Source organism: Balaenoptera musculus, chromosome 11 (assembly GCF_009873245.2).
Source record: "Balaenoptera musculus isolate JJ_BM4_2016_0621 chromosome 11, mBalMus1.pri.v3, whole genome shotgun sequence".
Lineage (NCBI taxonomy): Eukaryota > Metazoa > Chordata > Mammalia > Artiodactyla > Balaenopteridae > Balaenoptera > Balaenoptera musculus.
The window spans coordinates 88,985,767-89,107,662 of record NC_045795.1 but is presented as its reverse complement, the minus strand read 5'-3'; the positions used below and the strand labels follow the sequence as shown (position 1 = coordinate 89,107,662).

Below are 121,896 nucleotides of genomic sequence, written 5' to 3'. Positions count from 1 at the left end.
AGGAAAAGTAGGACAAAAAAGAGAAATATTTAGGTATCTGCTTTTACTTCTTTCCTAAGGGAAAGAAAACATTTTTTTTCCCCGACATTAAGTGTGAGCAGAATTTCCTCTGTAGCTTGTGCTACAAAGGAAAAAGATTCTAGTTTCTCCTGGTTTTGCCACTGTCTAGCCATATGAGCTTAATCTCCCTAGAACTTTGTATTCCTCAGTTGTAAAATGAAGTAGAACAAGAGTACTGACAAAGTTTCTTTTACCTTCAAATTTTTGTAATTTAGATAAAGGAGATTATTTAAAGCCACTGCATCAAGGAGCAGGAGGGGATTAGTTTATGAAAATGCAAGCTGATAAGTCAAATCTATTCTCCTGTAGTGGGATATAACTTCTGATTCTGAGATCCTGGCCACTGTTAATCACAAAGGATCATTCACTCCTTGATCAGCTGGAGGCAATGGAACTCAGACTGGATATGAACAGACTGACTTTAAATCTCAGCGCTTGCTACTTACTAGCTGTGGCCAGATGATCTCTCTGTTCCTCTTTATCCTCGTTTTGTAGTAAGTAGTAATAAATAGTATATACTTTCTAAGCTTGATTGAGGGGTTGAATGAGTTACTGTAATATGTGTAGTAGGAGTGTGGCACAGTAAGCACCAACAAATGTCAACTATTAATATTGAAGCTCAGACTTGGTTAGAGGAGTTTTCTAGAAGATGAATGGACAGCTGATTTGTCTCTGTAACTCTACCCTACTAGACACAGGTCCTTTGATGACAAAAGCTATGCCTTTATTTATTCTTCAGCACTAGTTGACAACCAATATATTTGCTGAGCTACATCTATGTCCCAGGCACTGTATAAGCATAGACAATGCATTAAAGAGCAAAATTTGTACATGGACCATACCCTCAAAGAGCTTGAGTGGGACAGAAATTAACAAAACCATCCAAGTCAATGCTTAATTTCATTAATTTACTTAATTTGTTTTTGTTGTATAGTTACATGACTAATTATAACCAATTTTATGCTTATAAATATTTAAGAAAAACATAATAAAACAAAATTTTTAACAGGGATAGATATATTACTTGATACAGTTCATTGTTTTGCCTTCTGCCTTCATATTTAGTCTAAGAAAGCCAACCTGGTCTACATTCTTTAAGACAGCCTTGTGAACCTCTCTGACATACTAAAGCTGAGGTTTTTATTCATTCAAACACCACTATTCAGCACTGTTCCTAATACTGGGGATGCTTCAATGAACATAAAAGATCCCTATTCTCAAGAAATTTATATTCTACTTTGGAGAGACAGACAATTACCTAGAAAATAAATGAATACATAAATAAGTAGAACTATCTTATAGTGAAAAGTGCTTTGCAGGAAATTAAAAACTGGGTAAGTGATAATATGATAGCATATGTCTGGGTGATGGTATTAGGTTGAGTGATTAAGAAAAAGCCTCTTGAAGGAAGTGACATCTGAGCTGAAAGCTGATTGATGAGAAGGAGCTTTTCATGGCAGGCACTCGTGGAGGAAGAGAATCCCAGGCAGAGGCAGTGATTAATGCAAAGGTCCAGAAATGGGAACTTAGCACGTCGGAGGAACAGAAAACTCAGTGAGGCTGGAATGTAGTGAGTAAGCAGGAGTAAAGAGCTTACAGCAGAAAGAGGAAGAATTCAAATCATCTAGGACTTTGTAAGATAAAATAGGGAGTTGAATTTTATTCTAGGTGAAATGGATAGCTATTGGAAGTTTTTAAGCAGGGGAAGGGCTATCTGATATGTAGTTTAGGAAGAACTTTCTAAAATTTAAGATGACTGTAAAGATTATAAAAGGGCAAAAAAAAAAAAAAAAAAAGAACGGAAAGCATTAAGAAGTTGTGTCAGTGCTTCATACACCAGACAATGGTGGTTGCTGAGGAGATTTTAAAAATAGAAAGAGTTAGGGTTTATTTTAAAGGTAAGGTCCAGAGGGACTCCTGATACATTGGATGTAGTAGGTAAGGAAAAGAAAACAAACAAACATAATTTTTTTTTTCTAAATTAATAATCACAATTTATTTAATAATCATTTCATATTATAGACTTAAGTGTTACATTTCATCTTAGAGGCCTGTAATCCACAAGTAGTATAAAATGGGATTTATATATATCTTAGCAGGAAATAAAAGTGATGTAATAATCACTGTTAATGATTTTCACTTTTAAAAATGAACTGTAAAGAAATACATTTCTATCAAACTTAACAGGACTCCTTCATAGCCCAAAGAAGTGTAATTTAACTCAAAATTTTAACAAGTAAGTTATTAAAAGAAAATGTATAATATAAATTAAAATGCATCTTAACAAGTTCCAGATATACTTATTATTAAATATAAAGATGTTAGCTCTGGTACATAAGAAAATATTTACAACTAATAAAAAGCAGATTGTAGAATATATGTGTTCTATGTATAAAAATAAGTAAAATATCTTATAGTCCAGACCAAGGGATCTTTTCTAAGCCAGCTTTTATCCATGCAACTCTATTACAATACCATCTCATTAGCATTACTGGAACATATACATGCATGGAAGAAATCTAACAATAATCTTTATTTAAAGCTCATACTGCCTTTTGAGGGCCTGCACATCTTCTAAAGTAAAATGTTTGTTTGGTGTGTCTGAGAGGTCATCAAAGAGCTGTTTAATCTGCTCCTTTTGGCCCTTGCTAATCAGTGTCAACATCATCTTAAACCTTTCTGCTTTACTCAGATATAAAAGATGCTGATATACCAAAGAAGGATCTTTATCAATAAGATTATTTTTCAGAGACTCGATGAGGAGCAGGAATGTATCCCCTTCAAGTTTGTTACTCAACGACACTGGCAAGTCTTTCGGTTCAGTGATGGCTAACAGGTGTGCACAGGCTTCTTTATCTTTCCTAGTACTGACGGCGTTTATAACCTGGCCAACTTCGTAGGCATTGTTAGGCTTGGGGATTGGTAGTTTCTCATAGAATTCTCGGGGCCCGTTGCTTGTGTCCCCCTTCTCAGAAGCACGGGAGTCAGTGGAGACGTCCTCCGAGGTCCTTTCAGGCTCCTCTTTACGGCCTTCATTCACCTCTTGAATCTCAATTTTCCTTCTCTCCTTTTCTTTGTTGAATGATGCTGCATTATCCTGAACATTCAGGATTCTGGTGACCTCTTCCAGTTCCATTTTTGCCTCAATAATATTTGGGTCTAGTAGGAGAACTTTATGGAGATCATTTAAACTTTTCTGATAATTCTTGAGTCCTTTGTGAGCAAGAGCTCATCTATAGCATGCTGTCACATTGCTGAGATCTATCTGAAGCGCCTGGTCACAGCCCTGCTTTGCCTCTTCAAACTGGCCCAGCTTCAAGTAACAGAGGGCTCTGTTTGTATAAATGGCACATTCCTTGTTGTTAATCTTTAAGCATTCACTGTATTTACTAAGGGCATCTTTATAGCTTTTGTCCTTTACACATTGATTTCCTTCTTCTTTAAGGGTTTTAAACATTTTTTCATCTGTGATGCCCGGTTGGTGATGGCTGCAGGAATCTCCCACTTGGTCTGGGGGCGTCTCTGCCACAGGCCGCCAAGCTCGCAATGGTGCGGAAGTGGGCACAGCAGGAATGGGCGACAGCTTCTCCCGCCAGCTTGGTCCATCCAGGGCCATTAACATTTTTGTTATCCTGTTAACACTGTCATTTGCTATCTGGATTCCGCAGTCTATTTGCAACACTGTTTTATAATCCACATAAGCTTTCTGATACTGCTCTAAAGTTTCATAGGCCATTGCTTGTCGAAGAAGAGGCTTGATTGAGAATGGATGAAGTTCCAGAGCCCTGTTACAGTCTTGAATGCAGCCACTGCAGTTTCCGTCTTTTAGGTAACATGCTGCTCTGTTTGAATATAAGATACTCAGATCATCTGCACTTCCACTTCCTGCAGGCTCCAGCTGCGCGATCCCGCCGAGTACCTGAGAGCCGCCTCGGCGAACTGCCGGTTTTTAAAGAGCTCGTTACCGTGGCTCTTCAGGCCGGCGGGGCCGACCAGGGCGGCGGACGCCGGCGGCGGCGGCGGCGCGCCACGCCCGGGGGACGCGCCGGGCCCATGGGGCGCGCTGGACGCGGGGTCCTCGGCGCCCCGCCGGCCGCCCGGGTTCCTACTGGCGCCACCCGCCGTCGCCGGGGCCCGCGGCCGGTTCCGCTTGTCCGCGCCAGCCTCCGGCGCCCGGCCCCGCCGCGGCGCGCCCCTCTCCGGCCGCCCGCCGCCCTCGCTCTTGCCCGTCAGCTTCTTCTAGATGTTGCCCATGGCGCGCGGCTCGGCGGCGCGCCCGGCTGGCGCCGACTCCGCGGCCTCTATGGGGAGTGGATGCGGGAAGTGAGCGTTTGCCTCCAAACAAACATTATTTTGAGAATTTTGGCTCGGGAAATGAGACAGAAGGTGGTGTTATCTAATCAGGTAAAGACTTACTGGAATAAGAGAAGGTTGAGTATATCAACCAGATGTTGACAAACTTTCTCTAAAGCACCAGATAGTAAGTATTTTAGTATTTGAAGACTATACAGTCTCTGTTGTAACTACTCAAATCTACCACTGCAGTGTGAAATAAGCTATAGACAAAATGTAAAAAAAAAAAAAAAAAATGATGTGGTTGTGCTCCAATCAAATTTTACTTAACAAAATTATGTGGAGGGTCAGATTTTAGTTGTAGTTGTAGTTTGCCAACAGATGGTGTAAACAAAAAAATTTTGTCCAGGTCCTGTTAAGTTTGAAATGTGTCTCAGACATCCAAATGAAAGTACCAAGTTGGATATTTACTACTGGAGTTCTGAGGAGAGGTCAAGACTTCTGGTTGAGATTTGGGGTTTTTCAGCATTTAGAATGTGTTGAATTTGAGCTGCAATGTTGAGTGTACAGACAAAGAAAAAAAGGAGACTCAAGGATAATGTATTGAAACACTCCAATATTTGGCCTTTTGAGGTAAAAAAGGAGCAATCAGAGAGACAGGAGGAAAAATCATCATAATTTAGTGTCAATGAAACAAAGAGAAGAAGTGATTTCCAGAAGTCATGTGTAGACAACCATGTTGAAAGCTGCTAAAAGATTAAGTTAAGGGTAAAAATGAGGCTATTTGATTTAGCAATGTGGAGGATATTTTGATGACTAATGGTTGAATTTCTGTGAAATGTGAGAAGTGGACATAGCAATAAAAGACAATTGTTTTACAAAGTTTGGCTGGGTAGGGGAGTAGAAAATTTGGGTCACAGTGAAATACGAGCTAAAGTGATGGCTTTTCATTTAAGAATGAATGATGATAGAACATGTTTATTAGTTGTTGGGAATGAGTCATTGGAGAGGGAAGAACCGAGGTAGGCAGAAGAAAAAGAGAATACATGTAAGAATTCAATTCTGCAACAAGGAAAGATGGGCTCAAATCCAGAACACAAGGGGGTGAGGACTGACTTTGTCTCAGAATCTGGAGATTTTGGATAATTCGCTTCTCTTCCTTCTTCTGGAAGCCTTATTTAATAGTTAGTGGTGTGCTAGAGCCCATTTGAATCAGCTAGAGAGCACCAGTGTAAGATATCTAGGAATTTTAACTTTTGATAACTTGAAATTGGCCATGCTGTGAGTATTTACTACAGAGTAATAAGCAAATCCTACAAATCAAGACCTTTTTTTTTTTAAAGAATGTGAGAGCGTTGGACTCTTAGTCCCCTGACCTTCGTATCTGGAGACCATTACAGGGATTCCTTTGAGATGTCTTAATACTGAAGTTTCCATGTTAAAATCCCGCTATTCTAACCATTGTGGGCTATTGCTAGAAACTGGTACAGAAAGAAACTCTGAAACCAGCATATGAACTAGGACTCAAAGCACTGACTCTTCATAGTTAACTGGAGTGTTTTCAATATAAAGGGGACCTTGAACCTTAAAAAAAAATCTGAACTATGAAAATCTGTCTGGAATGAGGTTTAATCAGATGCCTACTCTCATGACAGTTTTATTCTTACTCAGTGCCTGGATTTTTGACTTACAGTTGGCCCATGGAATCAAGGTTCCCTTCTTGTGTTGTTCAAATATGCCACTTCCCATTGGTTACTGATGCCGACCTTTTCCCTGACCCTAACTCCATTTGGCTTCCCAAGCAAGGTTTGGGCAGTGGGCTCATCTTTTCTCAGTAGTGATCCCTGTTTTTATCTCTATTTGGGCTTTGCAACTCCCATCAGGATGCTGATAACTTATTATGAATTAAATGTGTTTCCCCAAAATGCATATGTTGGTTTCCTGACCTCTAGTAAGATGGCATTAGGAAGTGGGAGCTAAATAGGTCCTGAAGGTAGAGCTCTTATGAATGGGATTAGTGCCCTTAGAAGAGACTTGTAAGAGTTTGCTAGGAGAATGGAAAGAGAACATGGTTGTCTGCCAAACAGGAAGTGACTTTATCAGACACCACATCTGCCCAAGCCTTCATTTTGGACTTTCCCGGTTTGAGAAATGTTAGAAATAGATGTTTGTTGTTTAAGCCACCCAGTCTATGGTATTTTTGTTGTAGCAGCCCCAAAATGATTAAGACTCAACCTATACAAACAGTGTATGAGACCTAATTACCCCACAGAGCTTCTGTATTATAAATGGGAATAATGGTTATGTATGTGAGGCACATAGAAATTCAAGCTTATTTTCATTTTTAATTACTGTAAAACAAACCAGAAACTAATTGCTACCAAGTCTTCAAACTTCATAAATGAAACTCATGCCAGAATAAACAGATGGCCTCCAAGCCTCCTTCAAGAAGCACATCCCACCACAGTCAGGACTCGGTGGCATCCAAGTATGTGCCATAAGGGAGCTTAAAAGGCGACATTTAGATCTGCAGTCCTGCACATTATAGGCTCACATGTTTAATAGGATTGGCATGTCCTGTGCCTCTAAGTCAATTATGCTTCTAATAGGATAGTGGGGAGAGGTAAATTAATTCTCCTGAAAGAACCTCATTCCTCTAATTTTTAATAGTTTTCCCTAAGATTTCTCCCTGACTAAATACCTGGTTGAGATAGAGAATAGTGCAATTTGGGAAGGCAGATATTTTATCTCTTTTCTCTTCTTCAAAATATCATTAGATTGCAGAGTTCAAAAACTGTGATGCAAATATAAGTAATTACTTATAATAGTAATTACATATTCATGATCCCATTGGTTAGACACTGTGATTGGACAGTGAATAAAATGTCCCTGCTCTAGGATCATTCTCCATCATTCTACTAACTAACAGCCTTCAGAAGTGGTGAAAGAAATGAGAAAATTTTTTTTCTTCATTACTTTTATTTTCACTCTTTTCATAAGTTTTCTCATTAACCAAGTTTACCAAGTTTATTTGCAATTTTATATTACTTACACTATTGGAGAAATGTGAAAATTAGAAGTAATGGCAAGAAAGACATCACCAGGCTAGGAGGCAAAAGAGACTTGGAACTGGAAAATCAAAACAGGTCACAAAGATTGTATTTACTTTCATTGATTCTGTCTCGTACTTTCTTGGTGAAGGACTAGAAGTCTCTAAAGAAATGTAAGTACCTATGGAATTATCTTCTTTTTAAAAATGTTATTGATCTTATAAATAATAGCACCTTATAGTTGTACATGGCTAGCATTATACAGTATATGTCCACATGTATTACATGCATTGTGTGCATTACATTTCCATTATCTTTATTTTACAAATGAGGAATGAAACCCAGAGATGAGGAACAACTTGGCTTAAGTTAAACAGACAATGAAAAACCAAGAGTGAAGTCAGTTCTTGTCAACCTGATTTCATTCCTCTTTCCTTTAACTAACAAACTCTAATCGCTTATATCGATATTCATTTATTAATTCAGTTAATAGTAAAGATTGAGACACATCCTGTACCCACTCTATGCTAGTACTGGGTGTATAGTGGTGAATAAAACACAAATTGTCCTTCCCTTATTGGGACTTAGAGCCTAGCTGGCTATAGAGAAAACAGTAACAAAAAAATGTCTAAAAAAATAATAAAACATGTAAGACAAGTGTCATAAAAAATGAGCAGCGTGCTCTTAGACAAAGAATATGGGTATGTCTTATTTGAGGTGACAAATAATAAGTGTAGGTCTCTCTAATGATGTGAAATTTAAGCAGAAACCTAGGAAATGGAAAGGGCCAAGTATATGAAAAGTGGGAGAAAAAATATTGCAGGCCAAAGGAACTTGTGTCAAGGAAAGGGTTTGATATGCTTGAAAAACTAAAAGTTTGCCACTGCAATGAAAATGGAAATAATGAGTGAGAGGATGTCAGGAGAAGTTGGAAACGTGGTCAGGGGCTAGAAGAAGGAAAGCATTGCCGGTCGTGAAAGGAGTTTACATTTTATTCTAGGTTCAGTAGGAAGTCAGTGTATTGTTTCCAGGAAAGAATGGCATCATTATTTTATGTGATTCTCTTAACAGTGCTGGTAGATAAGTAAGACAAGTATTATGATGGCTGGTGGGCTAGAGCATGAAAAGATGCAGAGAGCTTAGGTAACTTTCCAGAGTTATACAGCCCTTTAGTCACAAACTTCTCATCCAGGTTTCCCTGCCTAGCCTGGTGGAAATATCCATGATAAACTTTAAGATGAGAATGAGTACCTCATGGTTTAAAAATAGCTAAACAGTTTCTGAAACTCTACTGTCAAAATGCATAAGTCCTGAGCAGCAGAGAAAAAGTCAACTTTCAGCAGTGGATTGCAGTTCTCTTAGCTTTAGAGAGTCTGAAACCAAAATGCTTGTGTGGATTTTTGGCATTGGACACACTGTTTATAAGAATTGTCATTTTTTTAAAAAAAGAATGTGTAATGTTTAATACAGAAGCTTTATCCAGTAGTTAGTATCATGAGGATTAATTAGTTAAAGCTGCACAAATACTTTTAGGATAAAGACTGCTAACACGTTAATATATTATGTTCTTGCTGCTCTAAATCAGACATGCTGATATTGGAATTTGTTTAGAAAGCTTCCACATACCTAAAGTAAAATTTTAGATTTTCTGCTTTTGTTGTTGTTGTATCGTATAACAGTGTCTGGCTTAAAATAAGTGCTCAATAAAATTGTGGGCCATGAAATAAATTAAAATATGACTGCATAAACCCTTTGAAAAGTGTGATTATGAAGATACTGATTATTTTGAATTTAATTGCATTTTATGTCAATGGTTATGTCATTTACACTGTTAGTTCTCTGCATATAAAGCAGTGAAAATTAACCAAATATAGTGTATACATGTGTGTGCATGTGTGTGTAGTTTATTCATCATATTGTGGAAGAGTGGCCGCATAGGGGGTCAAAATGTCAGTGTTCTATTCATTGCCCTGTCTCACCACACATTAATTTATAAGGTCAAGAAGATAATCTCTTTAGAGCAGTCTTTAGAATGTTAGGATATACATTTCAAATGTTTTTAAACACGGAGATCATATAGCATAAGGACTTTATTCTTGTCTTAACAAAAGATTTGAAATCCTGGTCATTCTATCCATGATAACTCCCCAGTTATTCTCCATGTAATTCCTGTGCTTGTTTCTTTCTTGGCAATGATGCAAGCTATAATTGAATCACCTATTTGTCTACTTCCTGTCTGTCCCAGCAAAGTATACGTTCATGAGGACAGGAACCTTGTCCTTCTTATCTTTCACTTCAGAGACTTGCACAGTGCCAAGGCTCAAGGTGCTCCATAAATATTTGGAAAATGCGTCAACGGGTTAATGAGTAGACTAGGTTCAGATATGTAACTAAGGCTTCTGTTCTGTAAATCCTCATACCCTTTCCCTTTATTCTTTACATCATTTATTCTTCAACAAATATCTTTAAAAAGGCTTTATGTATCAGATACTGTATTAGGCTTTGTGTAGCAAAATGGAAATAAACATAGTCTTTGGGGAAAACAGCCTTTTAAGGGAGGCAGGACCAAAATAAGAAACACGCATAAATAAAATAGTCATAAATTATAATAATAGCGTATGGTAGCCAAATTGGGTACTGATGTATAGGATAAAGAAGGACATGGGAGTCAAGAAAGATTTGGATGGAGAACATGAATTATTTATGAGAGCCTGGGAACGAGGTCAGGGGTCAGTAAGAGACTCCAAGAAGGGACAGTCTTGGGATTTCAGAGGAGCATAAAGGAAGAAAATGAGGCTGGAATACAGTGATCGATAAAGAAAGTGAAGCATGGTAAGTTTGGAGAGGTAGAAAACTATCAGATAGGATTGCCTGATAAAATATAGGGCAACCAGTTGAATTTAAGATAAATAGTAATTTTTTTTGTATAAGTATGTCCCAAATATTTTGTGAGATATACTAAAAACTTAATTAGTGTTTATCTGAAATTCAAATATAACTGGGCATTTTATATATACAGTTGACTCTCATTATTTATAGATTCCATATTTATGAATTTATGAATTTGCCTCCTCGTTAACATTTATTTGTAACCCCCAAATCAATATGCGTGATGTTGTCACAGTCATTCATGGACATGTGCAGAGAATCAGAAAGTTTAACTCACCCAACATGTACTGTCCTAGCTGAAGTCAAGGCAATGCTCTACCTTCTTATTTGAGCTCTCATACTATACATGTGTCCTTTTCATAGTCTATTTAGCACCACATATTTCTTGTATATTTGTGCTTTTGCTGGTGATTTTTCTGTTCAAAGTGGTCCCCAAGCTGAAGTGCTGTCTATTGTTCCTAAGCCCAAGAAGATCATATGTGCCTTAGGAGGAAAATATGTGTGCTAGATAAACTTCTTTCAGGCATGAGTTACATTGCTATTGATCATGAGTTCAAATATTAAATGAATCAAATATATTTATGTATATTTAAACAGAAACACACATAATACAAGATTATGTGTTGATTGGTTGATGAAAATGTTCCAACCGGAGGCTCTCAGAAACCTAACCCTCCATTTCCCCAGGAACAATGGTTCTATATTTGCTAATTCAGTGTTGTTGGCAATTTTATACAACATAAGTACTGTGAATAATGAGAATCAACTATATATCCAGCATATATATGTAAATATATATATACACGCACAAGTGGACTGAATATATATCTATGTGTGTGTTATATTTATTTACACTTATATATTTTATATAATTTATAAATGTCTAAAACATAAAATTTTGTAACATATGTAAATATATATATATTTGTTACATATATAATTCTTTTCTTAATCTGGCAACCTGAGATACCATGCAGAGCCTTTTAGACCATGGTTGGTAGTTCAGATGTCATTCTATGTTTCTATGTTCAAAAAGTCTCTGCAGTTTTTTCAGCGAGAGCTTAAAAATGGAGAATAAGTTGAGAGAGGGTGAAATTTGGAAGCAGGGAGAGCAATTAAGTGTCTATTGTGGTAGCTGAAGGAAGGACAGAAGATAAACTGATTTAAAGATAAACTGGTAAAGATAAGAAATAATAGACATTTTTGAGCTTAATTTTGAAGGTAGAATAAGACTATGGGCAAGCCACACCAGCCCCCTCGATAAACATGAACAGCCATATGCGTACACATGAGTGGATAGATTGGAGTGAAGGTTAAAGACGGAGGTAGTATTAGCTATCACTTTAGTGGGTCATTAGAAGAACAAAATGGGATAACACATGTAAAGAGGCTGGTGTAATTTATACTTATGGGGAATATGCAGGAAATCTAAATGCATTCTCCCACTGTGCTCACCACTCCACAGACAAATCTTATATTTTGCCATAAATATTAGTTGAAAGGATTTTTTTTCAGAAAAATGAGTTTCCAGGATAGTTATTTTTAAACAGTTCATATGACATTGTTTTAGCATCAACATAGTTTTCATATCCATGAAAAGCTGCCTGCAAGTGAATTGGAAGCTCCCTTAGGTTTAGCGGTATAGGCATATATTTGTCAACTGTCCAAAGCTTTCTTAGTATTCCACAGGAATAAACATATAAATATTCAGATGCTCCTGTTCTTGGCCAGCATTAGCAGCATAAGGCACCAAAGCCTGCCATGTGATCCAAACCTTGTAGTCTTTAATTCAACACTAATGGCTGAGACATAAGAGCAAACACTTGTTCATGTTCCAGGGTCATCTGCTATGAAATCCGCTTGGCAGGTCAAGTTGGAGAAAATGTTGACACAGAAAATGTTAAATAAAGGTTTGCTTTAAACCTCCATACTTCATAGGGCTTAAGTTGTTTCTGGTTTATGAGTGATAAATACTGCAAGATCAGATGTTAAATAGGCCCTCCCATTTCTAGCAGGCAAATGTTGGAAGAGTCCAAGGAATGTAATGGAACGCTTTCCAGTCTCAAATGTAGGGGATAAAATGTTAGAAACCAGATTGTATTGGTTTGAGATTAGCTCTCATGTTAAATGAAATGGTTTTCCTGAATTAATTAATGAAACAATAGAATGCATACGCATTATTTATTCAAATCGTTTGTATGTATAAAATGCATAGTTTAGTGTAATGCAGTTTTGAAACATTAAGATAGAATGGCACAAAGAAAAAGACAGGAGGAAAAAAACCCTGTAGTTTCTAAATGTCTGCTCAAAGTTCTCTCAATAAGAAATCTGTAACTACTCAAGGAAAAAAGAAAACATCAGTCATGTCTACTAATTTAATCATGTACCCAATCAGTACAGTCAGAAAGAAAAAGAGTCAAATTCAGTTTGTGGTATGTGCATATGGGCACACGCACGTGCACATACATAGGGATTGAGAAAGTATGGTTGGGGAAGGGGGTGGCAGGTTACATTTCTACCTGAGGCATGGAATGCTGATTTTGTTGGCACCCTGTCTCATAATCTAGTATTCAAGTCCAGATCAAATTTCATGCAAAGTGATTCCATCTTCATAAATAAAAATGTGTCACCAGACTTAGAAGGGCAACACTATTCTCTTCAAGCTTTTGGCAAGGATGTTCAACATTTTATTTGAGCCAGATGGACCTGATCAGCAGATATAGTGTCACTCAGAGTAAGTTTGTGTGTATTCAAGGAAAAGGGAGGAAAGTGGCAAGACATAACCATTGTTAGGCACAGATATTTGTACACCCAAGAGTCTAGGAATGCAAGCTTTTTAGCTTCTTCTGACCCTCTCTTCCAAAATGTTCATACACACACAAAAAACCCTATTTTTTTCTTATTGAGCCTTGTTGTTTTTGTTATTATTACATTTGAATAAAATTTTGAGGTTTCAAAAGAATTATTTTATAGGGTGGCTCATTGCATTTTTATGTTCTAAATCCATACCACTAAGCGTGACTGTAAGGTACTTTATAATCTGACTTCTGTTTTACCTCTCTCTTGTGTGACTTTACTATACTAATAGTGTTTAATCTTCCACTCAACCCTTCTTCTTGCCCTGTGTTTGGAACTTTGTTCTTTTCCACCTAACTCTGGTTGGTAATGAGGTCTGACAGTATCACCACCACCTGGGAGCTTATTAGAAATGCAAATTCTATGGCTCCAGCCTAGACCTCAGAATCAGAATTTCTGAGGTTGGGGTCCAGCATTCAGCATTTTAACAAGCCCTCCAGTCAATTCTAATGCATGGTCAAGTCTTAGAACTACCAACCTAACTTTTGGTTTAAAGGCCCAGCTCATGGTCATCTCCTACAGGAACTTATTCACAAATCTTTCTTATTGACCAAATTCCCTCCTCCTTGTGCCCTTAGTAACCCAAATACATCAATGCTTATAATTTTTATTGAAATTATTTGCTTATATTTTTGCAGTAGGGATCAAGATTCTTTTGCTACAATTCCTATGAGTAAAAACAAAACAACAGTGGCCAAAAATTTATTTTCTAACACTGGTTTCCTCATGATTTAGGTAGGCAATATACCACAGTGATTAAGAGAATGAATTAATGTCTGACTCTACCGCTTACTACTTGGGTGACTTGGTGGGATTTGCTTTATCTCTGTGGATCTCATTTGTAAAATGGACATAATAATGTCACTGGACTGTTGTAAGGATTAAATGGGTTAATACATGTAAAGCACTTAGCATGGTCCCTGGTATGTAGAAAGCAGTGCCTAAATATTCCTCCCCATTTTCTCTCTGTTCTCCATCTGGGACCACAATAATAAATATTTTAGACTTTTATTCCCATGCCCTAAGTTTCTTATGTTCTTTTCTGGATTTTTCCTTATTTTTATTTTCTTCTTAATGCTTCAGTATATGTCTCTTCTGACCTACTTACCAGTTCATTAATCCTGTTGTCAATTGTATCTAATAACATGTTGTTCTTTGAATCTGAGTCCTTAATTATATTTTTTATATTTTACATTTCAAAATTTTAATTTATTTTATAGTTTACAGTTAGTGTTGCCAAATAAAAGAAAGGGTTCCCAGTTAAATATAAATTTCAGATAAGCAAGAAATAATTTTTAGTATGACTATGTCCTAAATATTTTATGAGACATACTTTCACTAAAAAAGTATTTGCTGTTTATCTGAAGTTGAAATTTCACTTAAAATTCTATATTTTTATTTGCTAAATCTGGCAACCCTATTTCCAGTTCTCTACTAAACATTTTTATGACTACACAATTTTTTAGTATATAAAACACTGGTAATTAAAAATCTGTGTATCCAAATATCTGGAAGTTATCCAGGGAATCTGTTTTATTTTATTTTTCTTTCTCTTGGTTTTGATTATATGGACTTGTCTACTGGTGCTGTGGGCAGAATTCTAAGACAGCTCCCAAGATTGCTGACCCCTGGTGTATATGCCCTGTGTAATCTTCCCCCTTGAATGAGAGAGGGAACTGTGACTGTGATGGGGTATTATTCCCCTGATTGTATTATTTTCTATGACAAAGGGATTTTACAAATGTAATTAAGGTCCTTAATCAGTTGATTTTAAATTAATCAAAAGAGGTTTTATTCTTATTCATTCTAAATCAGATGAGTAGGTCAGCGTTGTTTGACCTAATTATATAAACTCTTTAAAAGTGGTTTTAGAGCTCAAGGACAAGAGAAGTCAGAGAGATTTAAAGCAAGGGAGATGCTCTTTGCTGGCCTTGAAGACAAAGTAAATTTCCATGTTGTGAGAGCGACTATGAAGGGGGGCACATGGGAAGAAACTGTGGACATATGTTAGGGACCTGTAGCATCTCCCAGACAATAGCCAGTAAGAAAACAGCAACGTCAGTCCTGTAGCCACACAGAGCCAAAACCTGAACATTCTTAAGAGAGGACCCCCAGCCTCAGACGGGATCACAGCCACAGCTGACACTTTGATTTCAACATTGGAGACCCTGAACAAGGGACCCATATAATCTGTGCTGACAGTGGAAACTGTGAGAGAGTAAGTTTGCGTTTCTTTTCTACTGATTTTTAGTGTGAGAACTGGCCTATATCAAACTACTTACCATTATAAACTACAGAGATTTCATATAAAATTTTAACAATTCTAACTTGAGAAATACAGTCAATCCAAATAGATCCACTCTAGATACATCATTGTTTATAAAGATAATCTTGACCCTACAAATATGAGTGTCTAAAAGTACTCGGTTAGGAAATAAGAGAAAATCAAACTTTTTGAGTAAATATGGAGGGTTATTAGGAGACGGATATTAGATTCTTAGATCTGTAAACAGTTGTCATACAGGATTTATTTTTAAAAGCATACTCCCAGTTTGAATTCAATATGGTAAACTAGACTTACATATTTACTTCACTACTGAGAGTCCACTGGAAAAAAAAGTAATAATGGAAATAACTTTAGAAATGCAAAGGAGAAGAAAGCATACCAAAAAAAGGAAACATTTCAGCAAATTTCTAGGTGTTGTAAAATGGATAGAATAGGTAGAAAAACTATTTTCCTTAGAAGTGGGAGAATCTGCCCAACAAAACCCCTTTCCAGCCTTTGACTTCAGAGTAATCAGGTACTGAAAGTTTGGGAACACAGTGGGAGCAGAAACCAGAAATTAATTGGAAGGTCCTATAAATTGTCACAACTCGACAATATTTTCTCTCCCAAAGGAGCATAGAGGGTAAACGACAAAGATGTTTACCATGAAGGAAACAATATCCCAAAAGCAAATGACTCTTCTCTAAAAGAACTGGATTATCTCCTTAGGAAAAGGTAAGGTCTTTAATGAGGACACTGGTTCTTTTCTTATCTGAGCATTTTGGGGAATCTGTGGCCAGTATCACTGTCCTTTTAAAGTATGAAGTGACAACCAAAGATCACTAAAAGCAGCAACTTGAAAGAGTAGGAACAAGAGAAATAAATATACAAGTTTTTTTCAAAGGAAACAGACCTAATTTATAGGAAAAAAATTAAAGTTATAATCTATACAGAAAGATTTAAAAACCTATTACAACCATAAAAAATGAATGGTATGCTATAAAATTTTAAAATCAAGAAAGTTCTCTTAGAGAGTAAGAACATAATTGTCAAAAATTAACAATAGAACTTCTAAATAAAGTTGAATAATTCTTACGATATATGAGGAAAGGAAAAAAATACAAAAATGGGACAAACTCAGAAGGTTCAATATTGCAGAGAGAACATTAGAAATAAAGAATAGGAAATAATAGAACATAATTTTGCAGAGATGAAGAAAGACCTAAACCTTCAGAATTGAACCCAGAGCATGCAGCAAAAAAAAATTAAAGAACCCAGACATGTTATCTTGAAATTTCATAACACTAAAAGTAAAAAGAAAGTCCCAAAAATGTCCTGAGAAAAGAAAAGCGAGTTCACTACTAATGAGAAGAGCATCAAAGTCTCATCAGCTATTGTGAATGCTAAAAGTTATGGACAGATAAATTTAAATTTGGGAGGACTGAGAAGGAAGTGGGAGGGAGGGAGAAAGGGAAGAAAGAAAAGACATTTTCAGACACCCAAGTAGAAAGAAAATAATCTCCTGTTTGCCCACCCTTTTATAGAGATAGCCCTCATAACAACCTAAAATCAGAAACAGAAGACTTTATTTCTGGAGAGGAAAAGGGTGGGAGAGAGACTGTGGTTACGGTTACTTTTATTTCAAACCCCTCTGCAGCCATTAGGTTTGTAACTAGTGTTTATCTTAAGCATGCCCTGATTTAAGGAATTGAAATTAATTAATTAATTATGTTAAATGTCAATTTGGAAAAACTTCAGCCTGACCAACAGAAGCACCTTATTTTGATTTTTGTATATGCAATTAGACTAATTCTGATTGATCATTTAATTATACTACTCTCTTAGTTGTCTATAACCTCAGTCCTGATATAAATAATCAGAGTAGTCAGTACATTTCATAATTATTCAGCATAAATCCTTTCTTTGTGATACAGTCTCCCTTGTCAAACTCCATTTAAAAAAATATCTAAAGATATTCTCTTCATCATACCTGACATGTAACATCTGTGGCTAGTATAAGACAACAAAGGGAATATGCACAATAAAGCTTGCTAGAAAGAAATTTAATTTGAAAAATATATTTTATTTTCACAGGTGGCTGTATATTGCATCTTGTCATAAAATCGAAATGATGTGCTTGGTGTTGGCGTGTATTTGAAACAATAAAGGACTTGTACAGCCATCAAATACCACGTTTTGCTTCTTCATTTTACTGAATTCCAGAGTCACTGTAATATGCTGTTGTATGAAAGAATCTCTAACGGGGTACAATTATAGTTTTGTTTTGTTATTTAATCTTTGAGAAATCACTGGGATTATCTAATTCAATTAATTTATGCATCTCTTGTCTGAACAATTGATTAGACCATTAGATTCAGACTTTCACAAAAAAGCATTAAATATAACAAAGACTGAGCTAAAAACAGCCAGCTTAATTATCACTTGGCCTTGTGTGCAAGGTATATTTTTGGCCACAGGGATATAGTGGTTAACAAGGTAGATAAATAGGTAATGCACCTTCCTTCATGGAGCTTCCATTCTAGTAATTTTGGTTTTGCAAAAGGATGACAATAAAAGAGAAAACGGGGGGCAAATGGAGCCCATGTTCAAATACTAAGCACATATCATTTGCATTTTTAAAACAGCATTAATCAGATGACAGAGGATCTCAATTTTTTATTTTACTTGATGAACATATTCAGGTTTTTCCTCCCAAGAGGAAAAAAATTATACTTGGGACTATATAATTTCTCTGAAAGATGTAGTTGGTCAGAAGTCTCCCCTCCATCTGTAGAGGGAAAGGTAATTCATGAGAAATCCTTTCCTTGTGTTTCTTTCAACTGTACTAAGAGGTGCAAAAATATGTAACTAAGCCTTGAGAAGATGGAGACTGTCAGGAAGAAAGAGATATCCAGAGAGGCCTTGAAAAGATAAAGAAAAGTAGGTATAACAAGCCAGAGGCAGGACTAAGTACTTGCTCCAGATCTCCAAGTTCATCTGAGACCAACAAGAACTGCTAGAAGTCCCTAAAGACCATTACAACCCCCTTGTCCTTGATGCTGTGCAGCCACATACATCCCACTGTAACTACTTAGTGTTCTTTTAGATATTCACCCTGAACTGAAGCATTTAATTTCCTTTTCTGCTTCCACTGATGGTACCCAAACTCTGTCACTCATTGGGGTGATTTTGTGGAACTTCTTTCTCCTGCCTTTTCTTCTGTGAGTGTCTTTGGCTAAAACATTCACTTGTTGAAATCCCAAATGTTCCTCAGTTTTAAATGAAATTTCACTTCAACTTTGACCATGCCCTTGATCCCTCTAGCTGGAGGGATCTGTCCTTCAACTTCACCATCATGTCATGTCACTCATATAAGATATTTCACATATACCAATATCTTGTGGATATTACTAACAATTGTTTATCTCTTCAAACCATCATCAAATTTCCTTGAAGTGCAGGGGTATGTTTTGTTCGGCTGGAAAGAAGCTAGATAGAATTTAATGAGTTTTGAACTGGACTATGAATGCTGACTGTCACTACCAATCTCTATGATCATATTTAAAATCCTTAATGATTCTGAATGCAAATTTTTCATCTATAAAATGAAGGTGCTTCATCAAAATAGCTGTGTGATCCTACTTCTGCTCACAGTGCCTAACATACTACTTTTAATATGGTAGGCCATTATAAGCATTTATGGAATTGTGAATAAATTTACTTCAAGAGTAAATGATTCAGGGTGATAAAAAGGTATTTGTCTTTCTCTTTCTGACTCACTTCACTTAGTATGATCATCTCTAGGTCCATCCATGTTGCTGCAAATGGCATTATTTCATTCTTTTTTGTGGCTGTATAGTATTCCAGTGTGTGTGTGTGTGTGTGTGTGTGTGTGTGTGTGTATCCCATCTTCTTTATCCATTCGTCTGTTGATGGACATTTAGGCTGCTTCCATGTCTTGGTTATTGTAAATAATGCTGCTATGAACATTGGGGTGCATGTATCTTTTCAAATTAGAGTTTTGTCTGTATATATGCCGAGGAGTGGAATTGCTGGATCATATGGTAGTTCTATTTTTAGTTTTTTAAGGAACCTCCATACTGTTTTCCATAGTGGCTGCACCAATTTACATTCCCACCAACAGTGTAGGAGGCTTCCTTTTTCTCCACACCCTCTCTAGCATTTATTATCTGTAGACTTTTTGATGATGGCCATTCCAACTGGTATGAGGTGTTTTGATTTGTATTTCTCTAATGTTAGCAATATTGAGCAATTTTTAGATATGTTTTGTTTTTCTCTCTCTGTATATTGCACTTTTCCACTCATTGAGATTGTGCTTATTGGCTTAATGGATGGATACAGCAGGGAACAAGCTTGAAACGGCCAAAAGGGCTTCCTGGCTCTTTCTAAGCCTCAGTAAACAGAAGCAGTGCAATGGACAAAGAAAGTGCTTGCCTCAGAGATAGAACCATAGCAAAGATGATGGGAAATGATGAAAGTAGAGAGGATAGTAGGTCCAGGGCTGAACTTCTGAAGAGGCATCAAGACCTGAGAAAAAGGGTACATGGTGCATAGAGATGAACAGAGGCAAAAGCCATAGACAAACAGAGAACCATGAGCCTTGATGCTATTATTGTCTCATTACTGACTGGTGCCGATGACTCATTGACCTTTACTCCATCTTGGCACTACTTAAGATTCCATATGTACCCACAACACATTTTAAGTTTGGAGGAACCCTGAAAAAAACTGAGGTTAAATTTTACATAGTCTTGGTGGGATTAAAATATGAATAGTCTTTAAAAATATATAACATGTTTTTGCACATCAGTGTATATAGGCTGAGATTCATATCTTCAAAACACAATGAAAGGGCTTTACAAACTGCAAATTGCTACCGAATAACTCTAGCTCTTTTGAGTGCAAAGCTTTGCTCTACAGACCCGACAGTGGGATCTTCTGAACTTTGCTAATCTGAACTGCTGCTCTCCAGGCCTAACATGATTCTGAGATATCTGAAAGACTCCCTATCTATTGGCTCAGTTAATTCTTATTCTTTTTTGTTGTTTTTCTATCAGCAATCCTGTGGAAAAGCAACGGTGAGATTTACAGTCGTTTCTCTGTCAGTTATGCTTACTAATTTTTGGATATCATTATAAAATATCACATTTGCATGATGAATTCCCACTTAGTATGTTTCAACAGTGTCTCATATTCTATTTTAACAGAAGGGTAAAGTATTTTTAATCTCATTTTTGAGTGAAGCCAAACATTAATATTATTCCTGGTGTACAGACCAGTAACTTGAGGCATGATCCTATTGCTAGTGGTTGACAAAGCCTAGTCAACCAGGAACTCCAAACTAAACTTTTGTCTGTAGATCTTAGGCTCTTTTTACTACACGTTGTGGCTTAAAAACTATTGTTTTCCTGGGAATTCCCTGGTGGCGCAGTGGTTAAGACTCTGCTCTCCCAGTGCTGGGGGCCCAGGTTCCATCCCTGGTCAGGGAACTAGATCCCGCAAGCATGCCACAACTAAGGAGCCCACCTGCCGCAACTAAGACCCGGCACAACCAAATAAATAAATATTAAAAAAAAAATAAGCTTGCCTTAAAAACAACAACAACAACAACAACTATTGTTTTCCAGCCTTCTCATTTCTCATTTCTGTTCCATTCTCCTTTTAGGAATGGTATATTCCAGCAGCCAACCAAAAGATCACCAAATGGCCAAAGCCAGAACAATGTGAGTAACAAAATGAAAGTATTGGATTATAAGTCAAATTCTAACATAAACATTAATGAGTCCAAAATGAAATAAGTGATGATTTAATTATATTTAATAAATAGATAAATCAATGAATAAGGAGAGTAAACAAGTTTTCAGTGTAGAAGAATGTCAAATAAACCATATAGATACTCTCCCCTTTCACCTCAGGAAGGCAAAGCATAATGCCCTGCTTCATAAATGCAGGCTGTTTAGTAACTTCCTTCCAAACTGTGCAGTGCACAAAGGGGGAAAAAGTAACTTTACAGTGGACCTGACAAACATTACCTCAGCCAAGTGATCAAGCTCAACCTCAGCAGTGATAAGTCATGTTGATACTATGCACCCTTGAACTGGTGTGATGGGAATGCACTTTACTTTTGTGGTCTTCCTCTCAAAAACCTGTATCTCAGTCTAATCATGTGAAAAACGGCAGACATACCTCAGATGACCAATGCTGTACAAAACGCTTAACCAGTGCTACTTAAAAATGTTAAGATCATCAAAAACAAGGAAAGCCTAAGAAATGGTCACAGTCAAGAGGAGCTTAAGGAGACATGACAAAGAAATGTAATGTGGTATCTGGAAACAGAAAAAGGACACCAGATAAAAACTAAAGAAATGTAAATATAAATTATAGACTCTAGCTACTGATAATGGCTTATTAATTGTACTATAGTAATGTAAGATATTAAAAATAAGGGAAATTGGGAGGGAAGAGGAACTCTGTACTATCTTTGTAATTTTTCTATAAATGAAAACTATTCTAAAATTTTTTTAAATGGCATATTTTTCTTTCTGTATAATCATCTGCACAGCCTCCTTGCACTGTAATATCTACTCTTATTGTCCTATATAACATTTACCAAATTTTCATTCTAACTTTATGCTAAAGAATCAATTAATTTTTCAAAACATGTTGATAATCTGAGGAAAATGGGATATAGATTTGAGGTCTAGCTTGCTCTCCTCCCAAGCAGAAAAACGCCAAATCTTGCCAACCACCAAATCCATGGTAATTCCCCACAGAAAGAGCAAGTCCACTTTAAAGATTTATTTACAAAGCAGAAACCCCAATCTCCTCTCCTTCTACCTGCCTCCAGCTGCAGGGAATTACCAGAAAGGGCTTAATACCCTAACAATCTAATCAATTCCAAACTGAAAACTTCATTTTGCTTTTAAAAGATTAGCACTGCCCATTTATACTTTCTGCCTACACAGATTTAAAATAGATATTGCACGGCCATGCCATTCAATTGATTACAAAATTAATCCACGTAAAGGGGAGAGACAAATGAGCTTGAATGGACTTTTTGCTTTGTAAAGTAGACTCTAGCCGTAGGATAGAGACAAAAGCCTGAGAGATTTGGAAACGTATTCAGCAGGGCAGATAGAGGCACAATCTGAATATTATGACCACGAGAAATAGGAACAGCCTCCTGCCAACACTACTTTCAGAACAGCGTTTTGCTTCTGGGAAGAAACTTCTCGGTATATCCAGTGCTATCCTAGCCCTACCTCAGAAATACCAGTTCCGTGTGGAAGTGCAATAGTAAATTGACTTTCTTTAAGGATTTTATGGTCAGTGTCAAGTCACTGACTGTCTTCTGTGGTTCTGAGGCTTCTCTGCTAAAGGAGATGTGGGAGCAAGCTCGTCAAGCAGGTGGGCTGGGATGGCAGCAAATTGACCCCTCGCTGCCTGACACAGACCGCCCAGCTTAACTGTGCACGAGGGAGTCTTAGAGATCCTCTCACAAGTCGGACTACAAAGATTCAACTGCCAGAGAGAAAATGCCTTTTAAAAGGACGGCTGTCTGAATTTTTAAGAATTCTGAAAAGAGGTGAAAGTTCAAGAGCTCCTGGTTTTCTTTTCCTCTGTACTCGTTTCCCTCTGTGTGCTGTTTATGTAAAACTGCTGTAAACCAGGCTTTGGGGTTTGTCTTTTGTCCACAGTCAGTATCTTGAGAGGCTAAAATCATGAGGAGAGTCAGGAGTACTGTGTCTTAGGCCAAGTTTTTGCATTTTATAGTCCAGCTCCAGTGCTTCTCAAATTTTAATGTGCCTGGGAATCACCTGGGATCTTCTTAAAATGCAGATTCCAATTTAATACGTTTGGGTTGGGGCCTGAGAGTCTTCATTTTTAACGAATTCCCAGATGATGCTAATGCTGATGGTTTACAAATCATGCTTGGAGTGGCAAGGGTCTAGCTAATGTATTTTTAGGCACCATACAACTATACAGAGTTTCAATGCCCAAGTCTTGGGAATGTCAGAAAGGCATCCGTCATGGGCATCGACAGAGGTTTCTTAATGTCAACCTCTTTTCTTCTCCTAGTTCATCGATTTTTAAAAAAAATCCTTCTCTTGTCCTTCCACTTACTTTATCCATAGCAATTAACATACCCCCTAGCTTCTTTTATCTTAGAAGATCATTTTTATTTCCTTTGAATGAATATATATGTTCAGACATGTTACCATATGAATTTCACCTTTTTCCAACAGCCCTCTCCAGACTTATTCAAAAGCTAAATTTCTTTCCTCTTTCTCCACCATCATCCTTAGCGTAAATTTAGTAGATTATTGTGTTAAAATTGTATGTATCTTGTATCTTATATTAGGTTTATATTAAAAGCATTCTGCCATTAGCCTAACACTGGAAGGTGTCAGTCCTAATTTTTTCTTCTCCCAATTACTAATGATGGCTATCAGAGCAGCACTGATGTGGTAAGTAACTGAGGACTAAACACAAACACACACACACATTCTAGAAAGCACATAGGTGACTAGGTTAGTTTTTGTTTGTTTGTTTTGTTTCAAATTAAAAAATTAAGTCAATGGGAGTTGTGAATGTATAGGAATACAAAGTGGGTATGATGAGAAGAGACACTTAAATTTCACTCTGAAGATATGGGTAATTTCCGTAAAATTATACCAAGAACTGTTTGAATTATTTTGCCATATTATTTTACTCTTGGAAATGAGAATAAGCAAGTAAAGTGAAGGATATCCTAGTCTTCATGGCTTTATGGTATGAAAGATTTGATGTAATGTAGAGAACATCTACTTCTGTGTTCTGTATAACTAGACATAATCTCGCTCACAGGATAGGAAGGCAGAATGAGAAAACCTCACTAGTTTGTGAATTCTGCTTTAATTCATCTCCTTCTTATGAATAAAAAAAGAAAATAGCCAAACATGGCAATTTTGATCTTATTTTCATTGTTACCAGTGATTTTTTCGCTAGGGATGTTGTTCAATTAATGAAAAGATTCCACCTATAGCTTGGATTGCGTAACACCTCCTTGTCCTGCATTGTGAATGAAAGCAGATGAATAAATCACTGTACAGTGGTGCCTCTTTTTTCCATTGGAAAATTGGTCTGAAAACACAAGGTAAATACATCACATTAACTTTATAACTAATGTTCACTATTTAGCCAGCTAACTGTAACTGAGAGTGTTTATTGTTGTCATTGTATTGTTTTGTTTCTGTAATTATGTATTGCAACTGTTTAGTGTAGAGTTCTGAGGATGAGAGCTCAGACTGCTTGCTGATGGAATCTAAATAGGACCTCAAAGTTGCTTTGATTGGCTAATACAATATTTTAGAGGTAAAAAGACAGTAATTTGGATGCCATGGGAAGGGGCTTGCACCTTAGTTCAAGTTTTTTTCTCCTGTTTCACTTCCTCACATTCTCACCTTTCCTCTCCCCCATCCAATTCACTTGTGTATATTCCCTGACTTGCGTTTAAGGTATCTGAATTTACATCCCTGTTCTAGAGTTGGTCTCAGTAAAGACTTGGAGTCAACACCAGCGTATCTGCTGGATGGCATTTGCTATCCTAGCACAATGCATACTAGTGTTTTTTGTTTTAATTACCTTCCAGCATTCATCTGTCTATTCTGTTATTTAAACAATTCACTTACAGCCATGGTAGCTTTTCAGTGGTAAACAGAACACCTGATACAAAATCTGATAATTCAGTTTGTTCTTTTCCTTGTTAATCTAAAATGAAAACACACTTTTAGTTAAACATCCTCTTTGTATACCTAAAAGATGGGGAAAAATAAACCTCTGAAATATTCTAAAATAGTAAGAATTTGTTTAGCTCATCTTTCCTTTTATCCACATATGTATAAATTAGCCAAGATACACTTTGGGCTAGTAGGTTCCACTTTATTTTGACAATTAGTCAAATAATAGTATAATGTTTTTTCCAATGTATACTCATTGAAATGAGAATATTTCTTTCTAAAAAGAAGCTGCATCAGACTGATCTTAAAAAATTTATAGAGAAAGACAGTATAAAGAACTCTTCAAAAGTCTTCTGAATTTTTAAGATAATTACTATACGTATTGATCATATTTTAAATGGACAAATGAATTTTGGACGGTCATCAATCATTAGTAAATTATCTATATGGTGGTAATATCTGCATCAGATTTTACTTTCAAGTTAACCAACACATTCACTCAACAAATATCTATTATCTGCTCTGTAAAATGCAGGTACTAGATTCTATTCAGCGGTCATCTCCTTTGCTATGGAATCATTCTTGTTTTGTAGGTTTTTCTTGTATGTAATTTTGAAAGTTTCATGGCATTCAGGCAATGGAAAACAGTACAACATATTGAAAGGCATATGAGAGAGAGAGGATGGATGGGAGGGAGAGAGGGAGGGAAGGAGGGAGGACGGAAGACACTTATTTTAGGAAAGTTCACTACCTGCGTTTTGGCCAATTTTTTTTAAAGTTTTAAAAGTTTTTAAACTTTATTTTGTATTACGTTGACCTTTTAAAATTAGACAAATACAATCTTCTCTTTTGCCTACATTTCTTATTCATTTTCCTAACAACCACAATTTTATGATTTATGATGATCCTTCATGGTATGATAAATTTATAGCTTGGTACATTTTGCAAAAACTCAAATCTGAATAGTAACGTTTTTTTTTTCCTGTAAATCCTTGCACAATAAGCAAATTGCTTAGGAGAGGAAGAATGAAAAATAACCACATTTTCTTGTGAAAGGTCAGGTAACGTATTGCAAATCTGGTGGAACAATAGCTTTTGAAATTTAGGAGTCAGGCTTATATAGGTATGTATTTTTTTTGTTTTTAAAGGAGGGCTCAGACTAGCCTCAGGCCTCACTCTGGCCTTTTAAAATATGGTTAACTCATATGAATCATATAATTTGAATTTGTATCTTTAACAGCTAACTTATCTAATCCTTATTAGAAAAAAAAGCTACCTGTAAACTTTTCATTACCTGCCACCAGGACTGTCTCTATAGTTTGTGCATCCACTGCAAATGCAAATGTGGGCCCCTTGTTCAAATATTCTTAAGAATTTCAAGATGGCAGCAGCAGAGAATTAAGTCCAGGATAGAGACTTTCTAAGCGTGGGGTACTCTGTCCGCATAGGTCACACACCCATAAAGCCTGTCACTAGTAAACGTTTAAACGTAGGATAACAATGGAAAAGTGCTCTGGAAAAACTTGGTATTTTGGGTGGTGTGTGTGTGTGTTTAACATTTTCTTTTGAGATCATTCATATGCAGTTTCAGGAACTAATACAGAGAGCTCTTCTGTACCCTTTACCCAGATTCTCCCAATGAACACATTTTGAAAAACTAGAGTGCAATATCACAACCAGGATATTGACATTGATACAGAGAACCTTCGTCACCACAGGGATCGTTCATTTTGCTTTTTAGTAACCACACACACTTCTGTCCTGGCAACCACTTATCTGTTCTCCATTTCTATAACTTGGTCAGCGTTTCAAGGATGATGTTTCAGTGGAATCATACGGTATGTAACCTTTTGGGATTGGCTATTTTTATTAAGCATAATCCACACTGTTGTGTAGCACTCCAAAGTGTAGATGCACCACAGTTTGTTTAGCCAGTCACCAGATGAAGAACATCTAGGTTGTTTCCAGTTTGGGGCTATCATGAATAAAGCTGCTATGAATATTCCTGTGCACATTTCTCCCTGAAAATGTCTTCACTTCTCTGGAATAAAGACCTAGAAGAACAATTGCTGGGTTACACAATAGTTATATGTTTACCTAAGAAATCGACAAACTCTTCCTAAGTGGCTCTCCTTTCTTAAACTCTCACTGGCTATATGAGTGATTCAGTTTCTCTGCATCTTTACCAGCACGCTATGTTTATTTTATTTTATTATTTTTAATATTAGTCATTCACATAGTTGTATAGTGGCTTTACTCTGCACTTCTCTAATGGCTGATGTTATTGAACATATTTTCATGAGCTTATGTTATCATATGTATACATACTTTGCTGAAGTTTTTTTTTTTTTTTTTTTTGCTCATTTTCCAATTGGATTGGTTATGCTGTGAAAGTTGAGTTTCGAGCATTCTCTATATTTTCTACATAGCGGTCCATTGTTGGATATGTGATTTGCAAATATGTTCTTCCTATCTGTAGCTCTTCTTTCAATACTTCTGACAGGGACCATTGCAAAGAAAAGAGTTTTAATTTATCATTTTTTATTTTGTGGATCATGTTTTTGGTGTCACGTCTAAGAATTCTTTGCTTAGTTCTAGATTCCAAAGATTTTTTTCCTGTATGTTTTCTAGAAGTTTTATAATTTTATGTTTACGTCCATTATCTATTTTGAGTTAATTTTTATAAAAGACATGAGACATAGGTAGAGATTTTTATTTTCCCCTATGAATGTTCTATTTCTCTGGCACCATTTGTTAAAAAGATTGTCTTTTCTATTTTGAATTGCTTTTGCACCTATGTATGAGATCAGTTGGCATGTGTTAGGATGAGTCAAACTCAGGGTTTTCTATTCTGTTCCATTGATCTATGTGTCTATTTTTCTGTCAATACCAAGTCATCTTGATTACTTGAATATGTCTTGAAATTAGGTAGACTGATACCTCCCACTTTATTCTTCTTTTGAAAATTGTTTTGTTTGCCTTTCCATATAAATTTTAAAATAATGTTATTTAAGTCTACAAAAATATTGCTGGGATCTTAATAGAAATTGTGTTAACTTATATATTATTTGGGGGAAAGTTGACTTCTTTACTATATTGAATCTTCAAATCCATTAAAACAGTATGTTCCTCCATTTATTTAGATTGTCTTTGATTACTTTCATCAGCATTATATAGTTTTAACATAGAAGTCCTATACATGTTTTCCTATATTTACACCTAAATATTTCATTTTTAACAACTGTAAATGGTATTGTACTTTTACGTTTGGTGTCCATGTGTTCCTTGCTTATGTACAGAGATAGAGTTGAGGGTATTTTTTTTTTTCAGATCTTCAACAAGTTGAGAAAAGTTCTATTTCTGTGTCTCTGAGGGTTTTTTTAAATTTTTATTTTATATTGGAGTATAGTTGATTTACAATGTTGTGTTAGTTTTAGGTGCATAGCAAAGTGATTCAGTTATACATATACATATATCTATTCCTTCAGATTCTTTTCCCATTTAGTTTATTACAGAATATTGAGTAGAGTTCCCTGTGCTATACAGTAGGTCCTTGTTGATTATCTTTTTTACATATAGTAGTGTGTGTATGTTAGTGCCAAAGTCTTAACATGGATGGTGTATTTCATCAAATGTTTTTTCTACGTTAATGCAATTATATGATTTTTCTTCTTTGGCTTATTGATATAGTAGTTTACATTGTTTCATTTTTTAATATTAAACCGGCCATGTATCCCTGGAATAACCCCACTTGGTCAGAGTGTATAATTCTTTTTATACATCACTGAACACTGTTTGCTAGTATTCTGTTGAGGAATTTTGCTTGGGGAATGGGGAGTGTTTCCTATTCTTATATCTACTTACATCATATTTGAAACAAATTTCTTATAAAGAGCGTATAGTTAGATCATGTTTTAAATCCACTCTACTAATCTCTGTATTTTATTTGGTGTATTGCCATTTACATTTAATGTAGTTATTGATATGTTAGGGCTTATGTCTGCCATTTAGTTTTTTATTGTCTATTTTTTCTCCATGTTTTATTTCTGAATTGTATTTCATGTCTTCCTATTGGTTAATTGAAAATTTTTTAGGCTTCCATTTTGATTTATCTATAGTGTTTTTGAGTGTTTTTGTAATATAGAAATTTTAGTGGTAGCTCTGGGTTATTATTCGTATATAACTTATCACAGTCTACTGTTGTAATGTCACCCGTTTGACTGAAGTACAGAAACCTCACCTTTTTTATGCCCCTTTACTTTCTCATATTTATAAATACTTGTCTCAAATAGTTTCTTTCATTCATTTAAAGCCACATCAGACAAAGTTATAATATTTTTCTTCAATGAGGAACATAGTTTAGAAAACTCAGAGGAGAAAGGAATCCTATTGTATTTATAATAATTTTGCTTACCGTATTTATTTTTATTCCCTGATGTCCCAAGTTTACTCATTTTATCCTTCTGTTTTTGTTTAGAGAGAAACTTCTTTTAGCCCTCCTTTTGGTGTAGTTCTGCTGGTGACAAAATAATTTTCCTTTTGTTTAAGTATATCTTGATTTCCCATCCAGTCATGAAGGATATTTTTACTTGGTGTAGGATCCTTGATTGAAAGGACTTTTCTTTCAGTACTCTAAATTATTGTGCCACTTCTTTCTGCCTCCCATGATTTCTAAATAAGAAATCTGCTGTCATTTTTATTTTTTTTCCCCTAAAGGAAGGTATTTTTCTCTGTATACTTTCAAGATTCTTTTTCCTTATGTTTAGTTTTCAGTAACTTAAGTATTATGTCTCATGGCATGGATTTTTGGGGGTTCACTCAGTGTTTATATGTATGTGTATAAAACATTATAAATTGTATTATTAGAAAAGTTGGGGGAATATTTACATGTTCTTTTCTAAGAACTAGTTACCTAGCCCACTGAGAATTGCCATATAGCATGTGTACAAAAAGCTCATACAAATCAATAAAAAAAATGTCCAGATGCATGTCTACTTAATGGGAAAAAGGATTATTTATGGCATAGGCCATTAATAAAAGAAAAACAAGTGGCAAAGTAACCATATATTAAATAGTTTATCATAGCTGGATTATGGAGTTTTTTCCTATTAAATTGGGAAAATTCAAGAAGAAAGAGGACAGAAAGAAAATGATACTGCCTAGTTTAATGCAGGGTATACATTCAAATTTGTAAATTCGAAAATAAAGTCATTCTGAATAATATCACACTTTATTAACATATTGTGGAAAATAATGCAAAATATCTCCATTAAAATGTATTAAGTTTATCAGTACCGTTTTTTTAGATTCTATATATGTGTGTTAGCATACAGGATTTGTTTTTCTCTTTCTGACTTACTTCACTCTGTATGACAGACTCTAGGCCCATCCACCTCATTACAAATAACTCAATTTCATTCCTTTTTATGGCTGAGTAATATTCCATTGTATATATGTGCCACATCTTCTTTATCCATTCATCTGTTGATGGAAATTTAGGTTGCTTCCATGTCCTGGCTATTGTAAGTAGTGCTGCAATGAACATATGTGGAATCTAGAAAAATGGTACAGATGAACCTAGTGGCAGGGCAGGAATAAAGACGCAGACGTAGAGAATGGACTTGAGGACATGGGGGTGGGGAAAGGGGAAGCTGGGCTGAAATGAGAGAGTAGCATTGACATATATACACTACCAAATGTAAAATGGTTGGCTAGTGGGAAGCTGCTACATAGCACAGGGAGATCAGCTTGATGTTTTGTGACCACCTAGAGGGGTGGGATAGGGAGGGTGGGAGGGAGATGCAAGAGGGAGGAGATATGGGGATATATGTATATGTATAGCTGATTCCCTTTGTTATACAGCAGAAGCTAACACACCATTGTAAAGCAATTATACTCCAATAAAGATGTTAAAATAAAAAATAAATTAAAAAAATAAAAGTAATAGGGAAGTTTTGTGATGAGAAGAGAGAGGTGCTAGAAAACTTACCTCAACTGAGTCAGTCTCCCTAAGAGTTAGAGAGGTGGGATAGGGAGGGTGGGAGGGAGGGGATATGGGGATATATGTATACATATAGCTGATTCACTTCATTGTACAGCAGAAACTAACAACATTGTAAAGCAATTATACTCCAATAAAGGTATTTAAAAAAGTGTATTAAGGATCATAGAACTTCAAAGCTTCTGTGCTGAGTGGATTATAAATGGATTTAATGTAATTGCCACTTAGCTCTGGCTCTTTAGTGAGTAAAAAGTAATAACTACCATTCTTTATCAGGATTAGTCTTGAATGATGCAAGTTTTGAATTAGGGGAGTCTTTTAGAAAGTCCTCTTTCACACACATAGCACATATATCAACTCTGTTATAATATGACAAAAGTGTTTCTAAAAATTACACTATGCAAAGTCATGAAATAAAAAATAAAGAACTTATGGGATAAACGGAGTTGGAACGTAATGCTTTAAAAACTTTTTGTCAGTGACATACACACACAAAAAATAGGAAAACATTAAAAATGTTAGCACATTTTTATGCATGTTAAATGGTTAAGAAATACATAATTACAAGAATAAATATATACTTTACCCTTAAAAAGAAGACCTGAAGCTCCCTGTGGAAGTGGGTGTTGAAAGTGTTTCAGCTTTTGAGGGACTATGAAATGGTGGGAAAAGGGTTATCTGAAATGAGACAAAAAGTCATAACACAGACTATAAATGGGTTAGCTATTGATAATAACACGTGCTGAACTGAGGTGTCTGCTAGGTGTTTGGGTGGATGCATGTTTATATTGTGTATATGTATATATTCCTACAGGGCTTAGTTCAACCAGGTGCTGTTTTGTGCCTCCACCTAGTGTTTCTCAAAGTAGCACAAAAGCAAATGTGAGATTTGTATTGCGCTTAAACTGTCCTTTAATATGTCAATAGTATTGGAACAAATTCACTTCTTCCAAACAAGCCTTTTAGCAGAACTGCCTACACCTTCTTTATAATCAGGATACATTTGTTTACAGGTGCTTAAGTTGGCTGAGACTTTGTGTAGTGTAGTTCAGTACAATTCCTTTTAATATCACGTAAACCCTGTAAAATCTGTATGCCATTTGATCCAACATATCAACTTCTGGGACTTTACTAAGGAAGTTAAAATCATTTCATTTCAAAAACATTTAGTGTGAGGGTAAATTTAAATACAAGTAAGTTAAACCCTACTTTAATGTATAAATATAGGTATTTGGTTTAATAAATTATGGTATATCCATATAATCTACTTCCATGAAAATATTAAAATACCTTTGCAAAACTTATCTTTTGATATGAAAAATATTTATGGCATACAAGAGAGAGGAAAGAGAAGATATTAAAATAATACATATGGTGAAAGAATGTCAAGGATAGTCATTTTTTTTCAGGGTAATGCATTATCACCACGTCCCCTTTTGATGATGTATTATACTAATCAATCAATAAATTGTTGCCTCTGGGTGGATGGGATTATAGTTTTCACTTAAGTATTTTTGTTCCTTTTGTTTCTAAATATTTACTGTTATTTTATTCTTGTAATACATATACAGTTAGCATTATAATAAAAACATACATTATGCAAATTATAGTGTGATTTTCAGAACAATCTGATGATATATTTTTATTATGTGATTTACCTGTGACCCAAAATTTTAATAGGTACACTGCCTTTATTAGACCCAGGCCTTATGTCTTGGGCCACTGGCAGACATTCTAATTGATCCCTGACTCACAATTTTTATCAACACACTCTTGGTATAACTGCCCCTGAGCGATTAGAACTGGCACATGAGATGACATCTGTTGGCTTCCTCTCTATTTCACCACACTTGTCAAGATGACCAGTATGATGTATTCCCACTTGAACACCCATTGTCACTATCTATCGTGAGAAATTTAGTATGGCTATTTTTAGAGCTGGCCAAAATGAACTACACTCACTGTATTGTCGTATGTGTATTTTTGAAAAAGATATGTGTCCTACAACAACATCAAGAAATGATCTATTTTTTTCCAGCATATAATGCTATCTTTCTTCTAATGTATCCTCAGAGGATTCATTTTTAGATCTCACTCTTGGACAGAATATTGCCACGCTCTCCTTCACTGGTGACATTGAAATAAAACTGCTGTAAGCCAAGGACTAGAGAAATAAATACAGTATTTTTTTAAAGAAGCTAATTTGATAGCAATTGAGGGGGAAACAATACTGTGCCAGTATCAAAAACAGCGCTTCCTCAAATCCTATCCTTTTTGCAGTGCAGAACAACCTTCCTGAGTTATACTTCTCTCAAGTCCCTAAGCCAAACTTAAAAAGTTTAATCCCACATGAATGAGAAATGAAATCCTTCATAAAAATAGCTCCTGGCCAAAAAGCTCTACTTAAAAAAAGAAAGAAAGAAAGGAAGAATAAAAAAAGCCGACAGCAAATAGGATGGTAAGTCAACAGAATTCTAGCACTGTAACCTTCCCACCTAGCACACAAAGATTCTGGGCAGCCGAGTGTCAAGCTATGTTGAGAAAAAACATGAGTCTCTGGTGCTTACAAATTCAATTCCATTAAACAAGTATTTATTGAGTGTCTTCCATGGGCTCAGCAATGTTTTAGACACCGTGGAAGAAACAAAGGAAGTATAAGACAGTTACTACCCTGAAGGAGTTTGCAATCTTGTTGAAGAGCTTCCTCTGGAAAACAATTTGCTGCTGAATAAGTCAGAAATACACATGATTCAGAACACCCTGTGGACAGAAAACCTATTCACATGTCATCGAGGTGTCATTTTAATGGAAGTTCAATCACCTCATTTTTAATTTACCAAAGGAATCAACCCAGAGCATACAAACGTCTTTAACCTTGTCCACATTTCAAGTAGATCATTGTAAGCAAACAAACTCACTTCCAGACCCAGAATGCTGCTGATGAACTGTGTTGGAGCTGCCTGAATTTGCTCCTTGACCTTGTCTGGCAAGTATGATAGTCATTTTTCTTCCAGTAATGTATTATCACCGTGTCCCATTTTGATGATGTATTATACTTACACATCATTGAAGAGGCAATTTGCTTTGATGATGTACCGACATGCAATAGATCACAATTCTGAAGGAGCGAGAGAAGGAGCACCCTGGAGCTCTATAATTCAAGTAGCGATGGCATCTGTAGAAGAACAGGGAGACGATTAATTTAAATTATCTGGACAGGAACTGGGCTGACAGAAAGACTTTTGACCCTTTCCCAAATGTAAAATGTAAAAAAAGTTATGCTAAAAGTGCTATCACATGGTTATAAAAGAGCAACATCACAGATCCTGTGTTTATGGAACTTTTCAATATCTTGAGTGCATTCGTGGAGGCACAGACCCACACAGGTAACAAAAATGCATAGAACTTAATATGTACACACACACACACACACAAACACACACACACACACGGGTGAGTATAAGTCAAACTCAGGTAATCTGAATAAGATAAATGGATTGTATCTGTGTCAGTATCCTGGTGTGATATTACACTATAGTTTTACAAAATGTTAATATGGAGGGAACTGGGTAAAGTGTATACAGAATATTTTGTGCTATTTTTTACAAATGCACATTTGTACATTTGTTCTTTTTTATAAATGCACACAATTGTACAATTGTCACTAACGTCAATGAAAATATTTCACATTAAGAATCTCAATATTCTAAAATAACACTCAATATTGGAATTTGTTATATTTTAAGAAAGTTTGCAGAAGTTAGGAGAAAATCATAAATGCTAATGTTTATAAATCATGAGCAACTTTATGTGATATCTAAACTGATTGTACGTAAATTTAAGAAGCCTATAGTTTATTACAATTAGGGACTAGCTACTTAAAGTGAGGCCATAATTTCTAAAACACAGTGAGCTTAGGTTAAGAGTCAATGATTCTCTATCACTTTTTAATGAAGTAATTAATAAAAAAAACAAAAATCTGCTGTTTATAGTAGCAAATAAAATTAAAGATCTGGTGATGTTTAAAATGGAGTAAAGACAACTTGACAATGAGGTGAAGGGGAAATAATGAGGCAAATATTAAAGGATTATTATATAAAAGACAGAAAAGACTTTGGTATCATCTCAAGTAAAAGAATTAGACCCAATGATGGAAATGCAAAGGAGGTAGTCAAATGAAGGTGTATTTCAAAATGGAAAAGACTTCCTCAGAAGATTTGAGGGGATCTTTCTAGAGGTGCTTCAAACATTTTGTAGGTCTTACACTTCCTTTTAAATCTGAAATTCTGTCATTCAATCATAGGCAAAGTTAGACTGAAGAAACAAATATTTGACAAGAATGTAGATAACACAATTTACAAAAATTGATGATGATTAGTAAAGAGTTTCCAGGGATAGCTGGAGCATATTCTTAACTGTTGAATTTGAAGTCAAATACCACAGCCAAGATCTTGGTATCTCTTTCAAGAAATCAAAATGCACCAAGATGAGTCTTCACTTAGGTTCAGTTTTACAAGTCTGATATTTCTGGGATAATGAATATATTAGCTTTTCTAAATAGAGAATTAGCATGAATTGTAGGAGAGATGGCTGAAGCAACATTCCTTTGTTCTGAAGAAAATAGTTCTAGAGCTTATTGGAACATACCAGCTAAAGTAGTCTTAATTTATTGCTACTTAATTCAATCCTACCTTAAACTCTCCCTTTCTTTTAGTTTTTAAAATTTGGAAATGCGTTCATCCCTAATTGTGACTTCCTACTCTCCTCTCTGACATGCATGATAAATGCCAAGCCCATGAGAGCTTATCCTGTTGAGGATGAAGTTAAAAGGCGTGTTTGTCTTAGACCTGTGATATAATATACAACAGGTTTCCAAGAGGGCCTATTCTTTTCTTTTTATATCAGTGTGATTGTTTTAAGAGAAAAATTTAAAGCCCTTTTATATACCATTAGTTTGTTTTCTGGAGATAAAGACATAGCAAATATAGAGATTTAAAAAAAGAAAACTTTCTTATTTTGCTAGCCAAAAGTGTTTTTTTAAACCATATCACAATAAAAGTCCAGTGGCAGTAACATTTATTCCATTCTTAAGATGCTCATCAATTCAAAGAACAAATGTCCCTATTTGTTTGTTTCGGTAGTTTAGCATAACCAGATACAGCAGTATTTTAATAAAGCTGAAGGGGATTGAACATTCCTTTGCTATTCAAAATTAATTAATACTAGCACTGAAGCTCCTAATTTTTTTATGTACTGAGGATAATTTTTCAATTAAAAAGTGATCTATGACTAATACAGAAAATAAGTCAAATAATAATTATATATTCCCCAAAAGAAGCAGAAATTAGGATACAAGTATACATTTGATTATAGATTTACCATTTTTTAATAATGTTCCCTACAGATAAAAATACTAAGTTGCAAAAGACTTAAATTATGACATTAATTCACACATATGTTTTGTCATTGACATCTGGATTAATTTGCAAATTTATTTTGAAATTAATCATACCTCAGTAGTTCCAGGACATTGATAAATTTGGAATCTAAGAAAATCCTGAAGATTTTATCTCTTTGGAAAAATTAAAAATGGATTGCACTCAAAGATGCATATTATACAAATAAAGCAATAGACTTTCTAATACATGTTTTGGGTTGGAAATTAAGCCTGAGTTTGTTAACAATGGGTTAGTATCTACTTGGATTTAGTTTATCTTGAGTAATCACTTAGGAGTCAGGCCAGTCAGGTCATTTTTTGTTTGTTTGTTTGTTTTTGGTAGCATTGCAAGCTAAGAGAACTAGATATTGAAATTCAAAGTCTCTTGAAAAATGGAATACTATATGTAGAAATAATAGAATCACAAGTACATAGATTATTCACATCAGTTTTTTTTAAAGATTTTCCTCTTTTTAAAATTAATTAATTAATTAATTAATTTTTGGCTGCGTTGGGTCTTCGTTGCTGCACGTGGGCTTTCTCTAGTTGCGCTGAGCGGGGGCTACTATTCATTGTGGTGCACAGGCTTCTCATTGTGGTGGCTTCTCGTTGCGGAGCATGGGCTCTAGGTGCGCAGGCTCCATAGTTGTGGCACACGGGCTTAGTTGCTCCGTGGCATGTGGGAACTTCCCGGACCAGGGCTCGAACCCGTGTCTCCTGCATTGGCAGGTGGATTCTTAACCACTGTGCCACCAGGGAAGTCTAATTCACATCAGTTTTAAGCATGACGATTTTAAAGGGATAAAGACAAAATGGAAAATATTTTGTGGTGATAAGCAATATGATGAGAGAGGATTCAGAGCCATGACATGTTACTGACAGCTGAACGAACTCAGTGTTTACCCTCTATACAGATGACTCTGGATTTAGGTCAGTACTGCATGTAGCAGTGAAGAATGTAACTGGGCCTAGTGGTGGAAGTTTCCACGAGGAGCTTTCAGTTCTATATGAAAATGGGGACATTACACAGAGATGTCTTGGACTTTCCTAAAACTTTCGTAAGTCTCTAAGTTTTTCTGTTTTTTTAGTTAGAGGTATTAAAAAATAACAATTGGCAGGGAAAGCGTAATTCTTAATATTCATGATTCTGAATAAGGATAAAATGGAATAATACCATTTTATTATTATATATTAAGGACTAGTTATATATCAAGGCAGTCTAGTGTCAAAATACAACTTGGCCCTGTATAACCCTATTTCTTAAGATACATATTTTCACAGCTTTCAACTAGCGTATCTGAACACGTAAGTATCTAATGAAGTTTCATAATGGATTCAATGCGGTATATCACATATTCAAGCATAGTGATGGGTTGTACAAGGATTCTTTCTGTTATTAATATTAATAATAAATGCAATTTTTGTTAACTAATGATAACATACTATGTGCTGTTCTAAACACTTTGAGTCAATAATTCATTGAATCATTAGAATCAAAGCATTAAAGGGTTAAGTATTTATTTAAGGTCACCCATAAATCGTAGAATGAGAACTGAAGCCTCAGTTTATCTGAAACACATAGGACACTTTTTCATAATTTAATCACTTTAATTAAGCTTTTGGGATTATTTTTCGTTTATACCACTCCAATAATTCTTTCAATATCTTCTTTGTTCTATAGAGATGAAATATGAAAAAATTAGCTCAGGGATATATATATTATAAATATAATACACATATTATATAACATTATAAGTTACATAATACTATCTAGTATAGATATATAATTTTGCTAAGGGATAGATATATATATGCCATGTATATGGCATAATTAGTGTAAAAGATATCTAGAACAGAAAGACTATGAAGAAAACTGCTTGTTTTTATACTTCATATAATAAAGACAGTAATTGCTGGAGAATAATTTTAATCAAGTATTATTTTAGAGTTTGGGACATATGTATTTATTTTGTTGGCTACTGTATTCTTTTATGCTTGAATGAGCCACATTTGAGTCACAAATATTTTTGGCAAGGTCTGTGATGTTTCAGCCAGGATGATGAATGAGGCCTTTGAAGACAGGAGGCAACAGCCTCTGACTTTGGCCCCAGGAAACTATGAGCCCTGACATTGTCTGTCTTTAGTAGGAAGCAAGTTTATCCTTGAGTCCTTTGACCCCAGATAAGTTTATTTGCTTGCCTTTCTTTGCTCTCTAGTGGTTTCTCTGGGCAGCAAACTCAGTCCCTTTCACTCAAAAAATAAAAGATCACACATGATTTGGCAAGTTTGTTATAGTTTCATAAATGGGCTGGGTGATCCAGGTAATGTCATTTCTTTCGCCTGTATCTCTACACATAAAATGGAAGGAGATTATTGGGATCACTATCCAGGTAATTCAGGTGAAAGGTTTTATTTGCAAAAATTAGGACTCTGTGTGAGTTAGCAGGATGTATTTAAATCAATGATTAACATTGGTCAGCAGATCATTTAACTGAGTTGCACAATCATAATATTCATTTTGGAGGGGTTCCTCACTTTTTAGATGAAACTAGCTAAAGTTTAACACAAAAAGCAGAGTAATGTACTGAAGGTGATGAAGAATTATTCACTAGCTAACAAAAATGTTGCAGAGGATTATTAGAAAAATTACAGTTTTCTGCAATGAGAAATAGAGACAGCCAAGAAACTGAAATATGTACAGCTCAGGAGGCAGCTGATCAGTAGTAGGGCAAAAGCCTGTGTATGTGATTTCCCCTGGATTGGAATTCCTGAGGAATAATAGCTTAGAGATGTGCAGTCCATGGAGACAAAATGCATATGTTTGTTCCACCCTTTCAAACTTCTTCTACCTGAGGTTAATAATAAATACTATAATTAAAGCAGTTTGTGAAATATGAATCTAGAGAGGTGAAAACAGGAATTGCGCAGGTGGAGAAATGCCCATTAAGTTGTACTCCAAGTATGTGCAGCATGACAGCTCAATGTATTGAATCTTAGCCATCTGAGTACCTCCACACTTGCTGAAACACTCCAGACAAGCTAAATGAGGATGATTCAAGGTTTTGCTGAAAATGTATGACTTTTCATAAAGAATAAGTTTCAGGTTCTTATTCTATAATTTAAAAGTGGCTCAAAAACTAAGGTATCCCCCACTACCACAAATAAATTTTCATCAAGTTTTGATGTTTGCATCTTGTCTTTAACTCTTTATCAAGACCACCTAGAAAAAAACACCATCTGGTCAAAAACATAAAGTTTATTCTTTCTTAAGCTTTCCCTGTCTGAATCTATGTGTTGAACCCTAAAACTTCCTATTTTATAAACAGTTATAATAGATATGCTGCATCTACTCCGATATGACCAGTGTTATATCTGAGTAGCATATATATATTATAGCGTTATATATAATGCTATAAAATGAAAGCATTATTTGTGTGTCTGCCTACTTTTAGACCAAGTATTTTCACCAAGAGTTAATATGCTTTGGTGCCAAGGAAATTCAATGAATAAAAGAAAGAAAATATTTAATAAATGATTTTGAAACAACTGGATAGCTATATTGGAAAAATGATGAACCTCGACTCTTAACTCACTTCATAGACATAAATGAATCTGGGATGAATCATAGATGTCAATGTAAAAATTTGAGCCATAAACCTTCTGAAAGAAAACATAAGAGAATAGTTTAGTGACATTGAGGGAAGCAATAATTTCGTTGGATGCAAAAACAATAACCATAAAAGAAAATAATATATATTGAGTTTACTAAAATTAAAAATTATATGTCATCAAAAGAAATATGAACCTAGAAAATGAATAAGTAAGTCATAGATTGGAAAATATCTATAACGCATCTATCTGACAGAGAACTTGCATCAAAAATATATGAAAACACCCACTAATCAACAACAAAAGGGAAAACAATTCAATAGAATGATGAGCAAAAGCCTTGAAAAAATACTTCACAGAGAAAGATACACAAGTGAACAAAAAGCATATGAAAATGTGTTCAACATCATTGTATCATCAGACAAATGCAAATTAAAATGACAGTTCTAAACCATTTCACACTCACTAGAATGACAAAAATTAAAAAGATTGGAAACCCCAGAAGTTGGCAAGGATGCAGATTGTATTAGTTTCCTATTGCTGCTGTAACAAATTGCCACACACTTAGTGGCTTAAAGCAACACAGCCTTTTAAACTATAGGTTCTGGCAGTCAAAACTCCCAAAATCGAGGTGCTGGAAAGGTCATATTCTTTCTGGAGGTTCTACAAGGGAATGTATTACCTTGCCTTTTCCAACTTCTGGACACCACTTGCTTTCCTTGGTTCATGGCCTCGTCCTCCATTTTCAGAGCCAGCACTGTGGCATCTGTTTTTTCTCTCTCTCACCCTCCCCTCTGTCTCTGCCTTCATCATCATATTTCCTTCTATGACTCTAACTCTCCTGCCTCCCTATAATAAGAACCCTATGATCACCCTTGACACACTGAATAATCTAGGATAATCTTTCTCTTTCAAGATCCTTAAATTAATCACATTTTCAAAGTCCCTTTTGGCGTGTAAGGTAATATATTATCAGGTTTGGGGGAGTAGGACATTTGGGTGTCCTATTATCTTGCCTACCACACAGAGCAACATGAATTCTCAAAAATGCTGATGGTGACATACAGTGGCACAACCTCATTGAAAAATAGGTTGGCGATTTTTTATACATTTAAAGATAAGCATATATAGTTACACCTTATGACCTAGGAATTCCAGTCCAGGTTATTTACCCAAATGAAAATTAAATATATATACACAAACAGGCTTACATAAGAATGCTTACAGCAGCCCTAAAAGCAGACAAAAACTGGAAATAACTCAAAATATTTATCAGAGATTATATAAATGCATTTTGGTATATCCCTACAATGGAATACTACTTAGCAATAAAAATGAGCAAACTAATGATACATGCAACAACATGCATGGATTTTAAAAACATTATTTTGAGTGAAAGAAGACTATACACTGTGAACCAAGAACAGGCAAAACAAACTGGTTCACTGGAAATAAGAATCCAAGAATCCAAGAACAGGCAAAACAAACTGGTTCACTGGAAATCAGAAAGTGGTTGCCACTTTGAGGGTGGAAATTGAATAGAAAGACATATGAAGGAACTCTCTAGAGTGATGGAAATATTCTTTGTCTTGCTTAGGGTCTTGGTTACACTGGTATATACAATATCATAACTCATCAAAATGAACACATAGGATTTGTGCATTTTATTGAATGTAAATTATACAACGATGAAAACATGTTTTAAATGTTTAAAAATTCTTGTCTTGAAAAAATTTTGAGACCTTATGTTACATTTTTCTTCTACAGGTCTTAATTCTACCTAAAGGTAGTACAAATTTCATTATATTGAATCTATGTAAAAGAAAATAGCAACCACCAGCACAAAACTTTATTGTTAACACACATGTATGAGTGGTCTTTTTCCCTCTCTTTATTTCTTCTCTCCCTCTTCCAGAACAATTGATTATCATCGCTAAAAGCAAGCAACTTGACCTATTAGTAAACTGGGAAATGTTATTGTTTTTCATTTTAATATACCACAGACAGCCCTATGGCAAAACATTTTTATTAAAATCAATCCTAACAATATTTGGATTTTGAAATACAATTTCTTTCATCCTTGATCGATGAGTTTATTTTATGTTAAATGAAGATACGCTATAGACCTAGAATCAATCCACCTTTATTTCTACTTTGTGTCTATATCTATCTATCTACATGGAAAACATAGGTTATTATAAGCCCATATTTTTCGATTTTGCACTGAACTTTCTATTATTTCCTCTTAGAATGTCGCTTTGAATATTCTGTTTATTCATCAGAATTATTGATTCTGCCTAAACAAAGGAGAACATTAGTAAGAATCACACTAACTGTTCCCTAGATCCTTGTTAAAAACACTCAGGCATACAAAGGGGTTTTGTTTCCCTTTAACCCACATGTACTTTTTGCATTGAAATTCCACAGCATTTTGTTCACCAAGGCAGGCAGCTGACATATTCATGTTCGTCATTTCAATAAAACCAAAGCAAATACTGCATTTCTCCAAGAAATTCGTACTGTGAATACTGATAAAGTTAACAGGGATATGCAGGCTTTACCTGCAACCTCTTTGTTAACTCAAATACTGTCAAAATAATAGTGGCTTTTACTTGTGCTTCTCTACGCTATTCTAGCTAATGGTGCGTTCATTTTTTTTCTGAAATTATCCTTCAAAGATGATTTTTGTGACATCTGTATAAGTCCACAGAGCTGCATTGCCTTCTAAATTGTATCCACTTGTTCCCAAGGATTTAATTAAGAATCTCAAAAATTGAGTAGTAAGACCAAAATATGCTTTGAAAGTTTTCAGAAAGGGGAAAGGTTTGCTTGATGAAGCTGCTTTAATTGTGAGTACAAGAAAGACTACTTAATTGATAATAAGACTGATCCTAATTTCATAATGCAAAAAGAGGATGGAAAAGGGAAGGTAGATAGTAAAAGAAACATCAGATATTTTATACTATTATAGTAGTCCAGAGATATAAAAATATGATGCATATTAAATTATCATATTGAGACCAAAACATACAGGTGTTTAAGAATTTAATTTTAAGTCCAATCCAAGCATTTTATAGCAAACAAAATGTCAGTAATTGTTCCTAAAATTATTATATAGCATAGAAAAAATAATTAAAATGTGTTGTTGCAGAAAATAAGTGCAAAGTATTTATCAACTTGTATGTGTCCCTCCAATTTCCTCTAATCAGATAACGTTACTTTGGCTAACTGTTTAAAATTAACTAACAATTATTCAAATTTACCTGCTATTGAAAAGGTTTCAGCTTGCCCCCCTCCTACAAAATACCTGTTTGGGTAATAAAATGTGTATGTATGACTGATCCAGCTCAAGAATTAATTACAATTCAAGGCTAGATTTCCCAGCTGTTACTAGTGAGGCCAAAGTCATGGTTTTCAATCTATTAAGTTTTGTTGTTTGCCTTTGGACTCTGTACTGTGAATTTAAACCCCCTCATTTTAAAGCTCCCATTCATCAAAGACATTATCCATGCCATTATCATGATATTTCTCACTCTGGCCATCTTTTTAATGAGGGCCTTAAGTGTCAGAGAAATAGGAAAGGAAAATCTGGGTAGATCAGTAAAACCCTACGCCACTGATGGAAAAAAGATAACAGAGACCATTTGTTAGGATGGGTCCAAAACAGCACGTTCATCCATAGAGGACACTGCATGTTTAACAGTATATAGTATCAGCCATCATTATCCCTCAACTGCGAAATTGAAACAGTCTTCTCTCTAGCATACATCGCTATAACTTTTCACCCTTCAAAACTATCTTCTCTGCAATGCCTGCATCCTGTACTAAACAAGTATAAGAAGGCAACTGCCTTGAATAAAAAAAAAAGTCCTCTGTATTACTGTACGTTAAAAGCATTATTCCTTGGCTTACACAATAGCCATTTTCATTTGATTTTGTCATTCCTCTCATCAATTCTCTCCATGTGCTTTCATAACTAGGTATTTTATTGTATGACAGCTTTAAAACATCGTTTCTTAAGCCGACTGTATTTGTTTCCTGGGGCTGCCATAGCAAATTGCCACAAACTGGGTAGCTTAAAAGAACAGAAATTTATTCTCTCAAAGTTTGGAGACCACATGTTTGAAATCCAGGTGTCAGCAGGTTTGGTTCCTTCTTGGGGACAAGGAGTGATAATCTGTTCCAGGCCTCTATCCTAGCTTCTGGTGGTTGCTGACAACTTTTGATGCTCCTTGGCTTGCAGGTAGAGCACTGCAATTCCTGCCTCTGTCGTCACATGACCATCCTCCCACTGTGTGTGTCTGTCTTGACATGGTGTTTCCACTGTGTGTGTCTGTCTCTGTGTCTCTTCTCCTTTTCTTATAAGGTCCCCAGTCATAATGGTTTGAGGGCCGACCTTACTCCAGTAAGACCTCATCTTAACTTACACATAAATTACATCTGCAAAGATTCTATTGTCAGATAAGTCCGTATTCATAGGTACCTGGAGGAAGGACATCAGCATATTTGAAGGGAGACACAATTCAACACACAAGTAGGATATGCATTTATGTCTTCCTCTTATTTTTCTTTTTTTTTTCTCACTTTACCATGTTTTGCCCTCATTCCTACTTGGAAAAGCTTCTACCTAATCTTAAAACACCAGCTCAAATGTCCATTCTTTTTGTAGATTTTCATACTCTTCTTGAAGTAGACTCATTCTTTTCTCATAGTAATTTTCACACAAGTCCTTAGAACAAGGGTTACGGCATCATGTCTGATACATAGTATATTCTTAATAAATGAATTTCAAATGAATGCATGGTACTTATATTTTATAATATTTATAATAATGTATTAGACTAGACATCTTTGAGCATATGAAACTATGTATTATTCATATACTCATGCTAGTTCTTAATAATACTTATCTATTTGAATTGAAGAATTTTCTAAAAATGAATATTACATCATTTAGCTGGATATTAAATGCTTACAAATCACTTAGTCTATACCTGTCTCTTTTTTAGAAATGGATGAAAATCATCCCTCACAAATAAAAACATATTGATTTTTAGGACCTTTTCTGTCCCTCATCACTTTCTTTTTCTTTTTTTTTTTTGATTTTATTTATTTTTTAATTTATTTTTGGCTGCATTGAGTCTTCGTTGCTGTGCGGGGGCTTTCTCTAGTTGCAGTGAACGGGGGCTACTCTTCATTGCAGTGCGTGGGCTTCTCATTGCGGTGGCTTCTCTTTTTGTGGAGCACAGGCTCTAGCTGCGTGGGCTTCAGTAGTTGCGGCTCGCGGGTTCCAGAGGTCAGGCTCAGTAGTTGTGGCGCAGGCTTAGTTGCTCCGCGGCATGTGGGATCTTCCCGGACCAGGGCTCGAACCCGTGTCCCCTGCATTGGCAGGCAGATTCTTAACCACTGAGCCACCAGGGAAGTCCCCGTTCCTCATCACTTTCACTTTCACAGGTTTGTCTAAAGATACAGGATCAATGAAATGTTTAATTTGCAATCGAATATAATATAGAAAAATGCAAAATATTTTCTAAATATCTATATACATGAAAACAATATGATTATTGTTATGCGTAGAAAAATATTAGATGGGCACTAACCACAAAATACTATTAGGAAGCTATTATGATCATTCACTGGGTGTATCATCATACACCAAATCCATTGTCTATAAGCCATTAGAAGTACACATTTAGCAGTTTACTAGGGAAAATGAAAAAGTCTTAGAGACTTACTCTTTGAGTCTATGGTTCTGTGAAAAATTTAAATTCTACAAAACTGAAGCTTAGAGAAATATCTTTCTTGATTGGGCTAGATGTTAACATAAAATCAACTAGTTTCACCTACAGTGTGTGGAAAGAGGCAGGCATTAAATAATTTATAACGTTTGTTCTTTCAAAAAAATCATTACATTTTATATAAAAACAACAGGTAGCAATACTTTTCACCGTAGTCTAATTTGCATAAATTCTCTTTCTGGTACCTTAGCCAGTTTCTCAAAAATGTAGGCACCACTACTAGTCATACTTTCAGCCTATTAGTATACTAATACTAATAAATAGAGTTACATTATTCTATAATAGCATGAACTTTGACATTATGTAATTATTCCACGTTCATGTGAATGTTCCAAGTGTTATTTTGGTGGCTACACTTGCCATAAATATAGTTTTATATTTATCTTACAACTAGCGATTCAGAGATTCTCAGGTGTCTCTAACCTTACCAACTACAACACAAGTAGTTTTCTCTCATTTAAATTAAGAGCACTCTGTATGTATGTAAATATATTTATATGTATGTGTTTTTTATATGTGTATGTACATGAGTGTATATGTGTGTGTGTGTGTGTGTAATTGTGCATTTTTTTCCCTGAAAATATCATATCCCAATTCTTTCTAAAATCTACTGTTGACAATTTTATGGTCTTAAGAGAGCACAAAACTCTACTTGGTATTTAAGGTCTAGGCTCCACGATTTAGTTTTTCACCTTCTATTCCCACAGCTGCACTCCATGCTTCAGTTAAACAAAAGGACTCACTATTCCCATCTCCTTTACTTTGTATTCACATCCACTAAAGTCTGACTCATCCTTAATGGACCATTTCCAATGTTACCTCCTCCTTGAAATCTTTATTAATCTCCCCAATTAAAATCAGTGTTTTTCTCCCTTAATTGTTTTCAGTGCTTTAATCTCATTTAGTGAATGTAAAACATCCTCTGCTTTGCATGGTATTAATTAGCATAATAGATGCATCTCGGCTTTAAAACTACAAACTCTTTCAGGATAGGAATTTTTCTAGTCATCTTTATGTTCCTGTATAATAGCATAATGCTTGGTCCAGAGAGGTTATTAAAAAAAATCTGTTAAATTGAACTGGATAGAAGTATTAATACAAATTCTAAGTTACAACCTATTAGTAAGGAGTTGTGTCACAGAGAATCAGACATACTTTATACATACATCTAATATTGAAAAAAATTACAATTAGAAGTTAAAACAGAGTATTTAATAATGGGTGAGACAAATATATCTTATTTATCTTTCCCTAATGCTCTTCACAGGACAAGTTCTGTATTTTGAATCGTTCTTATTGTCAGAACAGATAAATGTGGATTCTTAAAGGCTACATCCATGGTGTGTAGGTGCTGGGGAGATTCACAGAGAAAGGAGAAAGCACCACCAGGTCTCACGTGTTAGATTTTCACAGAAATATGATGTCTTGGGTTATATCTCTACTTACTCACCTACTGCTCCCTGAGTGTTATCAAATCCTGAAACCAGAGACCTTAGAAAGGCATTTCTGACATATTTTTATTTTAGCAACAACGAAAATAGACCAGAGACTTGGAAGTACAGTCTCTCTGACTAGTCTTGGGATTTAACAAAGGCATAAAATCTGTGAAAACTCTACGGAAAACAGAATTAGTGCCTTAGTTCTCCTTCAGGGCAGAGTTAACCTCTCAGTCATCCAGATTATTTTTTTTTAATCAAAGAAGATAATAATGTTAAGGAAGAATCCACAAAGAGCAACAATTCTGAAAAAAAAAAAACTACTTCCTCCTTATTAACCAGTAACAATAGATGTTTTACTAACCTCATGTTAATACATGTTAGAGGTGCTTAGGTAATTAAGTATCTAAGGCCTCTGGAGAAACCAAAATCACCCAGGAACTTGGCCAATATTTAAGTAAAAAAAGTATGAATATCTATAATGACAATTCACTAGTAGTCACCCTTAAAAAACGTAAGTATTAAATAAAGTACTCAATCTTAAATAATCTTTAAGACATGCTTTTCCTTGACTGCATAAAAAAAATAGACATTTATTTAAAGCTAAAAATGTTAATGATAGTGGCATTCATTCACTTCAGTGACCTATGCTCAGAGTAGGGCTGGTTGTACAATTTTTTCTCCTAGAGGAACTAGAGCCTGTTTTCACTTTTTTAAAAAATATCTTTATTGGAGTATAATTGCTTTACAATGGTGTGATAGTTTCTGCTGTATAACAAAGTGAATCAGCTATACATATACATATATCCCCATATCCCCTCCTTCTTGGGTCTCCCTCGCACCCTCCATATCCCACCCCTCTAGGTGGTCACAAAGCACCAAGCTGATCTCCCTGTGCTATGCGGCTGCTTCCCACTAGCTATCTATTTTACATTTGGTAGTGTATATATGTCCATGCCACTCTCTCACTTCGTCCCAGCTTACCCTTCCCCCTCCCCTTGTCCCCAAGTCCATTCTCTATGTCTGCGTCTTTATTCCTGTCCTGCCCCTAGGTTCTGCAGAACCACTTCTTTTTTTTAGAATCCATATATGTGTTTTAGCATACGGTATTTGTTTTCCTCTTTCTGACTTACTTCGCTCTGTACGACAGTCTCTAGGTCCATCCACCTCACTACAAATAACTGAATTTCGTTTCTTTCTATGGCTGAGTAATATTCCATTGTATATATGTGCCACATCTTCTTTATCCATTCATCTGTCAATGGACACTTAGGTTGCTTCCACATCCTGGCTATTGTACATAGTGCTGCAATGAACACTGTGGTACATGACTCTTTTTGAACTATGGTTTTCTCAAGGTATATGCCCAGTAGTGGGATTGCTGGGTCGTATGGTAGTTCTATTTTTAGATTTTTGAGGAACGTCCATACTGTTCCCCATAGTGGCTGTATCAATTTACATTCCCACCAACAGTGCAAGAGGGTTCCCTTTTCTCCACACCCTCTGCAGCATTTATTGTTTGTAGATTTTTTGATGATGGCCATTCTGACTGGTGTGAGATGATATCTCATTGTAGTTTTGATTTGCATTTCTCTAATGATTAATGATGTTGAGCATTCTTTCATGTGTTTGTTGGCAATCTGTATATCTTCTTTGGAGAAATGTCAATTTAGGTCTTCTGCCCATTTTTGGATTGGGTTGTTTGTTTTTTTGATATTGAGCTGCATGAGCTGCTTGTGTATTTTGGGGATTAATCCTTGGTCAGTTGCTTCAATTGCAAATATTTTCTCCCATTCTGAGGGTTGTCTTTTTGTCTTGTTTATGGTTTCCTTTGCTGTGCAAAAGCTTTTAAGTTCCATTAGGGCCCATTTGTTTATTTTTGTTTTTATTTCCATTTATCAAGGAGGTGGTTTAAAAAGGATCTTGCTGTGATTTATGCCATAGAGTGTTCTGCCTATGTTTTCCTCTAAGAGTTTGATAGTGTCTGGCCTTATGTTTAGGTCTCTGATCCATTTTGAATTTATGTTTGTGTATGGTGTTAGGGAGTGTTCTAATTTCACTCTTTTACATGTAGCTGTCCAGTTTTCCCAGAACCACTTATTGAAAAGGCTTTCTTTCCTCCATTGTATATTCTTGCCTCCTTTGTCAAAGATAAGGTGACCGTATGTGTGTGGGTTTATCTCTGGGCTTTCTATTCTGTTCCATTGATCTGTATTTCTGTTTTTGTGCTGGTACCATAGTGTCTTGATTACTGTAGCTTTGTAATATAGTCTGAAGTCAGGGAGCCTGATTCCCCCAGCTCCGTTTTTCTTTATCAAGATTGCTTTGGCTATTCGGGGTCTTTTGTGTTAGCATACAAATTGTGAAATTTTTTGTTCTAGTTCTGTGAAAAATGCCAGTGGTACTTTGATAGGTATTGCATTGAAACGGGAGATTGCTTTGTGTAGTATAGTCATTTTCACAATGTTGATTCTTCCAATCCAAGAACATGGTGTATCTCTCCATCTGTTTGCATCATCTTTAATTTTTTCACCAGTATCTTATAGTTTTCTGCATACAGGTCTTTTGTCTCCTTAGGTTGGTGTATTCCTAGGTATTTTATTCTTTTTGTTGCAATGGTAAATGGGAGTGTTTCCTTAATTTCTCATTCAGATTTTTCATCATTAGTGTATAGGAAGGCAAGAGATTTCTGTGCATTGATTTTGTATCCTGCTACTTTACCAAATTCATTGATTAGCTCTACTAGTTTTCTGGTAGCATCTTTAGGATTGTCTATGTATAGTATCATGTCATGTGCAAACAGTGACAGTTTTACTTTTTCTTTTCCGATTTGGATTCCTTTTATTTTGTCTTTTTCTCTGATTGCTGTGCCTAAAACTTCCAAAACTATGTTGAATAATAGTGGTGAGAGTGGGCAACCTTGCCTTCTTCCTGATCTTAGTGCAAATGTTTTCAGTTTTTCACCCTTGTGAACGATGTTGTCTGTGTGTTTGTCATATATGGCCTTTATTATGTTGAGGTAAGTTCCCTCTATGCCTACTTTCTGGAGCGTTTTTATCAGAAATGGGTGTTGAATTTTGTTGAAAGCTTTTTCTACAGCTATTGAGATGATCATATGGTTTTTCTCCTTCAATTTTTTCATATGGTTTATCACATTGATTGATTTGCTTATATTGAAAAATCCTTGCATTTCTGGGATAAACCCCACTTGATCATGGTGTATGATCCTTTTAATGTGCTGCTGGATTCTGTTTGCTAGTATTTTGTTGAGGATTTTTGCATCTATGTCCATCAGTGATATTGGCCTTAGTTTTCGTTTTTTGTGGCATCTTTGTCTGGTTTTGGTATCAGGGTGATGGTGACCTCGTAGAATGAGTTTGGGAGTGTTCCTCCCTCTGCTATATTTTGGAAGAGTTTGTGAAGGGTAGGTTTAGCTCTTCTCTAAATGTTTGATAGAATTCGCGTATGAATCCATCTGGTCCTGATCTTTTGTTTGCTAGAAGATATTTAATCACAGTTTCAATTTCAGTGCTTGTGATTGGTCTGTTTACATTTTCTATTTCTTCCTGGTTCAGTCTTGGAAGGTTGTGCTTTTCTAAGAATTCGCCCATTTCTTCCAGGTTGTCCACTTTATTGGCATATGGTTGCTTGTAGTAATCTCTCATGACCAATTGTATTTCTGCAGTGTCAATGGTTACTTCTCCTTTTTCATTTCTAATTCTATTGATTTGAGTCTTCTCCTTTTTTTTCTTGATGAGTCTGGCTAATGGTTTCTCAATTTTGTTTATCTTCTCAAAGAACCAGCTTTTGGTTTTATTGATCTTTGCTATTGTTTCCTTCATTTCTTTTTCATTTATTTCTGATCTGATCTTTATGATTTCTTTCCTTCTGCTAACTTTGGGGCTTTTTTGTTCTTCTTTCTCTAATTGCTTTAGGTGTAAGGTTAGGTTGTTTATTTGAGATTTTTCTTGTTTCTTGAGGTAGGATTGTATTGCTATAATCTTCCCTCTTAGAACTACTTTTGCTGCATCCCATAGGTTTTGGATCGTCATGTTTTCATTATCATTTTTTTCCTAGCTATTTTTTGATTTCCTCTTTGATTTCTTCAGTGATCTCTTGGTTATTTAGTAGTGTATTGTTTAGCCTCCTTGTGTTTGTATTTTTTACAGATTTTTTCCCTGTAATTATATCTAGTCTCATAGCGTTGTGGTCAGAAAAGATACTTGATATGATTTCAATTTTCTTAAACTTACCAAGGCTTAATTTGTGACCCAAGATATGGTCTATCCTGGAGAATGTTCCATGAGCACTTAAGAAGAAAGTGTATTCTGTTGTTTTGGGATGGAATGTCCTATAAATAACACTTAAGTCCATCTTGTTTAATGTATCATTTAAAGCTTATGTTTCCTTATTTATTTTCATTCTGGATGATCTGTCCATTGGTGAAAGTGGGGTATTAAGGTCCCCTACTATGACTTTGTTACTGTCGAGTTCCCTTTTCATGGCTGTTAGTATTTGCCTTATGTATTGAGGTGCTCCTATGTTGGGTGCATAAATATTTACAATTGTTATATCGTCTTCTTGGATTAATCCCTTGATCATTATGTAGTGTTTGTACTGTCCTTCTTTGTCTCTTGTAATAGTCTGTATTTTAAAGTCTATTTCGTCTGATGTGAGAATGCTACTCCAGCTTTCTTTTGATTTCCATTTGCATGGAATATCTTTTTCCATTCCCTCACTTTCAGTCTGTATGTGTCCCTAGGTCTGAAGTGGGTCTCTTGCAGACAACGTATGTATGGGTCTTGTTTTTGTATCCATTCAACCAGTCTGTGTCTTTTGGTTGAAACATTTAATTTGTTTATATTTAAGGTAATTATTGATATGTATGGTCTGTATATTACCATTTTCTTAATTGTTTTGGGTTTGTTATTGTAGGTCTTTTCCTTCTCTTTTCACTTTTAAAAGGTAGATTATACTATTATGTGCTCTTTTGGGGAACTTATTTATGCTGAAGAGAATGGAATTATTAAGCATTTCAGGCTTATAACATTAAACTATTAACATTTGGCTTTTAGACATTGATTATTTTTGTTAAGTGACCTCAGGGTCACAAGTTCCTCTTTATTATTTATTATATATAATTATTATATATTAAAACATTATTATTTTAAGTTAAATAAAGTAAAACTCACTTTTTGATGGTATCCAGACCTATGAGCTTCAACACATACATAGATTTTTGTAACCACCACCAATAACAGGATAAAGAACAATTCCAACACCCAAGGGATTCACAGACACTGCCCTCAAACCTAACCAGGGACAACAGGCAGTCTGTTCTCTGTTCCTAATAGTTTTATGTTTGTTTATATTGTCTATGTCTACAAAGAATCCTGCTAGGCATTTAATTGGAATTGCATGAAATCTGAAAATCGATTTAGAAAATTTGCATCTTAATTATACTGAGTCAATCCATGAGCATGGTATTTCCCTTCATTAATTTAGATTGTCTTTGATTTCCTTCATCAGCATTTTGTGGTTTTTTATCATATAGCTCCTACATGTAATTTGTTATAATTAGAGTTAGGACATCTCATTTTTGAGGGGCCATGGTAAATGGTATTTTTAAAATTTTAGTTTTCAATTTTTTATTGTAAATATATAGAAAAGTGATTGTGTTTCTATGTCAATTTTGTATCCTGCAAACTTGCTGAACTCACTTATTAGCTCTAAGAAAATTTTGGAGATTCCTTGAGATTTTTCTACATAGACAATCATCTTGTCTATCATTATTTCTTCCTTTTCAAATTGCATGCCACTTATATATTTTTCTTGCCTTACTGCACTTGCTAGTACTGAGAGCAGTATAATGTTGAATAGTAATAGTGAGAGGGTACATCTTTGACCTGTTCTCACTAATAGGGGAAAAGCATTCAATATTTCCCCACTAAGTATGATGTTAGCTGTAGTTTTGGTTAATTTTTTAGAGATATTCTTTTTTCAGACTGGGAATGTCACCTTCTCTTCCTAGTTTGCTGAGCATATTTTTTTTTTAATATGAATGGATATTGATTTTGTCAAATGCATTTTCTTCATTTATTGATATGATTATATGTTCTTTTATATTATTTAGTCTGCTGACAGGATGGATTACATTGATTGATTTTTGAAAGTTGAACCAGCCTCCCTTGCCCCAGAATGTGACCCATTTGGTGAACATTCCATGTGCCATTGAAAAGCACATGTATTGTTGGGTTGAGTGTTCCATAAATGTCCATTAGGTCAAGTGTTAAGTCTTCTATATCTTTGCTGATTTTTCTGTCTGTTGTAACAATTACTGAGAAGAGAGTGCTACAGTTCCCAAGAATTTGCATTATAGTTCCTCATTTAGTTGTATCAGTTTTTGCATCATTCTGTTGCAATTTTAAAATTTTGTTGTTAGATGCATACACACTTAATTAGAATAGAAAAAGCAATTTTGAAAACGAAGAACCAAGTTGAAGGACTCACACTAAATGATTTCAAGATTTACTAAAAGGCTATGGTAATTGAGACAGTGTGGTTTTAGCAAAAGTTCAGACAGAGATATTAGTGGTACTGAATAAAGAGTCCAGAAATAGATCCACGTTTGTATGATAAATTTGACAAAGATACAAAGAAAATCAGTGGAGAAAGAACAGTCATCAAAAATTGTGCTACGGTGCTTTGTGACCGCCTGGGGGGGTGGGATGGGGAGGGTGGGAGGGAGGGAGATACGGGAGGGAGGAGATATGGGAACGTGTGTATATCTGTAGCTGATTCACTTTGTTATAAAGCAGAAACTAACACACCATTGTGAAGCAATTATACTTCAATAAAGATGTTTAAAAAAAATTGTGCTAAAACAATTGTTCATCCACATGCAAAAAAAAAAAAGTAAGAAAGAAAGAAAAAGAAAGAAAAGAAAAAAGAAGAGAAAAAACCTTCTCCATACTTCACATCATATACAAAAATTAAGTCAAATAGATTGTATACTTAAATATAAAACCAAAAGTTACATAACTTCTAGAAGAAATCATAGGGAAAAAATCTTTGTGACCTTGTGTTTGGCAGATAACTCTTAAATATTACAAGAGTTTGATGCATAAATTTGTCTTTATTAAGTTTTAAAATTCATTTTGGGTACAAGAGGCATAGGGTATATTTTCAGGTGATGGAAATATCTTGATTGTGGTGTGGTTACATAACTTATGTGTTTGTCTAATTTATGGAATTATACACCAATTAATTAATTAATTTTCCTTTATGTAAATTATGCCTGTAATAACCTGTCTTTAAAAATAAAATGTGGCTAGGAGGTGAGTTGTTGAGGCATTTGAGAGATGGGAAAACCTGTTTTGATTTTTATTTTGGGAGTTCTGGGGAGCTACTTGAGGATTTTGAGGAGTTAAATGAGTAAATATATGGGGCATAATAATTTCTCTGTTTGAAGCGTGTAGGATGGGTCATTCCATAGATGGGTATATGATTAGAAGGAATGTGTGCTATGTTTTTCCTGTGGTTGCTGTTGCTAAGGAAACATCATTCCTGGTAAGCCTATCTACTTTTCTCTTCTGAAAGACAAGAAGGCATCTCATCAAGGAACCTATTGTCTGTCTATCTATCTATCTAAACATCCATCCATCCATCAACTATCTGTCATCTATTTTAGCTTATACTATTCTCCATACAAGGAAGAAGTGTTGTTTTATTTTTATTATGTATACTTTAAATTACTCTATAAAATTTAATATTTAATGCTACAATGCATTATTATTATTGTAATTACGCCTACCTATCTAAAAGTACAACCTTCTAATAGACGTTTTAAGAACTCAGGTCTTTGTGGTGGTAGCGTGACTTATTGGAGAAACTCTGGGCATTGGAGCAAGATAACAGGCTAAATAAGAGCTCTGTTATATACCTTGATTGATCTCATGTAATTGTATTTAGCTTATTTGCATCATCCTGTAAATAACTAAATAATGATCATAATGTTAATAAATTTCCATCATGTAGGTTTGTCTATTTTAGCCACAAAACAAACCTATGTGGTGAGAATTACTATTATATGCTAATAATGTATATGTATATAGATAGATACATGGAAAGAGTACTCAATATACTACCTATCATATATTATTCATCATATGTCAATTCTTCCTCCATCCCCTGACCCTTTGCTAACCAGAACAACTTACATGGTTTAAACCTGTTATGTACTCTTTAAAATCACTTATTTGGCTCAATTAAATGCTAAATACAAAAACCCAGTAATTGAAGTCTACATACTGAAGTCCATATGTTTAGAAATTATATCTTATGATCCTGTTTATAATACACTAACTTACAGGATAACTTATATTCATAGACTTGAGGTTTTGAAGTCTCTGATATTTTTAATATGTTATATCTTAATATATTTATGATATTCTATGTATCTTCTTTATTCAGAAATGCTATGGAAGAGGAAAATCAATATATTAGATAAATGGGGAAAGTTGCCTAAACTCTACATAGCCATGTGTTAGATGTTTCTTCTGAAAGAAATGAAACAGACTAGGTGGATGTTTCCTTGAAGTGTAAACTAAGCAAAATTTGTAGCTGCTGGGGTACAGGAAAATTACTAAAAATCAGGAGACTTTTGTGCTGATATCAATTCTTCCATATCCAATTACTGGTCTTAAGTAACGACTAGTCTTTAACCAATCTCTTTGTTATCTCATCTGTGCAATGAGAATGCTGGACTAGTTGCGGCATTGATGGAATTAGCCATTCAGCATAAAATGCTCCTTCTTTTACTACTGTAAAATTTTCCTTCGGGAAAACACTCACCTTCTATTCTTCATATGTTTCTACTGTACATGGGGCTCCACCCCTGACTCTAGGGTTTTATTTAAAACTTTGGCCCAGGCAATCTGAGCATGACAGCAACTTGTCCCTAGTGATTAGTTCAAGGATGAGCACAGGGCCCTCATAGCCCACAACATAGACTGTAGAAACTTTTTCTAAGACTCTTGAAAGTGAGATGTTATATTTTTTTACTAACTTGATAGGTTGTGGGTATCCATTTCTCATCACTTAGAATGTTGAAATTAAGCCAGCATGGGGGAAAACTGAAGTAAGATATAATAAAAGCTGAGTCCTGGTGACATTTTAAGCCACTAAAACCAGGTATGCCTGAAGTTATATTTACCTGTGAATCAAGTTACATGAGGCCGTGTAATACCCACATTACATATACATGTTAATAATCACATGCTTGTATGTATTACATGAAAAGATGGAATACGTGTTTTAAATGATCAAGCTGGCTAATGTATTAAAAAAACTTGTGCAGAGAAAGAGTGACTTCCCTTTGCAAACTGGATTATTAAAAAAAAAAAAAAAAGTCAGACATCTCACCAAACAAGATATACAGATGGCATATAAGCATATGAAAATATGTCCCACATCATGTGTCATTAGGGAAATGCAAATTAAAACTACAAAATACCGCTATACACCTACTAGAATGGCCAAAATCCAGAACACTGGCAACTCCAAATTCTGGTGAGGATTTGGAGCAGCAGAAACTCTTATTTAGTGCTAGTGGGAATATGAAATGATACAGCCACTTTTGAAAACACATTGGCAGTCTCTTATAAAACTAAATATATTCTTACTATACATACAACCCAGCAGTTACGCTCCTTGGTATTTACCCAAAGTTGTTGAAAATGTATGTCCGCATAAAAACCTGAACATCATAGTTCATAGTAGTAGCTTTTTTCATAATTGCCAAAACTTGGAAGCAATTAAGATATCCTTCAGTTTGTGAATGGATAAACTGTGATACATACAGATAATGGAATATTATTCAACGCTAAAAAGAAATGAGCTATCAAGCCATGGAAAATAGTGCTGCGGTGAACGTTGGGGTGCATGTATATTTTTGAATTATGGTTTTCTCCAGCACTATTTACAATAGCTAAGACATGGAAACAACTTAAATGTCCATCAATAGATGAATGGATAAAGAAGGTGTGGTACATATATACAATGGACTATTACTCAGCCATTAAAAAGAATGAAATAATGCCATTTGCAGCAACATGGATGGACCTAGAGGTTGTCATAGTGAGTGAAGTAAGTCAGACAGAGAAAGACAAATATCACATGATATCACTTATATCTGGAATCTAAAAAAATGATACAAATGAACTTATTTACAAAACAGAAACAGACACACAGACTTAGAGAATGAACTTCTGGTTACCAGGGGGGAAGGGTGGGGAGCAGAAATAGGTTGGGAGTTTGGGATTGACATGTACACACTGCTATATTTAAAATAGACAACCAACAAGAACCTACTATATAGCACAAGGAACTCTGCTTACAGTACTCTGTAATAACCTAAATGAGAAAGGAATTTGAAAAAGAATAAATACATGTATAACTGGATCACTTTTCTGTACACCTGAAACTAACAACATTGTTAATCGCCTGTACTCCAACATAAAATTAAAAAAAGAAGAAAACACAGTATAGGCATGATATTAATATTAAAATGTCATTAAAAGCAAAAATCATTATGTGAGACTGAAGTGTTTGCCCTATATTTATAAAGGTACAATAAACAACACTGTTTTAGTTTAAAAAGAAAAAAGAATAGTTGAAGGAAAGGGAAAAAAAATTACCAACCAAAGATAACACTGTCCATTTTGATACATGTTTTTTCTTTTATTTTTTTAAGTACTTTTATTACATCTTGTATTCTGTGTCTTTCTTTTAGCATAAAACATGCCTTTCCCCATGCTATTAAAATTTTTCATGATTATTATTCTAATGGATAAATAATATCCCATTGTCATATGTCACATATCAACATTTACATAACTTAATATGGGGCATTTAGGTTGTTTCCAAATATTATAATATTTAATGTTTATCTTATAAACAAAGCTGCATCTCAGTGCAAAAAAGAAAAAGAATAAATGGTCAATAAACAATTATAATTATTTTAAAAAAAGACGTGGAGGAAGCTTAAATGCATATTACTAAGTGAAAGAAGCCAATCTGAAAAATCTACATGCTGAAAAATTCCAACTAGGTGACATTCTGGAAAAGGCAACACTATGCAGACAGTACATAGATCAGTGGTTGCCATGGGTGGGTTGGGATGGGGAAGATGATTAGGCGGAGCAGAGAGGAATTTCAGGACAGTGAAAATACTCTGTATGATACTATAATGATGGATATATGTCATTATACATTTGTCTAAACCCAAAGAATGTACATCAAGAGAGAACCCTATGGACTTTGGGTGATTATAATGTGTCAATGTAGGTTCATCCTTGGTAAAAATGTAACACTCTTGTGAGTGATGTTGATAATGACTTTACGCACACCTGGGGGCTGGGGTGTGTGGGAAATCTCTGTTTCTTCTTCTCAATGTTGTTGTAAACCTAAAACTGCTTTCAAAAAATTGTCTTTAAAATTTGTTTTTAAATAGGCTGGAAACATTTTTTTCCTGAATTACAGTATTAGTCCTTTTTCAAACAAAATGTTAACGATATACAAAGATTGCAAAACACAAGTCTTCAATATTATCTGAATTTAATAAATCTTTCATAACTGCTGGGAAATAATCATTATGTGTGTCAAACCTATGAACTAAACCACACATCTGCTAAGACGTAGTGGTGGACTTTTTAAGGCTCATGGAAAGTGCGTCTACTTTCAGATTGTGAGTCAACTTTTACTCTCCATCCCCCACTACTCCCAAGCCACACTTTGGAGACACGTTGGGAGATTTTTTTTTTTTTGGTCAAAGCCAAGATCGCTCACAGTAGACCATCTAGAAACTGCTACTATTATTTCTTCTGGAAAACTTAAGAATGAGGGAATAAAATAACTTGGCATGTCTTCTACTCTCACAAGACCCATTTAAATATTTTATCTACATTTCCCTGGGGAGTGGGCTGGGGAGTGGAGGAACCAAGAATAGTGGTACATGAGTGAGTGTGTACACACATGCATACACAGATGGTACTTCATGCTCTGAAATAGATATTTTGTGCTGAATTACTTGATTTTGTTGCATACTCTTAAATCTGTTTTCTTAGACGATGTTTAAATTATAATCTTGTAAAGCCTTATTGATTACAATGCTAAACTCACATGATGGGCTTAATAAATACATACTCAATTGATTAATAGTGATCTTCATAGCCCCCCTGTTGGGATAGTGATCTGCTTCATGCAGTTCATTAGGATAGCAGCACGAGTAATTCTCCAATTATACAGGGACCAGCAAACAATGGCCAAATCCAGATCTTGCTTGATTTTATAAATAAAATTTTACTGGAACAGCTACATAGTTACACCCATTTATTTATATGTTGTCTGTGACTGCTTTTGTCCTAGAGTAGCTGAGTTGAATAGTTGCAATAGAGACCTATGGTCCTCAAATCCAAAAATATTTACTGCCTGGCCCTTTCCAGGAAAAGTTTGCTGTCCCCTACTCCAATATATTTATTTTCCATGTTGTCTACCATGGTGAAAATGTAACTTTGGTCTTTATCCATATGAACTTAAAGCTTAAAAGATCAAGACATAAGGACTAGGATTCAAGTGATGGAGTAAAAAGTGTCAATAAACATACAATAATAGCTTGCATTGTTTTCATATTTTATTTTCTGTAATCAGATAAATTTTAAATAACACACTTTAAGTAATTAAGATAGATATTGAATGTAAGGAAAGCAATCAACATGAATAAACCAGGATTCTATGTGTTCAATTCCTTTGAGCTTAAAATTTTATTATAAAGTATTAAAATATTATCTAGTGGGTATGATAGGAATTTTTAAAAATTTATGCATGTATGTGTTTTGCCAAAGCATTAAAAAAAATTTCAATGTTTAGAAGATATGTAGCAATAGAATAAGTCCCATATGTTAAGTGAATTCTTTGTGGCTGGAGATACTTAAGCCCAGCTAGATGCAGAAGCACTACTATGGAGGAGAGTCAGCACAGTAAGGAGGGTCCTCCAGATTCCTTTCAGCTGAGATTTTGTGATTTGACATGGTGATGATTAGGTCAAATATATAAGACTCAAGAGCCACCACTGAAAAAAAGAGATAAAAAAGTGTGTATGTGTGCCTGTGTGTGTGTGTTTGTGTGTGTGTATACGTACACATCTGAGTATTTTCTGGAGAATTCATTTTTAATTCTGTGGGGTTTTTACCAAACCACTTTCTACTGCTACAGCAGCTACAAATTATAAGCTATGGATCCTGCCCTCAAGAAGCTTAGATTTGGTTTTAAGAGTTCTGTGGAGAGATTGTTCACATTAGCTCGTCCATTCAGGAAACTGAGGTATGAAGGCAACAAAATCTGAACAGTTGTTCAAAAGAGTTAAGATGTAAAAAGAGAGAAAAGGCACAGGTAAAAAGAAAGGTATTGTATACTTTCAGAAAAGAACAATTCAGCTACACTGGCTGAGATCACAAGAAGTGAAAAATCAACCATATGAGACACCTGACAATCCATCATGTAGAAGTAATCACTATTCATATTTTGTTATATGACCTTCTGGTCTTTTTATGTATCTGCACACTTCTGCAAAATTAAGGTGTATTGAATATAAAATTATGTAACTTGCTTTTTCCACTTAGCAAAATAAATTGACTATTTTCCCATAGCACTAGATATTCTTTCTAGCTGAATGCTTTGTCTTGAATAGTTGAATCATAATTTAATTAATCCCCAGTATTTGATATTTCCACTAAGATGGTTAAAGAGAAGCATGATTTATATAAATCTGTAGTGCCCATAGACAAATCTGATATTTGAACTTATAGTATCCTAAACAAATTTTTCAATGACTAAAGACAAGTGGCAATGCCATTTTTGAGTTGTTATTACCTTATAAATTTATTTGATGGATTTTGTTAAAGAGAGAGACTAAGGAAAGGGAGTCATGGACAGACTTACTTTAGCTTATTATGTGTTTGAATACCAAGTGTGGCATATTATGGTAAATATTACCTTAAATGCAGAAGTTATCTTAAATAAGAACCCTTTATTTTAAGGCTATAGCAGGATTCAGTTGTTTCTTACTGATGGGTATTACAAGAGATGGAAGATTTCATCATTATCCTTGGATTGTTTGTGGATTCTGAGGGGATTGTTCACCTTCACATTTCCTTTTGCCATTACTATTATTTTTGTCTGAAGGGAACGAAGATGAATTGTATGCTTGTACCTTTGTCCAAGCTTTTCTCCTATGTCCCATTACCAACCTACTAGCTTTCTTTTCCCTTTGTACTTTTCTGTGAAGATTTCATATCCTGTGTACTGGGAGAATAACATCTTTGGAAGGAGTGTTTTATCTATATTTTGTAGAAAGAAGTAAAACAGGGAATGTGTGTTGTTTAAAAACAGGGAATGTGTGTTGTTTAAAATATATCAATAACTTAATGAAGAATTGATAAAAATAGGGAAAAAATAATTTCAGATAAATGCACTTTGAAGAGAACATGGTTGTCCTCAAAAGAAGAAAATTCAGAGTAAAAAAAAAAAAAAACTCTATACATTTTTTATTGAGTCTATCTCTGTAGCACTTTCATGTTCTTTAATCTCTTTTTCTTCCTTTTTTATCAGTTGGTTTTTGAAAACTTAATTCTCTGTGCTGTACCTTGAGCAGTAAAAAGTATAGCCAGAGTGAGAAAACTTCTTAAATTTTGCTTTTTATTAGAGCAAAGATCCGTGAATAGAGCAAGAGAGAAACAAAGCTTGTAAGATTGATGCGGGAAGAGAGAGAAAGAGAAGCTGAAGAAACCGAGGTGCTAATAATGGAATTTGTTTGGTCCCAAGCTGCAAAGCATTCTACCAGGCTAAGTACAAATGTCTTATCCTCTTGTTCTAGGTCAAAAAGTCTTCTCGTAATTATACTGTTGGTTCTTGGCAGCTATAAATATAACTCTTATCAATAAATGGAGAAGCAATATTAAATTACAAGTGAAATTTCTGATCAGGTTTTTCTGAATTCAAAAATGTGCTCTTGACACATGGCTTTTCTTAGTAAATTAATAGCATACAATCCTATTTTTTTCCTGGTTTTAACTCACCATATACGGGATGATTCAATTTAAAGTCAGTTTACAAAAAATTATCAATATAAATTTTGGCAATTATCTATATAAATCTTACAGCATATTGAGCTGCCAAATCAATATTGACTTAGAATCACTATGTGTGCACTTGGTGAACTATAGCAGGTAGGAAAGTCATGGTTGAAGTCGCTCTCTTATAAGTATAACATTTTGGAATAGTAGTTTCATTGTGAATTCTTCTACTTAGAAGAAAATCAGTGATAGGCAGTATAAATTATTTAGCGAATCAGCCTATCTGCTTGCTAACAGTTTGCGATTTCTTTCCTAAGCACACGAGATTGATTCTGAAAAGTGCTCCTCTTTCTGTGGGTCTAGAATTTTCTGCTTCAGCCACTGTGCAAAACCAGAAGGATGCTTCAGACTAGATGTTTAGGATTTCTACTGCAATTGTGTGATTATTTAACACAGTGTTTTTGTAAATAGATCTGATTTCTTATTAATCACAAAAATCACAGTTATTAGGCTAGTGCTAGAGGAGAGGGTGTAGCTTTGTGGTTTGGAGAGTTGGATTCAGACCTTAAATCTGCCACTGCTGATTACGAGTTATGTTATGCTGGTGAGTCATTAACCTCTTCAATACTTAGTGCCTCATCTATACAAAGGAAATACTAATATCTAATGTACACAGTTGTTAGGAGTAAATAAGATAATGGCATTAACCACTTAATCTACAGTAGCTCAATGCATGGTAGGTCTCTCAAAATCCCCTGTTGAAAGCTCCTTGAAGCGGGAGATCCTATCAAACTAATTTAATGTCTCCCCTGTATGATACCATGTAGATTATGGACAGTAAGGCTGATTTCTCATTATGAACACCAAGAAAATTGGGAAGATAAAGATTTATTCACCTCAGGTTCTACTCATCTTCAAATTCTTAGTTTTATTTTACATTCTTTTGGATTTTATTTATTTCAGGCCTCAAAGCTGTTATCTTAGGTGAGACTGCAAAAAAATTTTAAAACATCATAAAATTAAATTTGCTAGTAGCTACAAATAGCATGTTGACAGCACTGCTTTTTTTCTCATAAAAAGCATGCATACATATGGAGAGTATTTCATTTTTCTTAATCTTTTTCTGGTGTTAAATATCTGCAGTAAACAGAAAAAGTATACATGATTTTCATATATCACTTGTAAGTGTCTGAGAAACTGCAGGATATGGCACTCACACTCTAAGTCATAACTGATATTTTAACACAAAATATAAAACCACATATATCATTATTACTAATAATAAGTTGAAATCTGATCCTGTGAACAGTAATCCTGTGTCAAAATCTGATGTTTAAAAACTTTGTAGACTGATAAAAGAGTTGATCTCCATGTGCTTGTTAGTTTGTTTTTTTCTTGTATTACAGGCTATTAAGGCAGCTTTTAAAAATATTCTTGTCTAATAGTCATATTCTATAATGTGATTAGCTAAGCATGTTTTTAGTAAGCATGAAAGTCTAGCCTGCACTGAAAGAAAACTTGGTATATTAAAATTTAAGTCTCAGGAAAATTATATTTATGTCAAAATAATTTAATTTTATACTATTTTAAAAATGTGCTTCCTAATGTAATGAAAATTATGTAATTAAAAATAAAAGCTTCTATCTATGGATAATTTTTAGAAAAGTTATCAGATTTTAAAAGTGGTGGTAAGCTAATGTAAGATAAATGTACAAATCCTAGATAAGGACTACGTTTTGTCTCTTTTCTAGGAAGTAGAACTATAACAGAACCAGATAAAGATGATTTTATATGAAACTCATCAATCTGGCTTCTCTGCCATAGGTTGTGTTTAGAATGCTCTATATTCTAGTCTTTGCTGATTAGGTCATTTTGTAGAAACCCTATTATTGATGTGTCCAACCCACAGCTCCAGCTTAGATAGGGCCTAGATCAACTAAACCATGATGTTGTGTTATCCAGCTGATCTTAATACTTAAAGACTTTTGGATATTAGCACTATGCCTCTGGATCCTTGACTCCCTACTTTCAATTAAGGATTATCTTCCTTTAGTGGTGAATAGGGAGATTCCTTTGGTACAACCTGGCCATTAATTGCCTGAACCCTGGTAGAAAATTAGTTACATGGCCCAGGCTTCTTTTATTAGCAATGACAAATACAGTAAATATCAGCTAATTTCACTCGTTGCCATGGCAGCCACCCATTGCAGCTACCATTTTTGATTACAGTCTTTTCTATGAGGTGGAAAGAGTTAGTAGGTGTGAACTGTTGTACTATGAATAATATTCAGGCTCCTTATAGGTCTGCATGATATGACCCTTACCTCTCCCCGCTACCCCAACTTCATCTTATACCACTTTTCCTCTTGTTCAAAGTCTCTGTGCCAGTGTTCTCACAGGTTCTTAAACAAAACAGCCACTCTTGCCATAGGACTTTGCACATGACATTGATGGAGAAGAAGCCAGCAAGGGTGTTGTTTCAGGTCAAGTCCTTTTGAAGGTAGCTTCATCCTGATCTTACAGGATGCTGAGAATTCATACTCACACCACTATCAGCTTCTGGCTAAGGGCCTCAGAGTAGCAGGGGGATGTAAATTCCCAAGAACTCTGGGTCTTCGTGCCTATGGGCAAAGTGTCTCCAATAGCCCTAGGTGAGGCCACCAAATAAGATTTGCAGGTACAGCTAATTGACATCAAAAACACACTGAAGCTGGAGGAGGGCCACTCTGAAATGAGAAATGGGAAGAAGGAGTCTGGACAGTAGATCAGTAGGGTCTTGTAACATCCATCTATATAAATAGAGTTTTATCTCTAATAATGATCTATTCTGAAAATTTTCCCATTTAGCTATGTTCTGCCAAAAGGAAAAGTGCTACACATCAGTGAATTGTCCAAAGAGTGCTGGCAATTGGAATAATAAGTATGGAGTATAAGATAACGAATTAAAACACAAAGGAGGAATCAAAACATTATCAATTGCAACAACAATGGCAAAAGAGGATATAAAGAACAGTGAATGTAAAGTTCCTTAAGAATCAAGGGTGAAAGAAAACAGAACTTATGAGGGTCAATGGAAGACTAGTCTGTCAAATTGATTCGCAGCTTAGCACACCTTTTCCTCTCCTAGAGGGAACACTCCTTAATCATCTTGATAGTCCTGCTAGCAAGAGAGGTATGCTAATTGGATGCCTGGCCCAGTTTTCTAAGACTGAGCAACTACTTTATTTCATAAACTTTTTTTTAAAAACACAAGTCTGCATAAGCAAGGAGAAAAACAACACTTTATATATATATTCCAGGTAAGAACTTCTTAGAATATAAAAGAGAATTGGTAAGATATACTGGAAAGAATAAGAAGGCAAGTTTACTATTTTTTCTATCACAAAATACCACATGCTGACACATAGCGACTGGCTAAGACAACTCTGAGACTTGGCTAGGAATCTAGTAGTGTTCCCTTTGAACCCCACACCCCATCCACAACTAGGGTGGTATCAGAGTTTCATAGTGTCATATTTATTCTATACTTTTTGCTAGAGCCCTGGTTTAAGTAAGCAGACAGGTGATTTGTTTTACAATTCCACATTCATTTTGCCTTCTTTTGGAGACAGCACAGTAGTTTCCTATTGGGGAATTACTTTTCTCCCACTGTAAGCAATATGGTGGATCTGTCAGTCAAGGTGATGTAATTCTCTTAACTGAGAAGTGAATATATGATTCAAACCAGGTCAAGCCAACATTCTCCTGCTGGTCTCTGAGTCAAGTGGAGGAATTCAAGAACAGAAAAAGAGTTGCAGTTGATATATGCTACTGTCAGTGTTCAGGTAAGATGGAAACCTACTAGTTGGGTGATCGGAATAGCCATTGTTTCTGCCCCCGCTATGGTGCCTCAGCCATTTGTTTGAGTCTATGAACTATACTGGAATCTTACAATAAACAACTGATATAAAGAGCAAAGGGAGCTGGTAGTTAACTAGTCTACCTACCTCCTCCCTGCTAAGGTACAAGCTAAACTTCAGTATCAAAGCTCTTTGTAATTTGATGCAATTAAACCTTAAATGGGTTGAATATTAGTTTTAGTCTTGAAATATGTCATTGGATGTAAGCTTTAAGAGGGCATTGCCCAGACCCTTACAGAATGTTTGTTATATAGCAAGTGCTTAATAAATATCACATTTTGCAATAATAAATGGTGAAGAAAAATAAATATTATATGAGTTATCTTTAGCAAGTCATTTAATGCTCTGGGTCTTTTTCTCCTTAGCAATGAGATGAAAAGGCTAGATTTTTTTTTTTTTTTTTAAAGGGAACGCTATTTATTTATTTTGGCTGTGTTGGGTCTTCGTTTCTGTGCGAGGGCCTTCTCTAGTTGCGGCGAGCGGGGGCCTCTCACTGTCGCGGCCTCTCGTTGCAGAGCACAGGCTCCAGATGCGCAGGCTCAGTAGTTGTGGCTCACGGGCCTATTTGCTCCGCGGCATGTGGGATCTTCCCAGACCAGGGCTCGAACCCATGTCCCCTGCATTGGCAGGCATATTCTCAACCACTGCGCAACCAGGGAAGCCAAAGGGCTAGATTTTAAACTGAAAAATCCTATGCTTCTTTAACGTTTCCTCTCCTCCCCCAATGCAGGTAATAATTATTGCTTTGTGCTGGAATCTAATCTTAATTCTTTATATTCATTACTTCTTTGAATCTTTATGACAACCCTGTGAGAAAGACATTAGCATTAGTTGGGAATTCATTTGGTAATAAGTGGCAGAGAACCACAGTATGCTGGCTTAGACCTATTAATTTTTCTCACTTCACACGAAATCTAAGTGTTGGTAGCTGATGTCTTGTTGATGTCAAAATTAGAACTTTTCCTCACATGCTCACAAGATTGCAGACCTAGCTCTTTGCACTGTGTCCTTGTTTGAGGCAAATACAACAGAGGAAGGTGGAACAGTCTAGAAGCCAGATTTTTTTTTTTTTCCATCAAGAAAGGACATGCTTCTTTCACAGCCTACAGCTGGCTTCCATTTACATCTTATTGGCTGGGACTGTTACATGGCAACCCTTAGCTTGAAAGGAGCTAGAAAAACAGAGTATTTAGCGGGGAATATTTCTAGGCCTCAAATTGGGGTTCTGTTGCCAATAAAAAAGGGAGGGATGGATGTTTAAAAGACAATTGACATGGTTAGTTGCAATACTTTTTGAAAATTTTTATTTTACGGTTGAGAAATGAAGACCCCAAAAGGAGAATAACAATGTCAAACAGCTAGTAAATGGTAAAGAGAGGAATCTGATGCTCAAAAGCCTGTTTGAGAATCCAAACTCTTAACAAGGGTAGGGGCAGTACGGTACAGGACCACAAAGGGGCAGCCAGGACTATGTAGAATGTCCAGCTGTTCTGATAACTAAGTATACAGAAACCAGTTGGATCAATGGGGCCAGATTTTTAAAGATGACTTGTAAATCTATATTAATTATGGCAAAACTATTTTTTTGTCATCTTTTTTTGGTTATGTCTTTTTTTAGTTTTTATTTTACATTGTAGTATAGTTCATTAACAGTGTTAGGTTAGTTTCAGGTGTACAGCAATGTGATTCAGTTATACATGTACATGTTTCTATTCTTTTTAAAATTCTTTTCCCATTTAGGTTATTACAGAGTATTGAGCAGAGTTCCCTGTGCTCTACAGTAGGTCCTTGTTGGTTATCTATTTTAAATATAGTAGTGTCTTCTTAATGTGTGTGCTTGGTCTTAAATCAGTCTCCATTGAAGGGAATTACAGTAAATCTTTTAGGTCCCTATATTTCAAGATCCTAAGCCACATTCCCATACAAATCATAAGTTTTTGGGGTGGTATGGGGTGGTAGTAATAATAGCTTACTTATGGGTGGCCCAAACTAGGCTTGAAACATTACATATTCTTTTGTGAACCTCTGTTAGTAAATTACAATGATCCTCAGGTTATTCATATGTGAAAGGAAATGATAATAGATTAAACATTTTTCAGAATAGATTAAATGCATATATAATTTCTAGCAGAGTACATGGGTACATTGTAGACATTCAATAAGTGGCACATATTATTTTCATTATTTATGAATATTTCTGAGTTTTTCTCTTATTACTAAAAAATACATCTACTTTAAAGCAAATGTTTTAAATACAGAAAGTAAAATCAAGAAAATAAAATCACCGATAATCTCATAATAGAGCAATAAGATCAATATGATTCTTATGTATTCTACCCTAATTTTTTCTGTTTGAATATTTATTAGAGCAACACATGTCCCAGATAACTAATGAATTTGTACAGAAAAACTCACTATAGAAAACCCTCAGTCTATAGTCTCATTCCTCTTCAACCCTAGTTCCACTTTTTAAGAAAAACTCAGCTTTTAGATAATGTAATTATACAACTATTTCTCAATCTATCAGATGTAGAAAATATCTCTTGACTCCTCAATGTGAAAAATAAAAGTTTTAGTTTTGATATACTGTACTATAATTCTTCTAATGATTATATTTTCAACATTAAATAATATACTTAAAACTCAATTTCTGGTTCCATTAACATCCAGCAGTATTTCTTGACTTTTTAAGATTAGCATTTAATTTCCCTTACTCTCTCTTCCATTTTTCTTTTTCCACTTTCTCTCCCATGTTAATGTACTACCTTCTGTAAGTTGTGCTTTAATTTGTACTTTGTTGATGTTTTAATATTAATATTTTATATTGCAACTACAAACAAGTTTATTATGTGTTGTCCTTAGGTTGATGCTAAAAAGTAGTTTCACATTTTTTGATTATATAAATTTTTGGTTGTTCAACAAAGTACTATAAGAAGATTGCATTTAGTTGTCCTCTGATCCAATATCTGCACTCTGTGTTATGTATAGGAGAATTTTCTTAGCATGAGGTTCAAATAAATCACCTCCTTTAATTGCCTAAAACCATTCTATCAGTTCATTTGCTTTATGACTGGACCATGACAGCCATATAAAACTTTGTTTTTCTTAGAGTTTATAACTGTTTTTTCCCCCTCTCCTTTTTTTTTTTAATTCATCATTTTCCTTTATACATTCATGCTTTTCTAAATTTTTAATCCTACTATCCATTCTGTGGATTCCCCTTTTCTGGATGCCTCTTTCATCAAGACTTCCTCCTGTTTTTAATCTAAAATTGTTATATAATCCAGGTTGTCTGTCCTGCTGTTGTTCTAGTACTTCTCATCATAACTTTCCTGGTAGGGCCCACTGTTTTTTGATCTCATGTGTTATTTTTTCTTGGATTATTCTTTGGTGTGGATTGTTTACCCTGAAGTGACTTTTAAAGAATGCTTTGTGAGAGGAAAGGCACCAATGTCATTTCATATATTTTTTTAATAAAGCTTTACGTTTGATTTGTAATTTGACAAGTATAGAATTCTAGGTTAAAAATATTTTTTCTCCAAAAATTTGTGGTTCTAAGACTTCATAAGAATATAATTAGGTATCATATAATTGATTTTTTTAGTATGTGTTTCTGGGGCCTTTACAAGCCATTTTGATCTACATTTTAGTGCCTATTTTCAGTTCTAGGAAATTTTCTTTCATTATTTGTTTGATAGTTTCCTTTGGTTTTTCATTCTGTCTTGTTTTGGTTTTTTTTCTCATATAATTCTTATTTCTGAGGGACCTCCTTTATTGGTCCTTTGTATCTCAGGTTATTTGTATTTTTATCTCTTTTTTTCTATTTAAAAAAAAAATCTGCCCTTAGTATTTTAATCTTGACAGTGACCTTGTTCTCTGATTGCTCCTTTGACATGGCAAACTCTATTTTAGAAATTTCATACTTTCCCAAATTTTTAATTATAGACTGGATTATTTTAAGTTCTGTTCCCTGAGTTATCTCTCTTTGCTCTTAAAATAGATTTTATGTCTGAGTTTCTTGATTTTCTTGATTCTGCTAGCTCTCCTCATAAGCAAGTTTTGAATTTAAGAGGTGAAGATGCAAAGAATGTTCTCTTACGATTTTGCTTGATAAATAGTACAGTTTCCTTTTGATTCTCCTCACTGAGTTAGAACTTTGAACAGAATCTCTACATGGGGTAGAATGAAGTCTGACATGTTAGCTGTGTAACTATCAAGCTTCCTCCACCAAATGCCAAAATGACCATGACCCAATAATTAATAACGACAGCCACATTTGAAGCCTTAACTTTCCTCTAACTGTGGGTGCTTGGCAGAAGGACCCTGCTCGGGCTTTTGCCTGACTAGCAGATGCCAGTGGTCTGAGATTGGCTGTAGGATTGCTACTTGGTTTAGTTGTTTTGCATAATGATGATTTGGGACCCCACTTGCCCCTTGGCCTTGCTTGTGTTTCCTGTTGCTGACTTCACAGCCTCTAGTGACCCAATTGGCTCCAAAGTCCCTCAGCCTTCCATACTCTGGGATGTGTGGCGTTCCTCATATTGTTCATCGATTAATCCACTCCCCTCTAGTTTTTACCTTTCATTCAGTTATAAATCACCTCCAGTTACCTCTCTTGTTCGTATATAATCATTCTGTGCTAGCTTGAAACATAGAAAGCAGCTAATGTTTAACCATTTTTGACTTAACAGAAATGGCGATTTCAAATCGTTTAACTAATATGATACAGTCCGTAAACTATGCTTTCCATTCAATATTTTTATTTCAGTCAATTCTCAGGATGGAAGACAATGATTGTACTAGAGATCCATCTTAAATTGGGAGCTTATATTATTTTAATGGGAGTATTCACAGGGATGTAAATTGAGCCCTGCTGGATTATAAGCCTGACAAAACCAGTTCCTTCTTGCCTGGGAAGGCTGAAGTTGTCATATGATAAAGAGGAATAGTTTTTCTACTCAGTATTTTATCTACTTAAGATCCTGACTGTTTTGCAGATATTACTTAAAACGATACTGGTCAATTTTGGCCTGGTAATCCTTCCTTACTAAAAACGAAGCAAACAAAGAAACAAATCCACCAAATCACAATAAACAAAAACCTTCTGTACTTCTAATGCATGATTTTTCCACAAAAAATTAAGTCCAAGAGTGAAAAATAAAGACTCTCTTCCTTGAAAGAGAAGCGTAACCTTAGCTGACAGTTCTCTCGAACAGACACACCTAGGAGAACACGCCAGGATGCAAATATGTGGTTAGAGGCCAGGAACACAGAACATTCGCTCCCTGTTCTGCTTCCATAGCCATGTGATGGACAAGCTGAGAGTGCAGTGAGGCCAGCACAGACAGACCAGAGTGTCAGGTTTAGGACTCCCACACGAGGTTGCCCTGCCATCGTCTTCAAATCGCTGTGCAAGATTTGCAGCTCTGCTCGGCTTTCTGCTGTCCAGAAGAGAGAAAAGGGGGAGGCAGCTTTGCAGAACGCAGAATATATTTGCATGTTTTCAATCTCACATACTGCAGTAACCTCTCCAGGGCCATAGCAATGAGGCCCGGATCCTCCTTATATCCTCAGTGCTTGTGGCCTGAGAGACTGAGAAGGTGTCTGAAGGTATGTGACCCACCCTACGTTCCAGGAAAGGACTGAGATACTGAGTACTGGTTAACACTTCATTCATGGACCAGTTTATTTTTCTGTGTTGAGCTGGTGTTTTCACTTAATCTTTCAAATGAATTCTGCAAGGGTCAATCGAACTTCTGTGCTCTAGTTGAAGATGCTTAAAATCTCAGATTAAGATTTATTCTGCCACAATAAAGCTATTGTCTTCATCTGATTAACTTCCTCAAGTATGAATTGGTATCATTTTCTGGCTAAAAAAAAGGTAAGGGACTCTGAAAATATTGGTCTAACTTAGGTCTCAGGTGTGTTGTGAATTGAAAAAACTTTGTAATAAACTGTGTTTAAATTCTTGACAATTATAATAGAATTATAATAGAAATTTGTTGCTTTTGCCAATCCACATCAGTTTTCCTATATTCTGGTAAAAGCTCCCAATTTTGCTTTGATGGATTGGTCATTTAGTAGAATTGTCCACCGTGGTATCCTGCAAGTAGGTGGGCACATAATCCACATTTGTCCTATTCCATTCACTATAGAATCTCAACCTTGAGCAGAGTGATCAAAAACAGAAAAGATTTTTAGCCACTTCATCCATCGCAGGGGTAATGCCCTGAGTACTTTGATTATAGTTTCCTGCTCCTTAGACCACTGGAACTATCTCTGTTTTTGTTTATCCCCAGCCTTGTTCTTCAAATATGTCTTCAGTTTTCTGAGCTATCTATTATATGTCAATATATTTATTTCCTGCTTAAGAAAACCAAAGTCTGCTCCTGAAAAACTATTACAAGAATATAATGACCTATTTAAATTGGGAATGCTCGAGTGTCCAGAAAATGTGGCAACAGATATGCTATACAAGTCTTCTGATAAACAGAATTTTCTTTGTCAGTTGTGACACTGTGTAAATGAACCATGTCATTCAACAGTGCTAATTCAGGGTTAATTCTGCCACTGAGCTCAGGCATCTTATTCTTTTTCTTTCTTTTTTTTTTTTTTTTTAATTGAAGTATAGTTGGTTTACAATGTTGTGTTAATTTCTGCTGTACAGCCGAGTGATTCAGTTATACATATATATATTCTTTCTCATATTCTTTTCTATTACAGTTTATTACAGGATATTGAATATAATTCCCTGTGCTATACAGTAGAACCTTGTTGTTTTTCCATTCTATACATACTAGTTTGCATCTGCTAATACCAAACTCCACTCCATCCCTCCCCCACCCCACCCCTTGGCAACCACAAGTCTGTTCTCTATGTCTGTGAGTCTGTTTGTGTTTCATAGATAATTTCATTTATGTCATATTTTAGATTTCACATATAAGTGATATCATATGGTATTTGTCTCTTTCTGACTTACTTCACTTAGTATGATAATCTCTAGTCCATCCATGTTGTTGCAAATAGCATTATTTTGTTCTTTTTCATGGCCAAATAGTATTCCATTGTATATATGTACCATATCTTCTTTATCCATTCATCTGTTGATGGACATTTAGGTTGTTTCCGTGTCTTGGTATTATGAATAGTACTGCTACGAATATAGGGGTGCATGTATCTTTTTGAATTATAGTTTTGTCTGGGTATATGCCCAGGAGTGGGATTGCTGGATCATATGGCAACTCTATTTTTAGCTTTTTGAGGAACTTCCATACTGTTTTCCATAGTGGCTGCACCAACTTACATTCCCACTAACAGTGTAGGAGGGTTTCCTTTTCTCCACACCCTCTCCAGCATTTGTTATTTGTAGACTTTTTAGTAATGACCATTCTGACCAGTGTGAGGTGGTATCTTATTGTAGTTTTGATTTAGATTGCTCTAATAATTAGTGATGTTGAGCATCTTTCCATGCAGACACAGTCTTATTCTTAATGAATTATGACTCACCCAACTCAAATGTGAAAGATTAATATAAAACTGCCACATGATTTCATGTCACATATATGGTCAGGTAGACACAAGGCCAGGAGAAAAAGGACAAGAGAAAATGAGACTCCAGAAAAATACTACTCAACTTTTTTCTTCCTTATACTCTCTGTGTGAAAGCATTATAGTGGTATTGACAGCAAAAATGACATCATTATGCAAAAGAGGCCATTGAGGAAGTAACGATCATTTTAAAGATGGGCAGAGCTGAAGCAAGTGCATATGCCTTAGAGAAATGGGGGAGGAAAAGAACCTGTGCTTCTCCAGGGACTGATAAATTAAAACACATCTTTAAAAAGAAAGCAACACTCTGTCCATCAGCTTTTGTTTCAGTGGAGTTGTCTTCTCTGTAGAATATTTTCTTTAGTAGAAAAATGTTTAGGATACCAGATGCTATACAGACAAAATGGATAGTGTACTACTTATCAATTGTTTGAGCTGGGAGACTGGGGTAGGTTAAACATTGTGAAATACAAAATTCACTATGAACAACCTGAGGATCTGTTGACATTAAAAAAGTGGGGCAAGATTTGCATTTATAAATGTTTTAAATTAATATCTACTAATAATACTGCTTTGAGCTCCATAAATCTTTTTCTTCAGTGACATGCATTATCTACTTAATATAGTAATACTTATATTAATATGTGTGTATACAACACATACATCAGTACCATGTAAGACATATATCTTAATACACATAAAATATATACTGCTTACAACTCTCTGACTTTGGGTAAATAGCTCACCTATCCTATTTCTTCATCTATGAAATTAATTATAACACCTACCGCATCAACTTGTTGTGAGGGTTAAATAAGGTAACATACAAAAAGTAATTAGAAAATATACATATTATATGAATTATAAATCTCATTTTACTTTGGTTGAAAATGTCTCTAATCCCTTTATTATTCCTGCAATATTCTGTGATAAAATTATTGACGGGAAAATCATTACTATTTTACTGAAATTTTTCCGAGTTAAACTTGAAACTTGGTATTGCATAGCTTTTGATATAGTCATAAACTGACCAGCTTCATGCATTCAATCATTCAAGTAAGTAATTTTAGGCATGTATTTTGTGTCCAGTGCTGTGCTATGTAAAGCAGATGCAAAGATGAAAACAGGTGCATCTGCTCCAGAGTCTCATGATTGTGGCCCAGTAGTTGAAAAAAAGCTTTAAAAGATAGAATTTAGATGAAAAAACTGTGTTCTGTGTGAACACGATTCATGTGTGCAACTTGTCTGCACTCACTTAAATGTGGGCTCTTAAAAAACCAAAAACAACAAAAAAACAAACTCATAGAAAAAGAGATCAGACTTGGGGTTATCAGAGGTGGAGCATGGGGGGAGAGACACTAGAGGAAGGTGGTCAAAAGGTATAGACCTCCATTTATAAGATAAATGAGTACTGGGGATGTAAGGTACAACATGATGACTATAACTAACACTACTGTATGCTATTTAGGAAAGTTGTTAAGACAGTATATCCTAAAAGTTCTCATCACCAGGAGAAAATTTATTTTCCTTTTTCTTTCCTTTTTATTGTATCCATGTCAGCAGATGGATGTTAACCTAACCTATTTTGGTAATCATTTCACAATATAAGTAAATCAAACCATCATGCTGTTTCTGTAAAACTTATACAGGGATGTATATCAATTATTTCTCAATAAAACTGGAAAAACATTTTTTTAAGTTGACTATATAAGTTAAATGAAGAATTGTGTTATTAAGTTCCCAAAACATTTTAAGTAAGTTGTAGGGAAGTTAAAATGAAGTGGTTTCTTGGACAGAACATTTCTATAAAATAAAGACATTTCCACTGTGTTTCAAAAATATAGTCATTGATCTTATTAATAACCCTCCCTTTTTACCATGTGGAGAATATTTCATTCTTCCTCTGATGTCAGTGACTTCCTTTTAGAATTGCTTCCCATTCCTAGAAAGGTGCTCATTACAAAAGAATGGATCTGCCAATAATCTGAAGTACTAAAGGTTCAGTAGACAAAAGAGCTTACTGTTTTGATAAACAGGAGGTTTTAATTTGAATACCCCAGATAGTCCATTTATATTAACCAAATTAATTTTTAACTTGTCAAATTATATAAACCACATGATCATACCCTTTAGTATTTTACTGGATATATATTAGGTCTTGTTATTGCTAGATACCATTTCCATCATCATTTGTTTCCCTGTTTATTTGTTGCCCAAACAAGAAGTATATTGTCTCTTCCTGTGTTTGAGGATCTCCCAGGTCTTTAAATAAAGACTTGGTAAAAGGCAGAGTTCACCATAAAGCTGAAAATATGAAACATTTGTGTACTACTTATTTCCTGAGTCACATTATCTATACTTCCCAATCATTCCAAGAAGCACTTAATACCTATTTTAATAAATTCCTTTTTCACTTAAATTACCTAGAGCATAATACATTTGGGCACAAATTAAAGGTACGACATATGGAAAGAAACATGTTTTAAAAGTTTCCACTATATGCTAGGAACTGTTGATGTTTTTTGAAACATATTAACAACAGCAACAAATAGTAATACTTTAGTCACTATTTTATTATTTATAAAAGTTGTTCATTTCCACTGTGCACATACTGAAACAACATAAACTTACTCTAAATTATTATAAAATTATTATGCACTTCAAAAATCCTTTATCATAAGACACACCAAAAGCCTTTCTTCTTTTCCAAATGGCTGAGTGTATACCAAGCTTTGCCAAATTTGTGTTAATGAGGAAGTAAAAAACATTTTTCACACACAGAAGCCTGAAGCACATCCTCTTGCTAACATTTTTACAAGCTTTTTTGGTCTTTACAGCAAATTTCCATTTGTGGTTCTTCTTCGAAAGAAGGCTGGGAAATTTTTGCAAGAGTTCATCATTTTTCTGTCTCTCTCATGAACTTTGAATAGGTAAGTGTCTTCTTGCTTTGCAGTTCAGTTATTCTGAAAAGTTAAAGTAGACCCTTGGGGTTACTGTACAAATATCCACCCACAAGATTCAATGTAGAACAATTCTGTGCTGCTTGTGTTTTACATTTGCTACTCATTTCCGGAGCTTGACCTCAGCTGATAAACATTTTTCACTTTTAGTTGCAAGTGAAGGAGCTGAAAGAAAGCTGGTCTCATCTGGGACATGTTATAGTCACAGCTAATTAATGTTCCCAGTGCCTTTCTTCACACCTAGAAATGTGCGAAGCTACCTTGATAGTGTGCAGGATAGTTTGTTACTTATTAGTATGCTTATCTATGAATCTTTCTGTCAATAAGAAAATGAAATTTTGCTTGGAAATAACTGATAAAATAAAATTTCTTCCTAATCACCTTTTAGGTAAAAACAATTCAGAGCTATGATTACAGGTAGCTGCAGGTAGCTGGCTATTTCTTCTCTTTGTGATTCTTTTTTCTTTCTTTTTGTTTTCTTCTTCTTCTTCTTCTTCTTTTTTTTTGGTGAGCAAATTATTCAGATTCCTTGCAAAGGATTTCTGAATTAGGGTTTAGGTAACATTTTCAGATTCAAAATAAAATTTCAAGTAGGGAGAAACCAAATCAAGTTCCTGGAAGGGAGAGAATAGAGTTTGCTTTTTAAGTACAGGCCACTAGCTCCCAGTACCTCACACCATGTTTCCCTTAACCAATTATTGTCTAATGATGGGGAGAAGCACCCTGCCAGTAGACTGAGACAGTCTGGCGAATATCAGTGTTTTTGCAACTTCAGTCCAGGTAGTACAAAAACCAATAGCTGTAACAGAAAACCATAAATTATATTTGAGACAGGTTTAAAACTGAAATCATTCAATTTGTGGTGCTATTTAAAATCTGCAATTAGCCCCAGTTTGCTTTGTAATGAATCTGTGATTGTAGAAGGAAAAGAAAAGCCTCTCCAACAAGAAATAATAAAGACAGGAGACATTTACAGGAGGCAGCTTGGGGAGCTTATATCTTCTTTGTGATATACAGAAATCATGTTTTAAAAGGCTGTAAATCTCCAAATCACCTGTGACCGCAGTGTGAAGTCAATTCAGAGTTAGCAATCATTCTGGAGGTCATTTTTTAATCCAATATCAATTTGATGGGATAGGGAACACATAGCATTTAGGATTAACATAATGCTTTATGACCACAAGACCACAGAGGTGGGCTGTGAAGAACAAACGTAGTAAATTTCTCCACAGTGGAAAATACCATTTTGCTGATCAGTTCTAGCGTTCTAAGCTAGGGAAGAAGCAGTCTTTCATTCTCATAATTCATGGATGATCACCACCAACAACAAATAAATACTTGAGTCCAAAGTAAGTTGACTTAAATAATTTCAAAACATAATTGTGTATTATAGAATCCAAGTTACAGAGATCTTAGAAAGTATAGTGAGATACGGCTATGCTTCCACCACAATGGTGGGAATTCAGTTAACAAATTAAAAAGACTGACAACATTGAGTTTTAGAACAAACAGCAGCAGCCTCAGACTGGAGACAGTGTGAATTTATCTCATGATTTAGAATTACTTGCCTTTGTCTACTAAAGTAGGACATATGTTTCCTCTGTTATCCATTAATTCCACTCTTTCAATATCTAATTAATACAAATGTGATTTGTATCAAAAGAGGACAGAAACATTCGTAGTAGCATGATGTCTGATAGTCCCAAACTGAAAAAGTCCAAAGGTCCATCAATGGTTGAATAGATAAATAAAGCATGGCGATTTATACAATGGAATACTATACAACAATGAAAATGAAAATGCCGTTGTACAAAATAAGAGTATATATTCATGTTCTCATTTATAAAATGTTCAGTTGAAGCAAAAAATAAGTGGCTTGTAATAAGAGATATTTATTGACTCACAATTCTGACGCTAGAAGTCTAAGATCAAAGTGTCTTCAGGGCCATACTCCCTCTAATGGCCCTGGGGAGCACCCTTCTGTACCTTTTCTGCTTCTGGTATGTGCCAGCAGTCTTTGGTGTTTGTTGGCTCCTAAATGCCTTGTTCCAGTCACATGGCCATCTTCTTCCTATGTGTCTTCACACCATTTTCCCTCTGCATTTCTTTCTTCATGTCCAGATTTCTTCTTTTTATAAGGATAATAATCATATTGGATTAGAGGTCTGTCCTACACTACTATCTCATCCTAACGAATTACATCTTCCACAAGCCTCTTTCCAAAGGAGGTTACATGATGAGGTACTGGGAATTAGGATTTCAACATATCTTTTTGGAGGGAAACTCTTCAACTTGTAACATACCTGAAATTCTCAGTGTGAAACTACTGAGGTGAATTGAAAAATACCTGGGGTTGGATACAAAGCTGCATGAACCCCCATGTAGGGTGTACCTACCGGCTTTATGATGCCATGTTTGTCAGTAATAACTCAGGTACCAACATTTGAGGGTGATTTCTCTGAACACGACCATTATCTGACTTTCCTACAGTCTACACTAGTGTATGTGTAGACAACACCTTTAAATTTAAAGGCCATGTCTTTAAATTTATATATATTTCTGGGTCGAATATCAAACATCTCAGAGTCAACCCATTTCTTTTCTGTTACAGGACTGATCAGTGATTCTAGGAGATTAAGAGTCAAGCATCAAGCCATGAAAATGTTAATATAGTGCAAGGATAACACATATAGGAGGGGAAGTGTATATAGTGCAAGGATAACACATATAGGAGGGGAAGTGTAGAGCATTATAATCTACATCCAAGCTCATCACAGACCTTGAGAAGGGAGAGCAGAATACACTTCAACAGAGACCAGACAAGACTTTACACTCCATCTTAATACCACATTCTAGGCAGCCATTCCCAATTACCCAGAGTTGGTATGTGAGGTGAAACCTATGATTAGTGTATACTGAACATGGCAGGGCCAGGCCAGGGCTAAATGATCAAGTCAGGTAAATTTGACCTCTGCGACATCTTTCATACCTTCCATTTGGGCTCCTTTCTCCTTTCTTCATATTCTTAGCAATATCCTGATGTCTCTGGCCACCCATGACTCAGTGGCTTATAATCTCAAGAGAGGTTGCTCTCATCGCTTACTCGCCATGTTAAGTTTGTACCCGCATCCACTCTCAGCCACCAACTTTTGCCAATTTCTAATTAAATGATAATATGTATATTATAACCATGACTGTTAATGGAGTATATTATTACTGCATCTATGGCAAATTACCTTGGCTTGAAGCATTGCTTGATTTTGATAACAGAGATGGTACATTGTGATGGTTATGGGCTTTGACTCTTGACTCAGAGTGTCTGGATTCAAATGTTGACGGTTCCACTCATTCATTTTGGGCAAATTACCTTCCTGGTCCATGCCTTTGCTTCCACTCTATATAATACAGATAAATAAAGTCCTGTCTTACAGAGTTGTTGAGATTAATGAATGAGTTAATACAGAAATGCTTTAAAACATTTTTGGCATATAGAAAGCATTTCACACCAGTTAGATATTTTAATTGTATAATTATGCAAACAGGAATCCTATATATGATGGTTAAACTTAAAGGATAAAAACAAAAAAAAATTCTATTTGATTTTTACTTATATGTTGGGCACTGTGTTAAATTTTGGAGATATATGGCTGTGTCTTGAAGGAGAATTTAATGAAAGAGAAAGACATAGAAATTAAAATGAAATATGGTAAGTGCTATAATGACTTTATTTAGTTCTTGTTATGAGAACATGCTGACATGATGCAGCAGATTTTTTTTTTAGCTTTGAAACTATTTACTCTTACTGTTTTCTTTTTTACTATACAGTAGAGAAATTTTCCAGTTAAAGCAATGACGTGCTTTTTACAAAGATCTGGCTATCCTGTCTTGCTGTCTTTTCTCCCTACACTATTCGTTCTCACTCCATGCTTTTCTAGCCTAGATTATTAGATATTCTTAGACTAATACACTTTATAGATGAGTGGGGTTCTTTAACATCTGACATTCAGTTTCTAAGAAACGTCCCTGTAATTTAAAGTTAGGTTTATTTATGAGAATTTATGATGTTAGTTAGCATTAATTAATTCACTTGTACTTTGAAAAGAAAATGTGTATATGCATATATATGTATGTATGTGTACATATATATATATATAATTTAAATTTTGGCTGACAGAAAGACATATTATTAGACATTGCAGGTAGTTTATTACAAACATGATATATTTTCTCTCATGATTTAGCTCAGCAATTCTACTTTTCATAGTTCCTAAACAAAATAACATTTTGGTCAGTATTCAAAGATTTCTTTTTAATCTGAAATTTCTTTCTAGTGTATGATACAAACAGGAAGAAAAACATCCTGAAGGTTGTTTTCATATTTAAACTTACCTTTTTAACATAACAATAAAATATATAACTTTTAAAATATCACTTGTCACCAAATATACAGGGCCACATATGATAGCAGATCCTGGGCTCTAAAAGTTTACGATTTCATATACACCTCGTCATTCATGAACAATTGTTCAGAGCGCCCAGTTGTTTGCCCATTTTGAAATAGAAGTGTAATCTTTAAAGCTTAAAATCCACAGTTACTTGCTTTAGGCATTTGACAGAATTCTATGTTGATAAAAATAAAAGTTGTTAAATACCAAGGCTATAGGCTAACATTCAGAAACTTTTTCAAAATACTCTACCAGGCCAACCCTGTGTTAAAGATTTGACTCTAATTGCTTAACAAAAGATACATCTCTATGGTTAATATGAAAAGAATTCTAAATTGGCTGTTTACTCTCGTCCCCTTCCTGGAAGCCTTGAATGAAACCCTCCTCAGGATATTAAAAGAGAACATGTGTTGGAGCCATGAATATACATGTTACTCTAGTTTCTTCCTATTGACAAAGTTAGTTATGCAAGTAGAGAATGAGTTCACTACCTTTCTTCCAGATTCTCTTCTATTCTCTTTAGCATCTCCCCGTGCTTTTCTTAAACCCTTAGCAACCTGTAAACTTAGCTCTTTATGAACTTTTTATGGATAGTTCAAACAACAGATGCTGCCCTTTGAAATCTGTTTTGAAATCTGTTGCAAGATGTAATCAAAAGTAAGTAGGTAGGAGAAGAAGGGCAGACCTACATTTGCTTTCTGTTTTTCAATAGCATGAGCCTGTCATAAAAGCATGGTTTCTTACCTCTATTTTGTTTGAAACACTGACCTTTCTGCAGTAATTAAAGCAGAGTGTGTGGTTTCTGTTCTGTAGAGTTTTAAATTTACTGTTAATGTGTATGTTTGCTGGGTACTTTCAGGCATAACCTGTGCGGTTTTCAATTTTAATTCAAGTTAATGTGGGAAGGTCTTGAGTCAACCTTTAGAAATGCGGATGGGTTGTCATTATAAACAATACAAGATGGCATTCAGTAACTGTTAGGAAGGAAGAAATAACATCGAGTACAAATACACTTTGTGAACAGAGGTTATCAATTATTTTTGTCCTGTGGAATGAAAGCAAGAACATTATTATGTTGAACATAATAGAGTTGTTTACTTAGACTGAAAATATTTGAATCCATCTTGGATTCAGCTAAGCTTTAGATCACATTTGTATTGTTGCCATCACTGAAGCAATGATTTAAAATCAACCACAGAGGAGGAGCTTCAAGATGGCGGAAGAGTAAGACGCAGAGATCACCTTCCTCCTCACAAATACATCAGAAGTACATCTACATGTGGAACAACTCCTACAGAACAACTCCTGAACGCTGGCAGAAGACCTCAGACCTCCCAAAAGGCAAGAAACTCCCCACGTACCTGGGTAGGGCAAAAGAAAAAAGAAAAAGCAGAGACAAAAGAATAGGGACGGCACCTGCACCTCTGGGAGGGAGCTGTGAAGGAGGAAAGGTTTCCACACACTAGGAGCCCCTTCGTGGGCGGAGACTGCGGGTGGTGGAGGGGGGAACTTCGGAGCCACGGAGGAGAGCGCAGCCACAGGGGTGCAGAGGGCAAAGCGGAGACATTCCCACACAGAGGCTCAGCGCCGAGCAGCACTCACCAGCCCGAGAGGCTTGTCTGCTCACCTGCCGGGGCGGGAGGGGCTGGGAGCTGAGTCTCGGGCTTTGGAGGTCGGATCGCAGGGAGAGGACTGGGGTTGGCGGCGTGAACACAGCCTGAAGGGGTTAGTGCACCACAGCTAGCTGGGAGGGAGTCCGGGAAAAGGTCTGGAGCTGCCGAAGAGGCAAGAGACTTTTTCTTGCCTCTTTGTTTCCTGGTGCGCGAGGAGAGGGGATTCCGAGCGCCGCTTAAAGGAGCTCCAGAGACGGGCGTGAGCCACAGCTATCAGCGCGGACTCCAGAGACGGACATGAGACCCTAAGGCTGCTGCTGCCGCCACCAAGAAGCCTGTGTGCGAGCACAGCTCACTCTCCACACCTCCACTCCCGGGAGCCTGGGCAGCCCGCCACTGCCAGGGTCCCGTGATCCAGGGACAACTTCCCCGGGAGAACGCACGGCGCGCCTCAGGCTGCTTCAACGTCACGCTGGCTTCTGCCGCCGCAGGCTCGCCCCACATCCGTACCCCTCCCTCCCCGCGGCCTGAGTGAGCCAGAGCCCCCGAAGCAGCTTCTCCTTTAACCCCATCCTGCCTGAGCAAAGAACAGACGCCCTCAGGCGACCTACACGCAGAGGCGGGTCCAAATCCAAAGCTGAACCCCAGGAGCTGTGCGAACAAAGAAGAGAAAGGGAAATCTCTCCCAGCAGCCACAGGAGCAGCAGATTAAATCTCCACAATCAACTTCATGTACCCTGCATCTGTGAAACACCTGAATAGACAATGAATCATCCCAAATTGAGGAGGTGAACTTTGGGAGCAACGATATATATATATTTTTCCCCTTTTTCTCTTTTTGTGAATGTGTATGTGTATGCTTCTGTGTGTGATTTTCTCTGTATAGCTTTGCTTTTACCATTTGTCCTAGGGTTCTGCCTGTCTGTTTTTTTTTTTAATTACTTAAAAATTTTTTTTCTTAATAATTATTTTTTATTTTAATAACTTTATTTTATTTTACTTTATTTTATTTTATTTTATCTTCTTCGTTCTTTCTTTTTTTTCTACCTTTTATTCTGAGCCGTGTGGAGGACAGGCTCCTGGTGCTCTAGCCAGGCGTCAGGGCTGTGCCACTGAGGTGGGAGAGGCAAGTTCAGGACATTGGTCCACAAGAGACCTCCCAGCTCAACATAATATGAAATAGCGAAAATCTCCCAGAGATCTCCATCTCAACGCCAAGACCCAGCTCCACAATGACCAGCAAGCTACACTGCTGGACACTGTATGCCAAACAACTCACAAGACAGGAACACAACTGCATCCATTAGCACAGAGGCTGCCTAAAATCATAATAAGGCCACAGACACCCTAAAACACACCACCAGACATGGACCTGCCCACCACAAAGACAAGATCCAGCCTCATCCACCAGAACACAGGCACTAGTCCCCTCCACCAGGAAGCCTACACAACCCACTGAACCAACCTTAGCCACTGAGGACAGACACCAAAAACAACAGAAACTACAAACCTGCAGCCTGCGAAAAGGAGACCCCAAACACAGTAAGTTAAGCAAAATGAGAAGACAGACAAGCACACAGCAGATGAAGGAGCAAGGTAAAAAACCCACCAGACCTAAGAAATGAAGAGGAAATAGGCAGTCTACCTGAAAAAGAATTCAGATTAATGATAATAAAGATGATCCAAAATCTTGGAAATAGAATGGAGAAAATAGAAGAAACGTTTAACAAGGACCTAGAAGAACTAAAGAGCAAACAAACAGAGATGAACAACAAAATAATTGAAATTAAAAATTCTCTAGAAGGGATTAATAGCAGAATAACTGAGGCAGAAGAACGGATAAGTGACTTGGAAGATAAAATCGTGGAAATAACTACTGTAGAGCAGAATAAAGAAAAAAGAATGAAAAGAACTGAGGACAGTCTCAGAGACCTCTGGGACAACATTAAACGCACCAACATTCGAATTGCAGGCGTCCCAGAAGAAGAGAAAAAGAAAGGGACTGAGAAAATATTTGAACAGATTATAGTTGAAAAGTTCCTTAATATGGGAAAGGAAATAGTTAAGTCCTGGAAGCACAGAGAGTCCCATACAGGATAAATCCAAGGAGAAACACGCCAAGACACATATTAATCAAACTATCAAAAATTAAATACAAAGAAAAAATATTAAAAGCAACAAGGGAAAAACAACAAGTAACACACAAGTGAATCCCCATAAGGTTAACAGCTGATCTTTCAGCAGAACCTCTGCAAGCCAGAAGGGATTGGCAGGACATATTTAAAGTGATGAAAGAGAAAAACCTACAACCAAGATTACTCTACCCAGCAAGGATCTCATTCAGGTTTGACAGAGAAATTAAAAGCTTTACAGACAAGCAAAAGCTAAGAGAATTCAGCACCACCAGACCAGCTTTACAACAATGCTAATGGAACTTTTCTAAGCAGGAAACACAAGAGAAGGAAAAGACCTACAATAGCAAACCCAAAACAATTAAGAAAATGGTAATAGGAACATACATATCAATAATTACCTTAAATGTAAATGGATTAAATGCTCCAACCAAAAGACATAGACTGGCTGAATAGATACAAAAACAAGACCCGTACATATGCTGTCTACAAGCGACCCACTTCAGACCTAGGGACACATACAGACTGAAAGTGAGGGGATGGAAAAAGATATTCCATGCAAATGGAAAACGAAAGCTGGAGTATCAATTCTCATATCAGACAAAATAGACTTTAAAACAAAGAATATTACAAGAGACAAAGAAGGACAATACATAATGATCAAGGGATCAATCCAAGAAGAAGATATAACAATTGTAAATATTTATGCACCCAACATAGGAGCACCTCAATACATAAGGCAAATACTAACAGCCATAAAAGGGGAAATCGACAGTGACACAATCATAGTAGGGGACTTTAACACCCCACTTTCACCAATGGACAGATCATCCAAAATGAAAATAAATAAGGAAACACAAGCTTTAAATGATACATTAAACAAGATGGACTTAATTGATATTTATAGGACATTCCATCCAAAAACAACAGAATACACATTCTTCTCAAGTGCTCATGGAACATTCTCCAGGATAGATCGTATCTTGGGTCACATATCAAGCCTTGATAAATTTAAGAAAATTGAAAACGTATCAAGTATCTTTTCCGACAACAACGCTATGGACTAGATATCAATTACAGGAAAAAATCTGTAAGAAATACAAACACATGGAGGCTAAACAACACACTACTTAATAACCAAGAGATCACTGAAGAAATCAAAGGGGAAATCAAAAAATACCTAGAAACAAATGACAATGAAAATACAACGACCCAAAACCTATGGGATCCAGCAAAGGCAGTTCTACGAGGGAAGTTTATAGCTATACAAGCCTACCTTAAGAAACAAGAAACATCTCAAATAAACAACCTAACCTTACACCTAAAGCTATTAGAGAACGAAGAACAAAAACCCCCAAAGTTAGCAGAAGGAAAGAAATCATAAAGATCAGATCAGAAATAAATGAAAAAGAAATGAAGGAAATGATAGCAAAGATCAGTAAAACTAAAAGCTTGTTCTTGGAGAAGATAAACAAAATTGATAAACCATTAGCCAGACTTATCAAGAAAAAAAGGGTGAAGACTCAAATCAATAGAATTAGAAATGTAAAAGGAGAAGTAACAACTGACACTGCAGAAATACAAAGGATCATGAGAGACTACTACAAGCAACTATATGCCAATAAAATGGACAATCTGGAAGAAATGTACAAATTCTTAGAAATGCACAGCCTTCTGAGACTGAACCAGGAAGAAATAGAAAATATGAACAGACCAATCACAAGCACTGAAATTGAAACTGTGATTAAAAATCTTCCAACAAACAAAAGCCCAGGACCAGATGGCTTCACAGGCAAATTCTATCAAACATTTAGAGAAGAGCTAACACCTATCCTTCTCAAACTCTTCCAAAATATAGCACAGGGAGGAACACTCCCATACTCATTCTACAAGGCCACTGTCACTCTGATACCAAAACCAGACAAAGATGTCACAAAGAAAGAAAACTACAGGCCAATATCACTGATGAACATAATTGCAAAAATCCTCAACAGAATACTAGCAAACAGAATCCAACAGCACATTAAAAGGATCATACATTGTGATCAAGTGGTGTTTATCCCAGGAATGCAAGGATTCTACAATATACGCAAATCAATCAACGTGATACACCATATTAACAAATTGAAGGAGAAAAACCATATGATCATCTCAATAGATGCAGAGAAAGCTTTCAACAAAATTCAACACCCATTTATGATAAAAACTCTCCAGAAAGTAGGCATAGAGGGAACTTTCCTCAACATAATAAAGGCCATATATGACAAACCCACAGCCCACATCATCCTCAATGGTGAAAAACTGAAACCAGTTCCACTAAGATCAGGAACAAGACAAGGTTGTCCACTCTCACCACTATTATTCAACATAGTCTTGGAAGGTTTAGCCACAGCAGTCAGAGAAGAAGAAGAAATAAAAGGAATCCAAATCAGAAAAGAAGTAAAGCTGTCACTGTTTGCAGATGACATGATACTATACATAGAGAATCCTAAAGATGCTGCCAGAAAACTACTACAGCTAATCAATGAATTTGGTAAAGTAGCAGGATAAAAAATTAATACACAGAAATCTCTTACATTCCTATACACTAATGATGAAAAATCTGAAAGTGAAATTAAGAAAACACTACCATTTACCACTGTAACAAAAAGAATAAAATATCTAGGAATAAACCTACCTAAGGAGACAAAAGACCTGTATGCAGAAAATTATAAGACACTGATGAAAGAAATTAAAGATGATACAAATAGATGGAGAGATATACCATGTTCTTGGATTGGAAGAATCAACACTGTGAAAATGACTCTACTACCCAAAGCAATCTACAGATTCCATGCAATCCCTATCAAACTACCACTGGCATTTTTCACAGAACTAGAACAAAAAGTTCCACAATTTGTATGGAAACATAAAAGACTCTGAATAGCCAAAGCAATCTTGAGAAAGAAAAATGGAGCTGGAGGAATCAGGCTCCCTGACTTCAGACTATACTACAATGCTACAGTAATCAAGACAGTATGGTACTGGCTCAAAAACAGATATATAAATCAATGGAACAGGATAGAAAGCCCAGAGATAAACCCATGCACATATGGTCACCTTATCTTTGATAAAGGAGGCAAGAATATACAGTGGAGAAAAGACAGCCTCTTCAATAAGTCGTGCTGGGAAAACTGGACAGCTACATGTAAAAGAATGAAATTAGAACACTCCCTAACACCATACACAGAAATAAACTCAAAATGGATTAAAGACCTAAATGTAAGGCCAGACACTATAAAACTCTTAGAGGAAAACATAGGTAGAACACTGTATGACATAAATCACAGCAAAATCCTTTTTGACCCACATCCTAGAGAAATGGAAATAAAAACAAAAGTAAACAAATGGGACCTAATGAAACTTAAAAGCTTTTGCATAGCAAAGGAAACCATAAACAAGACGAAAAGAAAACCCTCAGAATGGGAGAAAATATTGGCAAATGAAGCAACTGACCAAGGATTAATCTCCAAAGTTTACAAGCAGCTCACGCAGCTCAATATCAAAAAAACAAACAACCCAATCCAAAAATGGGCAGAAGGCGTAAACAGACATTTCTCCAAAGAAGATATACAGATTGCCAACAAACACATGAAAGAATGCTCAACATCTTTAATCATTAGAGAAATGCAAATCTAAAGTGCAATGAGATATCGTCTCACACTGGTCAGAATGGCCATCATCAAAAAATCTACAAACAATAAATGCTGGAGAGGGTGTGGAGAAAAGGGAACCCTCTTGCACTGTTGGTGGGAATGTATGATACAGCCAGTATGGAGAACAGTATGGAGGTTCCTTAAAAAACTAAAAATAGAACTACTGTATGACCCAGCAATCCCACTACTGGTCGTATACCCTGAGAAAAGCATAATTGAAAAAGAGTCATGTACCAAAATATTCATTGCATCTCTATTTACTATAGCCAGGACATGGAAGCAACCTAAGTGTCCATCAACAGATGAATGGATAAAGAAGATGTGGCACATATATACAATGGGATATTACTCAGCCATATAAAGGAACAAAACTGAGTTATTTGTAGTGAGGTAGATGGACCTAGAGACTGTCATACAGAGTGAGGTAAGTCAGAAAGAGAAAAGCAAATACCGTATGCTAACACATGTATATGGGATAAAAAAAAAAAAAAAAAAAAAGGGCAGAAGAATCTAGGGGCAAGACGGGAATAAAGATGCAGACCTACTAGAGAATGGACTTGAAGATACGGGGAGGGGGAAGGGTAAGCTGGGACGAAGTGAGAGAGTGGCATGGACATATATACACTACCAAACGTAAAATAGATAGCTAGTGGGAAGCAGCCGCATAGCACAGGGAGATCAGCTCGGTGCTTTGTGACCACCTAGAAGGGTGGGATATGGAGGGTGGGAGGAAGGGAGATGCAAGAGGGAAGAGATATGGGGACATATGTATATGTATAACTGATTCACTTTGTTATAAAGCAGAAACTAACACACCATTGTAAAGCAATTATACTCTAATAAAGATGTTAAAAAATAAAAAAAATATATAAAATAAAATAAACTACAAACCTCAGAGTGTCAAACGATGTTTAAACTTAAATGTTATTTTCATCATTTCACTTTAGATTAAACAAAATTTATTTCAGGTATTATAAAATTATCATGAGTCAATAGTTTGGCAATGCCAGCCTGGTGAAAGATTTTAGATATTTAAAGTTTTCCCCAAAAAACTTACATAATAGTGTTTCCCAAAAAGAAATAGTGTTTCTAACCTAGAAAATAATGAAGCAAATGCCCAGTAAAACCATCAAAAGACAGCAATGCACCCCATAGAATGCATGATGAGTAGAGTTGCTTTTGTCTCCTGACTTTTTAAAATGTCTTCCTGCTCTCTATCAGTGATTCTTGAAATCCCCCACCTCTTCAGATCCTCTCAGAGATGTTTCATTAGGTAGAAAAGAAATAAATTATGAAACAGGAGGAATTGAGCTGAAAAAACTTAGAACCAGTGTAATCCAGTATTTGCATGTGTGTGTTCACTACATTTAATAATAATGATGATTAATCAACTTGTTTCAAGGAATTCTTTACATTCGAAGATAAATGACTGTCTAGGCAGGAGCTGGCATATTTGTTAACCAATAATGTGCTTTATCGTGTTAGTGGTTTAAACATGGTGTTTGATATTTTTTTCAAATTATAGCATTGTTTCAAGCATCACAGTTAAAAAGCCCTTCAAAATGCCACAAAGAAATCATTAGTCTAGTAGAGTATATTTTTGTATAATTGATGACAACTGTGTAATGATGTGGTAAGCTGGCAATTAGTCATAATTTGCTTATGCAAGTTCGTTGAAAAAAATGGGAATCAATATTCAATCTACACCTATGTGAAAAGCAGTTAGTTTAACTGATGGGGAAAAAACCCTCAACAATGGCTAATTATTCCAAAATGACCTGAAACACTCATGCAAATTAGTAGAATTAATTATACATGAATGACTAGATTATATAAATCATTTTTAAAACCTTGAAGTTTCTATAGTTATTCATATAATGTAGTAGGAAAGGTGATTTAATAATATAATGGATGCACCTTAGAGAATAATCTTCAGGTTTTGCTTACAATCTGTTGGCACGATGCCATCTCAAAATAGACAATAATGAATACAGACAAAACACATGTCATAGCTTCTCACTCAGGTATAATAGTTCAACAAAGAAACATTTATCCAATAAGACACTGCTTTGTATAATTATTATTTTCTCTCAGTTCCTACTTGGTATCTACAGGAATTACTGAGAAACTTGTAACATTTTATTTTCTCTTTTGAAGTAAAACTCAAATATCTTGATTTACTTATCACCAACACTGGTTTTCTTCATGAAATAGATGACGATTTACTCTGTACTTATTATGCATTTTATTCATCATGTAACCATGCCATTCTCATTATTACTTCTATGAAAGAAGCAGTTTCACGAGTGTCTGAAAACAACATATTTGCTATACACCTGAGATTAATTTTAATTCAGGGCTGATTCTCATTATCAATATATCAATCTGTAATCTAAATATTACATATGGATTCACTGATGACTGTTTTGAACTCCAAGCCCAAGCAACATAATCGATTTTAAATAAATTAGGGGCAATGCCACAAACAAAAGCAAGTATTTGGGTCTGACTTCATTCTCTGATGTAAAGTTATAAAACAGAAGTCCTGTTGTTACAAGAAATTTGTTTCAGCTGAAGTGGTTTCTGATATAAACATAATATTTTTAGGAAGAAAAACATACACACACACACTCAGAAGATGGGTGATGCCCTAATTCAGGTTGCCTATTTTGGTAGGTACCCCGCTTTTCAGAATATCTTTAAACTTATCTCAGTATCTTATTCTGCAGAAAGTCAAAAAACAGCTCCCACAATGATTCATTTTCTTATAAGCTTGCCTTCACTGTGCTGCTAGAGTTTCATTCTAAGATAAGCCTAAATATCTTCACTATTTTTAACGTTTGTCAGTTAGTCTATCCCCAGTTCATCAGTGGTCTCTATAAAACCTTGCTTTTTAACTTGCAATTCTAGTCTTCATCTTTCCCTTCAACATCATAGCTTTATCCCTGTGTAAGTCGGACCTGTGGTGCTGGCCAGTGGCATAACACAGTATTATTAGCACTCTATAAGGACTCTGTACACATTCTCACAAATTATGGGAAGATATTAAGCATGAATCTTCAGAATGCCCAAGTGCATTTTATAGCAGCTTTGATAGCACTCTGAGCTGTATTACATTTTTGTTCTGAATGGGAGCCCCTCAGAGAGGAGGTAAAAAGTTATCTGCTGTCAAAAAGCCTTGATGTGTTTCCAGTCATGGAAGTTTCACACTTGAGAACTGAACACGGTTTTGTATGGAATATTTTGACCTTTTCCAGAGAATGAACAAGTCTGAAAACAAATAATAGAAGTGTAGGGCTCTGAGCTCTGCCACTGGCTCCTGGTCATTGCAAGTCTTTTCATAACTGCTTATTGAACCCATAAAATTTGGAGTTATCAACCTTGTGATTCACCAGAGTCCTGTTATCTGGACCTTGTAGGGTGACCAGGGGCAAAAGTTTCTCACCTGAGCGTTGCAATAAGAATTTCAAATTCCTGATCACCTTTCTGAATTTAAGTAGGAACTCAATAGGTTTGGAATACGTTGTTTTATATTTGTTTATGTACTTTTATTTTAATTTCCTCACAGTCTTTACCACAACTGTATGACTTAAGCAAAGCATTGTACGTAGGGGGTGTTGAGTCATACATGAAAAAAGAAAAGGAACTGTAGGATGAGAAAATGTTCACATAGAATGTTGGCCCCAGAACTAAGATTAGTCTATGATACTTTTCTTCTAGGTGTGGAAGTTGTTGCTAGATTGGGCTGCTCATCTAAAGGGTTGGTATGATCTGTTCAACTCAGCAAGCAGTTCACAATCAATGTCCCTGCATCAATCCTAGGTCCCCAATTACAGCCTACACAAAATATATTGAACCCTTCCAATCTTTAAGACAGTCTACTTCAGAATTACAGAAGTCTTAGCATTTAGGAAACAGGAGAAGTCTTAGAGAATGTCTAAAGCAGCAGTTCTCAACCTGGCTGTACTTTGGAAACCCCCGGGAAGGTCTAAAAACTGACACCTGGGTTCCACCCACATCTATTGGTCTGGAGTTCACCCTGGACACTGGGATTTTTAAAAATTTCTCCAGAGGATTCATAAGTATAGCCAAGATTGGGAACAGTATTGTCACAGATCTGAGGCAGTATTGTAGGACTTAGAAACTTATATGCCTATGGGAGCCAAAAAGATTACATAAAAGAGGGAAGTAGGACAGGTATAAGAAAAATAACATTGCTATCTTTTATTGCTTAGTTTTTCTACTCTTGATTGAAATATGCGTAAGAGAAATATTGTTTCACCATATATAAGAAAAACACCTGTACAAGCTCAATGTCAAATGGTAATTGGGGGGTTATAGGAAGTGTTGGGGATTGTGTTTAACTAGAAAATGCATGACCATCTAAAGTGTCAAATGCTAAGCTCCAGGTGAATTTGGGCTTAGAGTGTACAGATCTATTGATTTTGTCAAGAGAATATAACTTTTTTTTTTTAATTTCAAATTGCTTGTTGGTTTGAATGCTGGCTCATTCAATAACTAACTAATGTTAAAAAATTTAAACAGGAGAGCTTTATAGTCAGAGTGGAGTAGAAGGAAATGAGTGTCTGAGGAGGAGGCCCTTCCAGCTCTTACCCAGTTTTTTTTTTTTTTTAAACCACAGGGTTAGGGTGAAGTCCAGGCTGCATATGTGGTCTCCACGGACACTGCCCTGGGAGTTGGGAGCTTATCACTGCCTGACGTGGATGAGAGATCCAGTTCCCTACTCTGCTTTTTCTGACACCACCTGGTGGGATTTTGAACACCTCCATGCAGCCTGGTAAGCACGGTCTAGGCTCTGCACTTGGCTTTTGCTGATGGGGGTGGGACTATAATCTTTTCAGTGGTGCTTGACTAGAGTAATGCATTATTGTCTGAAAATTGTCTTTCTTCTGAGGCTATCTCATTTCTCCTCCTTGGGCTAGAGAGAGCAGGCTTTTCTTGAGCCACCTTTGTCTATATACATTGACCTTCCTGAGTTGCTGGTTCCTTTACCTTTAAGTCTGTGCTATGAGTCAAAAAGAAAACCCAAGGAATTCACCACCATGTTGTCCTTGGGTCTCAGGATCTTTAACCTGCCTGTCTTCTTTCCTCCACCTTCAGAGTCTTCTTTTGTTTCTTTTGTATAAATGTCCAGGGTTTTTAGCTTCACTTAGCAGGAAGAAAAGTGTAAATGTGTCTACTCCATCTCTCTGGACATGGGAGTCGGTTAAAATATATTTTTTAGAAAAGAACTCTAAGAGATCAGTTAGCCGTCACTTGCAATATCTAGTAACTCTGTTAATAAAAAAGACATTTCTTCATAGACAAATTGCTGTTTTCCTTTTAAAAATATATCATCTCCTACTGATGGATAGTACTTGGACTTCCTCTCAGTGATTTCCTTTCAATTCTACAGTATAAACCTAAGAGACTCACCTCACTACTTAGTCCCTGAGAAATCTAGCACACAGCAGTTTGTGTTTACAAAGCTCACTGACAGCATTAGCTCAACTATACTGAGCTGGATTATGTGAAAAGTTCAGCATTTCTATGGCATTCTCATCCATTTTCCTTCCACTGACACCTAAATTTCAGACAGAGCAAAGAACCTGGAAGAGGACAGATCAGAGCAAATAAAATATAAATTAGGGCCTCTTCATTAAATTCAAACCCTAGAAAAGCTGGTAAATGTAACTTCTTACTGGTATTTTTAAAGCTATAAAAATTGTACACAATAAAAGCAATCCCATAAAACTTTTATAATTGTCATTGTAAAATGTATTTTCAAATCAGTAGTCCAGATACAAAGCTCTCTTAGAACTTTAAAATCAGCATATTGTGCTTATTTATGAGCATTGTACTGTTCTAATAGTGTAAGCTTGTGAGTATGCCACTGCCTAAAATTGTATACTCTGTACCCAAGACATCACCTACCCCAGTGCAAGGCATCAATAAATGCCTGTTAATTGAATTTTGAATAATTAAATACATACTGCTACCCACCCACCCCTTCCAAGTTCTCATCCTGGTATTTAGGAAATGTCCCTAACATTCCAGAAGAGTACTACTTGGATACTCATAACTGTAGCATTGAGTAAATGCTTTGAGTGTTCAGTATATGTGTACATAATATACTACTTCCTTGACTGTCAGAATCCCCCTCTTAATTTCCTATCTCTTGATTTGACATCACTCTAGGTGTGTCAGTTCCTTAAGAAGCTACATTCTTCACATTTCATTTGGCACTCCTCTTGATTTTAAATTTTATGAGCCTGAAGATCAATGCCTGTCCTCACTAGTTTTACCTTGGCATGCAGCCTGTCAAGGTGATTTTATTCAGCTACCCCATGTGTCACTGTGGGTCAAGAAGTGTACTATTGGGGAAGACTGCTGATATCTTTTGACTAAAGTCACCCCTTCCATGTCAGTGGGCAGCAGGACCAAATCTCTCATGATCCGGAAATACATAGCAATCAGGCACCTTCTTGATGTTGTAAGGGCATGCAGAATGAAAACACGAGCACCAGCCCATCCCAGGAAAGTCAATGATACCTTGATGATAAGCAAGTCAAAATAGGATGGTATCCTTCAGCTTCATGAAGATAGCAACCAACAAAAATGCAAAAGGGTCTATCATACCTCTGTAGAGGATTGTCCTGTGGAAAAGGAATGAGACTCATGCTAAATATTAACAAGGGTGGAGTTTGTCACCATGTAGAAACTTCAAATGGATAAACTCAATCTCAATATGAGGAAGAACTTTCTAACTGAACAAACTGACTTGTTTTAGGACAGGCTTCCTCAGAAGACAGTGAGTTCTACCACTAAAATTATTTGAGTTTAGGCTAGACATCAAATTCCACATGTAAAAATCAGTTGCTTCACAAGAAGATAAGTTTTAAATGGAACTTAGCAGGGTTAGGTTAAACTTCCTCCTAATACCAGCATTCTGGGATCCTATCAAAGATGAGCTCAGTCTGCCGATGTTTGCCTGCAAACACTCAGAAAGAAAGAAACAAAAAAAAAAGCCAAAGCATAAATAACTGAAAATAGATACCAACACAGAAGTAACACCTACTCTACAACTAATTGCTGGTGTGATTCTCCTCTAATTGCATAGCTGTGAATGTGTCTTTTCTTTTTAAATCTTCTGCCAAGATGGCTAAATCCAAGCATAGTTTACAGCAACTCTAATAGGGAAATATATTTTGGAGTAGAATTTGTTGAGTCCTTGTCAGTACCTGTCATTATTTTATTTGATATTATTGACTTCAATAGCATTCTCAGGTGATATTTCCTAGATTAACGAGTGGATTTTTGCATAGAGGAAAGTAAACACTTTTCTCTTAATGAAATGCATTAAAGAATTAACTTTATGCCAGTCCATTTTATAGAAGTGGTATTTCTAAGCCCTGTTAAAACTGTTTTATAGATTTCCTAACTGCTGAAACACATTAGGAGGTAATCACATTAGATGTTGCCTGCTGAGTCTGGCAAGACTTGGTCAGTAGTTTAAAGTAACTGTTCCGATGGTACAGTCAGCTCACTAGTAGCTGTGTGACTCTAATTGAAATAACCTGACTGCACCATTAGTCCAAATGAGCACTTCAGTCCCATTTATGCTTCATTTGAAACTAAGATTAAGAAGATGTCACTTATAAAAATGAGCTTCATTATGACATTGTCCTCAAGGGTCAGGATAGTGGGCATATATTTTAAGTGAAACCTCATACTCATACACATTTTTAAATCATGTGTCTGTCACTTTTTGATTACAAGCACCTATTACCTACATAGTCAAATCATAGAAATCCCTATGATATAATAAATCTTAATATAGCCATTTCAGTTGATCACTTTTAGATGAAGATCAAGCAGACTTTAATTTGTTACTCTTGACAAAGCCCAGTCTTCAGGGTGTTGATGGAAATTATACCTTAATAACCGTAATAGCTAACCTTAAAGATCCACCCCCCACCCCTGCCTCCCATGATCCCAGCTTCCTGCTATTCAGACCCTTATGCAGCCTTCTCCCACACTGTACCATGGTTGGTCTGTGTGACCATAGAATACAGCAGAGATGATGGTATGTCACTAGTAAGATTAGCTTGGGTTGCCTCTCTTGCACAGCTCTTCCTGAGGGAAGCCAGCTGCCCTTTGTGAGGATACTCGAGCAGCCTATAGAGAAGGCCATATGGCAAAGAAGTGAGGTATCTGGTCTCAGGAACTATGCAAAATAATACGTGTTTGTTGTTTTAAGCTACTAAATATAGGATTATTTTTAATGCAGTTATAGATAACTAAATTCAGATTTTAGCACCTTAGAAGTGGAATGCTGCAATAACAAAAATTCTAAAATATGAGAATGACTTTGGAACGGAGGGGTGGGAAGAAGCAAGAAAAGATGTAAAGAGTTTGAGGAGTGTGCTAATGAAAACTTAAAGTGCCTTGAACACAAGGATTTAAAGGAAAGTGAAGAAGATCTGATAGAAAACTGGAGTTTAGCAATACTGTTGCCTGCAGTAATGTACAAGGTAGAAAATGTGCCTAAAGAGCTGGGTGATCTTGCTGAAAACTTTTCTGAGCAAAGTATTTAAAGAGTCCCTTGATTTCTCCTTGCTGCTTATAAGAAAATTTAAAAGGAGAGATAAACTAAAGGAAGGGTTGTTAAACAAGAAGAGATCATTTTCATGCTAGTTATATGATGTTAATAAATACGTGATGAAAAGAGATGACATGACAAATTCATTAAAATATGCAAGAAGTAGGAAATTTGAACACTTATTAACATGAAGTAAATTGAATTGGTAGTTAAAGACATGTTTCCATTCCAGCAGCCCTTACCCACCCTAATTTTTTAAAGAAATTAATCCTAGGTGGATTCAGATGACAATTACCAAACTATCCAGGATAACTTATTCTATGCTTATTAATTTCCTAGGGCTACTGTAATGAACTAGCACATAATATGTGGCTCAAAACAACAGGAATTTGTTTTCAAAGTTTTAGAGCTGGAACTCCCAAATCAAGATGTTGGCAAGGTTATGCTTTCTCTCTTAGCTTTTGGTGAACTTCTTTTAAAAAAATAGACTTTATCTTTTAGAGTTGTATTAGATTCATGGCAAAATTGAGTGGAGGGTACAGAGATTCTCACACACCCCCTGCCCACATAGCTTTCCCCACTATCAACATCCGCCACCAGAGAGGTGCATTATTATGATTGATGAATCTGCACTGACACATCATTATCAGCCAAAGTCCATAGTTTACATTAGGGTTCACTTTTGGTGTTGTGCATTCTGTGGGTTTAGACCAATGCACAATGACATGTATCCACTGTTACAGTATCACACAGAGCAGTCTTACTGAGTTTTTAATACTCTGTGTCTATTTATTCATCACTCCCTCTTCTCTAACCCCCAGCAACCACTGATTATTTTATGGTCTCCACATTTTTGCCTTTTCCAGAATGTCGTATAGTTGAAATCATACATTATGTAGTCTTTTCATATTTGTTTCTTCCATCTAGCCATATGCATTTAAGTTTCTTCTATGTCTTTTTGTGGCTTAATAGCTCTCATTCTTTTTTTTTTTAGCCCTGAATAATATTCCATTGTCTAAATGTACCTAGTTTACCCATTCACCTACAGAGGGATGTCAGAGTTGATTCCAAGTTTTGACAGTTGTGAATAGAGCTGCTATGAACTTCCGTGTGTAGGAAGTAAGTTTTTAACTCCATTGGATAAATACCAAGAAGCCTGACTGCTGGACTGTATAGTAAGAGTGTGCTTAGTTTTATAAGAAGCTGCCAAATTGTCTCCCATATTGCTGTACCATTTTGCATTCCCACTAGCAAGAATTACTCCATATCCTTGCCAGTATTTGGTGTTGTCAGTGTTTTGAATTTTGGCCATTCTAATAGGTATGTAGTGATATCTCAGTGGTGTTTTAACTTGCATTTCTTTGGTGATATATGATTTGGAGCAACGTTTTTATACGCTGATTTGTCACCTGTATATCTCATTTGGTGGGGTAATTGTTAAGGTGTTTGGCACATTTTTTTAATCAGGTTGTTTGTTTTCTTATTTGTGAGTTTTAAGAGTTCTTTTTATATTTTGGATAACAATCCTTTATCAGATATGTGTTTTGCAAATATTTTTTTCCCAGTCTGTGACTTGTCTTTTCATTCTCTTGACAATGTCTTTCGCAGAGCAGAAAATTTTAAATTTTATTCAAGTCCAGTTTATCAGTTATTTCTTTCACAGAGTGTACTTTTGTCGTGGCATCTAAAAAGTCATCATCAAACTCAAAGTCATCTACATTTTCTCCTCTGTTACCTTCTAGGAATTTTATAGTTTTATATTTTACATTTATGCTGGAGATGGTTCATGTGAGGGCCAAATTCCCCTCCATCAATGGATGTCTAAAACAGGGGGAAAAAAATTATCTTTTTCCAAAATTCAATGGTGAGCTAAGCATAGGACAAACATTCCCATTCCAAAAGAAAGACATTTGAAGGGGGACAAAAATCACAGGTACCAGTCAAGTCTGAAACCCAGCGTGGCAAATTCCATTAGATTTCAAGGCCTGAAAATACTCCTCGTGGCTCTGTCCGTTGGGCCCCTCAGGGCGGTCCCACTCTCTGAGCCCTCCTCAGCAGCGTCCCTGCCCTCTCCCCCCACAGCAGTGGCAACCCCAATCTCTCAGTCCTTGAAAAGCCCCCTGGCCTCTGAGCCACTGTTTGAGTCTTTCTTCTCTTTTCTTTAAAGATAACACGTGTTTGTTGCCGAGTAGCTCTAGCCACCCACGTCCTACCTGTAGCATCCCACAAATCCAGTACCTTTCTTCATGTATTCCCATCTCTGTCCAAGCAGCATTTCCGCTGAGATAGTTGACTGCATCCCTGAGTCATATACCTAATCTCTCTAACAAACGTTTATCCAGGCACACTCTTGGTGTTTTCTCTCCACAACACATTGTGTGATACTTTGAAATATGGATAGACTGAAAATTTTCCAAACTTTGATTACATCCACAAAGACTCTATTTCCAAATAAGATTATATTCACAGTTACTGGGGTTCGGACTTCAACATATCTTTCGGGGGGACACACTTCAATCCAGATCACATACATTTTGCATTTTTTTTCTGAGAAATTAAAAGAAGTAAAAGCTGTTTAGATTATTTTATGTCATATAATTTTATTCAAAAGTCATGATCTATATCAGATTATAGAAGAAAATACTACTGATTATATAAGAAAATAAAATTTTAGCCACATTTTGCTTATACCAGTAAATGCAAATACCAGTAATAAAGTATTAGCCAAACCAATCCAACAGTACATCTACACAACTTACAGTACATTCTGATGAATGAGGGTTTATCACCAAACTTCAAGAATGTTATTAGTTGGGATAAAGGTTCAATTGAAGTCATGAAGAAACCCCAAATTTCAGTGATTTAAATAAATGGGAAGTTCATTTTTGTCTTAGGGGAGATTCTGATCAGTTCAAGGTTGTGTCATAGGTCTTCCATGCTTGATCCATGGCTTCTGAAGTCATTCCAGTTATTGTTATTTGCAGTCAGCAGGAAGGAAGGAATGGTTATGGTCAATCCAGGGCAGGTGGTATATATGTTGGAGATAATCTGTAAGTCACTCATAATAACTTTACTCTCATTCCATTTCCCATATTTAGTCACATAGCCCCAACTCTCTGCAAGGAAATCTTGCTTGAAATATAGGTACATGAACAAGTAAACAGGCATACAGTTTGAGAAGAATGCTTGCACCGTACAAAATGGCAAAGTGTGTTATGTCTAGAATATATAATGAAAAGATTCCAACTAGAAAAACAAAAAATAATATGAATAGGTATTTTATAGAAGTGGAAACTCTAGGTTATAAAATGCATAGAGAAAAAGCTAAAACGAATTTTACACACATTAGAAGGTCAAATGTGGAAAGATGGCATGACAAATGCTGTGGATTGATCCTTTCAAAATCCTTTCCATCCCCCCCCCCCTTTTTTTTTTAGAAATTCACGTTCTTTTATTTATTTATTTATTTATTTATGGCTGTGTTGGGTCTTCGTTTCTATGCGAGGGCTTTCTCTAGTTGCGGCAAGTGGGGACCACTCTTCATTGCGGTGCGCGGGCCTCTCACCATCGCGGCCTCTCTTGTTGCGGAGCACAGGCTCCAGACGCGCAGGCTCAGTAATTGTGGCTCAGGGGCCCAGTTGCTCCGTGGCATGTGGGATCTTCCCAGACCAGGGCTCGAACCCGTGCCCCCTGCATTGGCAGGCAGATTCTCAACCACTGTGCCACCAGGGAAGCCCTCCACCCCCCTTTTAATGTACTTTTCTGTATTACAGAAGCCAGAAAGCTAAAATCACATTTCCCACACTCCTTTGCAGCTAAGGTTCTGGAAACAAATTAAGTTCTACCAGTAAGGTAAACACTCATGCATTTGGAAGAGGAAAATATGACAAAGGACCTCTCCTTGCCCTTTTATCTGCTTTCTGCTAGCAGGAATGAGTCAAGAGCTGTGAGTAGTTTCTGCAGCTATGTCCCATTCTCTGGCATTCTGAACATCCTTTGGGGATGCCAAGAAGTATTTGCATCTGTAGTAATGGTGGGACCTTCTTTCTAGTTGTAGTTTCCTGATACACAGATAGCAGGTACAACAGCTTCTTAATCTCCGTAGTTCAGGGTGGCCTCAGAGGTTGTAGCTACCCTTTTAAAGGTATTTGAATATCATTCTGGTGTCATTCCTAGCAACCCAGCCTAGACTTGCTTCTGTATCCCATTCAATAATTTTTTGAAAGCATGGAAATTACCTTTGTTAAACCCCTTTCTCCTAAAGTAGAAAAATTAATTTCCATTTCTGCAATGTGACCTGTTTGAAACCACGGGCTGTTGCTGAGTTTGGTAGATGGTCTCATAGATTCCTACTATAGACTGATGGAGTCATTCTGGAGAGCCACTCATGAGTCCCTAGTCAAAGTCAGTATATGAATACCACATTCCAAATAATTCCGGTCCTGGGTATATAAGTCAGATACATGCTTACACAAGTTTATAAGAAGATGTTGGCAGGAATTTATTGCAGTGATGTTAGTGATGGTGCAAAGTTAGAAGCAAAATGGGTATCCATTACAGAGAAAGTGATTAAGTAAAATTCTACTTATGCTCACCTTAGAGAATTGCACAACAGTAAGAAGCAATGAACTGGGTATACCTGTACAAGTATAGGTATATTATAGAAACGTATTGTGAACTTCAAAAGTGAGAAATGGAATAAGATCAACACTACTATTTATGAAAATGCAGAACAACAAAACAAATTTTATGAAGCATACATCAACAAAGAGATACCTATCAAATGCATTCGAAACTTTGCTTTGTTAGGGGAAAGATAATGCAAAGTGAGGAATAGGGATAAAACTGAATGAATGAAGAAAAGTGAATTAATGGTTTTGTTTATCTGTAACATAAGATTAAGCTACATGTACTTAGGATTACATTAATTCATCCCTCTATGCCTGCAGTCAAATAATTAGAATTCTACATACCCAACACAGAGCAGTTACACACTGAAACTTAGTTGTAGTATACCTTGTGGTTGTCTCCATAGAATTGATGGTACCTCCCCCCTCCCCCTGCCATTGTGTAACATTCTTGTGATTAATGGGACCAGTAAAAGAGATAGGACATAAATGGCCAGTTCCAGACAGGATATTCCTGTTCACCCTTGCAACAAAGATCACTGTAGCTAACCTAAATCTAAGTGTCCTACCCTTGGCTATAAGGATGATTTCAAGTCTGATCCAACCTACAGGAAAGTCAGGATTTATGCTTGAGAACTCTAGGTCACAGATTTCTCGAAACTGCCATTGACCTTTGCAAACATAAGGGACGCCTACAAGTAGATCTGACACATTTGAGAACAAACCTAGGAGACTCATGAGAGCAGTGGCTCTGGACTTTATATTTACATCAATCAATAAATCTCCTTAATGTTTATACGAGGTAGAGTTGAATTGTCCAGGACAGAGAGCACCCTAATTCATCCAGCAAATACACATTGCTTTCTCTCTGATTTTATTCTTTTTCTTGCTGTTTTTGTGTGTGTGCATGCTTGCACATGAGTGTACTGGTGTATGCACACACCTATCCTTATGGCAGTAGTGTGACTGCGTAGTATGAAGAGGGCCAACCTTGACGTCTAAAGAACTGGGTCCAATATGCAGCTACATTTCCTACTGGCATTATAATTGTGAAGAAAATACTCATAGATTCTCCATGTATTCTTTAGGGGAAAAACAGACTAGTCCTAAACTATTCCATGTATACCCCAGGACCACTTTAAGTTTCAAATGAAATGACATATGTGAAAGAGTTTTTTAAATTCCCATATAACATATGATAATTATGTTATCATATAAACAATTATTATTACCTTGTATATGATGCAGTCTATAGAAGCATTTAAAAAAATGAAATCCCCAATCTCTTCAAGTTTATCTTGTATTCTACTCAACTTCCTTCATTTTTAAAGCTGCACAAGCGAAGGACAAAATGTCGTTTTTTACTTTGAATTCCCTATCTTTTGTCAGTGTGTTTCACAACCTTCACTTCATTTAGCATAGTTCAGTGGTAAATTTCTATATATAACTGCACTTTCAAGTTGCTTAAAGATATAACATAATTGGGTGTACCTTTAACCCAGTGGCTTAAAATCCTAAAGGAATGGTGTGCACACAACATCTTCTAGTATTAAATAGCCTGAGATCAAATAAAATGCAATGAACAATGTCTGCTCCTGCTGAACTGGAAATGTTGTTAGTGTGATACTGGGCACAAATGACAGTGCTACCTCAAGAAACATAATGAGAGAGTTTTGTCAAGCCAAACCTTTTAAAATGTTTGAACTCCATAAAAACCTCCAGGCATGACAGATTAAATGTAATGCTTACCTCTGATTCTGAGCTGCAACTTGTATCATCTAATTCCTATAAATAAGAACAGATGTGCTGTTAGAAGGTTTTGATTTGTGTTTTTATTTTTCAAAACCCATCTAGCATAGTGAGGTTTTTCCACTTGGGGGATGGTGGAGGAGCTTTGTTTTCTCGTTCAAGCATGTCAGAAACAGGAAAATAAGTCTCACTCATCTACATCCTATTAAAAGAGAGGCTCAACACAATTTACAGAGTTGGATGTGTGCTTTAAAGATGGATGAAAAGAGACTGAGCTATTCAAATACATCTTCAAATATTTAGAGTAGCAGGAGAAAAACATTACTTTAGCAAATTTTGAAACTTAACAATTATGAGTTTCAGCTTGTATTTATGTTATACCAGCAGCAACTTGAGAAGTCAGTAAGCACCTAGAATAAATAAACAGGGTAAAGATACTTCAGGCATCCCATTTCTAGGCAAGCTTGCTACTCCTATAAATCACACACCCTCTGCTTTAAGGATACATGTTGCTATTTTTTAATAGGGCAATTTCTTCAGCAAAACATAGTAGTCTCAACTTTAACACATATAAAAAAATATAATTTACAAGTTTTGCATTTTCATTTCTGCTGATGACAGTTTCATAAGAGCCTCACAAATCTAATTAAACAGTTCACAGACACACATTTGAATATATTCACATGACAATGATATGAAAAGGATGATGATAGTACTTTTCACTTACAGTGAACCAAGAAACTCAGAATAATGCAGTAAAGCTTGCATAGTATCAAGAAGTAACATGGAGTCTGTTAGACTTAATAGCTGCATGTAATAAAACAATATATAGAGGTCTTTTAAGTGATGTTTTTCTGAATAATCATATTTATATACTAATTATAACCCACATATTAAAATTATGAGGGAGAAAATATCCAGCTCTCTTCACATGCCACAATAAGTGAAAAGCAAAAATAGTCAACTTACATGGATTGTCTCCCTACTCTGAAACCAAATGACTTTTAAAAAAATTGAAGTATAGTTGATTTATGGTATTATTTTAGTTTCAGGTGTACAACATAGTGAGTCAATGTTTTCATAGATTATACTCCCTTTAAAGTTATTACAAAATAGTGGTTTATACTTCTCTGTGCTGTCAACAGATCTTCGTAGCTTACCTATTTTATATATAGTCATCTATACCTCTTAATCCCATACCCCTATCTTGCACCCCCTTCTCTTCCCCACTGTTAACCACTAGTTTGTTATCTACATCTCTGAGTCTGTTTCTGTTTTGTTATATATATTCATTTGTTTTATTTTTTAGGTTCCACATATAAGTGATAACATAGAGTATTTGTCTTTGGCTTATTTCACTAAGCATAGCAAAATGACTTTTTAACATTACATTTTTTTAAATGAAATCACCAGTTTTGTTTGGTACTATGCAAATACCACTTTTGACTACATATATATACATGCTACTGAAAATTTTATATTTTTTAAATAGTAAGAAACCAAGAATAGAGGTAAAATATATAAGCAGAAAGTAAAAATCCATTTATTGTTATTGTTATTTACATTTGACCTCATCGTGAGAGAGTTAAAATCTGTTTTGAATGATAGTGAGGAAAACAAGGAAGGTAAACAATTCAGATCACCAGTAAATATATTTGATTTTATTTTAATAGTTCCTATTATTTTGGGGTAGCAGTATTACAGAAAGCATAAGATTGAACAGTCACTTTCTCAGGACAGTGTTATCATTTGAGATGATTAATTAGATGTTTCATACCATCCATAATGATAAGAATTATAAACCATATTTCTGCCATCTTTGAAACCCTAGTTCCATGCAAAGTGAACAACAATTACTAATTACTTCAGAAATATTTGCTAAATAAGTTTAAACACAAATGTAAATGAGAACTGCCAACACACAGCAGTGTGATGGTCAAGAGTGTGGCCTTAGGCATTAAAGGGACATGAGTCTGAGACCATTTAACAGCTGTGTGACTTTTGGCAAATTTTCGAAGTGCTTAAATATCAGTTTACCAATCTATTGGGCTCATACCGTCTACCACATAGTATTGCTAGGAATATGAAATAAGGTAATACATTTAAAGTGCTTTGTACTGTAGACTGCAATAAATGCTAGCCATAACTAAGAGTAATCACTATTATTGGTAAGTCAGCCCTGAATTGTCCTCCAATAATCCTATTAGATTGATTTTTGGATTCAATTATTAATGTTATCACTCATTTAAGTCTGGATTTCAACACAGAGGAGGTTTGTCTTGAAAAGAGGACGATTATGTGATAAAGTAAAAGAAAAACCTCATTGCATAGTTGCATAGTCATAGATTTTGGTTTGGATCCAGAAAACAGCAATTGTATGGGGTCAATAAAATAATACCTTCCTTTGAAAGAACATTGACTGATTTCTCTTTGATCTGCTACTTAAAAAGTGGCAGTCCCCATATCAAAGGCCAGAAGTGACATTATTTCACTTTTTCATACATATTTTTAACTTTTACTAAAAAATATGTAGTAGTCCCATCTGCTTATGACACTTTTATACAAACAGGATGCTGCTTCCTGACTGTTCTCTGTGAGTTCACAATCTGAGTAACCCTAACTCAACATACAAGCATATGCTCTTCAGAGAAACCGTGAGAGACACAGGCAATGGAAGAGATATTTTAGGATTAAAAGCAACAATATTAATGGAATCATCTTTAAAAATATGAAATAGATCAGTGCGTATAAGATGCATCTTTTAGAACCCCTTATAATATAAGACAAATCCATCAGTCAAAGCTTATTCTCCATATACTAGCCGATGTTAAAAAAAACGAACTAAGGGAAAAGGCAAGAAAAATTTTAAGTGAGGATTTACCTTCTTTTCCTCTTCTAAATACACTTCAGTAAACATTTATCTCTTTTGTCCTTGTGTGCAATACTCAATGATTGGGAAAGGGAGACCTATTAATCTGAAGAAGAAATAGAGATGGGGTAGGGAAGCCTGATCTCTGCTTCCATGTACATATTATGAGCAATGAGCAGTAAAATTAAATCTTATTCTATACAGGAGAAATGATAATCAGCAAACAGTAGTGTCTTTTGGGTGTGAGGTGAAAACGAAAATGAGGCCATTAGAATAGAATAGTTTGAGAATAGTTCCACAGATCCAAAAAAAAAAAAAAAAAAACCATCATGAAAACTACATTGTAGCAATTTGGAGAAACTTATATTTTTAGTTGGGTTGCAAACATTTCACAAAAATCATAGTTAAAGTTTCATCTTGAGATTACACACATATATGCATTTTTTCCCACCCAAGGCAGGCAGAATTCTCCATCAAGATTAGTTTCCTCTGAGGCAAACTTGTGACAAGGAGGCTAAAAATTGCATGGAATGCTCTGATGTTGCTAGTTTGAGTCGACAGAACTGCAATTATCAAGAATTGTGTACACTCTCATGCTTTCAGAATTAGACACTTTTATTTATGGTGTTATTTTTTTTTGAGGTAGCATGTGTTTTCAATAAATAATTAAAACATATTTCTTCTACAACTTATCCTTCTGTTTCTGGGAAAAAAATATTACTAGAAAACAAATGGCACTTATATATTTTACCTCGGAGCTACAGGGGGAAAAGTAAATAGAAAATAAGGAAAAGCTAGGTCTTTGCCATCTTTAAAAAAGATGAAAACTGTCACTTTCCCTGGTCATCCAATAGTTTATTTTTTTATGGACAATGTTCTAAAATGTGTACATACTGTGTGGTCTAGGGTACCTGCTAATTTTATTTCCATTTGCCATTTACTAACCCCTTGAAATCTAACTTGATCACTATAACTCCATAAACTCTTTATCTTATAGCTTCATTGAGGTATAATTGACATACAAAAAACTGCATGTATTAAAAGTGTACAAGTCGATGAATTTTGTCATATGTTTAAATCCATGAAATCACCACAACTATTCTAGCAAACATATCCACCACCCCAACAGATTTTTTCATGCCCTTGTTACAATCTATTCGACTCTCTCCAGGCAATCATTGATCTGCTTCCAGTCAATAGAGATTAGTTAACTTTACAGAATTTTCATAAATTGAATCATACAGTATTTTTTTTTTAGTCTGGTATATTTCAGCACAGTTATTTTGAGCTCAGCCCATGTTGTTTCATGGATTAATCATTGGTTAGTCCATTCCTTTTTTATTGCAGAGCAATATTCCATTGCATGGATATCCTACAATTTGTTATTCCATTCACTTATTGATAGATATTTCTGTTGTTTCTTCCTTTCAGTGTAATCAGAAGCCAATATTTTACAAAGTCTAATAGCTCGTTTCCAGTCTTCATCTTCTTAGACCATAGCATCTGGTACTCTTAACCACACACTTGTGTTTTGAGCCTTCCCTTTCTGAGGCCTGTACTATTGCCATTCTGTTTCCTGCATTTCTAATAGGTTGTCCTGTGTTCTTCCTGGCAAGCCTTCTTTTTCTAACTTCGAGAGGAAGGCCATCCTGCTCACTGCCCTCATTTCTCACTCTGAACTTCCTTTTATTAAAGAATCAAGTACTCCCAGGATTTCACTGATGTCATCATGTGGATGACTCCTTGAATCTGAATTTCCAGTTTCAGCTGTTTCTCTTGGTTTCAAGACATCATCTTTTTTCCCTTTGAAAAATGGCCTTTAATTCACATCACGCTATGGAAATTGCACTTGCAGAGGTAGCTGATGGTGAACTCAATGGCTTTTCTCTTTCTTCATCCTCTTTGTCAAATATCCCAGGCTCAGCATTTGAATTAATGTTCCCTTTATCCTTTTCTATATCTCATGTGACCAATCAGTCTCAAATCATAATCTCCTTTGAAATTTGTGTCAGTATCATTCCTTTTTCTCAATTTTTATACCTCCCACTCTTTTGAGAAATAACAAAACCTCATGATTTTTTTGTTGTTCCCCCATCTCTCATCTTCCTTTCCAGTCTCCTCTGCTTATTGCTATAGAACCTCCCCAAACACAACTTTATTTTGTGTTCCTTGACCCACAAGTCTTTTGTGGATCTCAGTTGCTTCCTATATCAAAAAATTAGCTTCTTTTACCAATAATGTAGGAGCCACCCTACCTAGCAAGTCACTTTCTCACTTTTCCCCAATTAATACCTCCCTTCTCCAACTGGCAGCCGCCTTATCTCTGTACATTCTTTACTGTATTTGTTCAGACCATTTCACCTGCTCTGAAGATCGACACTGCGGCGTCTAGAGTCAGGTTTACCAGGCTAGCATTCTGGCCCTACTAATTGCTGTTGATGTTGCTTTGGATGATGCTGTCTTCTTTATATCCACAAAGTAGGGTTGTGAAGATTAAGGAGATAATTTGTAAAAAGCTCAAGCATATATTAAGTGACCAACAAATGTTAGCTATTATGATTAGGTAAATCCTATTTATTTTCAGAGACTAGCTCAAATGTCAACGAACAAATCGACGTAAACCTAATGGCAGTTTAGGGCAGTGTTTAAAAGTATTGGCTCCTGAGATAGACTCACTGGATTAAAAATCTAGTTTTACCATTCTCTATCCATGTGGCCAGGGAAAATTCTTCAGATGTCTGTGCCTCAGTTTCCTTATTCATCAAATGGAGATGATATTAGTATTCACTTCATAGGGTTTTTCTTTCCTTTATTTTCCCCCTCAACACCATTTATTGAAGACTGTCTTTTCCCCATTGTATACTCTTGGCTCCTTTGACATAAATTGACCATATATGCTTTTGTATATATGCATATATGGTTTATTTCTGGGCTCTCTATTCTGTTTCATTAATCTATGTGTCTGTTTTTATGCCAAAACCATACTGTTTCAATTGCTCTACCTTTGTTATATAGTTTGAAATCAGGAAGTTTGATGCTTCCAGTTTTGTTCTGCGTTCTCAAGGTTGCTTTGGTTATTCAGGGCCATTTGTGCTTCCATACAAATTTTAGGATTGTTTGTTCTGTTTCTGCAAAAAATGCCACAGAAATTTTGATAAGGATTGCCTTGAATCTGTAGATTGCTTTGGGTACTATGGACATTTTAACAATATTAATTTTTTCCAGAATATCTTTCTACTTATTTGTGTCTTCTTCAGTTTCTTTCACCAGTGCCTTATAGTTTTCAGTGTATAGGTCTTTCACATTCTTGGTTAAATTTAGGGTTTTTCTGGAGAAAAAAATAAGATCACCCCTGGGAGGAACTGAGAAAAGTTCCTGACACTATGCTCATTGCTTACTCCAAATTTTATTTCTTATGAGACTCAGGTTTATGGTAGTTTCTGGGCTTATGTTTCTGTGGGATATATTTATCATTAAACTATATCTAATTTTTATGTAAATTGGATTGATTTTTCCCTTTGCCCTGCAACAGTGAAAGACATATAAAAACAGAATTTTTTCTAACTATGGATTCAGCTCTGAGTTAGATGTATCTGTACCACAGAAAAGCCTATTCCCTGCATGGATTCCTGTTAGTGGTTCAGAGTAAACATCTGGTAAACATTCATTTTTATGTGATGGTCTCTTAGTGTTGCATTAATTTTATTCAACTTTTTACATGCCTGATCCTAATAACCTTCTAGAACAGGGTCACCAAACTACAAGCCACAGACCAAATCTGGCCCACTGCCTGACTTTATAAGTAAAGTTTAAATGGAAGACAGCCAAGCTCATTCATTTGCATATTGTCTATGACTGCTTTCACTCTAGAAAAACAGAGAAGAGTAGTTGTGACAGAGACCATTTGGCCTGCAAAGCCTAAAATATTTACTACCTGGCCCTTACAGAAAAAGTTTGCTAACCCTTGTTCTATAAAACATTAATTTCTTCCCTAGTGAGGAGGGATGTTCATTTAACAAAAATTGCCAGATGTAGATGTCAGTGGCTCAAATTTTCTTATTACTTCGATATATGTCCCTACTGTGAATATATGCGCTCGAATATGCTAAGTGTTTAGCTTGCATTTATACCTGCCTCAAACAAGCTGATTAATATTTTAATTAATTAATTTTATTTTTGGCTGTATTGGGTCTTCTTTGCTGCGCCTGGGCTTTCTCTAGTTGCGGCGAGCGGGGACTACTCTTCATTGCGGTGCATGGACTTCTCATCGCGGTGGCTTCTCTTGTTGCGGAGCACGGGCTCTAGGCACACGGCCTCAGTAGTTGTGGCACTCGGGCTCAGTAGTTGTGGCTCGTGGCTTCTAGATTGCCAGCTCAGTAGTTGTGGCGCACAGGCTTAGTTGCTCTGCGCATGTGGGATCTTCCCGGACCAGGGCTCGAACCTGTGTCCCCTGCCTTGGCAGGTGGATTCTTAACCACTGCGCCACCAGGGAAGCCCCCGATTAATTTTTTAAAAAAAGGTCATTCAGTCAATTTTTAATATTTTTTAAAAATGAAGGAAACTATTTCTCTGGCAACAGGTAGTAAAATAAATGGTTGAATGAAAATGTTTTACTGGTTGCTCTCAAGTGCAGAAACAACCTTAGAGTGAGCTATACTAGCTATTAACATTTATACTAAATTATTTTTAATGATCCATAAAGTCAAATGGGTAGTAAAGCAAATCAGAATTATTAGGCATTCGTGTCCCCAAGATATTTTTAACCATCTCTCACAGCTCTCCCCAACTCAATGCATACTCCCACCATCCTGAACATCAGAACAGTTGTCATTTTCATATCCTCACTAAAGTCATTTCTCTGCTTGAAATTCCCTTCTGCCTAACACCATTTTTATCCCTAAAGCACACTATTGATAAAATCCCCGTTCAAATATCATTCACTCCATGATATTTTTCTACGATTTCAGCCAATATTATATTTATGCTACTCATTTCTATTTTGTGCTGAAGAAACTAGTGTACATGGTTCTTTTCAATGATTACATTGTAAATTCCCTGAGGGCAAAAAACATATATTTTAGGCATCTGTGGAATTTAAACACCAGGAGCCTAATTCTAGAACTCGTGCTTATAATCCTCTGAATAACCCTGAAGACTGGGAAAGAAATAAGGAGAGCCTAATTGTTTCCAGATTAGGGGAGCTGAGAGATATAAGAAATAACTAAGACGTAAAAATTTTGATATAGGGAACAGTATTGGGAGGAAATCACTATGTAGCTTCCCAATTAGTAGAAATCTCCCTAAAACTATTTAGACATCATTGTAGAGAAGCTGATGAAGACATCTGCTCAGTGTTTAACAACTGACATATCAGTAAATATGATTGTTAGACTCCATTCAGTCTTATATGTCAACAACTTTATGTAAAATGTTGATAATTTTCTCTATGAACGTGAGTTTAGTATTAGCCGAGTAATTTAAAAAATACAGCTGGAGTAAAATAGAGATATAAAGACTTGTTCCTGAGAAAACATTACACATTCAGAGCTCTTACCATGTCTCCTCTCATCCAGGCCAATATTTTCAACTTAAGTTAAAAATTGAGAATATATATGCATATACATACACATATATATTAATGTTATGGGATATACATATATACATATATCATGGGATCCCACGTATGTAATATATGTATGTATGTATAACCCATAAAATGCATTCTTTAGAAGTAGTTACTTAAAAATGCTAAGTGAAATAACACCAGTATCATGCATGATGCCACCATGTTGATAACCACTGTTAATACTTTGGTAGAGATATGCACACTGTTCCCTGTTTCAGTAGCACTGTCCCCTCCCAAAGTTTCCACAGAGATCTGAACAGGAGTGAGAGAGAGCCCAGATCATCATGCTTTCCTAGTAACACCATCCTTCCTTCTCCTCCAACTCACATTTGCTGTTCCACCACCATCTGCCTCTCAGACCAGACCTCATGTGATCATGTCCCACACGTCTGTTTGTTAGTGACTGCAAGACTCCTTTGCCAGCAGGGCTCTTTTCCCTATATAGTGCTGAAGATCTCAGTCTGACCCACCTCCTACTTTCCTTGACTCCTAAAGCTGTTCTGATCTTGCTCGGCCGTGTGGACTTCATGGCTCCAGGAAATTAACTCATGTTTTCAGTCTTTTTCCTGAGCGTCCCCTTAACCATTTAGCTGGAATTGAATCCTAGCTCTTTCTTAAGGACATGGCTTCCCCATGACCTTCTTTAAGCTGTGACAGTTTTCTCTCCCATAATCCTTGTTAATTCTGAGTCTTAAGGTAGGATAGACCACCTTTGCTCTTCAAAGCTTCTTTCAGATTATGATTTATCTCTGTTCCCTAAAATACCCAGCTTTGTAGCTCATGTCATCATATTCTACCATCTGCCTCCCTTCCATGTTCTAGACAATGATACCCCCTTGAATCCTCTATTCCACATTCCTGAAGATTTTGGTGTATGAACCACTGCTACTCTTTCCATTCCAACTTTTGTGATAATTCTTGGTGACTTTAATAATAATCTGAGCAGTTCTTCCAGGAATCCGGCTTCTCATACCCTTCATTCTTCAATAATCTTGTCATTCACACTATCTCAGCCACCTACTCTCATGGTCATAGTCTAGATATTTTCATTTTTAATAACTATACCTCCTCTATAATCTTAGTTTCAATTGTTGCATTTTCCACTTATTAAATCATTATCTCTCCAGCTGCAATAATCTGTCAATCTCTCAGGACTTCTCTATTGATCCTAGTGCTTTTTACTCTTACAAGATGAAACAATACAATCTCTCATTTGCATGAACCCTGAATGCCTTTATCAATCCCTGTTTCTCCTTTCTGTTCCCATCCCTTTCCTGATCTTCAGCTGACAACCTTGCTTCCTTCTTTTACCGAGAAAATAGAACTACATAGAACAGTACTCCAGTTGCACCAATAACCACAACCACCAGTCTGCCTCTATCTATAGCCTGCATCCTCTATATTTAGTACCACTGTTATTATGTATCATCCATCGGTAGTCCCAGTAAAGACCAACCGCTTCACTTCTGCAAAGGAGCCCAGGTCCTCTCACCCTCACCCAGCCATTGTTTCTTCTACTCTAAGTAATCCTTGATTTTTCTCTCTATTGCATTATTGCCATTAGCATATAAGCGTGCTATAATATCTCTCATGTAAAAACAAGGACAAAAACCTTACTTCACCCCCATACCCTGCTATCTATTGTTCCCGGTCTATGCTCCCTTATAGGAAATCTTTTCCTACTCTTTCATGTCCTCTTGTTTCATTGTTTTAAAACCACTGCAATTAGATTTTTATTTTCACCACACTACCAAATGCTCATACGGATGCCACCAATGATCTCCATGTTGCAAAATCACATGGCCAATTTTCAGCTATCTTCCATGACTATAAGATGTATTTGAGGGAGTTCATCACAAACTCCTACTGAAATACCCACATTTGGTTTTGTTTTCAAGTCTCTCGGTTCTCTTCCAATCTAACAGCAAGCTCTACATGCAGGAATACTCCAGGATTTAATCCAGAGATGCCTTCTTTTTCTGTCTATATACTCTCTACATGATCAACCCGAGTCAATCCTTTAAAAATCCTTCAATACTTTTGCGCTAATGACTCCAAAATTTCTGTCTTCAGTCAGACTTACATATCCAACTGCCTAATCTCCATTTGATGTAAAATCGGCAGCCCAGTCTAAACATGCCCCAAACTAAATTTCCACTTTTCTCTTAAATCTATTCCTTCCTCAGTCATTTCCATGCACCCTTTCACTTGGTCAGGTTAGAGACTTGGAATCATCTTTAAGTCCTTTCTTTCTCTCATTCACTGTGTCTATCTATCTGCAAATACTAATTGTTCTGTCTTTTAGTTATTTCATATCTCTCACCACTATCATCCTGTTCTAAGTCACCAACACTTCTTATTTTGCTTTATGAAATAGCCACCTAACTGATCTCTTTGCTTCCATTCTTGTCACTCACATACACACACACACGCATATATCCCTACAGTGGAATATTACTCACCCATAAAGAAGATGGAAATCTTGCCATTTGCAACAACATGGAGGAAACCTGAGGAAGTTGTGCTAACTGAAATAAGTCAGACAGAGAGAGACAAATACTGTATGATTTCATTTACATGTTAAATCTAAAAAAAAATCAAACTCATAGAAATAGGGAGTAGATTGGTAGTTGCCAGGGGTGAGAGGGTGGGGGAAGAAGTTGAAGGTGATTAAAGAGTACAAACTTCCAGTTATAAGATGAATAAATTCTGAGGATCCAATGTACGGCATGGTGACTATAGTTAACAGTACTGTATTATATACTTAAAAGTTGTTAAGAGAATAGATCTTAGAAATTCTTAAGACAAACAACAACGACAACAAAATGGTGATTCTGTGAGATGATAGATGTGGTAACTAACTGGATTGTGGTAATCATTTCACAATGTATACATATTTCAGATCATCATGTTATATACCTTAACATTACACAATGTCATATGTCTATTTTATCAATAAAGCTAGGAAAAAAAGAAACTCTGAATCCATAGGTCAGTGGTTAAAAAAAAATCCACTTTTTAAAGACATTTTCCAATTCATTATGCAGGTAGTCTGAGGATAACACTTTGAGGATCACTGATAAAGACAATGTGTAAGATGCATCTGATCATTAAAAATAAAATTATTTTAACATATGTTGATTTTTCAAACAATGAGTCTGCTTCTACAGGGAAGTCACTAAATTTTTTCCTTTCAATATTAGGTCACAAATGATTTTTTAGTTTACAAAAATTATAAACTGTTTACTATCAATTTTTCCAAGGGCAGAGTGTTATAATGAATTGCAAAAATAAACATGCTATGGTGTTCTAACTCACAAACACCTCTGTTAAAGTCACACAGCCAAAGGCTAAAATTGAACAGCTTTTGTAAGCAATAAAATAATTTTTTTGTTAAAAATGAAACGTCCTAATCTCCCAATTCATCCCACCCTCCGCTTTCCCCCTCTGTGTCTACAAGTCCGTTCTCTACGTGTACGTCTCTATTCCCTCCTTGGAATGGTTCATCTGTACCATTTTTCTAGATTCCACATACATAAGTTAATAGAAGATATTTGTTTTTCTCTTTCTGGCTTACTTCACTCTGTATAACAGACTCTGGGTTCATCCACATCTCTACACATGACCCAATTTCATTCCTTTTTATGGATGAGTAATATTCCATTGTATTGACATAAATACACTACCATGTGTAAAATAGATAGCTAGTGGGAACCTGTGGTATAGCACAGGGAACTCAGCTTGGTGCTCTGTGATGACCTAGATGGGTGGGATGGAGGCGGGTGGGAGGGAGGTACAAGAGGGTGGGGAGATAGGTATACATATAGCTGATTCACTTCGTTGTACAGAAGAAACTAACACAATGTTGTAAAGCAATTATACTCCCCCCACCAAAAAAAAATCAAACGTCCAATTATCCTGCTGACCATAAGACTGATTGAGACGGGACGGAGGAAAGTCTTGAACAGGTAGTAATACATTCCAAATGCTTAAAAATACATAATATCAAAAGGAAAAAAATGACCACTGAAATAAGTCAGATTGTTAAATTCTTCACTTCTACATAATTATAAATCCCTTTGCTCACAAAACAACCTTCTGGTCTGTAGTTTGATAAACTGAATGGATTTTCTTACCAGAAAGTTATGCCCCATGAAGACAAATAGTTCTGGGTTGTAGGCCACATAAATCTCCAATTTTAAATCAACTGCCATTCTGGTTTTTGAGATATTCTCTGCTGAATCTAGTTCATTTCAATTCTTCAGATGATTGCTGAACAAATGGATCATAAAGAACTTCTCCATGTACAGTCACTTCGTGAAATCATGGAGTGATTTACTACCATGTTGGGCAGGGAAACAGTAAATGGATTTTATTTTGCTAGACAAGTTCGCAGAAACATTGAAGGACCATGTCCCAACAATAGTGCACAAAATCGTCCTCCGATGGGGAGAGTGTTGGGTTTGGAACATTTTTCTACACTTCTTCAAATTCTGAGGTCTCATGAAAGAACAGGAAACTTATCACTGTTAAGTATCAGAACTGTCTATTGATGTCACATTATATAATGAATATAGTCAAAGGAATTTGGTGAGTGGGGCACTTCTGTTGGATTTTATAAGACTTTCTACTTGATTTAACTCTCTTGGTGATTCTGAGGTGGATAAAGATGGTTTTCAGTTACAGTCTTAAGTCCTGGTAGCACTATTTATCAGATAGGAAACAGAGACAGAAAATAATGGTTTAATCAAACAATACAGTTCAGTCTGCAACTTTTTCTATATAGTTTAATATGTGTTCTGAATGGAATGTCCTCTTGGCACTTGAGGAAATTTCAGCAGAGACTACATTTGTTCCAATACTTTTTTGAAAGTAGTACCAGTCTTTTGACTATAATAGACATTTAATATGGGGCAAGGTTGCCCCACTTTTATTCTCGTTGGATAATCAAAACGTTTGATAAAATACATTTATAAATTGATTATTGTCAATCAATAATCAGATTGATTAATGTCTTTTTCTTCTCCTAAACCATCAGCCCATGAAGCCAGACCTCATATCCGTTTTACTCGGTATTGTATACCCAGTATATGACCTACTACATAACAGAACTTAATAAATAGTTATCAGTGAATGAAGAATATCTTAATATGTGGATTATAAAAAACAGTCAGGAAGAATGCCCTGTGCATTTCTTTTGTTACAGAATTCCTTTCAGTGCATTTAATTGAGAAACCATTCCATTTACCCTTCTACGAGCCAAAGAATCTTGCCCAAATTGAGAAATAAAAAGTGTCATTAAAAACAATAATAGCAACAATTTGCATCTATCCTGTTTAAATGATAATCTAAACAATATTCATTTAAGACAAGCACGAAGACAGAACAATAAAACCCTTTAAAAGCTTTCAGTGCTTTGCTTTTTTATACATTTAAGAAGGATCAGGGTAAAAATTTAAGCCTTTCTTTATCTTTTATGTGATAATAAACATTAGTTTTCTGATAGTCTCATTCTCCTCATTTCTTTAGTAAGAGTCACAAATAGATTTACACCTTTATTTAATACACTTTATATGAATTGTAAAATACATTATCTAACTTTAACTTTGCAGTATTACCATGATAACCATTTCTTCTCATTTACTGTGTGGATATTGAAGATAAGACAACTTAAATAGTTTGTGTAGTGTCATACAACTAATATACTGGGGCCAGCATGTGAAGTCAGGTGCTCATATGCCAAACTCACATTCTTTCCACTGCCTCAGGGAGCCCAAGATTCCATAGCTGGTCAAGATACTGGTAGGTCTTGTTTCCAGATTTATGATTCTCATTTCAAGTGCAGTTCCATCACTCTCTACTATCTCATATCTGGGCTCCTAACATTCAGAAACAATATCTCCAGTCTTTTAACTGTTTGATTGTTAAAATTCATAGTAAGCAAATAAATTATGTTCAAGTTCTTTCTCTTTCTCTGTTCAAAAATAGCAAAGGATCTGAGATTTTCTTAATTATGAAAACTAATTTTATTTGTAAATATAATACAGGTTTGAAGCTACAAAAAAAATTAAAAATATAAAAGAAAATGTAGAAAATATGCAAGAAGGAAAGAAGGGAGGGAGGGAGGGAAGGAGGGAGGGAGGGAAGACAGAAGGAAGGAAAAAAGCAGGAAAAAAAAATGATATCAAGATAGGCAAAATGACTTAACATTCCCCTAAAGCCTGCTACTCTTTTCTCTGTTTATATATTAGTCAATTATAGATATTGTAGTTAGCTATATATTATCAGTTTATTTAATAAAAATGAGAATGCACATGCCCTAAGGCCACCAGTGTATGTAATAATGTGTTTGCTATAGTAATTTTGTTGAAGAAAACAAATTGCTAATAATTTGAATGTTTTTGAGTAAGAAATGGTTGAGCAAATTACAGCATATATTTCTCATGGAATATAAACCAGTTATGCTTTTCATAAGTTAGATTCATATCAACTGGCCTGGAAAATTGACTGTTAGAAAGTGATAAGTTAAAAAATAAAAGCAAGTTTCAGAGTAATAATTTTAGTATATTCACATTTATGTGTAAAAAATTTTAAAAGATAGAAAAATGCATTTGTGCTACTAGAAGCATAGAAGAAAAACTGGCATTATGTGTGCCAATCTGTTACTTTAGTTATTTTAAGAGATTTAGGTCTGGAGCAAAGAAGGAAAGTATATTCTGTTTTAGTCTCCTTAAATTCCTCTGCATTATTTGAATTGTTTGAAGCCTATATTACTTTAAAATTGAAGAGAAAATCTTATATTATGTTTTAAAATTTCTACTGAAATCAAATCTAGATTGCCATAGTATTATGGTGTATATTTACTATATAGTAATTGAAGTGAAATGGGCTCAAACTATCTTTCAAAAAAAGTTCTAGGAAACCTCCAAATAATTAGATAATGACACACAGATACAAAACCATAATTGTGCCCCTTGGTCATTTTTTTAAAGTTTTTTTTTAAAAATTAAATTATAATTGATTTACAACATTGTGTTAGTTTCAGGTATACAGCACAGTGATTCAGTCATACATATATACTTTTTCGGATTCTTTTCCCTTATAGGTTATTACAAAATATTGAGTATAGTTCCCTGTGCTATACAGTAGGTCCTTGTTGGTTATCTATTTTGTATATAGTAGTATGTATATGTTAATTCCAAACTCCTAACTTATTCCTCCCCCCCTTTCCCCTTTGGTAACCATAAGTTTATTTTCTGTGTCTGTGGGTCTATTTCTGTTTAGTATATAAACATTTAGTATCATTTTTTTTTAGATTCCACATATAAGCGATATCATATTATATTTGTCTTTCTCTGTCTCACTTCACTCAGTAAAATAATCTCTAGGTCCATCCATGTTGCTGCAAATGGCATTATTTCATCCTTTTTTATGGCTCAGTGATATTCCATTGTATATATGTACCACATCTTCTTTATCCATTGATCTGTCGATGGACATTTAGGTTGTTTCCATGTCTTGGCTATTATAAATAGTGCTGCAATGAACAATGCTTTCAGAATACAATCAAATATTTTATTAGGGTTCTCATAACTGTCACTCAGTAGATAGTCAGAATTTAAATCCAGCCTTCATTTAATGTAGCTATACTATACATTAGTAGAGAAGTTTTGGGGACAATGTGTTGAAACAAAAGAAGATTTCATATATACCTACCAAACAGTGGAGAAACATCTGTGATTGAGTATCACCCCATCTCAGAGGCTTGGAAAGATATAGGGATGTGTTTTTTTCATTTCCTTTAGAAAATTTTGTTAAGTTGGTTTGGTTAGGTTTTTCACTTTAAAATTAGCTAGAGATCACAAAACCCTCAAAAGACAATTAAGGAGGTCAGAATCAAGTCTAACATTGCTGTTGTGAGGTCCTCTATCATTTTAATTAAAAATAATATAATTCTTAAGCCATTGGGAAAATAAGAAAAATATCCATATTTAGACATGTTCAACTACTTCTCCCTGATTATTTGCCTCATCCCATATACATTGCAAGTCCTCATATGACAATGCTATTAATGTGAGAGAGAGTGAGGGAGAGACACAGAGACAGAGAAACAATGACAGAAAGATAGAGAGAGAGAGAGGGAGAGAGAGGGAGATGGGGTGGGAAGTAGGGAGATGAAGGAAAGGAAGGAGAAGAGAAGGAGGCAGAGAAAGATTTAACTCTGAGACTCAAGCTTCAGAGCTACAGGATATATACAAGAATGTATACATAGTAGGTGAGCAATAAATGTATGTTGGATGAATTACCTTACTTGAGATGTTTCACTGCATCTCCATTCACAATATTTTTTTATAATACTGAGAAATTGGAAAGGAAGCCAATAACCAACAAAAGTTCCTTAAAAAAAACAAACTGTGGTGCAACCATCCATTAAAAACAGTGTTACAGAAGTACATGGACAGACATTAAGAAATATTCTATATATTAAAGATTAAAAGTACATCAAAAATATAGGCAATAAAATCACATTTTTGTTTAAATCTATGTTTTGAAGGAAATGAATAAAAATATCAATTGTAGTTATTTCTAGGTGATACGGGTATAATGTTTTTGCTTATGGCACATCTACATTTCTGAATAACTTATTAAAACAAAGCAAAAGTATAATGTTACTTTAAAAATAAGAAAGTAAAATACCATTCAGTTGGGATATTTGTGTAGCCTCATAAGAAAATCAGTCAGAGGCGTGTGTGTTTTGCACGTGGATAGATGGGGGATGGTGTTGGATATCTAGGAGCATTTCCACTTTTAGATCATCATGTGCACCTAGGTTGAATTTTGGAATGATTGAGAAAGACTTTAAGAGTATCAAAACCTGCGTCCCAATCTTCAGAGATTCTGACTTATTTCATCTTGAGCTGAGGCCTGAGTATGAACCTTTTTAAAAGCTCTGCCAAATTAGTGATTCTAATTTGCAACCAAGGTTGAAAGGTACCACCTTAATCTTTTCTTTTCTTTTCTTTTCTTTTCAAAATAAATCTCATCCCAAATCAGGGCCTCTTTCTGCCTTAAAATATAGATGCACAACTAGGAATGACCCTTCATTTATTCTAGGGCATGTCATCGTGCACTTCCTTAATCTAACTACATCTTGTGTATTCTCTATTTCCTGATTCACATCCTGCATTTGTTTGAAAACAAAATATAAATTCCTTTCGAACCACTTCATAACCACAAAGAATTTCGAAAGTACTTCCCACATGTTACTTTGCCAATAGCTATTCTCATTTTATATTAATACATTCAATTGCTCTGCTCTCCACCATGTTATAATAGCTTCTATAGCCCAAGTCCACCCACCCCACCCCCAATACCCAGAAACACACAGTTCCACTCCTGTGTGAGCACATATTCAAAGTTCATTTATCAGTTTTGTAACTCTAAAATGTACATATATGTTAATCTTCTATAAATGCATGATTTTAGACAGAACTGCATCTACATGAGATAAAAACCTTTATTAAATTCTGATTACTTTTTTACTACCCTCAAATCACCTTGGTC

The 121,896-nt window shown here is 35.6% G+C and overlaps 1 protein-coding gene and 1 long non-coding RNA gene across 3 annotated transcripts; one reads left to right on the top strand and one right to left on the bottom strand.

The window, feature by feature from the left end:
- Positions 1 to 2,059: 2,059 nt before the first annotated feature.
- Positions 2,060 to 4,314, bottom strand: LOC118904295 (sperm-associated antigen 1-like). The gene is given in 2 exon segments (XM_036870194.1): positions 2,060 to 3,999; positions 4,311 to 4,314. Coding segments are annotated over 2 exon segments (1,407 nt in total). The 3' UTR covers positions 2,060 to 2,596.
- A 7-nt stretch (positions 4,315 to 4,321) lies between these two features.
- On the top strand, positions 4,322 to 93,654 carry LOC118903793. 2 transcript variants are annotated; one of them, XR_005021865.1, is made up of 3 exons: positions 4,322 to 4,464; positions 21,101 to 21,158; positions 93,501 to 93,654. It is a non-coding gene; the product is annotated as an uncharacterized LOC118903793 (long non-coding RNA). The 2 variants fall into 2 exon arrangements; XR_005021866.1 differs by lacking the exon at positions 93,501 to 93,654 and adding an exon at positions 66,294 to 66,360.
- The last annotated feature ends 28,242 nt before the right edge of the window (positions 93,655 to 121,896 follow it).